Raw genomic sequence first — 144,179 nt, 5'->3', positions numbered from 1 at the left:
CTCCCAGTCTTGAGGAGATGTTGACGAAAAGACTTACCGGTGTCCTGTCATTTTGCAATTTTCATTTGTGGGTTAAGGTCGCGTGCCCTATGGCTATACCAGCCTCCCAGTCTTGAGGAAACGGAGTGAGGTAAAGACTTACGAGATGACGGTTGGAAAGGGCTTTGTTGCGGAGAGGCCGCTATGTATGTGCCGGTTTGGGTGTTTTAGTGGTGAGTGGGAGTTTGTAGGTAGCTGTCAGAATGTGCTGCAGGGGTGTCAGGGTGCATTCAATTGATGGGACGTTTGGGTTGCACTGTTTCGCGCTAGGGTGCGTTTTTCGAAGGGTTTTGGGCCTTGGGCTTGCACTGTTTGGTGTGGGGTGTGAAAGGGTGCATGCATGTTATTTAAGATTCGTGGGTGGTGGTTGGGTCTCATAGTAGCTGCGTTATTGAATTTGCAAAGAGAGGAATCGGCAGAGAATTGAGCACAGTTGCGTGAATTGGTCGTGTTGTTTACTGTGAAGGTATGTCATCCTCTTCTCATGGTTCTAATTCCGGGGAGTCGGACGCGAGTTATGGGGAATTGAGGTTGGAGTTTCTCAGCAGCTCGTCTGAGTCTTTACGGATTGAGGTGGAGCGGGAGGTGCGGGAGGATCCGCCAAGCGAGCATGCCGAATCTCTATGGCCGAAGCGGGACGGGTACTTTTGGGTGGCCGAGGGTGTAAGGAATTGTTACTCGAAGTATAGATGGTCTCGGCTGCTTAAATTCTGGCTGAATAGTATATACCTTTTTGAGAGGGGTTTTGATCCAGATACGATGAGAGTGGAGCGGGTGAGTGCCGTGGAGTGTGTCTGCCATGGACGAGAGGGGGCTTCTTCTGACTTTTTTTACATGTATTCGTGTATGTTCGTGAAGTTGCACATCCGATTGCCGTTTGATGCTTTTACGATGGGCGTTCTGAAGCTTCTGAACGTGGCGCCTACTCAGTTGCATCCGAACAGCTGGGGTAGTTTGCAAGCGTTCAGACTGTTGTGTAGGGCGCTTGGGTTGGAGCCGACAGCCGAGAGCTTCCTGTATTTTTACGTAACTAGGCCGAGGGATCCGTGTAGCTGGTTGTCGCTGGTGGGCAGACCAAGGATTTGTGTGCTGGATGGCTTCACCCAATCTTTCAAGAATTTTAAAGATGGGTTCTTCCGTGTGCGGATGGAGGTAGGGCATGAGCCGTGGTACTTGGATGGGGCGGGTGTGGCGAGGTTTCCGCTGTATTGGACGAGTTCGCCTGCTAAGTTGGAGGTGGTGAGTAGGGAGATGTTGGATGCGAGCAGTAGGCGGGTTGTAGAAGTGTTGGAGAGATTGCCGCCTAGGGCCCCCGGGAAGTGGATAGTGTGTTGCTACTTGACGGATGATCCGGGGCGGGATGTTTGTGGTATGTTCTCTTGTAACCATAGGGGTTCTCGTTGGACTAATCTGAATATGTTGCGTTTTTGCAGGTGTGATGGCTCATTACGCGAAGAAGGTGGGGGCTTCTGAAGATTTATTTGCTAAAATCAGGGATCAGTTAGCGGCCTCTTCGAAAGGGGAGGGTTCTTCGAAGGCGGCTGCTTTGGCGGGTCCTGTGGTGGAGACGGTTCGTCCTGCTGCGAAAAGGCCGGCTGTTTCAAAGTTAAAGGGGGTTGGTAAAGATCGGAAAAGGTTAAGGGCTCTTGCTAAGACGGGAGGTGTTGCGCCTGGTGGAACGAACAATCCAGACTTGGGTGGATTTGAGAAGAAGGTGCAGATGAGGAAGGGAGTGGCGATTAAGCTAACAGACCCGGAGGTTGCACTTGTTGAGGCTGCCGACCCTGGGTTGATTATGAGGGCATGGAACGAGTATACGTCTCGTGGGCTCGTGTTGGGGCGTCGGCTGTCGGCCATGCTGCAGGAAGAGATAGCTGCAGGTGACAAGAAGAGATTAGCCGACGAGCTGGCTGCTTTGAAGGTGCAGGTGGAACTTGATCAACGGACGTGGGATGAGGAGAAGAAGAAGTTGGAGGCGGAAGTGAAGAAGTTGAAGGTAGGCGTGTTGGCTGCAGAGAAAAAATTGAAGTTAAAGCAGGTGGAGGTAGATGAGTTGCAGGCGAGGAGGAAGGCGGAGTCTGAGGAGGCGGCGGACAAAATTAGCGGCCTACAGCAGGCCGTGTATACTGAACATGTGAAGGGCTTTGAGAAGGCGCTGAGGCAAGCGGAGTTTTTGTATAAGGAGGTCTCTGTCACCGACTGCCGTTTCAACGTAAATTTGGACATCTACGATAACAAGATGTTGGATGTGGCAGAGATCAGCAAGCTGAAGGCGGTTGTCGAGGGCGAGGAGGTGGCGCGGGATGAGTTCGGCTTGCAGCACTTCATCGAGTATGCGAGATCTGGGCGCGTTCAGGGGAGCGTAGTTGGAGAACTTAGCGGGTCTTCGCTCCATCGGGCGGTTCTGTTCGCGTTGGGGGGGCTCTTTATTAGGTTTCCTAATGTTGGTGTGTGCTAAAGGGGTTTGAGCGTTACTCTGGTATCGCCTCATGTCCTCTACTCTGATGAACATGGCTGCTCTCTTCCTGAGCTCCTGCATGCTTATGGGGGGGCGCATCGCTAACTCATCAGCGAAGGGTCCAGGACGGAGGGAGGTCATCATGTACATCAGTATGAGATTGGGGGTGAGGTCCTTGATTTTCATGGCTATGGCGCCGAATCTGTCGATGAAAACTCGGAGAGGTTCCCCCTCCTCTTGCCTGAGATTGAGGAGGGCAATTGTGGTGAGGTCGTGGCGACGACTTGTGTCGAACTGGGTGGTGAAGGTGGTGGTAAGTGTGGTGAAGGAGTCAATGGTGTAGGGAGGAAGGCTCATGAACCATTCTAAAGCTGATCCTCTGAGGGCTACTGAAAATGATTTACACAGGACGGCATCGTCCGTTGAATATAAACCCACTTGGTTGGTGTAAATAGATACAAACTCGTCTGGGTCCGTTGTGCCATCGTACGTCACGGTGGGTGCTTTCCATTTATGGGGTAGGGGAGTTTCCGTGATCCCATCTTCGACGCGAAGCAGCTGTAGTTACCTCCTGTCGTTGGCCTGGTGGGTCTGTACTCGCTTTCGTCTTCAGTTGGATGGATGTCAACTCTTGAGTGAGGAGGGGCAGTGACCCTTGAGTTTGGGGGGATATCCGCCCTTGACCGAGATTGGTAGGGTTCCCCAGCCGCTTGGTCTGCTTCTATCTTCTGTCTGAGACGAGAATTTTCCTCTCTCAATGCCTCCATTTCATTTGCGTTTCTTTTCTTGTACTCCGCGAATTCTTGTTGCATCCTGGCCTGGGCCTCCAGAATGCGGGAAATCTCCGATGCTGGTCCGGGGTCCCCAACTTCAACAGTTGGGACCACGGGGGGGACGTCCGCTGTCCTGCTTCTTGTGGACACCATCTTGTCTTCCTGGATTGTTGTCTTGGATCTGTGAAATACTCTTCGGCCCCACGGTGGGCGCCAAATGTTCTTACGAGGCCAAAGGTTGTAGTCCACAAATCACTTGGGGGCTTCGGATGGCTGATCTCGGTCCTTCTTTTGTCGCTTCAGGGTGATTCTGGGGCGGAGTCGGTGACCTGCAAAGACACTCCGATGCCAAAGTCAGCACTGGTGATGTCAGAATATCTGAATAATTTAATGCGTAATCAATGCATAGAACAGTGTGCTATTTATACTATTTTACCTGTGGGTCCTACCTGGGATGGGCTTTCTGGCCCAATCATCCCCTTTTTGGCTGTTCTTGGAACCAGTGCTTCTTGGGGGAAATTACCAGAGGGTCCTTTGGGGGTTTCCGGTATTCGGTACTCGGCTATGAGGATCTATGGGGGTTGACTGGCAACGTCGCGGATCTGGGGGGGTGTTTGGTCAATGTATGCAGGCTGGCATGACTGGTTGGGCAACTGGCTACAAGGCTTGGAGTAAGCGGCATCAGGTTTGGGGTAAGCGGCCATCAGGCTTCGCTGGGGGCCGTGTATTAGGGAGGGTGGTTAGTCAATGCCTGCAGGCTGGCATGACTTTGGTTGGGGAGCTGGTCACAAGGCTTGGAGTAAGCGGCACAGGTTTGGAGTAAGCGGCCATCAGGCTTCGCTGGGGGCCATGTACTTGGGCTGGGACATCTTTGGTTGGGGAGCTGGTCACAAGGCTTGGAGTAAGCGGCACAGGTTTGGAGTAAGCGGCCATCAGGCTTCGCTGGGGGCCGTGTACTTGGGCTGGGACAGCTGCATTCGATTACGGAAGCGAAAACAATGTAATAAGCCAAAGATTGGTGGAGAAACTCCAGTTACCAGCAACCTTTAATCTGGATCAAGCATGGATCAAATTCAGTACATGGCAATGTGTGAAAGAAGTATTATGTGATATTGCTCCCATGGACTCTTGTCATCTTCATTTGGGATGGGCATGGCTTCGTTTTAAAACACTCCATCTTGATTAATGTTACCTTTATTTGAGGCATGAGGGACATCAAAAGAAGTAGAAATTTATGACACCAAGACAAGTCAGTAAGGATCAACGTAGGCTGAAGGAGAAACAGAAAAAGAAAGAATAGAAAAAGAAGAAAATAAAGAAAAAGAAATGGAACTAGAGAAAGTTTATTCGTCAATGTTTTATCTGCAACAGTTTGTGATGTCATTTTATAGGAACAAAAGGATAAGCATGTGAATGAAACACACCAACTTCCACGTTTAAAAAGGAAGCTTGTTCATAGTGCTTTATTATGCATTTGGTCCGTCGATAAGAAGCAAATTCGTCAAACACAATGCATGGAATTCTTTATTGTTACATATGAAGGTGGGGTACTGTTGCCAAGAAATGTTATCGATGGATTGCAACATTGGAAAGTAACAAATATCAACTTGAATTTCATCCTGGAAGAAAAGAATAAGATTCAACTTGTGAAAAACTAAAAGTCCCTCACAAGATCATAATAAACTTACATCAAAACTAGTGTCGTAAGATTCGGGACAAAACTTCTCGAAGAAGGAGGGTATGATGTGAATTGCATATGGGTCAAATGGAGGATGACTAATGCGCCGTGATGATGCAGTTTTTTTTATTTAAATAAGGGCCCAATGCTTTGTAAAATTGGCTGATGAAATTGTGTTTGTGCTTAACCAATTAATGGGCTTTAGTTTTGCTTTATCTTCAAGTTGAAATAAGGGTCCATATACCAACTTAAGAACCAGCCTTTGGAAGATCAAGAGGACATTTGCTCAAAGTTTGTGGATGACTTTTGGTAGCCTTAAATTCAGTTACAATCAACCATTAAGTAGCGGACCGTTATTAGCTTGAGTGGATCATTAATTAATAGCTTTAAGCGGGATGATATTGAAATTTATGTGTCTTTTGTAATTCTGATGGTTAAAGCTCCTATATAAGTTGACCTATTTTCATCAATGAAGGCAAGATGAGTTTTATTCAGAAAATAAACGAGTTTTATCTCATCTATCTTAGTGAGAGTGATTCTGCTAAATTCTCTAGTGATTCAAGAATCCATGAGCTTAATCAAAGGTCCTTTATCCCTTTGTGTGTTTCAACTATTAGGCTTATCTTCCATTCTTGGAAGTGTGATGTCTATCAATTTGCGTTTCATCTTCTTTTATTTTTCGATTTTCTCGTTTTAAATAATTTCTCAAATATCTTGCTTGTTAGCATTCCAACAATGATAGATCAGTCAAACGAATCGAACCCTGTGGATTCACATCATTTGGTATTCAGAGCCTGGCTATCTAGATTTGGAATAGGAAAGGAAGTTTATTATACAAATTGTTTAACCGAAGGTCATCCATGTTTAGCTGCATTCGATTACGGAAGCGAAAACAATGTTGTGAGCCAAAGATTGGTGGAGAAACTCCAGTTACCAGCAACCTTTCATCTGGATCAAGCATGGATCAAATTCAGTACATGGCAATGTGTGAAAGAAGTATTATGTTATATTGCTCCCATGGACTCTTGTCATCTTCATTTGGGATGGGCATGGCTTCATTTTAAAACACTCCGTCTTGATGAACGCTCCCTTTATTTGAGGCATGAGTGATGAAGGATTGACCCCAACCAAGGATGAAGGCACATGCTTAAGAAGACTAAGCATGTTTAGAAAGGAAGTTCACTAATCCTTCATCCCTTTCATTTATGTTTGTTATTTTTGATTCCCTAAGTTGACTTAGTTGAATCAACTTTAGTTGACTTGTTGACCTTTGACTAGGTTTGACTTGTTGACTATAGTTGACTTGACTTAAGCCAACATGCTAATCTATGTTTATTTGCTTTGTAGGTTAATTAGGAGTAAGAAAGCAATGCTAGGTGGCGCATGGTGATTGGGGAGCATAAATGATGTGGAGGAGAGAGTAAAGCAAAGGCATAAAGCATAAAGTAAAAGGCATGAAGCAAGTGTACCTATGTACCTTTGGTCTCCTTTGTTTTTAGCACACTTTGACCACTTTTTGGAGACATATGAGACACATTCTTTGTCTCCTTTTGTGCTAGAACGAAATTAGCCTTGCACACACCATAGTTAGCTCTTTTGTCTCTCATTTTTGTAACTTTATTTGACCTAGTTTCTAGAAGCTAGGGTTAGGTTTTTGTAGAGACATCCTTAGGTATCTTTTATTTGCTTAGAGACCCCTAAACTCTTCTATGTAAGGGGTGCTCCTAGACATGTAAAAGGGTTGAACATTTTGAAGTAAAAACACTCTTGTGTCTCAACCATTTGTGAGAGTTTCCTCCCTTGGGAGTGAATACTTTTAAGCCTTATCTTGCATAGCAAGTGGCGGCACACATCCACTCATCTTCAAGGTTGCCATGGCTTCTAGCCTAGCCTTGTAGTGGCGTGCTTCTCACATTTCTTACCATTTCTTTCCTTTCCATTTTATGTTTTCTTCTTCCTTTAATTATTCTTGGTTTTCTATGGTTTATGTGCTTTCCATTTTCTTTTTGTTTTGAATCAATCCATCATCTTCTTCTCTTGAGCTTTGTGAAAGGAACCTTCACATCTAGATAGCTTGCTATCTTAATGTCCAGTGGGGATTTCACTTAGCTTTCTTAATCAACTCACACCATATTCCATAAGCTAAAAAGAAACAAGATAATCCATCATCATTTGGTATCTAGAGCCTAGGTTATCTTGAATATGGTGTTTTTCATGTGCTAACCTTGTCTTGTTGTAGCTATCTTTGTATGGTTCAAATCCACTTCCATTGCACAAAAAAACAATGCTGGCAGAAACTGTTCATGATTTTAAAAGATTAAACTGCATCTGCTCAGTGATTCAAAAATTACGTTCTTGATGTCAAAAGAAAGCTCTGTTAGTCTAGTATCTAACAAAAAAAGAACCAATGCATTTGGAGTTTGGTGGAGAGAGTTATGATTGAAATAGTGAGCAAAGGTCAGAGCTGCCGAGATCACCGCGAATCAACGTTTTTCAGGTTATGTTGGGCAGTTTCGGCTACTGTTTTTGTTACTCTTCTTACTCCTAAATGTGGTTGGATAACATGTCTTTGAGGGACATCAAAAGAAGTAGAAATTTATGACACTAAGACCAGTCAGTAAGGATCAACATAGGCTGAAGGAGAAAACAGAAAAAGAAAGAATAGAAAAAGAAGTAATATAAACTGTAGAAGGAAGGGAAAATAAAGAAAAAGAAATGAAACTAGAGAAAGTTTATTCGTCAATGTTTTTTCTTCTACAGTTTGTGATGTCATTTTACAGGAACAAAAGGATAAGCATGTGAATGAAACACACCAACTTCCATGTTTAAAAAGGAAGCTTGTTCATAGTGTTTTATTATGCATTTGGTCCGTTGATAAGAAGCAAATTCGTCAAACACAATGCATGGAATTATTTATTGTTACATATCAAGGTGGGGTACTGTTGCCAAGAAATGTTATCGACGGATTGCAACCATTGGAAAGTAACAAATATCAAGTTGAATTTGATCCAGGAAGAAGAGAATAAGTTTCAACTTGTGAAAAACTAAAAGCCCCTCACAAGATCATAATAAACTTACATCAAAACTAGTGTCGTAAGATTCGGGACAAATCTTCTCGAAGAAGGAGGGTATGATGTGAATTGCATATGGGTCAAATGGAGGATGACTAATGCGCCGTGTTGATGCAGTTTCTTTTATTTAAATAAGGGCCCAATGCTTTGTAAAATTGGCTGACGAAATTGTGTTTGTGCTTAATTAATTAATAGGCTTTAGTTTTGCTTTATCTTCAAGTTGAAATAAGGGTCCATATGCCAACTTAAGAACCAACCTTTGGAAGATCAAGAGGACCTTTGCTCAAAGTTTGTGGATGACTTTTGGTAGCCTTAAATTCAGTTACAATCAACCATTAAGTAGCAGATTGTTATTAGCTTGAGTAGATCATTAATTAATAGCTTTAAGCGGGATGATATTGAAATTTATGTGTCTTTTGTAATTCTGATGGTTAAAGCTACTATATAAGTTGAACCATTTTCATCAGTGAAGGCAAGCTGAGTTTTATTCAGAAAATAAACGAGTTTTATCTCATCTATCTTAGCGAGAGTGATTCTCCTAAGTTCTTGAGTGATTCAAGAATCCATGAGTTTAATCAAATGTCTTTTATCCCATTGTGTGTTTCAACTCATATGCTTATCTTCCATTCTTGGAAGTGTGATGTCTATCAATTTCCGTTCCATCTTCTTTTATGTTTCCATTTTCTCGTTTTAAATAATTTCTCAAATTTCTTGCTTGTTAGCATTCCAACAATGATAGATCAGTCAAACGAATCGAACCTTGTGGATTCACATCATTTGGTATTTAGAGCATGGTTATCTAGATTTGGAATAAGAAAGGAAGTTTATTATACAAAATGTTTAACCGAAGGCCATCCATGTTTAGCTGCATTCGATTACGGAAGCGCAAACAATGTTGTGAGCCAAGATTGGTGGAGAAACTCCAGTTACCAACAACCTTTCATCTGGATCAAGCATGGATGAAATTCAGTACATGGCAATGTGTGAAAGAAATATTATGTTATATTGCTCCCATGGACTCTTGTCATCTTCATTTGGGATGGGCATGGCTTCGTTTTAAAACACTCCGTCTTGATGAACGCTCCCTTTATTTGAGGCATGAGGGACATCAAAAGAAGTAGAAATTTATGACACCAAGACAAGTCAGTAAGGATCAACGTAGGCTGAAGGAGAAAACAGAAAAAGAAAGAATAGAAAAAGAAGAAAATAAAGAAAAAGAAATGGAACTAGAGAAAGTTTATTCGTCAATGTTTTTTCTTCTACAGTTTGTGATGTCATTTTACAGGAACAAAAGGATAAGCATGTGAATGAAACACACCAACTTCCATGTTTAAAAAGGAAGCTTGTTCATAGTGCTTTATTATGCATTTGGTCCGTCGATAAGAGGCAAATTCGTCAAACACAATGCATGGAATTATTTATTGTTACATATCAAGGTGGGGTACTGTTGCCAAGAAATGTTATCGACGGATTGCAACCATTGGAAAGTAACAAATATCAAGTTGAATTTGATCCTGGAAGAAGAGAATAAGTTTCAACTTGTGAAAAACTAAAAGTCCCTCACAAGATCATAATAAACTTACATCAAAACTAGTGTCTTAAGATTCGGGACAAATCTTCTCGAAGAAGGAGGGTATGATGTGAATTGCATATGGGTCAAATGGAGGATGACTAATGTGCCGTGTTGATGCAGTTTCTTTTATTTAAATAAGGGCCCAATGCTTTGTAAAATTGGCTGACAAAATTGTGTTTGTGCTTAACCAATTAATGGGCTTTAGTTTTGCTTTATCTTCAAGTTGAAATAAGGGTCCATATGCCAACTTCAGAACCAACCTTTGGAAGATCAGGAGGACCTTTGCTCAAAGTTTGTGGATGACTTTTTGTAGCCCTAAATTCAGTTACATTCAACCATTAAGTAGCGGATCGTTATTAGCTTGAGTGGATCATTAATTAATAGCTTTAAGCGGGATGATATTGAAATTTATGTGTCTTTTGTAATTCTGATGGTTAAACCTCCTATATAAGTTGAACCATTTTCATCAATGAAGGCAAGATGAGTTTTATTCAGAAAAAAAACGTGTTTTATCTCATCTATCTTAGTGAGAGTGATTCTCCTAAGTTCTTGATTGAGTCAAGAATCCATGAGTTTAATCAAAGGTCCTTTATACCTTTGTGTGTTTCAACTATTAGGCTTATCTTCCATGCTTGGAAGTGTGATGTCTATCAATTTCCGTTTCATCTTCTTTTATGTTTCCATTTTCTCATTTTAAATAATTTCTCAAATTTCTTGCTTGTTAGCATTCCAACAATGATAGATCAGTCAAACGAATCGAACCTTGTGGATTCACATCATTTGGTATTCAGAGCAAGGCTATCTAGATTTGGAATAAGAAAGGAAGTTTATTATACAAAGTGTTCAACCGAAGGCCATCCATGTTTAGCTGCATTCGATTACGGAAGCGCAAACAATGTTGTGAGCCAAGATTGGTGGAGAAACTCCAGTTACCAACAACCTTTCATCTGGATCAAGCATGGATGAAATTCAGTACATGGCAATGTGTGAAAGAAATATTATGTTATATTGCTCCCATGGACTCTTGTCATCTTCATTTGGGATGGGCATGGCTTCGTTTTAAAACACTCCGTCTTGATGAACGCTCCCTTTATTTGAGGCATGAGGGACATCAAAAGAAGTAGAAATTTATGACACCAAGACAAGTCAGTAAGGATCAACGTAGGCTGAAGGAGAAAACAGAAAAAGAAAGAATAGAAAAAGAAGAAAATAAAGAAAAAGAAATGGAACTAGAGAAAGTTTATTCGTCAATGTTTTTTCTTCTACAGTTTGTGATGTCATTTTACAGGAACAAAAGGATAAGCATGTGAATGAAACACACCAACTTCCATGTTTAAAAAGGAAGCTTGTTCATAGTGCTTTATTATGCATTTGGTCCGTCGATAAGAGGCAAATTCGTCAAACACAATGCATGGAATTATTTATTGTTACATATCAAGGTGGGGTACTGTTGCCAAGAAATGTTATCGACGGATTGCAACCATTGGAAAGTAACAAATATCAAGTTGAATTTGATCCTGGAAGAAGAGAATAAGTTTCAACTTGTGAAAAACTAAAAGTCCCTCACAAGATCATAATAAACTTACATCAAAACTAGTGTCTTAAGATTCGGGACAAATCTTCTCGAAGAAGGAGGGTATGATGTGAATTGCATATGGGTCAAATGGAGGATGACTAATGTGCCGTGTTGATGCAGTTTCTTTTATTTAAATAAGGGCCCAATGCTTTGTAAAATTGGCTGACAAAATTGTGTTTGTGCTTAACCAATTAATGGGCTTTAGTTTTGCTTTATCTTCAAGTTGAAATAAGGGTCCATATGCCAACTTAAGAACCAACCTTTGGAAGATCAGGAGGACCTTTGCTCAAAGTTTGTGGATGACTTTTTGTAGCCCTAAATTCAGTTACATTCAACCATTAAGTAGCGGATCGTTATTAGCTTGAGTGGATCATTAATTAATAGCTTTAAGCGGGATGATATTGAAATTTATGTGTCTTTTGTAATTCTGATGGTTAAACCTCCTATATAAGTTGAACCATTTTCATCAATGAAGGCAAGATGAGTTTTATTCAGAAAAAAAACGTGTTTTATCTCATCTATCTTAGTGAGAGTGATTCTCCTAAGTTCTTGATTGAGTCAAGAATCCATGAGTTTAATCAAAGGTCCTTTATACCTTTGTGTGTTTCAACTATTAGGCTTATCTTCCATGCTTGGAAGTGTGATGTCTATCAATTTCCGTTTCATCTTCTTTTATGTTTCCATTTTCTCATTTTAAATAATTTCTCAAATTTCTTGCTTGTTAGCATTCCAACAATGATAGATCAGTCAAACGAATCGAACCTTGTGGATTCACATCATTTGGTATTCAGAGCAAGGCTATCTAGATTTGGAATAAGAAAGGAAGTTTATTATACAAAGTGTTCAACCGAAGGCCATCCATGTTTAGCTGCATTCGATTACAGAAGCGCAAACAATGTTGTGAGCCAAGATTGGTGGAGAAACTCCAGTTACCAGCAACCTTTCATCTGGATCAAGCATGGATGAAATTTAGTACATGGCAATGTGTGAAAGAAATATTATGTTATATTGCTCCCATGGACTCTTGTCATCTTCATTTGGGATGGGCATGGCTTCGTTTTAAAACACTCCGTCTTGATGAACGCTCCCTTTATTTGAGGCATGAGGGACATCAAAAGAAGTAGAAATTTATGACACCAAGACAAGTCAGTAAGGATCAACGTAGGCTGAAGGAGAAAACAGAAAAAGAAAGAATAGAAAAAGAAGAAAATAAAGAAAAAGAAATGGAACTAGAGAAAGTTTATTCGTCAATGTTTTTTCTTCTACAGTTTGTGATGTCATTTTACAGGAACAAAAGGATAAGCATGTGAATGAAACACACCAACTTCCATGTTTAAAAAGGAAGCTTGTTCATAGTGCTTTATTATGCATTTGGTCCGTCGATAAGAGGCAAATTCGTCAAACACAATGCATGGAATTATTTATTGTTACATATCAAGGTGGGGTACTGTTGCCAAGAAATGTTATCGACGGATTGCAACCATTGGAAAGTAACAAATATCAAGTTGAATTTGATCCTGGAAGAAGAGAATAAGTTTCAACTTGTGAAAAACTAAAAGTCCCTCACAAGATCATAATAAACTTACATCAAAACTAGTGTCTTAAGATTCGGGACAAATCTTCTCGAAGAAGGAGGGTATGATGTGAATTGCATATGGGTCAAATGGAGGATGACTAATGTGCCGTGTTGATGCAGTTTCTTTTATTTAAATAAGGGCCCAATGCTTTGTAAAATTGGCTGACAAAATTGTGTTTGTGCTTAACCAATTAATGGGCTTTAGTTTTGCTTTATCTTCAAGTTGAAATAAGGGTCCATATGCCAACTTAAGAACCAACCTTTGGAAGATCAGGAGGACCTTTGCTCAAAGTTTGTGGATGACTTTTTGTAGCCCTAAATTCAGTTACATTCAACCATTAAGTAGCGGATCGTTATTAGCTTGAGTGGATCATTAATTAATAGCTTTAAGCGGGATGATATTGAAATTTATGTGTCTTTTGTAATTCTGATGGTTAAACCTCCTATATAAGTTGAACCATTTTCATCAATGAAGGCAAGATGAGTTTTATTCAGAAAAAAAACGTGTTTTATCTCATCTATCTTAGTGAGAGTGATTCTCCTAAGTTCTTGATTGAGTCAAGAATCCATGAGTTTAATCAAAGGTCCTTTATACCTTTGTGTGTTTCAACTATTAGGCTTATCTTCCATGCTTGGAAGTGTGATGTCTATCAATTTCCGTTTCATCTTCTTTTATGTTTCCATTTTCTCATTTTAAATAATTTCTCAAATTTCTTGCTTGTTAGCATTCCAACAATGATAGATCAGTCAAACGAATCGAACCTTGTGGATTCACATCATTTGGTATTCAGAGCAAGGCTATCTAGATTTGGAATAAGAAAGGAAGTTTATTATACAAAGTGTTCAACCGAAGGCCATCCATGTTTAGCTGCATTCGATTACAGAAGCGCAAACAATGTTGTGAGCCAAGATTGGTGGAGAAACTCCAGTTACCAGCAACCTTTCATCTGGATCAAGCATGGATGAAATTTAGTACATGGCAATGTGTGAAAGAAATATTATGTTATATTGCTCCCATGGACTCTTGTCATCTTCATTTGGGATGGGCATGGCTTCGTTTTAAAACACTCCGTCTTGATGAACGCTCCCTTTATTTGAGGCATGAGGGACATCAAAAGAAGTAGAAATTTATGACACCAAGACAAGTCAGTAAGGATCAACGTAGGCTGAAGGAGAAAACAGAAAAAGAAAGAATAGAAAAAGAAGAAAATAAAGAAAAAGAAATGGAACTAGAGAAAGTTTATTCGTCAATGTTTTTTCTTCTACAGTTTGTGATGTCATTTTACAGGAACAAAAGGATAAGCATGTGAATGAAACACACCAACTTCCATGTTTAAAAAGGAAGCTTGTTCATAGTGCTTTATTATGCATTTGGTCCGTCGATAAGAGGCAAATTCGTCAAACACAATGCATGGAATTATTTATTGTTACATATCAAGGTGGGGTACTGTTGCCAAGAAATGTTATCGACGGATTGCAACCATTGGAAAGTAACAAATATCAAGTTGAATTTGATCCTGGAAGAAGAGAATAAGTTTCAACTTGTGAAAAACTAAAAGTCCCTCACAAGATCATAATAAACTTACATCAAAACTAGTGTCTTAAGATTCGGGACAAATCTTCTCGAAGAAGGAGCGTATGATGTGAATTGCATATGGGTCAAATGGAGGATGACTAATGTGCCGTGTTGATGCAGTTTCTTTAATTTAAATAAGGGCCCAATGCTTTGTAAAATTGGCTGACAAAATTGTGTTTGTGCTTAACCAATTAATGGGCTTTAGTTTTGCTTTATCTTCAAGTTGAAATAAGGGTCCATATGCCAACTTAAGAACCAACCTTTGGAAGATCAGGAGGACCTTTGCTCAAAGTTTGTGGATGTCTTTTTGTAGCCCTAAATTCAGTTACAATCAACCATTAAGTAGCGGATCGTTATTAGCTTGAGTGGATCATTAATTAATAGCTTTAAGCAGGATGATATTGAAATTTATGTGTCTTTTGTAATTCTGATGGTTAAACCTCCTATATAAGTTGAACCATTTTCATCAATGAAGGCAAGATGAGTTTTATTCAGAAAAAAAAACGAGTTTTATCTCATCTATCTTAGTGAGAGTGATTCTCCTAAGTTCTTGATTGATTCAAGAATCCATGAGTTTAATCAAAGGTCCTTTATCCCTTTGTGTGTTTCAACTATTAGGCTTATCTTCCATGCTTGGAAGTGTGATGTCTATCAATTTTCGTTTCATCTTCTTTTATTTTTCCATTTTCTCGTTTTAAATAATTTCTCAAATTTCTTGCTTGTTAGCATTCCAACAATGATAGATCAGTCAAACGAATCGAACCTTGTGGATTCACATCATTTGGTATTCAGAGCATGGCTATCTAGATTTGGAATAAGAAAGGAAGTTTACTATACAAAGTGTTTAACCGAAGGCCATCCATGTTTAGCTGCATTCGATTACGGAAGCGCAAACAATGTTGTGAGCCAAGATTGGTGGAGAAACTCCAGTTACCAGCAACCTTTCATCTGGATCAAGCATGGATCAAATTCAGTACATGGCAATGTGTAAAAGAAATATTATGTGATATTGCTCCCATGGACTCTTGTCATCTTCATTTGGGATGGGCATGGCTTCGTTTTAAAACACTCCGTCTTGATGAACGCTCCCTTTATTTGAGGCATGAGGGACATCAAAAGAAGTAGAAATTTATGACACCAAGACAAGTCAGTAAGGATCAACGTAGGCTGAAGGAGAAAACAGAAAAAGAAAGAATAGAAAAAGAAGGAAATAAAGAAAAAGAAATGGAACTAGAGAAAGTTTATTTGTCAATGTTTTTTCTTCTACAGTTTGTGATGTCATTTTACAGGAACAAAAGGATAAGCATGTGAATGAAACACACCAACTTCCATGTTTAAAAAGGAAGCTTGTTCATAGTGCTTTATTATGCATTTGGTCCGTCGATAAGAAGCAAAATTCGTCAGACACAATGCATGGAATTATTTATTGTTACATATCAAGGTGGGGTACTGTTGCCAAGAAATGTTATCGACGGATTGCAACCATTGGAAAGTAACAAATATCAAGTTGAATTTGATCCTGGAAGAAGAGAATAAGTTTCAACTTGTGAAAAACTAAAAGTCCCTCACAAGATCATAATAAACTTACATCAAAACTAGTGTCTTAAGATTCGGGACAAATCTTCTCGAAGAAGGAGGGTATGATGTGAATTGCATATGGGTCAAATGGAGGATGACTAATGTGCCGTGTTGATGCAGTTTCTTTTATTTAAATAAGGGCCCAATGCTTTGTAAATTGGGCTGACAAAATTGTGTTTGTGCTTAACCAATTAATGGGCTTTAGTTTTGCTTTATCTTCAAGTTGAAATAAGGGTCCATATGCCAACTTAAGAACCAACCTTTGGAAGATCAAGAGGACCTTTGCTCAAAGTTTGTGGATGTCTTTTTGTAGCCCTAAATTCAGTTACAATCAACCATTAAGTAGCGGATCGTTATTAGCTTGAGTGGATCATTAATTAATAGCTTTAAGCAGGATGATATTGAAATTTATGTGTCTTTTGTAATTCTGATGGTTAAACCTCCTATATAAGTTGAACCATTTTCATCAATGAAGGCAAGATGAGTTTTATTCAGAAAAAAAAACGAGTTTTATCTCATCTATCTTAGTGAGAGTGATTCTCCTAAGTTCTTGATTGATTCAAGAATCCATGAGTTTAATCAAAGGTCCTTTATCCCTTTGTGTGTTTCAACTATTAGGCTTATCATCCATGCTTGGAAGTGTGATGTCTATCAATTTCCGTTTCATCTTCTTTTATGTTTCCATTTTCTCGTTTTAAATAATTTCTCAAATTTCTTGCTTGTTAGCATTCCAACAATGATAGATCAGTCAAACGAATCGAACCTTGTGGATTCACATCATTTGGTATTCAGAGCATGGCTATCTAGATTTGGAATAAGAAAGGAAGTTTACTATACAAAGTGTTTAACCGAAGGCCATCCATGTTTAGCTGCATTCGATTACGGAAGCGCAAACAATGTTGTGAGCCAAGATTGGTGGAGAAACTCCAGTTACCAGCAACCTTTCATCTGGATCTAGAATGGATCAAATTTAGTACATGGCAATGTGTGAAAGAAATATTATGTTATATTGCTCCCATGGACTCTTGTCATCTTCATTTGGGATGGGCATGGCTTCGTTTTAAAACACTCCGTCTTGATGAACGCTCCCTTTATTTGAGGCATGAGGGACATCAAAAGATGTAGAAGTTTATGACACCAAGATAAGTCAGTAAGGATCAACGTAGGCTGAAGGAGAAAACAGAAAAAGAAAGAATAGAAAAAGAAGTAATATAAACTGCAGAAGGAAGGGAAAATAAAGAAAAAGAAAAATTGAACTAGACAAAGTTTATTCGTCAATGTTTTTTCTTCTACAGTTTGTGATGTCATTTTACAGGAACAAAAGGATAAGCATGTGAATGAAACACACCACCTTCCATCTTTAAAATGGAAGCTTGTTCATAGTGCTTTATTATGCATTTGGTCCGTCGATAAGAAGCAATTTCGTCAAACACAATGTATGAAATTATTTATTGTTACATATCAAGGTGGGAAACTTTTGCCAAGAAATGTTATCGACGGATTGCAACCATTGGAAAGTAACAAATATCAAGTTGAATTTGATCCTGGAAGAAGAGAATAAGTTTCAACTTGTGAAAAACTAAAAGTCCTTCACAAGATCATAATAAACTTACATCAAAACTAGTGTCTTAAGATTCGGGACAAATCTTCTCGAAGAAGGAGGGTATGATGTGAATTGTATATGGGTCAAATGGAGGATGACTAATGCGCCGTGTTGATGCAGTTTCTTTTATTTAAATAAGGGCCTAATGCTTTGTAAAATTGGCTGACCAAATTGTGTTTGTGCTTAACCAATTAACGGGCTTTAGTTTTGCTTTATCTTCAAGTTGAAATAAGGAACCATATGCCAACTTAAGAACCAACCTTTGGAAGATCAAGAGGACCTTTGCTCAAAGTTTGTGGATGACTTTTGGTAGCCTTAAATTCAGTTACAATCAACCATTAAGTAGCGGATCGTTATTAGCTTGAGTGGTTCATTAATTAATAGCTTTAAGTGGGATGATATTGAAATTTATGTGTCTTTTGTAATTCTGATGGTTAAAGCTCCTATATAAGTTCAACCATTTTCATCAATGAAGGCAAGGTGAGTTTTATTCAGAAAATAAACGAGTTTTATCTCATCTATCTTAGTGAGAGTGATTCTCCTAAGTTCTTGAGTGATTCAAGAATCCATGAGTTTAATCAAAGGTCCTTTATCCCTTTGTGTGTCTCAACTCTTAGGCTTATCTTCCATTCTTGGAAGTGTGATGTCTATCAATTTCCGTTCCATCTTCTTTTATGTTTCCATTTCCACGTTTTAAATAATTTCTCAAATTTCTTGCTTGTTAGCATTCCAACAATGATAGATAAGTCAAACGAATCGAACCCTGTGGATTCACATCATTTGGTATTCAGAGCATGGCTATCTAGATTTGGAATAAGAAAGGAAGTTTACTATACAAAGTGTTTAACCGAAGGCCATCCATGTTTAGCTGCATTCGATTACGGAAGCGCAAACAATGTTGTGAGCCAAGATTGGTGGAGAAACTCCAGTTACCAGCAACCTTTCATCTGGATCAAGCATGGATCAAATTCAGTACATGGCAATGTGTAAAAGAAATATTATGTTATATTGCTCCCATGGACTCTTGTCATCTTCATTTGGGATGGGCATGGCTTCGTTTTAAAACACTCCGTCTTGATGAACGCTCCCTTTATTTGAGGCATGAGGGACATCAAAAGAAGTAGAAATTTATGACACCAAGACAAGTCAGTAAGGATCAACGTAGGCTGAAGGAGAAAACAGAAAAAGAAAGAATAGAAAAAGAAGGAAATAAAGAAAAAGAAATGGAACTAGAGAAAGTTTATTCGTCAATGTTTTTTCTTCTACAGTTTGTGATGTCATTTTACAGGAACAAAAGGATAAGCATATGAATGAAACACACCAACTTCCATGTTTAAAAAGGAAGCTTGTTCATAGTGCTTTATTATGCATTTGGTCCGTCGATAAGAAGCAAATTCGTCAAACACAATGCATGGAATTATTTATTGTTACATATCAAGGTGGGGTACTGTTGCCAAGAAATGTTATCGACGGATTGCAACCATTGGAAAGTAACAAATATCAAGTTGAATTTGATCCTGGAAGAAGAGAATAAGTTTCAACTTGTGAAAAACTAAAAGTCCCTCACAAGATCATAATAAACTTACATCAAAACTAGTGTCTTAAGATTCGGGACAAATCTTCTCGAAGAAGGAGGGTATGATGTGAATTGCATATGGGTCAAATGGAGGATGACTAATGTGCCGTGTTGATGCTGTTTCTTTTATTTAAATAAGGACCCAATGCTTTGTAAATTGGGCTGACAAAATTGTGTTTGTGCTTAACCAATTAATGGGCTTTAGTTTTGCTTTATCTTCAAGTTGAAATAAGGGTCCATATGCCAACTTAAGAACCAACCTTTGGAAGATCAAGAGGACCTTTGCTCAAAGTTTGTGGATGTCTTTTTGTAGCCCTAAATTCAGTTACAATCAACCATTAAGTAGCGGATCGTTATTAGCTTGAGTGGATCATTAATTAATAGCTTTAAGCAGGATGATATTGAAATTTATGTGTCTTTTGTAATTCTGATGGTTAAACCTCCTATATAAGTTGAACCATTTTCATCAATGAAGGCAAGATGAGTTTTATTCAGAAAAAAAAACGAGTTTTATCTCATCTATCTTAGTGAGAGTGATTCTCCTAAGTTCTTGATTGATTCAAGAATCCATGAGTTTAATCAAAGGTCCTTTATCCCTTTGTGTGTTTCAACTATTAGGCTTATCTTCCATGCTTGGAAGTGTGATGTCTATCAATTTCCGTTTCATCTTCTTTTATGTTTCCATTTTCTCGTTTTAAATAATTTCTCAAATTTCTTGCTTTTTAGCATTCCAACAATGATAGATCAGTCAAACGAATCGAACCTTGTGGATTCACATCATTTGGTATTCAGAGCATGGCTATCTAGATTTGGAATAAGAAAGGAAGTTTACTATACAAAGTGTTTAACCGAAGGCCATCCATGTTTAGCTGCATTCGATTACGGATGCGCAAACAATGTTGTGAGCCAAGATTGGTGGAGAAACTCCAGTTACCAGCAACCTTTCATCTGGATCTAGAATGGATCAAATTTAGTACATGGCAATGTGTGAAAGAAATATTATGTTATATTGCTCCCATGGACTCTTGTCATCTTCATTTGGGATGGGCATGGCTTCGTTTTAAAACACTCCGTCTTGATGAACGCTCCCTTTATTTGAGGCATGAGGGACATCAAAAGATGTAGAAGTTTATGACACCAAGATAAGTCAGTAAGGATCAACGTAGGCTGAAGGAGAAAACAGAAAAAGAAAGAATAGAAAAAGAAGTAATATAAACTGCAGAAGGAAGGGAAAATAAAGAAAAAGAAAAATTGAACTAGACAAAGTTTATTCGTCAATGTTTTTTCTTCTACAGTTTGTGATGTCATTTTACAGGAACAAAAGGATAAGCATGTGAATGAAACACACCAACTTCCATGTTTAAAAAGGAAGCTTGTTCATAGTGCTTTATTATGCATTTGGTCCGTCGATAAGAAGCAAATTCGTCAGACACAATGCATGGAATTATTTATTGTTACATATCAAGGTGGGGTACTGTTGCCAAGAAATGTTATCGACGGATTGCAACCATTGGAAAGTAACAAATATCAAGTTGAATTTGATCCTGGAAGAAGAGAATAAGTTTCAACTTGTGAAAAACTAAAAGTCCCTCACAAGATCATAATAAACTTACATCAAAACTAGTGTCTTAAGATTCGGGACAAATCTTCTCGAAGAAGGAGGGTATGATGTGAATTGCATATGGGTCAAATGGAGGATGACTAATGTGCCGTGTTGATGCAGTTTCTTTTATTTAAATAAGGGCCCAATGCTTTGGAAATTGGGCTGACAAAATTGTGTTTGTGCTTAACCAATTAATGGGCTTTAGTTTTGCTTTATCTTCAAGTTGAAATAAGGGTCCATATGCCAACTTAAGAACCAACCTTTGGAAGATCAAGAGGACCTTTGCTCAAAGTTTGTGGATGTCTTTTTGTAGCCCTAAATTCAGTTACAATCAACCATTAAGTAGCGGATCGTTATTAGCTTGAGTGGATCATTAATTAATAGCTTTAAGCAGGATGATATTGAAATTTATGTGTCTTTTGTAATTCTGATGGTTAAACCTCCTATATAAGTTGAACCATTTTCATCAATGAAGGCAAGATGAGTTTTATTCAGAAAAAAAAACGAGTTTTATCTCATCTATCTTAGTGAGAGTGATTCTCCTAAGTTCTTGATTGATTCAAGAATCCATGAGTTTAATCCAAGGTCCTTTATCCCTTTGTGTGTTTCAACTCTTAGGCTTATCCTCCATTCTTGGAAGTGTGATGTCTATCAATTTCCGTTCCATCTTCTTTTATGTTTCCATTTTCTCGTTTTAAATAATTTCTCAAATTTCTTGCTTGTTAGCATTCCAACAATGATAGATCGGTCAAACGAATCGAACCCTGTGGATTCACATCATTTGGTATTCAGAGCCTGGCTATCTAGATTTGGAATAGGAAAGGAAGTGTATTATACAAAGTGTTTAATCGAAGGCCATCCATGTTTAGCTGCATTCGATTACGAAAGCGAAAACAATGTTGTGAGCCAAAGATTGGTAGAGAAACTCCAGTTAGCAGCAACCTTTCATCTGGATCAAGCATGGATCAAATTCAGTACATGGCAATGTGTGAAAGAAGTATTATGTGATATTGCTCCCATGGACTCTTGTCATCTTCATTTGGAATGGGCATGGCTTCATTTTAAAACGCTTCATCTTGATGAACGTTCCCTTTATTTGAGGCATGGGGACATCAAAAGAAGTAGAAATTTATGACACCAAGACAAGTCAGTAAGGATCAACGTAGGCTAAAGGAGAAAACAGAAAAAGAAAGAATAGAAAAAGAAGTAATATAAACTGCAGAAGGAAGGGAAAATAAAGAAAAAGAAATGGAACTAGAGAAAGTTTATTCGTCAATGTTTTTTCTTCTACAATTTGTGATGTCATTTTACAGGAACAAAAGGATAAGCATGTGAATGAAACACACCAACTTCCATCTTTAAAAAGGAAGGTTGTTCATAGTGCTTTATAATGCATTTGGTCCGTCGATAAGAAGCAAATTCATCAAACACAATGCATGGAATTATTTATTGTAACATATCAAGGTGGGGTACTATTGCCAAGAAAAGTTATCGACGGATTGCAACCATTGGAAAGTAACAAATATCAAGTTGAATTTGATCCTGGAAGAAGAGAATAAGTTTCAACTTGTGAAAAACTAAAAAACCCTCACAAGATCATAATAAACTTACATCAAAACTAGTGTCTTGAGATTCGGGACAAATCTTCTCGAAGAAGGAGGGTATGATGTGAATTGCATATGGGTCAAATGGAGGATGACTAATGCGCCATGTTGATGCAGTTTATTTTATTTCAGTAAGGGCCCAATGCTTTGTAAAATTAGCTGACGAAATTGTGTTTGTGCTTAACCAATTAATGGGCTTTAGTTTTGCTTTATCTTCAAGTTGAAATAAGGGTCCATATGCCAACTTAAGAACCAACCTTTTGAAGATCAAGAGGACCTTTGCTCAAAGTTTGTGGATGACTTTTGGTAGCCCTAAATTCAGTTACAATCAATCATTAAGTAGCGGATCGTTATTAGCTTGAGTGGATCATTAATTAATAGCTTTAAGCGGGATGATATTGAAATTTATGTGTCTTTTGTAATTCTGATGGTTAAAGCTCCTATATAAGTTGAACCATTTTCATCAATGAAGGCAAGCTGAGTTTTATTCAGAAAATAAACGAGTTTTATCTCATCTATCTTAGTGAGAGTGATTCTCCTAAGTTCTTGAGTGATTCAAGAATCCACGAGTTTAATCAAAGGTCCTTTATCCCTTTGTGTGTTTCAACTCTTAGGCTTATCTTCCATCCTTGGAAGTGTGATGTCTATCAATTTCCGTTCCATCTTCTTTTATGTTTCCATTTTCTCGTTTTAAATAATTTCTCAAATTTCTTGCTTGTTAGCATTCCAACAATGATAGATCAGTCAAACGAATCGAACCCTGTGGATTGACATCATTTGGTATTCAGAGCCTGGCTATCTAGATTTGCAATAGGAAAGGAAGTTTATTATACAAAGTGTTTAACCGAAGGTCATCCATGTTTAGCTGCATTCGATTACAGAAGCGAAAACAATGTTGTGAGCCAAAGATTGGTGGAGAAACTCCAGTTACCAGCAACCTTTCATCTGGATCAAGCATGGATCAAATTCAGTACATGGCTATGTGTGAAAGAAGTATTATGTGATATTGCTCCCATGGACTCTTGTCACCTTCATTGGGAATGGGCATGGCTTCGGTTTAAAACACTCCGTCTTGATTAACGTTCCCTTTATTTGAGGCATGAGGGACATCAAAAGAAGTAGAAATTTATGACACCAAGACAAGTTAGTAAGGATCAACGTAGGCTGAAGGAGAAAACAAAAAAAGAAAGAATAGAAACAGAAGTAATATAAACTGTAGAAGGGAGTGAAAATAAAGAAAAAAGAAATGGAACTAGAGAAAGTTTATTCGTCAATGTTTTTTCTTCTACAGTTTGTGATGCCATTTTACAGGAACAAAAGGATAAGCATATGAATGAAACACAGCAACTTCCATGTTTAAAAAGGAAGCTTGTTCATAGTGCTTTATTATGCATATGGTCCGTCAATAGGAAGTAAATTCGTCAAACACAATGTATGAAATTATTTATTGTTACATATCAAGGTGGGGTACTGTTGCCAAGAAATGTTATCGACGGATTGCAACCATTGGAAAGTAACAAATATCAAGTTGAATTTGATCCTGGAAGAAGAGAATAAGTTTCAACTTGTGAAAAACTAAAAGTCCTTCACAAGATCATAATAAACTTACATTAAAACTAGTGTCTTAAGATTCGGGACAAATCTTCTCGAAGAAGGAGGGTATGATGTGAATTGCATATGGGTCAAATGAAGGATGACTAATGCGCCGTGTTGATGTAGTTTCTTTTATTTAAATAAGGGCCCAATGCTTTGTAAAATTGGCTGACCAAATTGTGTTTGTGCTTAACCAATTAATGGGCTTTAGTTTTGCTTTATCTTCAAGTTGAAATAAGGGTCCATATGCCAACTTAAGAATCAACCTTTCGAAGATCAAGAGGACCTTTGCTCAAAGTTTGTGGATGACTTTTGGTAGCCCTAAATGCAGTTACAATCAACCATTAAGTAGCGGATCGTTATTAGCTTGAGTGGATCATTAATTAATAGCTTTAAGCGGGATGATATTGAAATTTATGTGTCTTTTGTAATTCTGATGGTTAAAGCTCCTATATAAGTTGAACCATTTTCATCAATGAAGGCAAGCTGAGTTTTATTCAGAAAATAAACGAGTTTTATCTCATCTATCTTAGTGAGAGTGATTCTCTTAAGTTCTTGAGTGATTCAAGAATCCATGAGTTTAGTCCAAGGTCCTTTATCCCTTTGTGTGTTTCAACTCTTAGGCTTATCCTCCATTCTTGTAAGTGTGATGTCTATCAATTTCCGTTCCATCTTCTTTTATGTTTCCATTTTCTCGTTTTAAATAATTTCTCAAATTTCTTGCTTGTTAGCATTCCAACAATGATAGATCGGTCAAACGAATCGAACCCTGTGGATTCACATCATTTGGTATTCAGAGCCTGGCTATCTAGATTTGGAATAGGAAAGGAAGTGTATTATACAAAGTGTTTAATCGAAAGCCATCCATGTTTAGCTGCATTCGATTACGGAAGCGAAAACAATGTTGTGAGCCAAAGATTGGTAGAGAAACTTCAGTTACCAGCAACCTTTCATCTGGATCAAGCATGGATCAAATTCAGTACATGGCAATGTGTGATAGAAGTATTATGTGATATTGCTCCCATGGACTCTTTTGCATCTTCATTTGCGATGGGCATGGCTTCGTTTTAAAACACTCCATCTTGGTGAACGTTCCCTTTATTTGAGGCATGAGGGACATCAAAAGATGTAGAAATTTATGACACCAAGACAAGTCAGTAAGAATCAACGTAGGCTGAAGGAGAAAACAGAAAAAGAAAGAATAGAAAAAGAAGTAATATAAACTCCAGAAGGAAGGGAAAATAAAGAAAAAGAAAAATGGAACTAGACAAAGTTTATTCGTCAATGTTTTTTCTTCTACAATTTGTGATGTCATTTTACAGGAACAAAAGGATAAGCACGTGAATGAAACACACCAACTTCCATGTTTAAAAAGGAAGCTTGTTCATAGTGCTTTATCATGCATTTGGTCCGTCGATAAGAAGTAAATTCGTCAGACACAATGCATGGAATTATTTATTGTAACATATCAAGGTGGGGTACTGTTGCCAAGAAAAGTTATCGACGGATTGCAACCATTGGAAAGTAACAAATATCAAGTTGAATTTGATCCTGGAAGAAGAGAATAAGTTTCAACTTGTGAAAAACTAAAAGTCCTTCACAAGATCATAATAAACTTACATCAAAACTAGTGTCTTAAGATTCGGGACAAATCTTCTCAAAAAAGGAGGGTATGATGTGAATTGCATATGGGTCAAATGGAGGATGACTAATGCGCCGTGTTGATGCAGTTTCTTTCATTTAAATAAGGGCACAATGCTTTGTAAAATTGGCTGACCAAATTGTGTTTGTGCTTAACCAATTAATGGGCTTTAGTTTTGCTTTATCTTCAAGTTGAAATAAGGGTCCATATGCCAACTTAAGAACCAACCTTTGGAAGATCAAGAGGACCTTCGGTCAAAGTGTGTGGATGACTTTTGGTAGCCTTAAATTCAGTTACAATCAACCATTAAGTAGCGGATCGTTATTAGCTCGAGTGGATCATTAATTAATAGCTTTAAGCGGGATGATATTGAAATTTATGTGTCTTTTGTAATTCTGATGGTTAAAGCTCCTATATAAGTTGAACCATTTTCATCAATAAAGGCAAGCTGAGTTTTATTCAGAAAATAAACGAGTTTTATCTCATCTATCTTAGTGAGAGTGATTCTCCTAAGTTCTTCAGTGATTCAATAATCCATGAGTTTAATCAAAGGTCCTTTATCCCTTTGTGTGTTTCAACTCTTAGGCTTATCCTCCATTCTTGGAAGTGTGATGTCTATCAATTTCCGTTCCATCTTCTTTTATGTTTCCATTTTCTCGTTTTAAATAATTTCTCAAATTTCTTGCTTGTTAGCATTCCAACAATGATAGATCGGTCAAACGAATCGAACGCTGTGGATTCACATCATTTGGTATTCAGAGCCTGGCTATCTAGATTTGGAATAGGAAAGGAAGTTTATTATACAAAGTGTTTAACCGAAGGTCATCCATGTTTAGCTGCATTCGATTACAGAAGCGAAAACAATGTTGTGAGCCAAAGATTGGTGGAGAAACTCCAGTTACCAGCAACCTTTCATCTGGATCAAGCATGGATCAAATTCAGTACATGGCTATGTGTGAAAGAAGTATTATGTGATATTGCTCCCATGGACTCTTGTCACCTTCATTGGGAATGGGCATGGCTTCGGTTTAAAACACTCCGTCTTGATTAACGTTCCCTTTATTTGAGGCATGAGGGACATCAAAAGAAGTAGAAATTTATGACACCAAGACAAGTCAGTAAGGATCAACGTAGGCTGAAGGAGAAAACAGAAAAAGAAAGAATAGAAGTAGAAGTAATATAAACTGTAGAAGGAAGTAAAAATAAAGAAAAAAGAAATGGAACTAGAGAAAGTTTATTCATCAATGTTTTTTCTTCTACAGTTTGTGATGTCATTTTACAGGAACAAAAGGATAAGCATATGAATGAAACACAACAACTTCCATGTTTAAAAAGGAAGCTTGTTCATAGTGCTTTATTATGCATTTGGTCCGTCGATAAGAAGCAAATTCGTCAAACACAGTGCATGGAATTATTTATTGTTACATATCAAGGTGGAGTACTTTTGCCAAGAAATGTTATCGACGGATTGCAACCATTGGAAAGTAACAAATATCAAGTTGAATTTGATCCTGGAAGAAGAGAATACGTTTCAACTTGTGAAAAACTAAAAGTCCTTCACAAGATCATAATAAACTTACATCAAAACTAGTGTCTTAAGATTCGGGACAAATCTTCTCGAAGAAGGAGGGTATGATGTGAATTGCATATGGGTCAAATGGAGGATGACTAATGCGCCGTGTTGATGCAGTTTCTTTTATTTAAATAAGGGCCCAATGCTTTGTAAAATTGGCTGACCAAATTGTGTTTGTGCTTAACCAATTAATGGGCTTTAGTTTTGCTTTATCTTCAAGTTGAAATAAGGGTCTATATGACAACTTAAGAATCAACCTTTGGAAGATCAAGAGGACCTTTGCTCAAAGTTTATGGATGAGTTTTGGTAGCCTTAAATTCAGTTACAATCAACCATTAAGTAGCGGATCGTTATTAGCTTGAGTGGATCATTAATTAATAGCTTTAAGCGGGATGATATTGAAATTTATGTGTCTTTTGTAATTCTGATGGTTAAAGCTCCTATATAAGTTGAACCATTTTCATCAATGAAGGCAAGCTGAGTTTTATTCAGAAAATAAACGAGTTTTATCTCATCTATCTTAGTGAGAGTGATTCTCCTAAGTTCTTGAGTGATTCAAGAATCTATGACTTTAATCAAAGGTCCTTTATCCCTTTGTGTGTTTCAACTCTTAGGCTTATCTTCCATTCTTGGAAGTGTGATGTCTATCAATTTTCGTTTCATCTTCTTTTATGTTTCCATTTTCTCGTTTTAAATAATTTCTCAAATTTCTTGCTTGTTAGCATTCCAACAATGATAGATCGGTCAAACGAATCGAACCCTGTGGATTCACATCATTTGGTATTCAGAGCCTTGCTATCTAGATTTGGAATAGGAAAGGAAGTTTATTATACAAAGTGTTTAACCGAAGGTCATTCATGTTTAGTTGCATTCGATTACGGAAGTGAAAAAATGTTGTGAGCCAAAGATTGGTGGAGAAACTCCAGTTACCAGCAACCTTTCATCTGGACCAAGCATGGATCAAATTCAGTACATGGCTATGTGTGAAAGAAGTATTATGTGATATTGCTCCCATGGACTCTTGTCACCTTCATTTGGGATGGGCATGGCTTCGTTTTAAAACACTCCATCTTGATTAACGTTCCCTTTATTTGAGGCATGAGGGACATCAAAAGAAGTAGAAATTTATGACACCAAGACAAGTTAGTAAGGATCAACGTAGGCTGAAGGAGAAATCATAAAAAGAAAGAATCGAAACAGAAGTAATATAAACTGCAGAAGGAAAGGAAAATAAAGAAAAAGAAATGGAACTAGAGAAAGTTTATTTGTCAATGTTTTTTCTTCTTCAATTTGTGATGTCATTTTACAGGAACAAAAGGATAAGCATGTGAATGAAACACACCAACTTCCATGTTTAAAAAGGAAGGTTGTTCATAGTGCTTTATCATGCATTTGGTCCGTCGATAAGAACCAAATTCGTCAAACACAATGCATGGAATTATTTATTGTAATATATAAAGGTGGGGTATTGTTGCCAAGAAATGTTATCGACGGATTGCAACCATTGGAAAGTAACAAATATCAAGTTGAATTTGATCCTGGAAGAAGAGAATAAGTTTCAACTTGTGAAAAACTAAAAGTCCTTCACAAGATCATAATAAACTTACATCAAAACTAGTGTCTTAAGATTCGGGACAAATCTTCTCGAAGAAGGAGGGTATGATTTGAATTGCATATGGGTCAAATGGAGGATGACTAATGCGCCGTGTTGATGCAGTTTCTTTTATTTAAATAAGGGCCCAATGCTTTGTAAAATTGGCTGACGAAATTGTGTTTGTGCTTAACCAATTAATGGGCTTTAGTTTTGCTTTATCTTCAAGTTGAAATAAGGGTCTATATGACAACTTAAGAACCAACCTTTGGAAGATCAAGAGGACCTTTGGTCAAAGTTTATGGATGACTTTTGGTAGCCTTAAATTCAGTTACAATCAACCATTAAGTAGCGGATCGTTATTAGCTTGAGTGGATCATTAATTAATAGCTTTAAGCGGGATAATACTGAAATTTATGTGTCTTTTGTAATTCTAATGGTTAAAGCTCCTATATATGTTGAACCATTTTCATCAATGAAGGCAAGCTGAGTTTTATTCAGAAAATAAACGAGTTTTATCTCATCTATCTTAGTGAGAGTGATTCTCCTAAGTTCTTGAGTGATTCAAGAATCCATGAGTTTAATCAAAGGTCCTTTATCCCTTTGTGTGTTTCAACTCTTAGGCTTATCTTCCATTCTTGGAAGTGTGATGTCTATCAATTTCCGTTCCATCTTCTTTTATGTTTCCATTTTCTCGTTTTTAATAATTTTTCAAATTTCTTGCGTGTTAGCATTCCAACAATGATAGATCAGTCAAACGAATCGAACCCTGTGGATTCACATCATTTGGTATTCAGAGCCTGGCTATCTAGATTTGGAATAGCAAAGGAAGTTTATTATACAAAGTGTTTAACCGAAGGCCATCCATGTTTAGCTGCATTCGATTACGGAAGCGAAAACAATGTTGTGAGCCAAAGATTGGTGGAGAAACTCCAGTTACCAGCAACCTTTCATCTGGATCAAGCATGGATCAAATTCAGTACATGGAAATGTGTGAAAGAAGTATTATGTGATATTGCTCCCATGGACTCTTGTCATCTTCATTTGGGATGGGCATGGCTTCGTTTTAAAACACTCCATCTTGATGAACGTTTCCTTTATTTGAGGCATGAGGGACATCAAAAGATGTAGAAATTTATGACACCAAGACAAGTCAGTAAGGATCAACGTAGGCTGAAGGAGAAAACAGAAAAAGAAAGAATAGAAACAGAAGTAATATAAACTGTAGAAGGAAGTGAAAATAAAGAAAAAAGAAATGGAACTAAAGAAAGTTTATTCGTCAATGTTTTTTCTTCTACAGTTTGTGATGTCATTTTACAGGAACAAAAGGATAAGCATATGAATGAAACACAGCAACTTCCATGTTTAAAAAGGAAGCTTGTTCATAGTGCTTTATTATGCATTTGGTCCGTCGATAAGAAGCAAATTCGTCAAACACAGTGCATGGAATTATTTATTGTTACATATCAAGGTGGGGTATTGTTGCCAAGAAATGTTATCGACGGATTGCAACCATTGGAAAGTAACAAATATCAAGTTGAATTTGATCCTGGAAGAAGAGAATAAGTTTCAACTTGTGAAAAACTAAAAGTCCTTCACAAGATCATAATAAACTTACATCAAAACTAGTGTCTTAAGATTCGGGACAAATCTTCTCGAAGAAGGAGGGTATGATGTGAATTGCATATGGGTCAAATGGAGGATGACTAATGCGCCGTGTTGATGCAGTTTCTTTTATTTAAATAAGGGCCCAATGCTTTGTAAAATTGGCTGACGAAATTGTGTTTGTGCTTAACCAATTAATGGGCTTTAGTTTTGCTTTATCTTCAAGTTGAAATAAGGGTCTATATGACAACTTAAGAACTAACCTTTGGAAGATCAAGACGACCTTTGCTCAAAGTTTATGGATGACTTTTGGTAGCCTTAAATTCAGTTACAATCAACCATTAAGTAGCGGATCGTTATTAGCTTGAGTGGATCATTAATTAATAGCTTTAAGCAGGATGATATTGAAATTTATGTGTCTTTTGTAATTCTGATGGTTAAAGCTCCTATATAAGTTGAACCATTTTCATCAATGAAGGCAAGCTGAGTTTTATTCAGAAAATAAACGAGTTTTATCTCATCTATCTTAGTGAGAGTGATTCTCCTAAGTTCTTGAGTGATTCAAGAATCTATGACTTTAATCAAAGGTCCTTTATCCCTTTGTGTGTTTCAACTCTTAGGCTTATCTTCCATTCTTGGAAGTGTGATGTCTATCAATTTTCGTTTCATCTTCTTTTATGTTTCCATTTTCCCGTTTTAAATAATTTCTCAAATTTCTTGCTTGTTAGCATTCCAACAATGATAGGTCGGTCAAACGAATCGAACCCTGTGGATTCACATCATTTGGTATTCAGAGCCTGGCTATCTAGATTTGGAATAGCAAAGGAAGTTTATTATACAAAGTGTTTAACCGAAGGCCATCCATGTTTAGCTGCATTCGATTACGGAAGCGAAAACAATGTTGTGAGCCAAAGATTGGTGGAGAAACTCCAGTTACCAGCAACCTTTCATCTGGATCAAGCATGGATCAAATTCAGTACATGGCAATGTGTGAAAGAAGTATTATGTGATATTGCTCCCATGGGCTCTTGTCATCTTCATTTGGGATGGGCATGGCTTCGTTTTAAAACACTCCATCTTGATGAACGTTCCCTTTATTTGAGGCATGAGGGACATCAAAAGAAGTAGAAATTTATGACACCAAGACAAGTCAGTAAGCATCTACGTAGGCTGTAGGAGAAAACATAAAAAGAAAGAATCGAAACAGAAGTAATATAAACTGCAGAAGGAAAGGAAAATAAAGAAAAAGAAATGGAACTAGAAAAAGTTTATTCGTCAATGTTTTTTCTTCTACAGTTTGTGATGTCATTTTACAGGAACAAAAGGATAAGCATGTGAATGAAACACACCAACTTCCATGTTTAAAAAGGAAGCTTGTTCATAGTGCTTTATTATGCATTTGGTCCGTCGATAAGAAGCAAATTCGTCAAACACAATGCATGGAATTATTTATTGTTACATATCAAGGTGGGCTACTGTTGCCAAGAAATGTTATCGACGGATTGCAACCATTGGAAAGTAACAAATATCAAGTTGAATTTGATCCTGGAAGAAGAGAATAAGTTTCAACTTGTGAAAAACAAAAAATCCTTCACAAGATCATAATAAACTTACATCAAAACTAGTGTCTTAAGATTCAGGACAAATCTTTTCGAAGAAGGAGGGTATGATGTGAATTGCATATGGGTCAAATGGAGGATGACTAATTCGCCGTGTTGATGCAGTTTCTTCTATTTAAATAAGGGCCCAATGCTTTGGTAAAATTGGCTGACCAAATTGTGTTTGTGCTTAACCAATTAATGGGCTTTAGTTTTGCTTTATCTTCAAGTTGAAATAAGGGTCCATATGCCAACTTAAGAACCAACCTTTGGAAGATCAAGAGGACCTTTGCTCAAAGTTTGTGGATGACTTTTGGTAGCCTTAAATTCAGTTACAATCAACCATTAAGTAGCGGATCGTTATTAGCTCGAGTGGATCATTAATTAATAGGTTTAAGCGGGATGATATTGAAATTTATGTGTCTTTCGTAATTCTGATGGTTAAAGCTAATATATAAGTTGAACCATTTTCATCAATGAAGGCAAGCTGAGTTTTATTCAGAAAATAAACGAGTTTTATCTCATCTATCTTAGTGAGAGCGATTCTCCTAAGTTCTTGAGTGATTCAAGAATCCATGAGTTTAATCAAAGGTCTTTTATCCCTTTGTGTGTTTCAACACTTAGGCTTATCTTCCATTCTTGGAAGTGTGATGTCTATCAATTTCTGTTCCATCTTCTTTTATGTTTCCATTTTCTCGTTTTAAATAATTTCTCAATTTTCTTGCTTGTTAGCATTCCAACAATGATAGATCAGTCAAACGAATCGAACCCTGTGGATTCACATCATTTGGTATTCAGAGCCTGGCTATCTAGATTTGGAATAGGAAAGGAAGTGTATTATACAAAGTGTTTAACCGAAGGCCATCCATGTTTAGCTACATTCGATTACGGAAGCGAAAACAATGTTGTGAGCTAAATATTGGTGGAGAAACTCCAGTTACCAGCAACCTTTCATCTGGATCAAGCATGGATCAAATTCAGTACATGGCAATGTGTGAAAGAAGTATTATGTGATATTGCTCCCATGGACTCTTGTCATCTTCATTTGGGATGGGCATGGCTTCGTTTTAAAAAACTCCATCTTGATGAATGTTTCCTTTATTTGAGGCATGAGGAACAGCAAAGAAGTAGAAATTTATGACACCAAGACAAGTCAGTAAGGATCAACGTAGGCTGAAGGAGAAAACAGAAAAACAAAGAATAGAAAAAGAAGTAATATAAACTGCAGAAGAAAGGGAAAATAAAGAAAAAGAAATGGAACTAGAAAAAGTTTATTCGTCAATGTTTTTTCTTCTACAGTTTGTGATGTCATTTTACAGGAACAAAAGGATAAGCATGTGAATGAAACACACCAACTTCCATGTTTAAAAAGGAAGCTTGCTCATAGTGCTTTATTATGCATTTGGTTCGTCGATAAGAAGCAAATTCGTCAAACACAATGCATGGAATTATTTATTGTTACATATCAAGGTGGGGTACTGTTCCCAAGAAATATTATCGACGGATTGCAACCATTGGAAAGTAACAAATATCAAGTTGAATTTGATCCTGGAAGAAGAGAATTAGTTTCAACTTGTGAAAAAATAAAAGTCCTTCACAAGATCATAATAAACTTACATCAAAACTAGTGTCTTAAGATTCGGGGCAAATCTTCTCGAAGAAGGAGGGTATGATGTGAATTGCATATGGGTCAAATGGAGGATGACTAATTCGCCGTGTTGATGCAGTTTCGTTTATTTAAATAAGGGCTCAAGGCTTTGTAAAATTGGCTGACCAAATTGTGTTTGTGCTTAACCAATTAATGGGCTTTAGTTTTGCTTTATCTTCAAGTTGAAATAAGGGTCCATATGCCAACTTAAGAACCAACCTTTGGAAGATCAAGAGGACCTTTGCTCAAAGTTTGTGGATGACTTTTGGTAGCCTTAAATTCAGTTACAATCAACCATTAAGTAGCGGATCGTTATTAGCTCGAGTGGATCATTAGTTAATAGGTTTAAGCGGGATGATATTGAAATTAATTTGTCGTTTGTAATTCTGATGGTTAAAGCTAATATATAAGTTGAACCATTTTCATCAATGAAGGCAAGCTGAGTTTTTTTCAGATAGTAATCGAGTTTTATCTCATCTATCTTAGTGAGAGTGATTCTCCTAAGTTCTTGAGTGATTCAAGAATCCATAAGTTTAATCAAAGGTCCTTTATCCCTTTGTGTGTTTCAACTTTTAGGTTTATCTTCCATTCTTGGAAGTGTGATGTCTATCAATTTCCATTCCATCTTCTTTTATATTTCCATCTTCTCGTTTTAAATAATTTCTCAAATTTCTTGCTTGTTAGCATTCCAACAATGATAGATCAGTCAAACGAATCGAACGCTATGGATTCACATCATTTGGTATTCAGAGCCTGGCTATCTAGATTTGGTATAGGAAAGGAAGTTTATTATACAAAGTGTTTAACCGAAGGTCATCCATGTTTAGTTGCATTCGATTACGGAAGCGAAAACAATGTTGTGAGCCAGAGATTGGTGGAGAAACTCCAGTTACCAGCAACCTTTCATCTGGATCAAGCATGGATCAAATTCAGTACATGGCAATGTGTGAAAGAAGTATTATGTGATATTGCTCCCATGGACTCTTGTCATCTTCTTTTGGGATGGGCATGGCTTCGTTTTAAAACACTCCATCTTGATGAACATTCCCTTTATTTGAGGCATGAGGGACATCAAAAGAAGTAGAAATTTATGACACCAAGACAAATAAGTAAGGATCAACGTAGGCTGAAGGAGAAAACAGAAAAAGAAAGAATAGAAAAAGAAGTAATATAAACGGCAGAAGGAAGGGAAAATAAAGAAAAAGAAATGGAACTAGAGAAAGTTTATTCGTCAATGTTTTCTCTTCTACAGTTTGTGATGTCATTTTACTGGAACAAAAGGATAAGCATGTGAATGAAACACACCAACTTCCATGTTTAAAAAGGAAGCTTGTTCATAGTGCTTTATTATGCATTTGGTTCGTCGATAAGAAGCAAATTTGTCAAACACAATGCATGGAATTATTTATTGTTACATATCAAGGTGGGGTACTGTTCCCAAGAAATATTATCAACGGATTGCAACCATTGGAAAGTAACAAATATCAAGTTGAATTTGATCCTGGAAGAAGAGAATTAGTTTCAACTTGTGAAAAACTAAAAGTCCTTCACTAGATCATAATAAACTTACATCAAAACTAGTGTCTTAAGATTCGGGACAAATCTTCTTGAAGAAGGAGGGTATGATATGAGTTGCATATGGGTCAAATGGAGGATGACTAATGTGTCGTGTTGATGCAGTTTCTTATATTTAAATAAGGGCCCAAGGCTTTGTAAAATTGGATGACCAAATTGTGTTTGTGCTTAACCAATTGACGGGCTTTAGTTTTGCTTTATCTTCAAGTTGAAATAAGGATCCATATGCCAACTTAAGAACCAACCTTTGGAAGATCAAGAGGACCTTTGCTCAAAGTTTGTGGATGACTTTTGGTAGCCTTAAATTCAGTTACAATCAACCATTAAGTAGCGGATCGTTATTAGCTTGAGTGGATCATTAATTAATAGCTTTAAGCGGGATAATACTGAAATTTATGTGTCTTTTGTAATTCTAATGGTTAAAGCTCCTATATATGTTGAACCATTTTCATCAATGAAGGCAAGCTGAGTTTTATTCAGAAAATAAACGAGTTTTATCTCATCTATCTTAGTGAGAGTGATTCTCCTAAGTTCTTGAGTGATTCAAGAATCCATGAGTTTAATCAAAGGTCCTTTATCCCTTTGTGTGTTTCAACTCTTAGGCTTATCTTCCATTCTTGGAAGTGTGATGTCTATCAATTTCCGTTCCATCTTCTTTTATGTTTCCATTTTCTCGTTTTTAATAATTTTTCAAATTTCTTGCGTGTTAGCATTCCAACAATGATAGATCAGTCAAACGAATCGAACCCTGTGGATTCACATCATTTGGTATTCAGAGCCTGGCTATCTAGATTTGGAATAGGAAAGGAAGTGTATTATACAAAGTGTTTAACCGAAGGCCATCCATGTTTAGCTGCATTCGATTACGGAAGCGAAAACAATGTTGTGAGCTAAATATTGGTGGAGAAACTCCAGTTACCAGCAACCTTTCATCTGGATCAAGCATGGATCAAATTCAGTACATGGCAATGTGTGAAAGAAGTATTATGTGATATTGCTCCCATGGACTCTTGTCATCTTCATTTGGGATGGGCATGGCTTCGTTTTAAAAAACTCCATCTTGATGAATGTTTCCTTTATTTGAGGCATGAGGAACAGCAAAGAAGTAGAAATTTATGACACCAAGACAAGTCAGTAAGGATCAACGTAGGCTGAAGGAGAAAACAGAAAAACAAAGAATAGAAAAAGAAGTAATATAAACTGCAGAAGAAAGGGAAAATAAAGAAAAAGAAATGGAACTAGAAAAAGTTTATTCGTCAATGTTTTTTCTTCTACAGTTTGTGATGTCATTTTACAGGAACAAAAGGATAAGCATGTGAATGAAACACACCAACTTCCATGTTTAAAAAGGAAGCTTGTTCATAGTGCTTTATTATGCATTTGGTCCGTCGATAAGAAGCAAATTCGTCAAACACAATGCATGGAATTATTTATTGTTACATATCAAGGTGGGCTACTGTTCCCAAGAAATGTTATCGACGGATTGCAACCATTGGAAAGTAACAAATATCAAGTTGAATTTGATCCTGGAAGAAGAGAATAAGTTTCAACTTGTGAAAAACAAAAAATCCTTCACAAGATCATAATAAACTTACATCAAAACTAGTGTCTTAAGATTCAGGACAAATCTTCTTGAAGAAGGAGGGTATGATGTGAATTGCATATGGGTCAAATGGAGGATGACTAATTCGCCGTGTTGATGCAGTTTCTTCTATTTAAATAAGGGCCCAATGCTTTGGTAAAATTGGCTGACCAAATTGTGTTTGTGCTTAACCAATTAATGGGCTTTAGTTTTGTTTTATCTTCAAGTTGAAATAAGGGTCCATATGCCAACTTAAGAACCAACCTTTGGAAGATGAAGAGGACCTTTGCTCCAAGTTTGTGGATGACTTTTGGTAGCCATATATTCAGTTACAATCAACCATTAAGTAGCGGATCCTTATTAGCTTGAGCGGATCATTAATTAATAGGTTTAAGCGGGATGATATTGAAATTTATGTGTCTTTCGTAATTCTGATGGTTAAAGCTAATATATAAGTTGAACCATTTTCATCAATGAAGGCAAGCTGAGTTTTATTCAGAAAATAAACGAGTTTTATCTCATCTATCTTAGTGAGAGCGATTCTCCTAAGTTCTTGAGTGATTCAATAATCCATGAGTTTAATCAAAGGTCTTTTATCCCTTTGTGTGTTTCAACACTTAGGCTTATCTTCCATTCTTGGAAGTGTGATGTCTATCAATTTCTGTTCCATCTTCTTTTATGTTTCCATTTTCTCGTTTTAAATAATTTCTCAATTTTCTTGCTTGTTAGCATTCCAACAATGATAGATCAGTCAAACGAATCGAACCCTGTGGATTCACATCATTTGGTATTCAGAGCCTGGCTATCTAGATTTGGAATAGGAAAGGAAGTGTATTATACAAAGTGTTTAACCGAAGGTCATCCATGTTTAGTTGCATTCGATTACGGAAGCGAAAAAAATGTTGTGAGCCACAGATTGGTGGAGAAACTCCAGTTACCAGCAACCTTTCATCTGGATCAAGCATGGATCAAATTCAGTACATGGCAATGTGTGAAAGAAGTATTATGTGATATTGCTCCCATGGACTCTTGTCATCTTCATTTGGGATGGGCATGGCTTCGTTTTAAAACACTCCATCTTGATGAATGTTCCCTTTATTTGAGGCATGAGGGACAACAAAGAAGTAGAAATTTATGACACCAAGACAAGTCAGTAAGGATCAACGTAGGCTGAAGGAGAAAACAGAAAAAGAAAGAATAGAAAAAGAAGTAATATAAACGATAGAAGGAAGGGAAAATATAGAAAAAGAAATGGAACTAGAGAAAGTTTATTCGTCAATGTTTTTTCTTCTACAGTTTGTGATGTCATTTTACAGGAACAAAAGGATAAGCATGTGAATCAAACACACCAACTTCCATGTTTAAAAAGGAAGCTTGCTCATAGTGCTTTATTATGCATTTGGTTCGTCGATAAGAAGCAAATTTGTCAAACACAATGCATGGAATTATTTATTGTTACATATCAAGGTGGGGTACTGTTCCCAAGAAATATTATCGACGGATTGCAACCATTGGAAAGTAACAAATATCAAGTTGAATTTGATCCTGGAAGAAGAGAATTAGTTTCAACTTGTGAAAAAATAAAAGTCCTTCACAAGATCATAATAAACTTACATCAAAACTAGTGTCTTAAGATTCGGGGCAAATCTTCTCGAAGAAGGAGGGTATGATGTGAATCAAATATGGGTCAAATGGAGGATGACTAATGCGCCGTGTTGATGCAGTTTCGTTTATTTAAATAAGGGCTCAAGGCTTTGTAAAATTGGCTGACCAAATTGTGTTTGTGCTTAACCAATTAATGGGCTTTAGTTTTGCTTTATCTTCAAGTTGAAATAAGGGTCCATATGCCAACTTAAGAACCAACCTTTGGAAGATCAAGAGGACCTTTGCTCAAAGTTTGTGGATGACTTTTGGTAGCCTTAAATTCAGTTACAATCAACCATTAAGTAGCGGATCGTTATTAGCTCGAGTGGATCATTAGTTAATAGGTTTAAGCGGGATGATATTGAAATTAATTTGTCGTTTGTAATTCTGATGGTTAAAGCTAATATATAAGTTGAACCATTTTCATCAATGAAGGCAAGCTGAGTTTTATTCAGATAGTAATCGAGTTTTATCTCATCTATCTTAGTGAGAGTGATTCTCCTAAGTTCTTGAGTGATTCAAGAATCCATAAGTTTAATCAAAGGTCCTTTATCCCTTTGTGTGTTTCAACTTTTAGGTTTATCTTCCATTCTTGGAAGTGTGATGTCTATCAATTTCCATTCCATCTTCTTTTATATTTCCATCTTCTCGTTTTAAATAATTTCTCAAATTTCTTGCTTGTTAGCATTCCAACAATGATAGATCAGTCAAACGAATCGAACGCTGTGGATTCACATCATTTGGTATTCAGAGCCTGGCTATCTAGATTTGGTATAGGAAAGGAAGTTTATTATACAAAGTGTTTAACCGAAGGTCATCCATGTTTAGTTGCATTCGATTACGGAAGCGAAAACAATGTTGTGAGCCAGAGATTGGTGGAGAAACTCCAGTTACCAGCAACCTTTCATCTGGATCAAGCATGGATCAAATTCAGTACATGGCAATGTGTGAAAGAAGTATTATGTGATATTGCTCCCATGGACTCTTGTCATCTTCTTTTGGGATGGGCATGGCTTCGTTTTAAAACACTCCATCTTGATGAACATTCCCTTTATTTGAGGCATGAGGGACATCAAAAGAAGTAGAAATTTATGACACCAAGACAAATAAGTAAGGATCAACGTAGGCTGAAGGAGAAAACAGAAAAAGAAAGAATAGAAAAAGAAGTAATATAAACGGCAGAAGGAAGGGAAAATAAAGAAAAAGAAATGGAACTAGAGAAAGTTTATTCGTCAATGTTTTCTCTTCTACAGTTTGTGATGTCATTTTACTGGAACAAAAGGATAAGCATGTGAATGAAACACACCAACTTCCATGTTTAAAAAGGAAGCTTGTTCATAGTGCTTTATTATGCATTTGGTTCGTCGATAAGAAGCAAATTTGTCAAACACAATGCATGGAATTATTTATTGTTACATATCAAGGTGGGGTACTGTTCCCAAGAAATATTATCGACGGATTGCAACCATTGGAAAGTAACAAATATCAAGTTGAATTTGATCCTGGAAGAAGAGAATTAGTTTCAACTTGTGAAAAAATAAAAGTCCTTCACAAGATCATAATAAACTTACATCAAAACTAGTGTCTTAAGATTCGGGACAAATCTTCTTGAAGAAGGAGGGTATGATATGAGTTGCATATGGGTCAAATGGAGGATGACTAATGTGTCGTGTTGATGCAGTTTCTTATATTTAAATAAGGGCCCAAGGCTTTGTAAAATTGGATGACCAAATTGTGTTTGTGCTTAACCAATTGACGGGCTTTAGTTTTGCTTTATCTTCAAGTTGAAATAAGGATCCATATGCCAACTTAAGAACCAACCTTTGGAAGATCAAGAGGACCTTTGCTCAAAGTTTGTGGATGACTTTTGGTAGCCTTAAATTCAGTTACAATCAACCATTAAGTAGCGGATCGTTATTAGCTTGAGTGGATCATTAATTAATAGCTTTAAGCGGGATAATACTGAAATTTATGTGTCTTTTGTAATTCTAATGGTTAAAGCTCCTATATATGTTGAACCATTTTCATCAATGAAGGCAAGCTGAGTTTTATTCAGAAAATAAACGAGTTTTATCTCATCTATCTTAGTGAGAGTGATTCTCCTAAGTTCTTGAGTGATTCAAGAATCCATGAGTTTAATCAAAGGTCCTTTATCCCTTTGTGTGTTTCAACTCTTAGGCTTATCTTCCATTCTTGGAAGTGTGATGTCTATCAATTTCCGTTCCATCTTCTTTTATGTTTCCATTTTCTCGTTTTTAATAATTTTTCAAATTTCTTGCGTGTTAGCATTCCAACAATGATAGATCAGTCAAACGAATCGAACCCTGTGGATTCACATCATTTGGTATTCAGAGCCTGGCTATCTAGATTTGGAATAGGAAAGGAAGTGTATTATACAAAGTGTTTAACCGAAGGCCATCCATGTTTAGCTGCATTCGATTACGGAAGCGAAAACAATGTTGTGAGCTAAATATTGGTGGAGAAACTCCAGTTACCAGCAACCTTTCATCTGGATCAAGCATGGATCAAATTCAGTACATGGCAATGTGTGAAAGAAGTATTATGTGATATTGCTCCCATGGACTCTTGTCATCTTCATTTGGGATGGGCATGGCTTCGTTTTAAAAAACTCCATCTTGATGAATGTTTCCTTTATTTGAGGCATGAGGAACAGCAAAGAAGTAGAAATTTATGACACCAAGACAAGTCAGTAAGGATCAACGTAGGCTGAAGGAGAAAACAGAAAAACAAAGAATAGAAAAAGAAGTAATATAAACTGCAGAAGAAAGGGAAAATAAAGAAAAAGAAATGGAACTAGAAAAAGTTTATTCGTCAATGTTTTTTCTTCTACAGTTTGTGATGTCATTTTACAGGAACAAAAGGATAAGCATGTGAATGAAACACACCAACTTCCATGTTTAAAAAGGAAGCTTGTTCATAGTGCTTTATTATGCATTTGGTCCGTCGATAAGAAGCAAATTCGTCAAACACAATGCATGGAATTATTTATTGTTACATATCAAGGTGGGCTACTGTTCCCAAGAAATGTTATCGACGGATTGCAACCATTGGAAAGTAACAAATATCAAGTTGAATTTGATCCTGGAAGAAGAGAATAAGTTTCAACTTGTGAAAAACAAAAAATCCTTCACAAGATCATAATAAACTTACATCAAAACTAGTGTCTTAAGATTCAGGACAAATCTTCTCGAAGAAGGAGGGTATGATGTGAATTGCATATGGGTCAAATGGAGGATGACTAATTCGCCGTGTTGATGCAGTTTCTTCTATTTAAATAAGGGCCCAATGCTTTGGTAAAATTGGCTGACCAAATTGTGTTTGTGCTTAACCAATTAATGGGCTTTAGTTTTGTTTTATCTTCAAGTTGAAATAAGGGCCCATATGCCAACTTAAGAACCAACCTTTGGAAGATGAAGAGGACCTTTGCTCAAAGTTTGTGGATGACTTTTGGTAGCCATATATTCAGTTACAATCAACCATTAAGTAGCGGATCCTTATTAGCTTGAGCGGATCATTAATTAATAGGTTTAAGCGGGATGATATTGAAATTTATGTGTCTTTCGTAATTCTGATGGTTAAAGCTAATATATAAGTTGAACCATTTTCATCAATGAAGGCAAGCTGAGTTTTATTCAGAAAATAAACGAGTTTTATCTCATCTATCTTAGTGAGAGCGATTCTCCTAAGTTCTTGAGTGATTCAATAATCCATGAGTTTAATCAAAGGTCTTTTATCCCTTTGTGTGTTTCAACACTTAGGCTTATCTTCCATTCTTGGAAGTGTGATGTCTATCAATTTCTGTTCCATCTTCTTTTATGTTTCCATTTTCTCGTTTTAAATAATTTCTCAATTTTCTTGCTTGTTAGCATTCCAACAATGATAGATCAGTCAAACGAATCGAACCCTGTGGATTCACATCATTTGGTATTCAGAGCCTGGCTATCTAGATTTGGAATAGGAAAGGAAGTGTATTATACAAAGTGTTTAACCGAAGGTCATCCATGTTTAGTTGCATTCGATTACGGAAGCGAAAAAAATGTTGTGAGCCACAGATTGGTGGAGAAACTCCAGTTACCAGCAACCTTTCATCTGGATCAAGCATGGATCAAATTCAGTACATGGCAATGTGTGAAAGAAGTATTATGTGATATTGCTCCCATGGACTCTTGTCATCTTCATTTGGGATGGGCATGGCTTCGTTTTAAAACACTCCATCTTGATGAATGTTCCCTTTATTTGAGGCATGAGGGACAACAAAGAAGTAGAAATTTATGACACCAAGACAAGTCAGTAAGGATCAACGTAGGCTGAAGGAGAAAACAGAAAAAGAAACAATAGAAAAAGAAGTAATATAAACGGTAGAAGGAAGGGAAAATAAAGAAAAAGAAATGGAACTAGAGAAAGTTTATTCGTCAATGTTTTTTCTTCTACAGTTTGTGATGTCATTTTACAGGAACAAAAGGATAAGCATGTGAATGAAACACACCAACTTCCATGTTTAAAAAGGAAGCTTGCTCATAGTGCTTTATTATGCATTTGGTTCGTCAATAAGAAGCAAATTTGTCAAACACAATGCATGGAATTATTTATTGTTACATATCAAGGTGGGGTACTGTTCCCAAGAAATATTATCGACGGATTGCAACCATTGGAAAGTAACAAATATCAAGTTGAATTTGATCCTGGAAGAAGAGAATTAGTTTCAACTTGTGAAAAAATAAAAGTCCTTCACAAGATCATAATAAACTTACATCAAAACTAGTGTCTTAAGATTCGGGGCAAATCTTCTCGAAGAAGGAGGGTATGATGTGAATCAAATATGGGTCAAATGGAGGATGACTAATGCGCCGTGTTGATGCAGTTTCGTTTATTTAAATAAGGGCTCAAGGCTTTGTTAAATTGGCTGACCAAATTGTGTTTGTGCTTAACCAATTAATGGGCTTTAGTTTTGCTTTATCTTCAAGTTGAAATAAGGGTCCATATGCCAACTTAAGAACCAACCTTTGGAAGATCAAGAGGACCTTTGCTCAAAGTTTGTGGATGACTTTTGGTAGCCTTAAATTCAGTTACAATCAACCATTAAGTAGCGGATCGTTATTAGCTTGAGTGGATCATTAGTTAATTGCTTTAAGCGGGATGATATTGAAATTAATTTGTCGTTTGTAATTCTGATGGTTAAAGCTAATATATAACTTGAACCATTTTCATCAATGAAGGCAAGCTGAGTTTTATTCAGATAGTAATCGAGTTTTATCTCATCTATCTTAGTGAGAGTGATTCTCCTAAGTTCTTGAGTGATTCAAGAATCCATAAGTTTAATCAAAGGTCCTTTATCCCTTTGTGTGTTTCAACTTTTAGGTTTATCTTCCATTCTTGGAAGTGTGATGTCTATCAATTTCCATTCCATCTTCTTTTATATTTCCATCTTCTCGTTTTAAATAATTTCTCAAATTTCTTGCTTGTTAGCATTCCAACAATGATAGATCAGTCAAACGAATCGAACGCTATGGATTCACATCATTTGGTATTCAGAGCCTGGCTATCTAGATTTGGTATAGGAAAGGAAGTTTATTATACAAAGTGTTTAACCGAAGGTCATCCATGTTTAGTTGCATTCGATTACGGAAGCGAAAACAATGTTGTGAGCCAGAGATTGGTGGAGAAACTCCAGTTACCAGCAACCTTTCATCTGGATCAAGCATGGATCAAATTCAGTACATGGCAATGTGTGAAAGAAGTATTATGTGATATTGCTCCCATGGACTCTTGTCATCTTCTTTTGGGATGGGCATGGCTTCGTTTTAAAACACTCCATCTTGATGAACATTCCCTTTATTTGAGGCATGAGGGACATCAAAAGAAGTAGAAATTTATGACACCAAGACAAATAAGTAAGGATCAACGTAGGCTGAAGGAGAAAACAGAAAAAGAAAGAATAGAAAAAGAAGTAATATAAACGGCAGAAGGAAGGGAAAATAAAGAAAAAGAAATGGAACTAGAGAAAGTTTATTCGTCAATGTTTTCTCTTCTACAGTTTGTGATGTCATTTTACTGGAACAAAAGGATAAGCATGTGAATGAAACACACCAACTTCCATGTTTAAAAAGGATGCTTGTTCATAGTGCTTTATTATGCATTTGGTTCGTCGATAAGAAGCAAATTTGTCAAACACAATGCATGGAATTATTTATTGTTACATATCAAGGTGGGGTACTGTTCCCAAGAAATATTATCGACGGATTGCAACCATTGGAAAGTAACAAATATCAAGTTGAATTTGATCCTGGAAGAAGAGAATTAGTTTCAACTTGTGAAAAAATAAAAGTCCTTCACAAGATCATAATAAACTTACATCAAAACTAATGTCTTAAGATTCGGGACAAATCTTCTTGAAGAAGGAGGGTATGATATGAGTTGCATATGGGTCAAATGGAGGATGACTAATGCGTCGTGTTGATGCAGTTTCTTATATTTAAATAAGGGCCCAAGGCTTTGTAAAATTGGATGACCAAATTGTGTTTGTGCTTAACCAATTGACGGGCTTTAGTTTTGCTTTATCTTCAAGTTGAAATAAGGATCCATATGCCAACTTAAGAACCAACCTTTGGAAGATCAAGAGGACCTTTGCTCAAAGTTTGTGGATGACTTTTGGTAGCCTTAAATTCAGTTACAATCAACCATTAAGTAGCGGATCGTTATTAGCTTGAGTGGATCATTAATTAATAGCTTTAAGCGGGATAATACTGAAATTTATGTGTCTTTTGTAATTCTAATGGTTAAAGCTCCTATATATGTTGAACCATTTTCATCAATGAAGGCAAGCTGAGTTTTATTCAGAAAATAAACGAGTTTTATCTCATCTATCTTAGTGAGAGTGATTCTCCTAAGTTCTTGAGTGATTCAAGAATCCATGAGTTTAATCAAAGGTCCTTTATCCCTTTGTGTGTTTCAACTCTTAGGCTTATCTTCCATTCTTGGAAGTGTGATGTCTATCAATTTCCGTTCCATCTTCTTTTATGTTTCCATTTTCTCGTTTTTAATAATTTTTCAAATTTCTTGCGTGTTAGCATTCCAACAATGATAGATCAGTCAAACGAATCGAACCCTGTGGATTCACATCATTTGGTATTCAGAGCCTGGCTATCTAGATTTGGAATAGGAAAGGAAGTGTATTATACAAAGTGTTTAACCGAAGGCCATCCATGTTTAGCTGCATTCGATTACGGAAGCGAAAACAATGTTGTGAGCTAAATATTGGTGGAGAAACTCCAGTTACCAGCAACCTTTCATCTGGATCAAGCATGGATCAAATTCAGTACATGGCAATGTGTGAAAGAAGTATTATGTGATATTGCTCCCATGGACTCTTGTCATCTTCATTTGGGATGGGCATGGCTTCGTTTTAAAAAACTCCATCTTGATGAATGTTTCCTTTATTTGAGGCATGAGGAACAGCAAAGAAGTAGAAATTTATGACACCAAGACAAGTCAGTAAGGATCAACGTAGGCTGAAGGAGAAAACAGAAAAACAAAGAATAGAAAAAGAAGTAATATAAACTGCAGAAGAAAGGGAAAATAAAGAAAAAGAAATGGAACTAGAAAAAGTTTATTCGTCAATGTTTTTTCTTCTACAGTTTGTGATGTCATTTTACAGGAACAAAAGGATAAGCATGTGAATGAAACACACCAACTTCCATGTTTAAAAAGGAAGCTTGTTCATAGTGCTTTATTATGCATTTGGTCCGTCGATAAGAAGCAAATTCGTCAAACACAATGCATGGAGTTATTTATTGTTACATATCAAGGTGGGCTACTGTTGCCAAGAAATGTTATCGACGGATTGCAACCATTGGAAAGTAACAAATATCAAGTTGAATTTGATCCTGGAAGAAGAGAATTAGTTTCAACTTGTGAAAAAATAAAAGTCCTTCACAAGATCATAATAAACTTACATCAAAACTAGTGTCTTAAGATTCGGGGCAAATCTTCTCGAAGAAGGAGGGTATGATGTGAATCAAATATGGGTCAAATGGAGGATGACTAATGCGCCGTGTTGATGCAGTTTCGTTTATTTAAATAAGGGCTCAAGGCTTTGTAAAATTGGCTGACCAAATTGTGTTTGTGCTTAACCAATTAATGGGCTTTAGTTTTGCTTTATCTTCAAGTTGAAATAAGGGTCCATATGCCAACTTAAGAACCAACCTTTGGAAGATCAAGAGGACCTTTGCTCAAAGTTTGTGGATGACTTTTGGTAGCCTTAAATTCAGTTACAATCAACCATTCAGTAGCGGATCGTTATTAGCTTGAGTGGATCATTAATTAATAGCTTTAAGCGGGATAATACTGAAATTTATGTGTCTTTTGTAATTCTAATGGTTAAAGCTCCTATATATGTTGAACCATTTTCATCAATGAAGGCAAGCTGAGTTTTATTCAGAAAATAAACGAGTTTTATCTCATCTATCTTAGTGAGAGTGATTCTCCTAAGTTCTTGAGTGATTCAAGAATCCATGAGTTTAATCAAAGGTCCTTTATCCCTTTGTGTGTTTCAACTCTTAGGCTTATCTTCCATTCTTGGAAGTGTGATGTCTATCAATTTCCGTTCCATCTTCTTTTATGTTTCCATTTTCTCGTTTTAAATAATTTTTCAAATTTCTTGCTTGTTAGCATTCCAACAATGATAGATCAGTCAAACGAATCGAACGTTGTGGATTCACATCATTTGCTATTCAGAGCCTGGCTATCTAGATTTGGAATAGGAAAGGAAGTGTATTATACAAAGTGTTTAACCGAAGGCCATCCATGTTTAGTTGCATTCGATTCTGGAACGAAAACAATGTTGTGAGCCAGAGATTGGTGGAGAAACTCCAGTTACGAGCAACCTTTCATCTGGATCAAGCATGGATCAAATTCAGTACATGGCAATGTGTGAAAGAAGTATTATGTGATATTGCTCCCATGGACTCTTGTCATCTTCTTTTGGGATGGGCATGGCTTCGTTTTAAAACACTCCATCTTGATGAGCGTTCCCTTTATTTGAGGCATGAGGGACATCAAAAGAAGTAGAAATTTATGACACCAAGACAAATAAGTAAGGATCAACGTAGGCTGAAGGAGAAAACAGAAAAAGAAAGAATAGAAAAAGAAGTAATATAAACGGCAGAAGGAAGGGAAAATAAAGAAAAAGAAATGGAACTAGAGAAAGTTTATTCGTCAATGTTTTCTCTTCTACAGTTTGTGTTGTCATTTTACAGGAACAAAATGATAAGCATGTGAATGAAACACACCAACTTCCATGTTTAAAAAGGAAGCTTGTTCATAGTGCTTTATTATCCATTTGGTCCGTCGATAAGAAGTAAATTCGTCAAACACAATGCATGGAATTATTTATTGTTACATATCAAGGTGGGGTACTGTTGCCAAGAAATGTTATCGACGGATTGCAACCATTGGAAAGTAACAAATATCAAGTTGAATTTGATCCTGGAAGAAGAGAATTAGGTTCAACTTGTGAAAAAATAAGAGTCCTTCAGAAGATCATAATAAACTTACATCAAAACTAGTGTCTTAAGATTCGGGACAAATCTTCTTGAAGAAGGAGGGTATGATATGAGTTGCATATGGTTCAAATGGAGGATGACTAATGCGTCGTGTTGATGCAGTTTCTTTTATTTAAATAAGGGCCCAAGGCTTTGTAAAATTGGCTGACCAAATTGTGTTTGTGCTTAACCAATTGATGGGCTTTAGTTTTGCTTTATCTTCAAGTTGAAATAAGGGTCCATATGCCAACTTAAGAACCAACCTTTGGAAGATGAAGAGGACCTTTGCTCAAAGTTTGTGCATGACATTTGGTAGCCTTAAATTCAATTACAATCAAGCATTAAGTAGCGGATCGTTATTAGCTTGAGTGCATCATTAATTAATAGCTTTAAGCGGGATGATACTGAAATTTATGTGTCTTTTGTAATTCTGATGGTTAAAGCTCCTATATAAGTTGAACCATTTTCATCAATGAAGGCAAGCTGAGTTTTATTCAGAAAATAAACGAGTTTTATCTCATCTATCTTAGTGAGAGTGATTCTCCTAAGTTCTTGAGTGATTCAAGACTCCTTGATTTTAATCAAAGGTCCTTTATCCCTTTGTGTGTTTCAACTCTTAGGCTTATCTTCCATTCTTGGAAGTGTGATGTCTATCAATTTCCGTTCCATCTTCTTTTATGTTTGCATTTTCTCGTTTTAAATAATTTCTCAAATTTCTTGCTTGTTAGCATTCCAACAATGATAGATCAGTCAAACGAATCGAACGTTGTGGATTCACATCATTTGCTATTCAGAGCCTGACTATCTAGATTTGGAATAGGAAAGGAAGTTTATTATACAAGGTGTTTAACCGAAGGCCATCCATGTTTAGTTGCATTCGATTACGGAAGCGAAATCAATGTCATCAGCCAGAGATTGGTGGAGAAACTCCAGTTAGCAGCAACCTTTCATCTGGATCAAGCATGGATCAAATTCAGTACATGGCAATGTGTGAAAGAAGTATGATGTGATATTGCTCCCATGGACTCTTGTCATCTTCTTTTGGGATGGGCATGGCTTCGTTTTAAAACACTTCATCTTGATGAACGTTCCCTTTATTTGAGGAATGAGGGACATCAAAAGAAGTAGAAATTTATGACACCAAGTTAAGTCAGTAAGGATCAACGTAGGCTGAAGGAGAAAACAGAAAAAGAAAGAATAGAAAAAGAAGTAATATAAACTGCTGAAGGAAGGGAAAATAAAGAAAAAGAAATGGAACTAGAGAAAGTTTATTCGTCAATGTTTTTTCTTCTACAGTTTGTGATGTCATTTTACAGGAACAAAAGGATAAGCATGTGAATGAAACACACCAACTTCCATGTTTAAAAAGGAAGCTTGTTCATAGTGCTTTATTATGCATTTGGTCCTTCGATAAGAAGCAAATTCGTCAAACACAATGCATGGAATTATTTATTGTTACATATCAAGGTGGGGTACTGTTGCCAAGAAATATTATCGACGGATTGCAACCATTGGAAAGTAACAAATATCAAGTTGAATTTGATCCTGGAAGAAGAGAATTAGTTTAAACTTGTGAAAAAATAAAAGTCCTTCACAAGATCATAATAAACTTACATCAAAACTAGTGTCTTAGGATTCGGGACAAATCTTCTCGAAGAAGGAGGGTATGATGTGAATTGAATATGGGTCAAATGGAGGATGACTAATGTGTCGTGTTGATGCAGTTTCTTATATTTAAATAAGGGCCCAAGGCTTTGTAAAATTGGCTGACCAAATTGTGTTTGTGCTTAACCAATTGATGGGCTTTAGTTTTGCTTTATCTTCAAGTTGAAATAAGGGTCCATATGCCAACTTAAGAACCAACCTTTGGAAGATCAACAGGACCTTTGCTCAAAGTTTATGGATGACTTTTGGTAGCCTTCAATTCAGTTACAATCAACCATTAAGTAGCGGATCGTTATTAGCTTGAGTGGATCATTAATTAATAGCTTTAAGCGGGATGATATTGAAATTTATGTGTCTTTTGTAATTCTGATGGTTAAAGCTCCTATATAAGTTGAATCATTTTCATCAATGAAGGCAAGTTGAGTTTTATTCAGAAAATAAACGAGTTTTATCTCATCTATCTTGGTGAGAGTGATTCTCCTAAGTTCTTGAGTGATTCAAGAATCCTTGATTTTAATCAAAGGTCCTTTATCCCTTTGTGTGTTTCAACTCTTAAGCTTATCTTCCGTTCTTGGAAGTGTGATTTGTATCAATTTTCGTTCCATCTTCTTTTATGTTTCCATTTTATCGTTTTAAATAATTTCTCAAATTTCTTGCTTGTTAGCATTCCAACAATGATAGATCAGTCAAACGAATCGAACCCTGTGAATTCACATCATTTGGTATTCAGAGCCTGGCTATCTAGATTTGGAATAGGAAAGGAAGTTTATTATACAAAGTGTTTAACCGAAGGCCATCCATGTTTAGTTGCATTCGATTACGGAAGCGAAAAAAATGTTGTGAGCCAGAGATTGGTGGAGAAACTCTAGTTACCAGCAACCTTTCTTCTGTATCAAGCATGGATCAAATTCAGTACATGGCAATGTGTGAAAGAAGTATTATGTGATATTGCTCCCATGGACTCTTGTCATCTTCTTTTGGGATGGGCATGGCTTCGTTTTAAAACACTCCATCTTAATGAACGTTCCCTTTATTTGAGGCATGAGGGACATCAAGAAGTAGAAATTTATGACACCAAGACAAGTCAGTAAGGATCAACGTAGGCTGAAAGAGAAAACAGAAAATGAAAGAATAGAAAAGGAAGTAATATAAACGGCAGAAGGAAGGGAAAATAAAGAAAAAGAAATGGAACTAGAGAAAGTTTATTCGTCAATGTTTTTTCTTCTACAGTTTGTGATGTCATTTTACAGGAACAAAAGGATAAGCATGTGAATGAAACACACCAACTTCCATGTTTAAAAAGGAAGCTTGTTCATAGTACTTTATTATCCATTTGGTCCTTCGATAAGAAGCAAATTCGTCAAACACAATGCATGGAATTATTTATTGTTACATATCAAGGTGGGGTACTATTGCCAAGAAATGTTATCGACGGATTGCAACCATTGGAAAGTAACAAATATCAAGTTGAATTTGATCCTGGAAGAAGAGAATTAGTTTCAACTTGTGAAAAACTAAAAGTCCTTCACAAGATCATAATAAACTTACATCAAAACTAGTGTCTTAAGATTCGGGACAAATCTTCTCGAAGAAGGAGGGTATGATGTGAATTGAATATGGGTCAAATGGAGGATGACTAATGCGCCGTGTTGATGCAGTTTCTTTTATTTAAATAAGGGCCCAAGGCTTTGTAAAATTGGCTGACCAAATTGTGTTTGTGCTTAACCAATTAATGGGCTTTAGTTTTGCTTTATCTTCAAGTTGAAATAAGGGTCCATATGCCAACTTAAGAACCAACCTTTGGAAGATCAAAAGGACCTTTGCTCAAAGTTTGTGGATGACTTTTGGTAGCCTTAAATTCAGTTACAATCAACCATTAAGTAGCGGATCGTTATTAGCTTGAGTGGATCATTAGTTAATTGCTTTAAGCGGGTTGATATTGAAATTAATTTGTCGTTTGTAATTCTGATGGTGAAAGCTCCTATATAAGTTGAACCATTTTCATCAATGAAGGCAAGCTGAGTTTTATTCAGAAAATAATCGAGTTTTATCTCATCTATCTTAGTGAGAGTGATTCTCCTAAGTTCTTGAGTGATTCAAGAATCCATGAGTTTAATCAAAGGTCCTTTATCCCTTTGTGTGTTTCAACTTTTAGGTTTATCTTCCATTCTTGGAAATGTGATGTCTATCAATTTCCGTTCCATCTTCTTTTATGTTTCCATTTTCTCGTTTTAAATAATTTCTCAAATTTCTTGCTTGTTAGCATTCCAACAATGATAGATCAGTCAAACGAATCGAACGCTGTGGATTCACATCATTTGGTATTCAGAGCCTGGCTATCTAGATTTGGAATCGGAAAGGTAGTTTATTATACAAAGTGTTTAACCGAAGGGCAGCCATCTTTAGTTTCATTCGATTACGGAAGCGAAAACAATGTTGTGAGCCAAAGATTGTTGGAGAAACTCCAGCTACCAGAACCCTTTCATCTGGATCAAACATGGGTCAAATGCAGTACATGGCAATGTGTTAAAGAACTATTATGTAATATTGCTCCCATGGACTCTTGTCATCTTCATTTCGGATGGGCAAGGCTTCCTTTTAAAACACTCGATTTTGATGAACGTTCCCTTTATTTGAGGCATGAGGGACATCAAAAGAAGTAGAAATTTATGACACCAAGACAAGTCAGTAAGGATCAACGTAGGCTGAAGGAGAAAACAGAAAAAGAAAGAATAGAAAAAAAAGGAATATAAACTGCAGAGAGAAGGGAAAATAAAGAAAAAGAAATGGAACTAGAGAAAGCTTATTCGTCAATGTTTTCTCTTCTACAGTTTGTGATGTCATTTTACAGGAACAAAAGGATAAGCATGTGAATGAAACACACCAACTTCCATGTTTAAAAAGGAAGCTTGTTCATAGTGCTTTATTATGCATTTGGTCCGTCGATAAGAAGCAAATTTGTCAAACACAATGCATGAAATTATTTATTGTTACATATCAAGGTGGGGTACTGTTGCCAAGAAATATTATCGACCGATTGCAACCATTGGAAAGTAACAAATATCAAGTTCAATTTGATCCTGGAAGAAAAGAATTAGTTTCAACTTGTGAAAAAATAAAAGTCCTTCACAAGATCATAATAAACTTACATTAAAACTAGTGTCTTAAGATTCGGGACAAATCTTCTCGAAGAAGGAGGGTATGATGCGAATTGCATACGGGTCAAATAGAGGATGACTAATGCGCCGTGTTGATGCAGTTTCTTTTATTTAAATAAGGGCCCAATGCTTTGTAAAATTGGCTGACCAAATTGAATTTGTGCTTAAGCCACTAATGGGCTTTAGTTTTGCTTTATCTTTAAGTTGAAATAAGGGTCCATATGCCAACTTAAGAACCAACCTTTGGAAGATCAAGAGGACCTTTGCTCAAAGTTTGTGGATGACTTTTGGTAGCCTTAAATTTAGTTACAATCAACCATTAAGTAGTGGATCGTTATTAGCTTGAGTGGATCATTAATTAATAGCTTTAAGAGGGATGATATTGAAATTTATGTGTCTTTTGTAATTCTGATGTAAAGCTCCTATATAAGAAGCAAATTCGTCAAACACAATGCATGGAATTATTTACTGTTACATATCAGGGGTACTTTTGCCAACAAATGTTATCGACGGATTGCAACCATTGGAAAGTAACAAATATCAAGTTGAATATGATCCTGGAAGAAGAGAATTAGTTTCAACTTGTGAAAAAATAAAAGTCCTTCACAAGATCATAATAAACTTACATTAAAACTAGTGTCTTAAGATTCGGGACAAATCTTCTCGAAGAAAGAGGGTATGATGTGAATTGCATATGGGTCAAATGGAGGATGACTAATGCGCCGTGTTGTTGTAGTTTCTTTTATTTAAATAAGGGTCTAATGCTTTGTAGGCTGACCAAAATGTGTTAATGCTCAACCAATTAATGACCTTTAGTTTTGCTTTATCTTCAAGTTGAAATAAGGGTCCATATGCCAACTTAAGAACCAACCTTTGGAAGATCAAGAGGACCTTTGCTCAAAGTTTGTGGATGACTTTTGGTAGAAACTGTTGCCAAGAAACTGTTGCCAAGAATATAATTAGTTTCAACTTGTGAAAAAATAAAAGTCCTTCAGAGCCTGGCTATCTAGATTTGGAATAGGAAAGGAAGTTTATTATACAAAGTGTTTAAGCGAAGGCCATCCATGTTTACTTGCATTCGATTACAGAAGCGAAAACAATGTTGTGAGCCAAAGATTGGTGGAGAAACTCCACTTACCAGCATCCTTTCATCTGGATCATGCATTGATGACAAACGCCAGCCTTGGCCAAATGCAGACAAGAAGAGTGGTCCTCAACTGTTGACAGGGCCCAAGCTTTTATCTTTTGGGCCAACATTGTTTAAATACTAGATTAGGATTTTATTTTGGGCTTTGTATTTTGGGCCCAGTAGAATAGGGTTTTCTTTGGGCCATGTATTGGGCCTTAGAAGAAATTGGGCTTTAGAAGTAATTTTGGACCAAAAAGGGGAAATGGGCCAAATGGGCCAAGAGTAGTGTGTCTACTCTAGAAAAGCCTAGAAGCTTCTCAAACTTACTCTCCAAGGATGAGAGTTAGCTTCCCATGGCAAGACAAGTGTGACTTGCTTAGGTGGCAAGTCACACCTTCCACATGCTCCTTTTTGGCTCCAAAATTCAACTTTCTAGACTCCTTTTTCCCTCCACTTTTTGGAGACTCCTTGGTCTCATTTTAGCCTATAAATAGAAGGCTTAGGAGATGTATTTTTCAGCTTGAAATTGAGTAATGAATTGCTGCCCAAATTTGTGCACAAATCTCTTTTGAGCTCACCTTAGAGTAAACTCTTCTCTAGTTTACTCTAGTCTTCTTCCTTAGGAGTTGGACTCACCTCTCTTAAGAATCCTTTCACCTACACCAAACCAAACACCTTAAGCTTCTTTCCTTCATGCTTCCGCATCCAACACCATCCATGGACCCTCCATTCTTCATGCAAGCTTCAATGGAGACAAGAAGAAGCCATCAAGCATGGATCAAATTCAGTACATGGCAATGTGTTAAAGAAGTATTATGTGATATTGCTCCCATGGACTCTTGTCATCTTCATTTGGGATGGGCATGGATTCGTTTTAAAACACTCCATCTTGATGAACGTTCCCTTTATTTGAGGCATGAGAGACATCAAAAGAAGTAGAAATTTATGACACCAAGACAAGTCAGTAAGGATCAACGTAGGCTAAAGGAGAAAACAGAAAAAGAAGTAATATAAATTGCAAAAGGAAGGGAAAATAAAGAAAAAGAAAGGGAACTAGAGAAAGTTTATTTGTCAATGTTTTTTCTTCTACAATTTGTGATGTCATTTTACAAGAACAAAAGGATAAGCATGTGAATGAAACACACCAACTTCCATCTTTAAAAAGGAAGCTTGTTCATAGTGATTTATTATGCATTTGGTCCGTCGAGAAGAAGCAAATTTGTCAAACACAATGCATGGAATTATTTATTGTTACATATCAAGGTGGGGTACTGTTGCCAAGAAATGTTATCGACCGATTGCAACCATTGGAAAGTAACAAATATCAAGTTGAATTTGATCCTGGAAGAAAAGAATTAGTTTCAACTTGTGAAAAACTAAAAGTCCATCACAAGATCATAATAAACTTACATTATAACTAGTGTCTTAAGATTCGGGACAAATCTTCTCGAAAAAGGATGGTATAATGTGAATTGCATATGGGACAAATGGAGGATGACTAATGCGCCTTGTTGATGGAGTTTCTTATATTTAAATAAGGGCCCAAGGCTTTGTAAAATTGGCTGACCAAATTGTGTTTGTGCTTAAGCCACTAATGGGCTTTAGTTTTGCTTTATATTCAAGTTGAAATAAGGGTCCATATGCCAACTTAAGAACCAACCTTTGGAAGATCAAGAGGACCTTTGCTCAAAGTTTGAGGATGACTTTTGGTAGCTTTAAATTCAGTTACAATCAACCATTAAGTAGCGGATCGTTATTAGCTTGAGTGGATCATTAATTAATAGCTTTAAGCGGGATGATATTGAAATTTATGTGTCTTTTGTAATTCTGATGTAAAGCTCCTATATAAGTTGAACCATTTTCATCAATGAAGGCAAGCTCAGTTTTATTCAGAAAATAAACGAGTTTTATCTCATCTATCTTAGTGAGAATGATTCTCCTAAGTTCTTAAGTGATTCAAGAATCCATGAGTTTAATCAAAGGTCCTTTATCCCTCTGTGTGTTTCAACTCTTAGGCTTATCTTCCATTCTTGGAAGTGTGATGTCTATCAATTTCCCTTCCATCTTCTTTTATGTTTCCATTTTCTCGTTTTAAATAATTTCTCAAATTTCCTTCTTGTTAGCATTCCAACAATGATAGATCAATCAAACGAATCGAACCCTATGGATTCACATCATTTGGTATTCAGGGCCTGCCTTTCTAGATTTGGAATAGGAAAGGAAGTTTATTATACAAAGTGTTTAACCGAAGGCCATCCATGTTTAGTTGCATTGATTACGGAAGGGAAAACAATGTTGTGATGCAAAGATTGGTGGAGAAACTCCAGTTACCAGCAATCTTTCATCTGGATCAAGCATGGATTAAATTCAGTACATGGCAATGTGATAAAGAAGTATTATGTGATATTGCTCCCATGGACTCTTGTCATCTTCATTTGGGATGGGCATGGCTTCGTTTTAAAACACTCCATCATGATGAACGTTCCTTTTATTTGAGGCATGAGGGACATCAAAAGAAGTAGAAATTTATGACACCAAGACAAGTCAGTAAGGATCAACTTAGGCTGAAGGAGAAAACAGAAAAAGAAAGAATAGAAAAAGAAGTAATATAAACTACAGAAGGAAGGGAAAATAAAGAAAAAGAAATGGAACTAGAGAAAAATATGATGAAAACTTTATTCGTCAATGTTTTTTCTTCTATAGTTTGTGATGTCATTTTACAAGAACAAAAGGATAAGCATGTGAATGAAACACACCAACTTCCATGTTTAAAAAGGAAGCTTGTTCATAGTGATTTATTATGCATTTGGTCCGTCGAGAAGAAGCAAATTTGTCAAACACAATGCATGGAATTATTTATTGTTACATATCAAGGTGGGGTACTGTTGCCAAGAAATGTTATCGACCGATTGCAACCATTGGAAAGTAACAAATATCAAGTTGAATTTGATCCTAGAAGAAGAGAATTAGTTTCAACTTGTGAAAAAATAAAAGTCCTTCACGATATCATAATAAACTTACATTAAAACTAGTTTCTTAAGATTCGGGACAAATCTTCTCGAGAAGGAGGGTATGATGTGAATTGCATATGGGTCAAATCGAGGATGACTAATGCGTCGTGTTGATGCATAGTCTTTTATTTAAATAAGGGCCCAACGCTTTGTAAAATTGGCTGACCAAAATGTGTTTGTGCTTAACCAATTAATGGGCTTTAGTTTTGCTTTATCTTCAAGTTGACATAAGGGTCCATATGCCAAATTAAGAACCAACCTTTGGAAGATCAAGAGGACCTTTGCTCAAAGTTTGTGGATGACTTTTGGTAGCCTTAAATTCAGTTACAATTAACCATTAAGTAGCGTATCGTTATTAGCTTGAGTGGATCATTAATTAATAGCTTTAAGCAGGATGATATTGAACTTTATGTGTCTTTTGTAATTCTGATGGTTAAAGCTCCTATATAAGTTGAACCATTTTAATCAATGAAGGCAAGCTGAGTTTTATTCAGAAAATAAACGAGTTTTATCTCATCTATCTTAGTGAGAGTTATTCTCCTAAGTTCTTGAGTGATTCAATAATCCATGAGTTTAATCAAAGGTCCTTTATCCCTCTGTGTGTTTCAACTTTTAGGCTTATCATCCATTCTTGGAAGTGTGCTGTCTATCAATTTCTGTTCCATCTTCTTTTATATTTCCATTTTCTCGTTTTAAATAATTTCTCAAATTTCTTGCTTGTTAGCATTCCAACAACAATCGATTAGTCAAACAAATTGAACCCTGTGGATTCACATCATTTGATTCAGAGCCTGGCTATCTAGATTTGGAATAGGAAAGGAAGTTTCTTATACAAAGTGTTTAACCGAAGGCCATCCATGTTTAGTTGCATTCGATTATAGAAGCGAAAACAATGTTGTAAGCCAAAGATTGGTGGAGAAACTCCAGTTACCAGCAACCTTTCATCTTGATCAAGCATGGATCAAATTCAGTACATGGCAATGTGTGAAAGAAGTATTATGTGATATTGCTCCCATGGACTCTTGTCATCTTCATTTGGGATGGGCAAGGCTTCGTTTTAAAACACTCCATCTTGATGAACGTTCCCTTTATTTGAGGCATGAGGGACATCAAAAGAAGTAGAAATTTATGACACCAAGACAAGTCAGTAAGGATCAACGTAGGCTGAAGGAGAAAACAGAAAAAGAAAGAATAGAAAAAGAAGTAATATAAACTGCAAAAGGAAGGGAAAATAAAGAAAAAGAAATGGAACTAGAGAAAGTTTATTCGTCAATGTTTTTTCTTCTACAGTTTGTGATGTCATTTTACAGGAACAAAAAGATAAGCATGTGAATGAAACACACCAACTTCCGTGTTTAAAAAGGAAGCTTGTTCATAGTGCTTTATTATGCATTTGGTCAGTCGATAAGAAGCAAATTCGTCAAACTCAATGCATGGAATTATTTATTGTTACATATCAAGGTGGGGTACTGTTGCCAAGAAATGTTATCTACAGACTGCAACCATTGGAAAGTAACAAATATCATGTTGAATTTGATCCTGGAAGAAGAGAAATAGTTTCGACTTGTGAAAAAATAAAAGTCTTTCACAAGATCATAATAAACTTACATTAATACTAGTGTCATAAGATTAGGGACAAATCTTCTCGAAGAAGGAGGGTATGATGTGAATTGCATATGGGTCAAATGGAGGATGACTAATGTGTCGTGTTGATGCAGTTTCTTTTATTTAAATAAGGGCACAATGCTTTGGAAAATTGGCTGACCAAATTGTGTTTGTGCTTAACCAATTAATGGGCTTTAGTTTTGCTTTATCTTCAAGTTGAAATAAGGGTCCATATGCCAACTTAAGAACCAACCTTTGGAAGATCAAGAGGACCTTTGCTCAAAGTTTGAGGATGACTTTTGGTAGCTTTAAATTCAGTTACAATCAACCATTAAGTAGCGGATCGTTATTAGCTTGAGTGGATCATTAATTAATAGCTTTAAGCGGGATGATATTGAAATTTATGTGTCTTTTGTAATTCTGATGTAAAGCTCCTATATAAGTTGAACCATTTTCATCAATGAAGGCAAGCTCAGTTTTATTCAGAAAATAAGCGAGTTTTATCTCATCTATCTTAGTGAGAGTGATTCTCCTAAGTTCTTAAGTGATTCAAGAATCCATGAGTTTAATCAAAGGTCCTTTATCCCTCTGTGTGTTTCAACTCTTAGGCTTATCTTCCATTCTTGGAAGTGTGATGTCTATCAATTTCCATTCCATCTTCTTTTATGATTCCATTTTCTCGCTTTAAATAATTTCTCAAATTTCTTGCTTGTTAGCTTTCCAACAATGATAGATCAGTCAAACGAATCGAACCCTATGGATTCACATCATTTGGTATTCAGGGCCTGGCTTTCTAGATTTGGAATAGGAAAGGAAGTTTATTATACAAAGTGTTTAACCGAAGGCCATCCATGTTTATTTGCATTGATTACGGAAGGGAAAACAATGTTGTGATGCAAAGATTGGTGGAGAAACTCCAGTTACCAGCAATCTTTCATCTGGATCAAGCATGGATTAAATTCAGTACATGGCAATGTGATAAAGAAGTATTATGTGATATTGCTCCCATGGACTCTTGTCATCTTCACTTGGGATGGGCATGGCTTCGTTTTAAAACACTCCATCATGATGAACGTTCCTTTTATTTGAGGCATGAGGGACATCAAAAGAAGTAGAAATTTATGACACCAAGACAAGTCAGTAAGGATCAACGTAGGCTGACGGAGAAAACAGAAAAAGAAAGAATAGCAAAAGAAGTAATATAAACTGCAGAAGGAAGGGAAAATAAAGAAAAAGAAATGGAACTAGAGAAAGTTTATTCGTCAATGTTTTTTCTTCTACAGTTTGTGATGTCATTTTACAGGAACAAAAGGATAAGCATGTGAATGAAACACACCAACTTCCATGTTTAAAAAGGAAGCTTGTTCATAGTGCTTTATTATGCATTTGGTCCGTCGATAAGAAGCATATTCGTCAAACACAATGCATGAAATTATTTATTGTTACATATCAATGTGGGGTACTGTTGCCAAGAAATGTTATCGACGGATTGCAACCATTGGAAAGTAACAAATATCAAGTTGAATTTGATCCTAGAAGAAGAGAATTAGTTTCAACTTGTGAAAAAATAAAAGTCCTTCACAAGATCATAATAAACTTACATTAAAACTAGTGTCTTAAGATTCGGGACAAATCTTCTCGAAGAAGGAGGGTATGATGTGAATTGAATATGGGTCAAATGGAGGATGACTAATGCACCGTGTTGATGCAGTCTCTTTTATTTAAATAAGGGCCCAAGGCTTTGTAAAATTGGCTGACCAAATTGTGTTTGTGCTTAACCAATTAATGGGCTTTAGTTTTGCTTTATCTTCAAGTTGAAATAAGGGTCCATATGCCAACTTAAGAACCAACCTTTGGAAGATCAAGAGGACCTTTGCTCAAAGTTTGTGGATGACTTTTGGTAGCCTTAAATTCAGTTACAATCAACCATTAAGTAGCGGATCGTTATTAGCTTGAGTGGATCATTAGTTAATTGCTTTAAACGGGTTGATATTGAAATTAATTTGTCGTTTGTAATTCTGATGGTGAAAGCTCCTATATAAGTTGAACCATTTTCATCAATGAAGGCAAGCTCAGTTTTATTCACAAAATAAACGAGTTTTATCTCATCTATCTAAGTGAGAGTGATTCTGCTAAGTTCTTGAATGATTCAAGAATCCATGAGTTTAATCAAAGGTCCTTTATCCCATTGAGTGTTTCAACTCTTAGGCTTATCTTCCATTCTTGGAAGTGTGATGTCTATCAATTTTCGTTCCATCTTCTTTTATGTTTCCATTTTCTCATTTTAAATAATTTCTCAAATTTCTTGCTTGTTAGCATTCCAACAATGATACATCAGTTAAACGAATCGAACCCTGTGGATTCACATCATTTGGTTTTTAGAGCCTGGCTATCTAGATTTGGAATAGGAAAGGAAGTGTATTATACAAAGTGTTTAATTGAAGGCCAACCATGTTTAGCTGCATTCGATTACGGAAGCGAAAACAATGTTGTGAGCCAATAATTGGTGGAGAAACTCCAGTTACCAGCAACCTTTCATCTGGATCAAGCATGGATCATATTCAGTACATGGCAATGTGTGAAAAAAGTATTATGTGATATTGCTCCCATGGACTCTCGTCATCTTCTTTTGGGATGGGCATGGCTTCGTTTTAAAACACTACATCTTGATGAACGTTCCCTTTATTTGAGGCATGAGGGACATCAAAAGAAGTAGAAATTTATGACACCAAGACAAGTCAGTAAGGATCAACGTAGGCTGAAGGAGAAAACAGAAAAAGAAAGAATAGAAAAAGAGGTAATATAAACTGCAGAAGGAAGGGAAAATAAAGAAAAAGAAATGGAACTAGAGAAAGTTTATTCGTCAATGTTTTTTCTTCTACAGTTTGTGATGTCATTTTACAGGAACAAAAGGATAAGCATGTGAATGAAACACACCAACTTCCATGTTTAAAAAGGAAGCTTGTTCATAGTGCTTTATTATGCATTTGGTCCGTCGATAAGAAGCATATTCGTCAAACACAATGCATGAAATTATTTATTGTTACATATCAATGTGGGGTACTGTTGCCAAGAAATGTTATCGACGGATTGCAACCATTGGAAAGTAACAAATATCAAGTTGAATTTGATCCTGGAAGAAGAGAATTAGTTTCAACTTGTGAAAAAATAAAAGTCCTTCACAAGATCATAATAAACTTACATTAAAACTAGTGTCTTAAGATTCGGGACAAATCTTCTCGAAGAAGGAGGGTATGATGTGAATTGCATATGGGTCAAATGGAGGATGACTAATGCGCCGTGATGATGCAGTTTCTTTTATTTAAATAAGGGCCTAATGCTTTATAAAATTGGCTTACCAAATCGTGTTTGTGCTTAACCAATTAATGGGCTTTAGTTTTGCTTTATCTTCAAGTTGAAATAAGGGTCCATATGCCAAATTAAGAACCAACCTTTGGAAGATCAAGAGGACTTTTGCTCAAAGTGTGTGGTTGACTTTTGGTAGCATTAAATTCAGTTACAATCAACCATTAAGTAGCAGATCGTTATTAGCTTGAGTGGATCATTAATTAATGGCTTTAAGCGGGATGATATTGAATTTTATGTGTCTTTTGTAATTCAGATGGTTAAAGCTCCTATATAAGCTAAACCATTTTCATCAATGAAGGCAAGCTGAGTTTTATTCAGAAAAAAACGAGTTTTATCTCATCTATCTTAGTGAGGTTCTCCTAAGTTCTTGAGTGATTCAAGAATCCATGAGTTTAATCAAAGGTCCTTTATCCCATTGAGTGTTTCAACTCTAAGGCTTATCTTCCATTCTTGGAAGTGTGATGTCTATCAATTTCCGTTCCATCTTCTTTTATGTTTCCATTTTCTCGTTTTAAATAATTTCTCAAATTTCTTGCTTGCTAGCATTCCAACAATGATAGATCAGTCAAACGAATCGAACCCTGTGGATTCACATCATTTGGTATTCAGAGCCTGGCTATCTAGATTTGGAATAGGAAAGGAAGTTTATTATACAAAGTGTTTAACCGAACGCCATCCATGTTTAGTTGCACTCGATTACGAAAGCGAAAACAATGTTGTGAGCCAAAGATTGGTGGAAAAACTTCAGTTACCAGCAACCTTTCATCTGGATCAAGCATGGATCAAATTCAGTACATGGCAATGTGTGAAAGAAGTATTCTATGATATTGCTCCCATGGACTCTTGTCATCTTCATTTGGGATGGGCATGGCTTTGTTTTAAAACACTTCATCTTGATGAACGTTCCCTTTATTTGAGGCACGAGGGACATCAAAAGATGTAGAAATTTATGACACCAGGACAAGTCAGTAAGGATCAACGTAGGCTGAAAGAGAAAAAAGAAAAAGAAAGAATAGAAAAAGAAGTAATATAAACTGCAGAAGGAAGGGAAAATAAAGAAAAAGAAATGGAACTAGAGAAAGTTTATTCGTCAATATTTTTTCTTCTACAGTTTGTGATGTCATTTTACAGGAACAAAAGGATAAGCATGAGAATGAAACACACCAACTTCCATGTTTAAAAAGGAAGCTTGTTCATAGTGCTTTATTATGCATTTGGTCCGTCGAAAAGAAGCAAATTCGTCAAACACAATGCATGGAATTATTTATTGTTACATATCAAGGTGGGGTACTGTTGCCAAGAAATGTTATCGACGGATTACAACCATTGGAAAGTAACAAATATCAAGTTGAATTTGATCCTGGAAAAAGAGAATTAGTTTCAACTTGTGAAAAAATATAAGTCCTTTACAAGATCATAATAAACTTACATTAAAACTAGTGTCTTAAGATTCGGGACAAATCTTCTCGAAGAAGGAGGGTATGATGTGAATTGCATATGGGTCAAATGGAGGATGACTAATGCGGCGTGATGATGCAGTTTCTTTTATTTAAATAAGGGCCCAATGCTTTGTAAAATTGGCTGACCAAATTGTGTTTGTGCTTAACCAATTAATGGGCTTTAGTTTTGCTTTATCTTCAAGTTGAAATAAGGGTCCATGTGCCAAATTAAGAACCAACCTTTTGAAGATCAAGAGGACTTTTGCTCAAAGTGTGTGGATGACTTTTGGTAGCCTTAAATTCAGTTACAACCAACCATAAAGTAGCGGATCGTTATTAGCTTGAGTGGATCATTAATTAATGGCTTTAAACGGGATGATATTGAATTTTATGTGTCTTTTGTAATTCAGATGGTTAAAGCTCCTATATAAGTTGAACCATTTTCATCAATGAAGGCAAGCTGATTTTTATTCAGAAAATAAACGAGTTTTATCTCATCAATCTTAGTGAGAGTGATTCTCCTAAGTTCTTGAGTGATTCAAGAATCCATGAGTTTGATCAAAGGTCCTTTATCCCTTTGTGTGCTTCAACTCTTAGGCTTATCTTCAATTCTTGGAAGTGTGATGTCTATCAATTTCCGTTCCATTTCCTCGTTTTAAATAATTTCTCAAATTTCTTGCTTGTTAGCATTCCAATAATGATAGATCAGTGAAACGAATCAAACCCTGTGGATTCACATCATTTGGTATTCAGAGCCTGGCTATCTAGATTTGGAATAGGAAAGGAAGTTTATTATACAAAGTGTTTAACCGAACGCCATCCATGTTTAGTTGCATTCAATTATGGAAGCGAAAACAATGTTGTGAGCCAAAGATTGGTGGAGAAACTCCAGTTACTAGCAACCTTTCATCTGGATCAAGCATGGATCAAATTCTGTACATGGCAATGTGTGAAAGAAGTATTATGTGATATTGCTCCCATGGACTCTTGTCATCTTCATTTGCGATGGGCATGGCTTTGTTTTAAAACACTCCATCTTGATGAACGTTCCCTTTATTTGAGGCATGAGGGACATCAAAAGAAGTAGAAATTTATGACACCAAGACAAGTCAGTAAGGATCAACGTAGGCTGAAGGAGAAAACAGAAAAAGAAAGAATAGAAAAAGAAGTAATAGAAACTGCAGAAGGAAGGGAAAATAAAGAAAAAGAAATGGAACTAGAGAAAGGTTATTCGTCAATGTTTTTTCTTCTACAGTTTGTGATGTCATTTTACAGGAACAAAAGGATAAGCATGAGAATGAAACACACCAACTTCCATGTTTAAAAAGGAAGCTTGTTCATAGTGCTTTATTATGCATTTGGTCCGTCGAAAAGAAGCAAATTCGTCAAACACAATGCATGGAATTATTTATTGTTACATATCAAGGTGGGGTACTGTTGCCAAGAAATGTTATCGACGGATTACAACCATTGGAAAGTAACAAATATCAAGTTGAATTTGATCCTGGAAGAAGAGAATTAGTTTCAACTTGTGAAAAAATAAAAGTCCTTTACAAGATCATAATAAACTTACATTAAAACTAGTGTCTTAAGATTCGGGACAAATCTTCTCGAAGAAGGAGGGTATGATGTGAATTGCATATGGGTCAAATGGAGGATGACTAATGCGGCGTGATGATGCAGTTTCTTTTATTTAAATAAGGGCCCAATGCTTTGTAAAATTGGCTGACCAAATTGTGTTTGTGCTTAACCAATTAATGGGCTTTAGTTTTGCTTTATCTTCAAGTTGAAATAAGGGTCCATGTGCCAAATTAAGAACCAACCTTTTGAAGATCAAGAGGACTTTTGCTCAAAGTGTGTGGATGACTTTTGGTAGCCTTAAATTCAGTTACAACCAACCATTAAGTAGCGGATCTTTATTAGCTTGAGTGGATCATTAATTAATGGCTTTAAACGGGATGATATTGAATTTTATGTGTCTTTTGTAATTCAGATGGTTAAAGCTCCTATATAAGTTGAACCATTTTCATCAATGAAGGCAAGCTGATTTTTATTCAGAAAATAAACGAGTTTTATCTCATCAATCTTAGTGAGAGTGATTCTCCTAAGTTCTTGAGTGATTCAAGAATCCATGAGTTTGATCAAAGGTCCTTTATCCCTTTGTGTGCTTCAACTCTTAGGCTTATCTTCCATTCTTGGAAGTGTGATGTCTATCAATTTCCGTTCCATTTCCTCGTTTTAAATAATTTCTCAAATTTCTTGCTTGTTAGCATTCCAACAATGATAGATCAGTCAAACGAATCGAACCCTGTGGATTCACATCATTTGGTATTCAGAGCCTGGCTATCTAGATTTGGAATAGGAAAGGAAGTTTATTATACAAAGTGTTTAACCGAATGCCATCCATGTTTAGTTGCATTCAATTATGGAAGCGAAAACAATGTTGTGAGCCAAAGATTGGTGGAGAAACTCCAGTTACTAGCAACCTTTCATCTGGATCAAGCATGGATCAAATTCCGTACATGGCAATGTGTGAAAGAAGTATTATGTGATATTGCTCCCATGGACTCTTGTCATCTTCATTTGCGATGGGCATGGCTTTGTTTTAAAACACTCCATCTTGATGAACGTTCCCTTTATTTGAGGCATGAGGGACATCAAAAGAAGTAGAAATTTATGACACCAAGACAAGTCAGTAAGGATCAACGTAGGCTGAAGGAGAAAACAGAAAAAGAAAGAATAGAAAAAGAGGTAATATAAACTGCAGAAGGAAGGGAAAATAAAGAAAAAGAAATGGAACTAGAGAAAGTTTATTCGTCAATGTTTTTTCTTCTACAGTTTGTGATGTCATTTTACAGGAACAAAAGGATAAGCATGTGAATGAAACACACCAACTTCCATGTTTAAAAAGGAAGCTTGTTCATAGTGCTTTATTATGCATTTGGTCCGTCGATAAGAAGCATATTCGTCAAACACAATGCATGAAATTATTTATTGTTACATATCAATGTGGGGTACTGTTGCCAAGAAATGTTATCGACGGATTGCAACCATTGGAAAGTAACAAATATCAAGTTGAATTTGATCCTGGAAGAAGAGAATTAGTTTCAACTTGTGAAAAAATAAAAGTCCGTCACAAGATCATAATAAACTTACATTAAAACTAGTGTCTTAAGATTCGGGACAAATCTTCTCGAAGAAGAAGGGTATGATGTGAATTGCATATGGGTCAAATGGAGGATGACTAATGCGCCGTGATGATGCAGTTTCTTTTATTTAAATAAGGGCCCAATGCTTTGTAAAATTGGCTGACCAAATTGTGTTTGTGCTTAACCAATTAATGGGCTTTAGTTTTGCTTTATCTTCAAGTTGAAATAAGGGTCCATATGCCAAATTAAGAACCAACCTTTGGAAGATCAAGAGGACCTTTGCTCAAAGTTTGTGGATGACTTTTGGTAGCCTTAAATTCAGTTACAATCAACCATTAAGTAGCGGATCGTTATTAGCTTGAGTGGATCATTAATTAATAGCTTTAAGCGGGATGATATTGAATTTTATGTGTCTTTTGTAATTCAGATGGTTAAAGCTCCTATATAAGTTGAACCATTTTCATCAATGAAGGCAAGCTGATTTTTATTCAAAAAATAAACGAGTTTTATCTCATCAATCTTAGTGAGAGTGATTCTCCTAAATTCTTGAGTGATTCAAGAATCCATGAGTTTGATCAAAGGTCCTTTATCCCCCTGTGTGTTTCAACTCTTAGGCTTATCTTCCATTCTTGGAAGTGTGATGTCTATCAATTTCCGTTCCATCTTCTTTTATGTTTCCATTTTCTCGTTTTAAATAATTTCTCAAATTTCTTGCTTGCTAGCATTCCAACAATGATAGATCAGTCAAACGAATCGAACCCTGTGGATTCACATCATTAGGTATTCAGAGCCTGGCTATCTAGATTTGGAATAGGAAAGGAAGTTGGTTATACAAAGTGTTTAACCGAACGCCATCCATGTTTAGTTGCATTCGATTACGAAAGCGAAAACAATGTTGTGAGCCAAAGATTGGTGGAGAAACTCCAGTTACCAGCAACCTTTCAACTGGATCAAGCATGGATCAAATTCAATACATGGCAATGTGTGAAAGAAGTATTATGTGATATTGCTCCCATGGACTCTTGCCATCTTCATTTGGGATGGGCATGGCTTCGTTTTAAAACACTTCATCTTGATGAACGTTCCCTTTATTTGAGGCATGAGGGACATCAAAAGATGTAGAAATTTATGACACCAAGACAAGTCAGTAAGGATCAACGTAGGCCGAAGGAGAAAACAGAAAAAGAAAGTATAGAAAAAGAAGTAATATAAACTGCAGAAGGAAGGGAAAATAAAGAAAAAGAAATGGAACTAGAGAAAGTTTATTCGTCAATATTTTTTGTTCTACAGTTTGTGATGTCATTTTACAGGAACAAAAGGATAAGCATGTGAATGAAACACACCAACTTCCATGTTTAAAAAGTAAGCTTGTTCATAGTGCTTTATTATGCATTTGGTCTGTCGATAAGAAGCAAATTCGTCAAACACAATGCATGGAATTATTTATTGTTACATATCAAGGTGGGGTACTGTTGCTAAGAAATGTTATCGACGGAGTGCAACCATTGGAAAGTAACAAATATCAAGTTGAATTTGATCCTGGAAGAAGAGAATTAGTTTCAACTTGTGAAAAATTAAAAGTCCTTCACAAGATCATAATAAACTTACATTAAAACTAGTGTCTTAAGATTCGGGACAAATCTTCTCGAAGAAGGAGGGTATGATGTGAATTGCATATGGGTCAAATGGAGGATAACTAATGCGCCGTGATGATGCAGTTTCTTTTATTTAAATAAGGGCCCAATGCTTTGTAAAATTGGCTGACCAAATTGTGTTTGTGCTTAACCAATTAATGGGCTTTAGTTTTGCTTTATCTTCAAGTTGAAATAAGGGTCCATATCCCAAATTAAGAACCAACCTTTGGAAGATCAAGAGGACTTTTGCTCAAAGTTTGTGGATGACTTTTGGTAGCCTTAAATGCAGTTACAATCAACCATTATGTAGCGGATCGTTATTAGCTTGAGTGGATCATTAATTAATGGCTTTAAGCGGGATGATATTGAATTTTATGTGTCTTTTGTAATTCAGATGGTTAAAGCTCCTATATAAGTTGAACCATTTTCATCAATGAAGGCAAGCTGATTTTTATTCAGAAAATAAATGAGTTTTATCTCATCAATCTTAGTGAGAGTGATTCTCCTAAATTCTTGAGTGATTCAAGAATCCATGAGTTTGATCAAAGGTCCTTTATCCCCCTGTGTGTTTCAACTCTTAGGCTTATCTCCTATTCTTGGAAGTGTGATGTCTATCAATTTCCGTTCCATCTTCTTTTATGTTTCCATTTTCTCATTTTAAATAATTTCTCAAATTTCTTGCTTGCTAGCATTCCAACAATGATAGATCAGTCAAACGAATCGAACCCTGTGGATTCACATCATTAGGTATTCAGAGCCTGGCTATCTAGATTTGGAATAGGAAAGGAAGTTTGTTATACAAAGTGTTTAACCGAACGCCATCCATGTTTAGTTGCATTCGATTACGAAAGCGAAAACAATGTTGTGAGCCAAAGATTGGTGGAGAAACTCCAGTTACCAGCAACCTTTCAACTGGATCAAGCATGGATCAAATTCAGTACATGGCAATGTGTGAAAGAAGTATTATGTGATATTGCTCCCATGGACTCTTGCCATCTTCATTGGGGATGGGCATGGCTTCGTTTTAAAACACTTCATCTTGATGAACGTTCCCTTTATTTGAGGCATGAGGGACATCAAAAGATGTAGAAATTTATGACACCAAGACAAGTCAATAAGGATCAACGTAGGCCGAAGGAGAAAACAGAAAAAGAAAGTATAGAAAAAGAAGTAATATAAACTGCAGAAGGAAGGGAAAATAAAGAAAAAGAAATGGAACTAGAGAAAGTTTATTCGTCAATATTTTTTCTTCGACAGTTTGTGATGTCATTTTACAGGAACAAAAGGATAAGCATGTGAATGAAACACACCAACTTCCATGTTTAAAAAGGAAGCTTGTTCATAGTGCTTTATTATGCATTTGGTCCGTCGATAAGAAGCAAATTCGTCAAACACAATGCATGGAATTATTTATTGTTACATATCAAGGTGGGGTACTGTTGCCAAGAAATGTTATCGACGGATTGCAACCATTGGAAAGTAACAAATATCAAGTTGAATTTGATCCTGGAAGAAGAGAATTAGTTTCAACTTGTGAAAAAATAAAAGTCCTTCACAAGATCATAATAAACTTACATTAAAACTAGTGTCTTAAGATTCGGGACAAATCTTCTCGAAGAAGGAGGGTATGATGTGAATTGCATATGGGTCAAATGGAGGATGACTAATGCGCCGTGATGATGCAGTTTCTTTTATTTAAATAAGGGCCCAATGCTTTATAAAATTGGCTTACCAAATTGTGTTTGTGCTTAACCAATTAATGGGCTTTAGTTTTGCTTTATCTTCAAGTTGAAATAAGGGTCCATATGCCAAATTAAGAACCAACCTTTGGAAGATCAAGAGGACTTTTGCTCAAAGTGTGTGGATGACTTTTGGTAGCATTAAATTCAGTTACAATCAACCATTAAGTAGCGGATCGTTATTAGCTTGAGTGGATCATTAATTAATGGCTTTAAGCCGGATGATATTGAATTTTATGTGTCTTTTGTAATTCAGATGGTTAGAGCTCCTAATTAAGTTGAACTATTTTCATCAATGAAGGCAAGCTGAGTTTTATTCAGAAAATAAACGAGTTTTATTTCATATATCTTAGTGAGAGTGATTCTCCTAAGTTCTTGAGTGATTCAAGAATCCATGAGTTTAATCAAAGGTCCTTTATCCCATTGAGTGTTTCAACTCTTAGGCTTATCTTCCATTCTTGGAAGTGTGATGTCTATCAATTTCCGTTCCATCTTCTTTTATTTTCCATTTTCTCGTTTTAAATAATTTCTCAAATTTCTTGCTTGCTAGCATTCCAACAATGATAGATCAGTCAAACGAATCGAACCCTGTGGATTCACATCATTTGGTATTCAGAGCCTGGCTATCTAGATTTGGAACAGGAAAGGAAGTTTATTATACAAAGTGTTTAACCGAACGCCATCCATGTTTAGTTGCATTCGATTACGGAAGCGAAAACAATGTTGTGAGCCAAAGATTGGTGGAGAAACTCCAGTTACCAGCAACCTTTCATCTGGATCAAGCATGGATCAAATTCAGTACATGGCAAGGTGTGAAAGAAGTATTATGTGATATTGCTCCCGTGGACTCTTGTCATCTTCATTTGGGATGGGCATGGCTTCGTTTTAAAACACTCCATCTTGATGAACGTTCCCTTTATTTGAGGCAGGAGGGACATCAAAAGAAGTAGAAATTTATGACACCAAGACAAGTCAGTAAGGATCAACGTAGGCTAAAGGAGAAAACAGAAAAAGGAAGAATAGAAAAAGAAGTAATATAAACTGCAGAAGGAAGGGAAAATAAAGAAAAAGAAATGGAACTAGAGAAAGTTTATTCGTCAATGTTTTTTCTTCTACAGTTTGTGATGTCATTTTACAGGAACAAAAGGATAAGCATGTGAATGAAACACACCAACTTCCATGTTTAAAAAGGAAGCTTGTTCATAGTGCTTTATTATGCATTTGGTCCGTCGATAAGAAGCAAATTCGTCAAACACAATGCATGGAATTATTTATTGTTACATATCAATGTGGGGTACTGTTGCCAAGAAATGTTATCGACGGATTGCAACCATTGGAAAGTAACAAATATCAAGTTGAATTTGATCCTGGAAGAAGAGAATTAGTTTCAACTTGTGAAAAAATAAAAGTCCTTCACAAGATCATAATAAACTTACATTAAATCTAGTGTCTTAAGATTCGAGACAAATCTTCTCGAAAAAGGAGGGTACGATGTGAATTGCATATGGGTCAAATGGAGGATGACTAATGCGCCGTGATGATGCAGTTTCTTTTATTTAAATAAGGGCCCAATGCTTTGTAAAATTGGCTGACCAAATTGTGTTTGTGCTTAACCAATTAATGGGCTTTAGTTTTGCTTTATCTTCAAGTTGAAATAAGGGTCCATATGCCAACTTAAGAACCAACCTTTGGAAGATCAAGAGGACCTTTGCTCAAAGTTTGTGGAAGACTTTGGTAGCCTTAAATTCAGTTACAATCAACCATTAAGTAGCGGATCGTTATTAGATTGAGTGGATCAATAATTAATAGCTTTAAGCTGGATGATATTAACTTTTATGTGTCTTTTGTAATTCAGATGGTTAAAGCTCCTATATAAGTTGAACCATTTTCATCAATGACGGCAAGCTGATTTTTATTCAGAAAATAAACGAGTTTTATCTCATCAATCTTAGTGAGAGTGATTCTCCTAAGTTCTTGAGTGATTCAAGAATCAATGAGTTTGATCAAAGGTCTTTTATCCCTCTGTCTGCTTCAACTCTTAGGCTTATCTTCCATTCTTGGAAGTGTGATGTCTATAAATTTCCGTTCCATCTTCTTTTATTTTTCATTTTCTCGTTTTAAATAATTTCTCAAGTTTCTTGCTTGCTAGCATTCCAACAATGATAGATCAGTCAAACGAATCGAACCCTGTGGACTCACATCATTTGGTATTCAGAGCCTGGCTATCGAGATTTGGAATAGGAAAGGAAGTTTATTATACAAAGTGTTTAACCGAACGCCATCCATGTTTAGTTGCATTCGATTACGAAAGCGAAAACAATGTTGTGAGCCAAAGATTGGTGGAGAAACTCCAGTTACCAGCAACCTTTCAACTGGATCAAGCATGGATCAAATTCAGTACATGGCAATGTGTGAAAGAAGTATTATGTGATATTTATTGCTCCCATGGACTCTTGTCATCTTCATTTGGGATGGGCATGGCTTCGTTTTAAAACACTCCATCTTGATGAACGTTCCCTTTATTTGAGGCATAAGGGACATCAAAAGAAGTAGAAATTTATGACACCAAGAGAAGTCAGTAAGGATCAACGTAGGCTGAAGGAGAAAACAGAAAAAGAAAGAATAGAAAAAGAAGTAATATAAACTGCAGAAGGAAGGGAAAATAAAGAAAAAGAAATGGAAGTAGAGAAAGTTTATTCGTCAATTGATGAGTTCAAATTTTTGCCCTCATTTAATATTTAAATTTGGGGATTTAATTGAATTTTCTGTGCTAAAAGATTGATTTAATTAGGATTTGTGATTATTGGATTTATTGAGTAAGTTTGGTAAAAGTGGCGTAAAAATTGATTTTAGTTGCATAAAATATTATTGGATATTCTAACGTTTGTTAATGCAGCTGGAATCTATTTTTGGTCAATTAATAATGTGATTTTGAAATATTCAAAGTTACAAAATAAGTCCAAAATCATGAAATTCTGAAAAAGAATAAATCAGGAGCTAAATGCACCCCCAGATTTTATTTGCACACCCCTTTTTAAGTGGACCACAAAAACCTGTTCTGCACCCCCAGTTTTCACTAAGTTACACCCCTCCTACCACTTAAACTCCACTCAACCAGATCATGCCATGTGGCAATCCCCACCTTTTAAGATTAGCCAACCATAAGCCGCCACGTGTCATAATCCCCACCTCACCAAATTAACCAATCAGATTCTGCCACGTCATCATCTCCTCCATCTCACTCATGAAACCCTAACCCTAATTTTCTTCTCTCCTTCCACCACCATGGCAGCCGTCGCCGCACCCCCTCAGCTCTTCCGGCCACCGCGACGCACCAGCAGCCATGGCAGCCACCAGCCACCTCCATCTCTCCCGCAACTCACCTCGCCGGCCACCATTACAGCAGCCATCGCGACCATCTTCTCGCGCAGAACACCACGGCGCAGCTACCACAACCACCACCATCTTCCTCCATTCACGGCCACCGCAAATTCTTCATCTTCTCGCGCCATCTGCACCGCTGCAGCAGCGGAAGAGCTACGTCGTTCAGCCACTTCACGCGCAACACCACCACAGCTCCGTCGCGCGAACCTGCGCAGCGCACACGATCCACCACCACGGCCACCGCGAGTTCTTCCTCGCGCACAACCATGGAGACGTCCGCGCGCCACCATCTTCTTCCCGTGAGCCACCAGCGCCTGCACCTACAGGAATCACGAACTATTCTGCGCAAGCAACTCGCCGGAAACGCGCCGTACCGTCGGACCACCATGAACCACCGCGCCGTCAGCCGTCATTGCCATCTCCATCTCCATTGCATCTGTAGAAACCCTAATTCTGGAGAGAGAATCTGCACTGCCATGTGTCAGCATCTGATAAGACAGTCAAACTGGTTAACTCTGGTCAACTGGTCAACTGGTCAAAGTATGCAGTCAACTCTGGTCAAAACTGCAAATATGGCTAAATGAGAGGGGCAGAATTGGAAATTGGACAGGAATTAAGTTGCTAATTAATTAAATAAAAATAAAAGATTTTAGCAACTGACAGATAAAGCCCAAAGTCCAGTGGAAGCTTATATAAAGAGACTTAAGGGAGCAGAAGAGGGGACTGACATTTTTACAGCTTAGACACTTAGAACTCTCTGGTTTTGGCAGATACCGTCTCCACCACATCTCTCATTCTTTCTTTTATTTTCTTTCTTTCATATCATCATGTATTCCATCAAAGCCATGGAGGGCTAAGCTTTAAGGGTTGATTCCACTGTAATTTCTTAAATGGATTCTGAGGTTAGATGAATTTATATGTTTTGTTATTTTGATTATTGTTGTGGTTTTTGTTTATCTATGTCCTTTGCTTCTTAATCGAATAGAAAATAATGATTTTAAATCTACATACATGCTAATCATATGAGTTAAAAGGTTTTTAAATTAAATTGAGACTTTACTTTGATTTTGTTTAGAAACTTTCATTTGATTAAATAAGTTTTTGCCAATAATTGAGACTTTAATTTGATTAGAGGTAATTACTTTAACTAAAATTAGTCAAGACTTTACTTTGATTAATTAAGTTTTCTATTTGGTAAAGAAACAAAGGAATAGACATGATTAGGCATAGTAAAATTAATTGAGACTGTACTTTATTGAATTTACTATGGATAATCTAAAAGTTCTCACTTTTAATTGAGACTGTACTTTGGTTAAAAGTGAGAACGCCAACAAATTAATTGAGTCTTTACATTGATTGATTTGTAAATCAACAACAATAATTAATTTAACAATAATCTCTAGATAACCAATGAAGAATCTTATTTAGAAAAAGCAGTGGAATTGACCTATTTACTATTATTGTGTTTACAATCTTCCGTGTCATTTTATTTGCATATCAAAACCCCCTATTTTTATAATTGCTAGTTTTAATTGCATTTTTAAGAATCAAATATTTGAGATCAATTCCGTATTCGTTGTGAGACGACTCAGGGTTATCTTAACCCTAACTATTTTCTTCACTACAAACTGGCAATACTGAAGTTGCTAAAGTAGTGGTAATTTGATCGCCTAACGACAGCGGGGGTGGTAATTTGGAACTAGAGAAAGTTTATTCGTCAATGTTTTTTCTTCTACAGTTTGTGATGTCATTTTACAGGAACAAAAGGATAAGCATGTGAATGAAACACACCAACTTCCACGTTTAAAAAGGAAGCTTGTTCATAGTGCTTTTTTATGCATTTGGTCCGTCGATAAGAAGCAAATTCGTCAAACACAATGCATGGAATTATTTATTGTTACATATCAAGGTGGGGTACTGTTGCCCAGAAATGTTATCGACGAATTGCAACCATTGGAAAGTAACAAATATCAAGTTGAATTTGATCCTAGAAGAAGAGAATTAGTTTCAACTTGTGAAAAAATAAAAGTCCTTCACAAGATCATAATAAACTTACATTAAAACTAGTGTCTTAAGATTCGGGACAAATCTTCTCGAAGAAGGAGGGTATGATGTGAATTGCATATGGGTCAAATGGAGGATGACTAATGCGCCGTGATGATGCAGTTTCTTTTATTTAAATAAGGGCCCAACGCTTTGTAAAATTGGCTGACCAAATTGTGTTTGTGCTTAACCAATTAATGGGCTTTAGTTTTGCTTTATCTTCAAGTTGAAATAAGGGTCCATATGCCAAATTAAGAACCAACCTTTGGAAGATCAAGAGGACCTTTGCTCAAAGTTTGTGGATGACTTTTGGTAGCCTTAAACTCAGTTACAATCAACCATTAAGTAGCGGATCGTTATTAGCTTGAGTGGATCATTAATTAATGGCTTTTAGCCGGATGATATTGAATTTTATGTGTCTTTTGTAATTCAGATGGTTAGAGCTCCTAATTAAGTTGAACTATTTTCATCAATGAAGGCAAGCTGAGTTTTATTCAGAAAATAAACGAGTTTTATTTCATATATCTTAGTGAGAGTGATTCTCCTAAGTTCTTGAGTGATTCAAGAATCCATGAGTTTAATCAAAGGTCCTTTATCCCATTGAGTGTTTCAACTCTTAGGCTTATCTTCCATTCTTGGAAGTGTGATGTCTATCAATTTCCGTTCCATCTTCTTTTATTTTCCATTTTCTCGTTTTAAATAATTTCTCAAATTTCTTGCTTGCTAGCATTCCAACAATGATAGATCAGTCAAACGAATCGAACCCTGTGGATTCACATCATTTGGTATTCAGAGCCTGGCTATCTAGATTTGGAATAGGAAAGGAAGTTTATTATACAAAGTGTTTAACCGAACGCCATCCATGTTTAGTTGCATTCGATTACGGAAGCGAAAACAATGTTGTGAGCCAAAGATTGGTGGAGAAACTCCAGTTACCAGCAACCTTTCATCTGGATCAAGCATGGATCAAATTCAGTACATGGCAAGGTGTGAAAGAAGTATTATGTGATATTGCTCCCGTGGACTCTTGTCATCTTCATTTGGGATGGGCATGGCTTCGTTTTAAAACACTCCATCTTGATGAACGTTCCCTTTATTTGAGGCAGGAGGGACATCAAAAGAAGTAGAAATTTATGACACCAAGACAAGTCAGTAAGGATCAACGTAGGCTGAAGGAGAAAACAGAAAAAGGAAGAATAGAAAAAGAAGTAATATAAACTGCAGAAGGAAGGGAAAATAAAGAAAAAGAAATGGAACTAGAGAATGTTAATTCGTCAATGTTTTTTCTTCTACAGTTTGTGATGTCATTTTACAGGAACAAAAGGATAAGCATGTGAATGAAACACACCAACTTCCATGTTTAAAAAGGAAGCTTGTTCATAGTGCTTTATTATGCATTTGGTCCGTCGATAAGAAGCAAATTCGTCAAACACAATGCATGGAATTATTTATTGTTACATATCAAGGTGGGGTACTGTTGGCAAGAAATGTTGTCGACGGATTGCAACCATTGGAAAGTAACAAATATCAAGTTGAATTTGATCCTGGAAGAAGAGAACAAGTTTCAAGTTGTGAAAAACTAAAAGTCCTTCACCAGATCATAATAAACTTACATCAAAACAAGTGTTTAAGATTCGGGACAAATCTTCTCGAAGAAGGAGGGTACGATGTGAATTGCATATGGGTCAAATGGAAGATGACTAATGCGCCGTGTTGATGCAGTTTCTTTTATTTAAATAAGGGCCCAATGCTTTGTAAAATTGGCTAACCAAATTGTGTTTGTGCTTAACCAATTAATGGGCTTTAGTTTTTCTTTATCTTCAAGTTGAAATAAGGGTCCATATGCCAACTTAAGAACCAACCTTTGGAAGATCAAGAGGACCTTTGCTCAAAGTTTGTGGATGACTTTGGTAGCCTTAAATTCAGTTACAATCAACCATTAAGTAGCGGATCGTTATTAGATTGAGTGGATCAATAATTAATAGCTTTAAGCTGGATGATATTAACTTTTATGTGTCTTTTGTAATTCAGATGGTTAAAGCTCCTATATAAGTTGAACCATTTTCATCAATGACGGCAAGCTGATTTTTATTCAGAAAATAAACGAGTTTTATCTCATCAATCTTAGTGAGAGTGATTCTCCTAAGTTCTTGAGTGATTCAAGAATCAATGAGTTTGATCAAAGGTCCTTTATCCCTTTGTGTGTTTCAACTGTTAGGCTTATCTTCCATTCTTTGAAGTGTGATGTCTATCAATTTCTGTTCCATCTTCTTTTATGTTTCCATTTTCCCGTTTTAAATAATTTCTCAAATTTCTTGCTTGTTAGCATTCCAACAATGATAGATCAGTCAAACGAATCGAACCCTGTGGATTCACATCATTTGGTATTCAGAGCCTGGCTATCTAGATTTGGAATAGGAAAGGAAGTTTATTATACAAAGTGTTTAATCAAAGGCCATCCATGTTTAGTTGTATTTGATTACGGAAGCGAAAACAATGTTCTGAGCCAAAGATTGGTGGAGAAACTCCAATTACCAGCAACGTTTCATCTGGATCAAGCATGGATCAAATTCAGTACATGGCAATGTGTGAAAGAAGTATTATGTGATATTGCTCCCATGGACTCTTGTCATCTTCATTTGGGATGGGCATGGCTTCGTTTTAAAACACTCTATCTTGATGAACGTTCCCTTTATTTGAGGCATGAGTGACATCAAAAGAAGTAGAAATTTATGACACCGAGACAAGTCAGTAAGGATCAATGTAGGCTGAAGGAGAAAACAGAAAAAGAAAGAATAGAAAAAGAAGTAATATAAACTGCAGAAGGAAGGGAAAATAAAGAAAAAGAAATGGAACTAGAGAAAGTTTATTCGTCAATGTTTTTTCTTCTACAGTTTGTGATGTCATTTTACAGGAACAAAAGGATAAGCATGTGAATGAAACACACCAACTTCCATGTTTAAAAAGGAACTTGTTCATAGTGCTTTATTATGCATTTGGTCCGTCGATAAGAAGCAAATTCGTCAAACACAATGCATGGAATTATTTATTGTTACATATCAAGGTGGGGTACTGTTGGCAAGAAATGTTATCGACGGATTGCAACCATTGGAAAGTAACAAATATCAAGTTGAATTTGATCCTGGAAGAAGAGAACAAGTTTCAAGTTGTGAAAAACTAAAAGTCCTTCACCAGATCATAATAAACTTACATCAAAACAAGTGTTTAAGATTCGGGACAAATCTTCTCGAAGAAGGAGGGTACGATGTGAATTGCATATGGGTCAAATGGAAGATGACTAATGCGCCGTGTTGATGCAGTTTCTTTTATTTAAATAAGGGCCCAATGCTTTGTAAAATTGGCTGACCAAATTGTGTTTGTGCTTAACCAATTAATGGGCTTTAGTTTTGCTTTATCTTCAAGTTGAAATAAGGGTCCATATGCCAACTTAAGAACCAACCTTTGGAAGATCAAGAGGACCTTTGCTCAAAGTTTGTGGATGACTTTGGTAGCCTTAAATTCAGTTACAATCAACCATTAAGTAGCGGATCGTTATTAGATTGAGTGGATCAATAATTAATAGCTTTAAGCTGGATGATATTAACTTTTATGTGTCTTTTGTAATTCAGATGGTTAAAGCTCCTATATAAGTTGAACCATTTTCATCAATGACGGCAAGCTGATTTTTATTCAGAAAATAAACGAGTTTTATCTCATCAATCTTAGTGAGAGTGATTCTCCTAAGTTCTTGAGTGATTCAAGAATCAATGAGTTTGATCAAAGGTCTTTTATCCCTCTGTCTGCTTCAACTCTTAGGCTTATCTTCCATTCTTGGAAGTGTGATGTCTATAAATTTCCGTTCCATCTTCTTTTATTTTTCATTTTCTCGTTTTAAATAATTTCTCAAGTTTCTTGCTTGCTAGCATTCCAACAATGATAGATCAGTCAAACGAATCGAACCCTGTGGACTCACATCATTTGGTATTCAGAGCCTGGCTATCTAGATTTGGAATAGGAAAGGAAGTTTATTATACAAAGTGTTTAACCGAACGCCATCCATGTTTAGTTGCATTCGATTACGAAAGCGAAAACAATGTTGTGAGCCAAAGATTGGTGGAGAAACTCCAGTTACCAGCAACCTTTCAACTGGATCAAGCATGGATCAAATTCAGTACATGGCAATGTGTGAAAGAAGTATTATGTGATATTTATTGCTCCCATGGACTCTTGTCATCTTCATTTGGGATGGGCATGGCTTCGTTTTAAAACACTCCATCTTGATGAACGTTCCCTTTATTTGAGGCATGAGGGACATCAAAAGAAGTAGAAATTTATGACACCAAGAGAAGTCAGTAAGGATCAACGTAGGCTGAAGCAGAAAACAGAAAAAGAAAGAATAGAAAAAGAAGTAATATAAACTGCAGAAGGAAGGGAAAATAAAGAAAAAGAAATGGAACTAGAGAAAGTTTATTCGTCAATTGATGAGTTCAAATTTTTGCCCTCATTTAATATTTAAATTTGGGGATTTAATTGAATTTTCTGTGCTAAAAGATTGATTTAATTAGGATTTGTGATTATTGGATTTATTGAGTAAGTTTGGTAAAAGTGGCGTAAAAATTGATTTTAGTTGCATAAAATATTATTGGATATTCTAACGTTTGTTAATGCAGCTGGAATCTATTTTTGGTCAATTAATAATGTGATTTTGAAATATTCAAAGTTACAAAATATGTCCAAAATCAAGAAATTCTGAAAAAGAATAAATCAGGAGCTAAATGCACCCCCAGATTTTATTTGCACACCCCTTTTTAAGTGGACCACAAAAACCTGTTCTGCACCCCCAGTTTTCACTAAGTTACACCCCTCCTACCACTTAAACTCCACTCAACCAGATCATGCCATGTGGCAATCCCCACCTTTTAAGATTAGCCAACCATAAGCCGCCACGTGTCATAATCCCCACCTCACCAAATTAACCAATCAGATTCTGCCACGTCATCATCTCCTCCATCTCACTCATGAAACCCTAACCCTAATTTTCTTCTCTCCTTCCACCACCATGGCAGCCGTCGCCGCACCCCCTCAGCTCTTCCGGCCACCGCGACGCACCAGCAGCCATGGCAGCCACCAGCCACCTCCATCTCTCCCGCAACTCACCTCGCCGGCCACCATTACAGCAGCCATCGCGACCATCTTCTCGCGCAGAACACCACGGCGCAGCTACCACAACCACCACCATCTTCCTCCATTCACGGCCACCGCAAATTCTTCATCTTCTCGCGCCATCTGCACCGCTGCAGCAGCGGAAGAGCTACGTCGTTCAGCCACTTCACGCGCAACACCACCACAGCTCCGTCGCGCGAACCTGCGCAGCGCACACGATCCACCACCACGGCCACCGCGAGTTCTTCCTCGCGCACAACCATGGAGACGTCCGCGCGCCACCATCTTCTTCCCGCGAGCCACCAGCGCCTGCACCTACAGGAATCACGAACTATTCTGCGCAAGCAACTCGCCGGAAACGCGCCGTACCGTCGGACCACCATGAACCACCGCGCCGTCAGCCGTCATTGCCATCTCCATCTCCATTGCATCTGTAGAAACCCTAATTCTGGAGAGAGAATCTGCACTGCCATGTGTCAGCATCTGATAAGACAGTCAAACTGGTTAACTCTGGTCAACTGGTCAACTGGTCAAAGTATGCAGTCAACTCTGGTCAAAACTGCAAATATGGCTAAATGAGAGGGGCAGAATTGGAAATTGGACAGGAATTAAGTTGCTAATTAATTAAATAAAAATAAAAGATTTTAGCAACTGACAGATAAAGCCCAAAGTCCAGTGGAAGCTTATATAAAGAGACTTAAGGGAGCAGAAGAGGGGACTGACATTTTTACAGCTTAGACACTTAGAACTCTCTGGTTTTGGCAGATACCGTCTCCACCACATCTCTCATTCTTTCTTTTATTTTCTTTCTTTCATATCATCATGTATTCCATCAAAGCCATGGAGGGCTAAGCTTTAAGGGTTGATTCCACTGTAATTTCTTAAATGGATTCTGAGGTTAGATGAATTTATATGTTTTGTTATTTTGATTATTGTTGTGGTTTTTGTTTATCTATGTCCTTTGCTTCTTAATCGAATAGAAAATAATGATTTTAAATCTACATACATGCTAATCATATGAGTTAAAAGGTTTTTAAATTAAATTGAGACTTTACTTTGATTTTGTTTAGAAACTTTCATTTGATTAAATAAGTTTTTGCCAATAATTGAGACTTTAATTTGATTAGAGGTAATTACTTTAACTAAAATTAGTCAAGACTTTACTTTGATTAATTAAGTTTTCTATTTGGTAAAGAAACAAAGGAATAGACATGATTAGGCATAGTAAAATTAATTGAGACTGTACTTTATTGAATTTACTATGGATAATCTAAAAGTTCTCACTTTTAATTGAGACTGTACTTTGGTTAAAAGTGAGAACGCCAACAAATTAATTGAGTCTTTACATTGATTGATTTGTAAATCAACAACAATAATTAATTTAACAATAATCTCTAGATAACCAATGAAGAATCTTATTTAGAAAAAGCAGTGGAATTGACCTATTTACTATTATTGTGTTTACAATCTTCCGTGTCATTTTATTTCAATATCAAAACCCCCTATTTTTATAATTGCTAGTTTTAATTGCATTTTTAAGAATCAAATATTTGAGATCAATTCCGTATTCGTTGTGAGACGACTCAGGGTTATCTTAACCCTAACTATTTTCTTCACTACAAACTGGCAATACTGAAGTTGCTAAAGTAGTGGTAATTTGATCGCCTAACGACAGCGGGGGTGGTAATTTGGAACTAGAGAAAGTTTATTCGTCAATGTTTTTTCTTCTACAGTTTGTGATGTCATTTTACAGGAACAAAAGGATAAGCATGTGAATGAAACACACCAACTTCCACGTTTAAAAAGGAAGCTTGTTCATAGTGCTTTTTTATGCATTTGGTCCGTCGATAAGAAGCAAATTCGTCAAACACAATGCATGGAATTATTTATTGTTACATATCAAGGTGGGGTACTGTTGCCCAGAAATGTTATCGACGAATTGCAACCATTGGAAAGTAACAAATATCAAGTTGAATTTGATCCTAGAAGAAGAGAATTAGTTTCAACTTGTGAAAAAATAAAAGTCCTTCACAAGATCATAATAAACTTACATTAAAACTAGTGTCTTAAGATTCGGGACAAATCTTCTCGAAGAAGGAGGGTATGATGTGAATTGCATATGGGTCAAATGGAGGATGACTAATGCGCCGTGATGATGCAGTTTCTTTTATTTAAATAAGGGCCCAATGCTTTGTAAAATTGGCTGACCAAATTGTGTTTGTGCTTAACCAATTAATGGGCTTTAGTTTTGCTTTATCTTCAAGTTGAAATAAGGGTCCATATGCCAAATTAAGAACCAACCTTTGGAAGATCAAGAGGACCTTTGCTCAAAGTTTGTGGATGACTTTTGGTAGCCTTAAACTCAGTTACAATCAACCATTAAGTAGCGGATCGTTATTAGCTTGAGTGGATCATTAATTAATGGCTTTTAGCCGGATGATATTGAATTTTATGTGTCTTTTGTAATTCAGATGGTTAGAGCTCCTAATTAAGTTGAACTATTTTCATCAATGAAGGCAAGCTGAGTTTTATTCAGAAAATAAACGAGTTTTATTTCATATATCTTAGTGAGAGTGATTCTCCTAAGTTCTTGAGTGATTCAAGAATCCATGAGTTTAATCAAAGGTCCTTTATCCCATTGAGTGTTTCAACTCTTAGGCTTATCTTCCATTCTTGGAAGTGTGATGTCTATCAATTTCCGTTCCATCTTCTTTTATTTTCCATTTTCTCGTTTTAAATAATTTCTCAAATTTCTTGCTTGCTAGCATTCCAACAATGATAGATCAGTCAAACGAATCGAACCCTGTGGATTCACATCATTTGGTATTCAGAGCCTGGCTATCTAGATTTGGAATAGGAAAGGAAGTTTATTATACAAAGTGTTTAACCGAAGGCCATCCATGTTTCGTTGCATTCGATTACGGAAGCGAAAACAATGTTGTGAGCCAAAGATTGGTGGAGAAACTCCAGTTACCAGCAACCTTTCATCTGGATCAAGCATGGATCAAATTCAGTACATGGCAAGGTGTGAAAGAAGTATTATGTGATATTGCTCCCGTGGACTCTTGTCATCTTCATTTGGGATGGGCATGGCTTCGTTTTAAAACACTCCATCTTGATGAACGTTCCCTTTATTTGAGGCAGGAGGGACATCAAAAGAAGTAGAAATTTATGACACCAAGACAAGTCAGTAAGGATCAACGTAGGCTGAAGGAGAAAACAGAAAAAGGAAGAATAGAAAAAGAAGTAATATAAACTGCAGAAGGAAGGGAAAATAAAGAAAAAGAAATGGAACTAGAGAATGTTAATTCGTCAATGTTTTTTCTTCTACAGTTTGTGATGTCATTTTACAGGAACAAAAGGATAAGCATGTGAATGAAACACACCAACTTCCATGTTTAAAAAGGAAGCTTGTTCATAGTGCTTTATTATGCATTTGGTCCGTCGATAAGAAGCAAATTCGTCAAACACAATGCATGGAATTATTTATTGTTACATATCAAGGTGGGGTACTGTTGGCAAGAAATGTTATCGACGGATTGCAACCATTGGAAAGTAACAAATATCAAGTTGAATTTGATCCTGGAAGAAGAGAACAAGTTTCAAGTTGTGAAAAACTAAAAGTCCTTCACCAGATCATAATAAACTTACATCAAAACAAGTGTCTTAAGATTCGGGACAAATCTTCTCGAAGAAGGAGGGTACGATGTGAATTGCATATGGGTCAAATGGAAGATGACTAATGCGCCGTGTTGATGCAGTTTCTTTTATTTAAATAAGGGCCCAATGCTTTGTAAAATTGGCTGACCAAATTGTGTTTGTGCTTAACCAATTAATGGGCTTTAGTTTTGCTTTATCTTCAAGTTGAAATAAGGGTCCATATGCCAACTTAAGAACCAACCTTTGGAAGATCAAGAGGACCTTTGCTCAAAGTAGGTGGATTACTTTTGGTAGCCTTAAATTCAGTTACAATCAACCATTAACTAGCGGATCGTTATTAGCTTGAGTGAATCATTAATTAATAGCTTTAAGCGGGATGATATTGAAATTTATGTGTCTTTTGTAATTCTGATGGTTAAAGCTCCTATATAAGTTGAACCGTTTTCATCAATGAAGGCAAGCTGAGTTTTATTAAGAAAATAAACGAGTTTTATCTCATCTATCTTAGTGAGAGTGATTCTCCTAAGTTCTTGAGTGATTCAAGAATCCATGAGTTTAATCAAAGGTCCTTTATCCCTTTGTGTGTTTCAACTGTTAGGCTTATCTTCCATTCTTTGAAGTGTGATGTCTATCAATTTCTGTTCCATCTTCTTTTATGTTTCCATTTTCACGTTTTAAATAATTTCTCAAATTTCTTGCTTGTTAGCATTCCAACAATGATAGATCAGTCAAACGAATCGAACCCTGTGGATTCACATCATTTGGTATTCAGAGCCTGGCTATCTAGATTTGGAATAGGAAAGGAAGTTTATTATACAAAGTGTTTAATCAAAGGCCATCCATGTTTAGTTGTATTTGATTACGGAAGCGAAAACAATGTTCTGAGCCAAAGATTGGTGGAGAAACTCCAATTACCAGCAACGTTTCATCTGGATCAAGCATGGATCAAATTCAGTACATGGCAATGTGTGAAAGAAGTATTATGTGATATTGCTCCCATGGACTCTTGTCATCTTCATTTGGGATGGGCATGGCTTCGTTTTAAAACACTCTATCTTGATGAACGTTCCCTTTATTTGAGGCATGAGTGACATCAAAAGAAGTAGAAATTTATGACACCGAGACAAGTCAGTAAGGATCAATGTAGGCTGAAGGAGAAAACAGAAAAAGAAAGAATAGAAAAAGAAGTAATATAAACTGCAGAAGGAAGGGAAAATAAAGAAAAAGAAATGGAACTAGAGAAAGTTTATTCGTCAATGTTTTTTCTTCTACAGTTTGTGATGTCATTTTACAGGAACAAAAGGATAAGCATGTGAATGAAACACACCAACTTCCATGTTTAAAAAGGAACTTGTTCATAGTGCTTTATTATGCATTTGGTCCGTCGATAAGAAGCAAATTCGTCAAACACAATGCATGGAATTATTTATTGTTACATATCAAGGTGGGGTACTGTTGGCAAGAAATGTTATCGACGGATTGCAACCATTGGAAAGTAACAAATATCAAGTTGAATTTGATCCTGGAAGAAGAGAACAAGTTTCAAGTTGTGAAAAACTAAAAGTCCTTCACCAGATCATAATAAACTTACATCACAACAAGTGTTTAAGATTCGGGACAAATCTTCTCGAAGAAGGAGGGTACGATGTGAATTGCATATGGGTCAAATGGAAGATGACTAATGCGCCGTGTTGATGCAGTTTCTTTTATTTAGATAAGGGCCCAAGGCTTTGTAAAATTGGCTGACCAAATTGTGTTTGTGCTTAACCAATTAATGGGCTTTAGTTTTGCTTTATCTTCAAGTTGAAATAAGGGTCCATATGCCAACTTAAGAACCAACCTTTGGAAGATCAAGAGGACCTTTGCTCAAAGTAGGTGGATTACTTTTGGTAGCCTTAAATTCAGTTACAATCAACCATTAAGTAGCGGATCGTTATTAGCTTGAGTGAATCATTAATTAATAGCTTTAAGCAGGATGATACTGAAATTTATGTGTCTTTTGTAATTCTGATGGTTAAAGCTCCTATATAAGTTGAACCGTTTTCATCAATGAAGGCAAGCTGAGTTTTACTCAGAAAATAAACGAGTTTTATCTCATCTATGTTAGTGAGAGTGATTCTCCTAAGTTCTTGAGTGATTCAAGAATCCATGAGTTTAATCAAAGGTCCTTTATCCCTTTGTGTGTTTCAACTGTTAGGCTTATCTTCCATTCTTTGAAGTGTGATGTCTATCAATTTTTTTTCCATCTTCTTTTATGTTTCCATTTTCCCGTTTTAAATAATTTCTCAAATTTCTTGCTTGTTAGCATTCCAACAATGATAGATCAGTCAAACGAATCGAACCCTGTGGATTCACATCATTTGGTATTCAGAGCCTGGCTATCTAGATTTGGAATAGGAAAGGAAGTTTATTATACAAAGTGTTTAATCAAAGGCCATCCATGTTTAGTTGTATTCGATTACGGAAGCGAAAACAATGTTCTGAGCCAAAGCTTGGTGGAGAAACTCCAATTACCAGCAACGTTTCATCTGGATCAAGCATGGATCAAATTCAGTACATGGCAATGTGTGAAAGAAGTATTATGTGATATTGCTCCTTGTCAACACCCAATTTTGTCCGGGTTATAATGTATTTTACCTTTTTTCTCATAATCTTATTTTACTTTTATTTTGGTTTTTTCGTTTCATCTTATTTTACTTTTATTTTTTATTTTTATTTTTTATTTTTTATTTTATTTTATTTTTATTTTATTTTTATTTTTTTTTATTTTATTTTATTTTTATTTTTATTTTATTTTTATTTTATTTTTTATTTTTATTTTTTCGTTTTAATCTTATTTTATTTATTTTTATTTTATTTAAAATTTTCTTTATTTTCCTTTTTTACTTTTTATTATTTAAGAAAAAAATGAAATGAAAAAAAACGACCAAGAGTTAACGTAAGGTTTCTGATAGCTATGGGTGGTAGCTAGCTGGTCATGGTCATGATGGCTAAAGAAGGAAGGAGCAGGAAACAACATCTGCTTTCAGCCTTATCCCACGTCTCGAGGTGGGAAAGGAACAGAGGAGAGGCACAACAAATATCATTAGAGATCCCTTCATTCAGCACATTCATCTTCTTCACTCATGGGGACGTTTTCTTATAGTGTTCTCTGCAAAACAAAAAAAAAACACACCTTCATCCTCAGGTTGATTGACTCAACAGATTCACATCCTCTCAATCATCTCCTTGACGCTGCAACCCAACTTTTTACCACAAACTAACCCATCCCACACGTTCACTGAACCGAAACCCCAATTCCACTCCCAAACAGCACACAAGCCCTCACATTTCTCATCATCAACCTAGCACGAGTCGAAACAGAAAACCAAGAGGAGAGAAACCCCCGTCGGTGGCCTCGCCGCCGGCGAATCGAAGCTCGTCGACGGTGGAGTGTGGCCGCATGGCGTTCTCGAACCAGGTCGCGAGAACGGAGGAGGGATGGTCGCGTGGTGATGAGCCGCGGAGTCCTCGCGCGCCAGCGGCGTCGCGATTCCCTCGTCGGTGATGGCGGAACCAGCGACGACCTTGAGGTGGCTGAACCCGCTGACGACGGTCTCCGGCAGGCGAGTCCTCGAGGCCATGAAGGGGATGAGTGCAGCCCCTGTCTTGCGCGCGTTGGAGAAGATAGAAGAAGGAGATGCGTGGTCACCAGAGTTTTTTGGTGGTGGACAGCGTCGTCACCGGCGTCGTCACTGACGTCCCTGGTGCGGCGAGGCAGAGATGGAAGTGGTGTCCTGGTGGTAGGTGAACGGTGACGGGTCTTGGTGTCGAGGGAGAAAGGAGGCTTGCCTCTTGTTTCTTTGAGCAGTTAGGTTTAGGTCATTTGGTTCCATATGCCACACGTTTTTTCACAGTGCACCCCCCTTTTTTTTTATCTTTGCACCTCCATGTTCATCATTTCTTTTCTTCGTGCACCACCATTTTAATATTCTCACTCTCTTGCATTTTGAGTCTGATCATGTTTGCTTCCTTCCCGCACCTCCATTCTCTTTATCCTTGCGCACCCCCCTGTTTTTTAATTGCAGCCCTTGCTTCACTGTGCACACACCTCCCAATATTTGTTGACGGCACCACTATGTTTACTGACCCTATTCCCTCTGCATTTTTATTGTCACTTTTTGGGCTTGTTTTATATTTTATTTGTTGCACCCCCGTCTTAACCTCTCCACCCCTGTTTTCACTTCATACACCTCCATAATTGTTAACCCCGCACCCCTGCCACACTTGTTTCATATTTTACTCTACACACCCTTTTTTTTCTTTATCTCGCACCCCTGTTTTAATTTTACGTTACGACTACTCCCTGATATTTACTAACCTCGCACCCCTGGCACACTTGTTTCATGTTTATTTCATGCACTCTCACATTTACTTCACGCACCCTGCCTGCTTACTGTGTGCACCTCCCATATCTTATAACTCGCACCCCTTGTGTCTTTGTTTCTTATTTTTGGGCTTGTGTGTATGCATTACTCGTGGCACCCCTCACATTACTCATGCACCCTACTATTGTTGTTTTTCTTTTTCTTTTTTTTTGTATCTTTTTGTTATTATTTTTTTTGCTTTTCTTTTCCTAAAAAAGAGAAAATGAAAATATTTTAAATTATAAAAAATTACAAAAAATAAAAAAAATGAAAAAACGAAAAATATTCTTTTTTGCTTTATTGTGTCTGTCCGGTCGCCCGCACCGTGTGACACTCATTTTTAAAAATACCAAAAATAGTTATCTTTTCCTTTTAGTATTTGTCCGACCGCCCGCGTCGTGTGACACGTATTTGCAAGTTATTCAAAAAAAACAAAAAAATATAAAATTTTCAAAATATAAAAAAACATCACCATTTTCAAACAAAGAGTCCTTGAATAGAACTACGTGATCCTTGATTCTCCACCGTGAGATACGTAGGAGCAAGGCCAGTCCTTGTCAGGTTCACCTCTAAAAAAAATCAAATCTTTTTCTCATTTGTTTTTCAAATATCTTTTTAAGAACTACGTAACCTTGATTTCTCATTTTTTAAGTGAGAATACGTAGGACCAAGGTCAATCCTTGTCGGGTACAAAAATTAAAACAATATTTTTGTTTCTTTTTAGTATTATTTGTGTCATTATTTTTGGGAAAAATTAATATTTTGAAAATCACATCAACTTCGCATTTTTAATTAAAGGTATCGCCCTCGGGTGGGTGCGGTAGGGTGCTAACACCTTCCCTGCGTAACCGACTTCCGAATCCAAAATATGGTTTTTTTCGCGGACTTGTCTTATCTTTATGGTTTTCCATAGTTTTCTAGAATAACTATGGTGGCGACTCCCAAATCTTTTTTAAACCCGTTTCTTTTTTCGCTTCGCCTTCTCGTCGTGACTCCGGTTGCGACAACTGGCGACTCCACTGGGGATGCTAGAGAGTCAAGTCATTTAATTAGATATGCAAACTTGATGTGATTTTCCTAATGTTTTCTTTCCCCATTTCTTTCATTTGTGTATTCTTGTCTTTATATGTGTTTGTATATATTTTCGTTTTGGATTAATTGTGTGTGAATTACTTTGCTTATTTTGATATATATGGAATTGCTCTACTTGCTTGGGAAATTTTCTGGTTGTTTTGCAGGTGGGGGTTTGGGTATGCATCATTCTCCTCCCTTCACACACACATTGTGCATATCATGAGTGGGGCCCTATACCCGGGTCTGTGTAACTTAGAATTAGAGGGGATTGTGTAGCAGTGCCACAGTGGATGAACTTCCCAAGTGGTCATTGTGAGAACCCCAACTAGAGTTTGCTTGTTTCCTTGGTACTCTCACTCTTTGGTGTATACCAACTATTGTGGGAAATATCATGAAGTGGGCCATAGCTCTAGTGACCTTGATCCTTAAGTTTAGGGAACCATCCCGGTGAGCGCATGTACTTCACCCTAGACCTTAAGCGCCAAACCTCTATTGAGCACAAAGGGAGATTGCTTGCTTTAATCATCATCTTGTGGTGTGCATAATGTACATGTGAATAAGTGCCTATTGAGGCACAATCACGCATAGCATTTTTATATCATACATCACATCTCATGAAAATAAGCGCCTTTTGAGGCATAAACATGCATTTCATTATGTCACTCTGCATTCATGCATTTCATTATGTCACTCTGCATATCATGCAGGATATTTCTAAATGAGTGTATCACATTCCATCATCTTATCATGGGAATAAATGCCTCTTGAGGCATATGCATTACATCTCATGTAGGTTTTTCAATTAGTTGCATATCATGCATGGTACTCTTTAATCGCATCGGCATACAAGTGAGTAAGTGCCTCTTGGGCACAAACTTGTGTTGCAATTGTTGTTTTTAGTCATAGTGGCATGTACATAGTTTTTTTAATCCATATCATGCATATCACCTCATATGAATAAACCGACTCTACAAAAGAGAGGAAGGAAATAAAAAAAGGTTGTCACATTTTGAGTCACTTGTTTTTCTCGCAAATTATCAAATTCACTTCTTGAAAGAAAAAAAGAGAATAATGGGGTGTCACGCTTTTCTGGGGTCAAATGTTTAATCAAGAATAACGACTTGACTTTTTCTTTTGAGACGTTCGTGTGCGCATGGTTTGAAACAGTCTATCCTTCGGCTTCCCTACAATGAAGGATTTGTCCTATCAACATTGACATTACCCAAGTTGATAAATATAAACCCTTAGAGTTGGCAAATTTTCTAAGTTTATCCTTGTCTACACTTGTTGGGTGGTCCTTGAATCCATCGAAACAAAAAAATTTCATTAAAAAAAAGGAAAATGAGAAAAGAAAATAAAGTTTGCTAGACTCAAAACCAAAAAAGGCAGTTTTGGCAACAAAAAAAAACAAAAAAAAAATGCTTTGGTCAAATCAGTAGGTTGAATTAATAGATAATGTTTGATATCATATCTTTTGAAGCATTTGTCTATTCTGCATAACATGAGATTTTCAAACTCATCCTTTTTTTTTCATTACATTTTCACCATAAAGCCTACATTTTGAATTTCATGGAGGATCAACATAAAAGGGGCACACTGGCCTGGATAGACTGCGAGCAAATCTCTTAGCTTGAAAATAAAAAAAAAATGTCTGCTAGACTGAAAACCTGAAAGGGTGGTTTAGGCAAAAAAAAAAGAATAAAAGCAAGGGACAAACTTTAACATGAACCAATTTTTTTTTCTTGAGTTAAAATTTCTTGAAAGAGAAAATAATCATGTTTTGGAAATGATGTGTGGCCATGTTTCTTTATCATAAAACACAAAATGTGATCCTTTGTTACCCCTTTGAGACTTAAAAGAGCAAATTTTTTTCTTTCAAATTACCTTGAACAAGGGTCACCTCACATGGATGGTTTGCACTTTTGTTTGACAGACGGTTCACCAATAAAAAATCCATCAGAATCAAAAAGTTTGAAAAAAAATGATGATGATGATTTGGTTACATCAAGAAGAAACAAAAAAAAAAGAGAATCGATGTTTAGAGAAAAAAAAAAGAAATGGTGAACACATAAGAGGCAAATGAATTTATGATGAAGCATTATTCAAAGATCATTGTTCCAAAATACCATCACATCTTTTTGAGTTTTTACTATCCATATTTGCTTTCATACCCTTAGCCTTGACCACGATACAAGCATAATAAAGCCCCCGCAGATCCAAGACTGATTGTCAGTACCTTTCAAAAAGTTTAAGTCATGGAAATCATTTTGACGTGCTGAAAGGTTTGTCCCTAATCAAAAAAAAAGAGGAAAAATAAAAATTGAAAAATATGTTTTGAGATTTGCTTTCAGTGATTCAGATAGTTTTTCATTCACATGTGCCTAAAGCTCATTAAAATAAGCCTGGTTAATCAATTAGATAAGGGGCATCCTCCTTCGTTGTTTCATTCTCACCCTCTTCATGGATCTCATCTTTATATCCTACCATATCCTCTACTCTCAGCCCAAACTTGTCCAACAATTTCATACAATTGTCAAACCTTTTTTCTCTAAAATTCAAACTAGACAGTTGCTTCATTTAACCATTCATATGACTTGTCATTTATCCCAAGATAGGGCAATTTCACCCTAACCATCATGGTTACACTAGGGGCAACGTCTAGAGTCCCTACCACATTTCAACCTCTTCATGCCTTACTATAACTGGGGCGGATCAAACACAATTTGTGTGTCAATCCAGGTCCTCAAATCAGAGAAATTTTTGAAGTCCTCTTAATTTGTCTAACCCTTTCATCAATAAATGGGGAAGTCAAACACATTTGGTACCCTGAAGCCAATCCATACTCTCAAGTTGGGCCAACTTTTGAAGTCTATATCATTTTCTTCATGTCATCAATAGCCAGGGCAAGCCCAAACATACTTGGTGCCCTGAGACTAAATCAAACTGGGTTAGCTCCCTAGTCGGTCCTTGTCATCTCATCCAACCCCTTCCAAGCCATCGGAAATTTCATACATGTTGTTTAAATAATGCTTCAAAAGAAATAAAAAGAAAGGTTTTTCAATAAATTGATCAGACCAAAGAGTTGATTTCAAAAGTGAAAAAAAAATGAAAGAAAAATAATGTCTCATGAAGAAGGGAACACCCTATTATCTTACCGAAGGCAAGTGAAAGAAAAATAAACCAACTGGGGCAATCCTTTTCACCTAATCCTTTCCATTTCCACTACCTCCTTTGAAACAACATCCATCGTTCGAATTCTTCTTCAAACACCAAAACTGGGGCAGTTTTATGGGTCTCACTTGAACTTCTCACCCCAAATGCTCATAAATCCCCATCTTCTGAAATAAAACCCATTGTTTGATCAAAATCTTTTGTGTATATCAAAATTGGGGCAGTTTCGTGGGTTTTCGCGTGAATATCTCACCCTAACATTCATTGATCAATATCCTTATACCCTTTTTCTCATACACCATAACTGGGGCAATTTTTGGGATTCTTGTGTTTGTCAACCTGATATTCACATATTACTTCTCCTTTGAAGGGTGTGTGGAGACAACGTGCCCGCACGACTATCTCATTCTCCTTCACACTCTTTCCAAACATTTCTAGCTTTCACTCACTTGTGAATTCAAACATGCGTGCATTAATATCATGAAAGAGAAAGTCAAAGATGTACTCATTTCAGATGTTAGACCTCGATAAATGTGACATTCCTCACTTTCATGAAACATTGAAAATAAATATGAGTTTGATGATTGCAAATGAAACAGTTGGCTCATACTTGCATAGAATAATCAAAGGACAAAACACAACCAACATTGTTTTCATCAGGCATTCAACTTTTCATGCATATCTGGGTTTCGACACCCTCATCCTTGCATCAAGGTTTTGACACCTTGTTTCTCTTGCATATCGGGGTTATGACGCCCTGATCCCTGCACCAAGGTTACGACACCTTGTTTCTCATGCATATCGGGGTTACGACACCCTGATCCCTGCACCAAGGTTATGACACCTTATTTTCTCCTGCATATCGAGGTTACGACACCTTGATCCCTGCACTAAGGTTCCAACACCTTGTTTCTGATGCATATTGGGGTTACAACACCCTGATCCTTGCACTAAGGTTTTGACAAATTGTTTCTCCTACGTATCAGGGTTATGACACCCTGATCCCTGCACCAAGGTTTTGACACCTTGGGTCTCCTACATATCGGGGTTACAACATTCTGATTCCTACACTAAGGTTTCGACATCTGGTCTCTCTTGTTTAAGTTAGGGTTCCTATGCTTTTCCAAGGTTCTACATCTTGTTTTTCTCCTTATTAAGTTGGGGTTTCAACACCCTATCAAAGTTTTAACAACTTGTTTCTTCTCTTTGAAAACATGGCTACCAATGTTTGAACGCCTTGTCAACTATCTCTTGCAATCATTACTCCCTTTCAAAATAGGTCGATTTTCATCCTACATATCTCCACAACAATGAGTTTGATGATTGAAAAGAGAACAATTGACTCTAGCAAAAATTTCCAAAATGCAGAGCATAACAAGTTTTTCATCATGCATTCGTGCATTTCATGATCTTGATCTCTACAATAATGTTTTGATTCCTCGTGCTTAAAAATAAGAAAACATGCTTTCTATCATGCATAACCATTTGCATGTCATATCATCATGTCGTGTGTTGACACCAGATTCGAAAAGCAAAAACCTTGACATCATGAACATGCAATCATTTTCATGCATCATACATCTTCAACCATTGTTTCTTCTGAAGGAATCAATCTACAAAAATCATCTTGAGTTTTCTCAAATTAAGGATCATCTTCAAAGTCCTATATATCCTCTGAGCCTAGTTTCGTACTGGCCCACCAAGCCCGGTTTCGTACTGGCCCATCAAGCCCAGTTTTGTCTGGCCCACCAAGCCTAGTTTCGTACTGGCCCACCAAGCCCAGTTTCACATCGGCCCACCAAGCCCAGTTTCGTACTAGCCCACCAAGCCCAGTTTTATCTAGCCCAAGCCCAGCTCCGTACTAGCCACCAAGCCCAGCTCTGTACTGGCCCACCAAGCCCAGTTTTGCATTGGCTATAAACCATAGCTCCGTACTAGCCTACCAAGCCCATCTCATTTGGTCCGCTAAGCCTATCTCGTGACCCTCTCCTTAGGAATGGTCAACTCTTGTGTTCTCCTTTCAGACAACGACCCTCTCCTTGGGATTGGTCAAGTCCAGATCCTCCTTTCATCAAGGCCCTCTTCGATGGAATGGTCATTGATTTTCTTATGCTTACATCAAGGCCCTCTCCGATGGAATGGTCATTGATTTTCTTATGCTTACATCAAGGCCTTCTCCGATGGAATGGTCATTGATTTTCTTATGCTTACATCAAAGCCCTCTCCGATGGAATGGTCATTGATTTTCTTATGTTCACATCAAGGCCCTCTCCAATGGAATGGTCATTGATTTTTGTCACACCAAGGCCCTCTCTGATGGAATGGTCATTGATTTTCTTATCTTTACAGCAAGACCCTCTCCGATGGAATGGTCATTGTTTTCTCTCTTTATCAAGGCCCTCTCCAATGGAATGGTCATTGATTTTTGTCACATCAAGGCCCTCTCTGATGGAATGGTCATTGATTTTCTTGTTTACATCAAGGCCCTCTCCGATGGAATGGTCATTGATTTTCTTATGTTTACAGCAAGACCCACTCCGATGGAATGGTCATTGTTTTCTCTCTTTATCAAGGCCCTCTCCAATGGAATGGTCATTGATTTTTGTCACATCAAGGCCCTCTCCGATGGAATGGTCATTGATTTTCTTGTTTACATCAAGGCCCTCTCCGATGGAATGGTCATTGATTTTCTTATGTTTACAGCAAGACCCTCTCCGATCGAATGGTCATTGTTTTCTCTCTTTATCAAGGCCCTCTCTGATGGAATGGTCATTGATTTTCTTGTTTACATCAAGGCCCTCTCCAATGGAATGGTCATTAAATTCTTTGTCACATTAAGACCCTCTCCGATGGAATGGTCATTAATCTCTTTGTCACATTAAGACCCTCTCCTATGGAATGGTTGAGTCTTGTTTTTACTTTCCATATCATGAGCCTCTTCACGGAATTGGTCGCCAGATCCGTGTGAATCAATTTTTACTCATCTTTTTCCTCTTGAAAATCCGGACAAAATTAGTGTCTTTATCTTTACTTATCTTTTACTGCGATAATTTGAAAATGTCACCTTTTCATATTATCTAATAAAATCTAAGTAAAGAGGGGCAGCTGTCAACACCCAATTTTGTCCGGGTTATAATGTATTTTATCTTTTTTCTCATAATCTTATTTTACTTTTATTTTGGTTTTTTTTTATTATTATTATTATTTTATTTTATTTTATTTTTATTTTATTTTTATTTTATTTTTTATTTTTATTTTTTTGTTTTAATCTTATTTTATTTATTTTTATTTTATTTAAAATTTTCTTTATTTTCCTTTTTTACTTTTTATTATTTAACAAAAAAATGAAATGAAAAAAAAAAGAAGACCAAGAGTTAACGTAAGGTTTCTGATAGCTTTGGGTGGTAGCTAGCTGGTCATGGTCATGATGGCTGAAGAAGGAAGGAGCAGGAAGCAACATCTGCTTTTAGCCTTATCCCACGTCTCGAGGTGGGAAAGGAACAGAGGAGAGGCACAACAAATATCATCAGAGATCCCTTCATTCAGCACATTCATCTTCTTCACTCATGGGGACGTTTTCTTATAGTGTTCTCTGCAAAACAAAAAAAAACACACCTTCATCCTCAGGTTGATTGACTCAACAGATTCACATCCTCTCAATCATCTCCTTCATGCTGCAACCCAACTTTTTACCACAAACCAACCCATCCCACACGGTCACCAACAATTATGACCACCTCCCTGCAACACTTCCATACCACCTCAACATCACAGCACCTGCAAATAGAACTCACAAGCAAACAACCACAATCATGCATATTCGTCATCATTTCAACCTACAGTCTCCGTTCACTGAACCGAAACCCCAATTCCAATCCCAAACAGCACACAAGCCCTCACATTTCTCATCATCAACCTAGCATGAGTCGAAACAAAAAACCAAGAGGAGAGAAACCCCTATCGGTGGCCTCGCCGCCGGCGAATTGAAGCTCGTCGACGGTGGAGTGTGGCCGCATGGCATTCTCGAACCTGGTCGTGAGAATGGAGGAGGGATGGTCGCGTGGTGACGAGCCGCGGAGTCCTCGCGCGCCAGCGGCGTCATGATTCCCTCGCCGGTGACGGCGGAACCGGCGACGACCTTGAGGTGGCTGAACCCGCTGACGACGGTCTCCGGCAGGCGAGTCCTCGAGGCCATGAAGGGGATGAGTGCAGCCCCTGTCTCGCGCGCGTTGGAGAAGAAAGAAGAAGGCGATGCGTGGTCACCGGAGTTTTTTGGTGGTGGACAGCGTCGTCACCGGCGTCGTCACCGGCGTCATCACCGACGTCCCTGGTGCGGCGAGGCAGAGATGGAAGTGGTGTCCTGGTGGTAGGTGAACGGTGACGGGTCTTGGTGTCGAGGGAGAAAGGAGGCTTGCCTCTTGTTTCTTTGAGCAGTTAGGTTTAGGTCATTTGGTTCCATATGCCACACGTTTTTTCACAGTGCACCCCCCTTTTTTTTTATCTCTGCACCTCCATGTTCATCATTTCTTTTCTTCGTGCACCACCATTTTAATATTCTCACTCTCTTGCATTTTGAGTCTGATCATGTTTGCTTCCTTCCCGCACCTCCATTCTCTTTATCCTTGCGCACCCCCCTGTTTTTTAATTGCAGCCCTTGCTTCACTGTGCACACACCTCCCAATATTTGTTGACGGCACCACTATGTTTACTGACCCTATTCCCTCTGCATTTTTATTGTCACTTTTTGGGCTTGTTTTATATTTTATTTGTTGCACCCCCGTCTTAACCTCTCCACCCCTGTTTTCACTTCATACACCTCCATAATTGCTAACCCCGCACCCCTGCCACACTTGTTTCACATTTTACTCTACACACCCTTTTTTTTTTCTTTATCTCGCACCCCTGTTTTAATTTTACGTTACGAGTACCCTCTGATATTTACAAACCTCGCACCCCTGGCACACTTGTTTCATGTTTATTTCATGCACTCTCACATTTACTTCATGCACCCTGCCTGCTTACTGTGTGCACCTCCCATATCTTATAACTCGCACCCCCTGTGTCTTTGTTTCTTATTTTTGGGCTTGTGTTTATGCATTACTCGTGGCACCCCTCACATTACTCATGCACCCTACTATTGTTGTTTTTCTTTTTCTTTTTTTTTTGTATCTTTTTGTTATTATTGTTTTTCTTTTCTTTTCCTAAAAAAGAGAAAATGAAAATATTTTAAATTATAAAAAATTACAAAAAATAGAAAAAATGAAAAAGCGAAAAATATTCTTTTTTGCTTTATTGTGTCTGTCCGGTCGCCCGCACCGTGTGACACTCATTTTTAAAAATACCAAAAATAGTTATCTTTTCGTTTTAGTGTCTGTCTGACTGCCCGCGTCGTGTGACACGTATTTTCAAGTAATTCAAAAAATATAAAAAAATATAAAATTTTCAAAATATAAAAAAACATTCCCATTTTCAAACAAAGAGTCCTTGAATAGAACTACGTGATCCTTGATTCTCCACCGTGAGATACGTAGGAGCAAGGCCAGTCCTTGTCAGGTTCACCTCTAAAAAAAATCAAATCTTTTTCACATTTGTTTTTCAAATATCTTTTTAAGAACTACGTAACCTTGATTTCTCATTTTTTTAAGTGAGAATACGTAGGATCAAGGTCAATCCTTGTCGGGCCCAAAAATTAAAACAATATTTTTGTTTCTTTTTAGTATTATTTGTGTCATTATTTTTGGGAAAAATTAATATTTTGAAAATCACATCAACTTCGCATTTTTAATTAAAGGTACCGCCCTCGGGTGGGCGCGGTAGGGTGCTAACACCTTCCCTACGCGTAACCGACTTCCGAATCCAAAATATGGTTTTTTTGCGGACTTGTCTTATCTTTATGGTTTTCCATAGTTTTCCAGAATAACTATGGTGGCGACTCCCAAATCTTTTTTAAACCCGTTTCTTTTTTCGATTCGCCTTCCCGTCGTGATTCCGGTTGCGACACTCCCATGGACTCTTGTCATCTTCATTTGGGATGGGCATGGCTTCGTTTTAAAACACTTCATCTTGATGAATGTTCCCTTTATTTGAGGCATGAGGGACATCAAAAGAAGTAGACATTTATGACACCGAGACAAGTAAGTAAGGATCAACGTAGGCTGAAGGAGAAAACAGAAAAAGAAAGAATAGAAAAAGAAGTAATATAAACTGCAGAAGGAAGGGAAAATAAAGAAAAGGAAATGGAACTAGAGAAAGTTTATACGTCAATGTTTTTTCTTCTACAGTTTGTGATGTAATTTTACAGGAACAAAAGGATATGCATGTGAATGAAACACGCCAACTTCCATGTTTAAAAAGGAAGCTTGTTCATAGTGCTTTATTATGCATTTGGTCCGTCGATAAGAAGCAAATTCGTCAAACACAATGCGTGGAATTATTTATTGTTACATATCAAGGTGGGGTACTGTTGCCAAGAAATGTTATCGACGGATTGCAACCATTGGAAAGTAACAAATATCAAGTTGAATTTGATCCTGGAAGAAGAGAATAAGTTTCAACTTGTGAAAAACTAAAAGTCCTTCACCAGATCATAATAAACTTACATCAAAACAAGTGTCTTAAGATTCGGGACAAATCTTCTCGAAGAAGGAGGGTATGATGTGAATTGCATGTGGGTCAAATGGAGGATGACTAATGCGCCGTGTTGATGCAGTTTCTTTTATTTAAATAAGGGCCCAATGCTTTGTAAAATTGGCTGACCAAATTGTGTTTGTGCTTAACCAATTAATGGGCTTTAGTTTTGCTTTATCTTCAAGTTGAAATAAGGGTCCATATGCCAACTTAAGAACCAACCTTTGGAAGATCAAGAGGACCTTTGCTCAAAGTAGGTGGATGACTTTTGGTAACCTTAAATTCAGTTACAATCAACCATTAAGTAGCGAATCGTTATTAGCTTGAGTGGATCATTAATTAATGGCTTTAAGCGGGATGATATTGAAATTTATGTGTCTTTTGTAATTTTGATGGTTAAAGCTCCTATATAAGTTGAACCGTTTTCATCAATGAAGGCAAGCTGAGTTTTATTCAGAAAATAAACGAGTTTTATCTCATCTATGTTAGTGAGAGTGATTCTCCTAAGTTCTTGAGTGATTCAAGAATCCACGAGTTTAATCAAAGGTCCTTTACCCCTTTGTGTGTTTCAACTCTTAGGCTTATCTTCCATTCTTATAAGTGTGATGTCTATCAATTTCCGTTCCATCTTCTTTTATGTTTCCATTTTCTCGTTTTAAATAATTTCTCAAATTTCTTGCTTGTTAGCATTCCAACAATCATAGATCAGTTAAACGAATCGAACCCTGTGGATTCACATCATTTGGTATTCAGAGCCTGGGTATCTAGATTTGGAATAGGAAAGGAAGTTTATTATACAAAGTGTTTAACCGAACGCCATCCATGTTTAGCTGCATTCGATTACGGAAGCGAAAACAATGTTGCGAGCCAAAGATTGGTGGAGAAACTCCAGTTACCAGCAACCTTTCATCTGGATCAAGCATGGATCAAATTCAGTACATGGCAATGTGTGAAAGAAGTATAATGTGATATTGCTACCATGGACTCTTGTCATCTTCATTTGGGATGGGCATGGCTTCGTTTTAAAACACTCCATCTTGATAAATGTTCCCTTTATTTGAGGCATGAGGGACATCAAAAGAAGTAGACATTTATGACACCGAGACAAGTCAGTAAAGATCAACGTAGGCTGAAGGAGAAAACAGAAAAAGAAAGAATAGAAAAAGAAGTAATATAAACTGCAGAAGGAAGGCAAAATAAAGAAAAAGAAATGGAATTAGAGAAAGTTTATTCGTCAATGCTTTTTCTTCTACAGTTTGTGATGTCATTTTAGAGGAACAAAAGGATAAGCATGTGAATGAAGCACACGAACTTCCATGTTTAAAAAGGAAGCTTGTTCATAGTGCTTTATTATGCATTTGGTCCGTCGATAAGAAGCAAATTCGTCAAACACAATGCATGGAATTATTTATTGTTACATATCAAGGTGGGGTACTGTTGCCAAGAAATGTTATCGACGGATTGCAACCATTGGAAAGTAACAAATATCAAGTTGAATTTGATCCTGGAAGAAGACAATAAGTTTCAACTTGTGAAAAACTAAAAGTCCTTCACCAGATCATAATAAACTTACATCAAAACAAGTGTCTTAAGATTCGGGACAAATCTTCTCGAAGAAGGAGGGTATGATGTGAATTGCATGTGGATCAAATGGAGGCTGACTAATGCGCCGTGTTGATGCAGTTTCTTTTATTTAAATAAGGGCCAATGCTTTGTAAAATTGGCTGACCAAATTGTGTTTGTGCTTAACCAATTAATGGGCTTTAGTTTTGCTTTATCTTCAAGTTGAAATAAGGGTCCATATGCCAACTTAAGAACCAACCTTTGGAAGATCAAGAGGACCTTTGCTCAAAGTAGGTGGATGACTTTTGGTAGCCTTAAATTCAGTTACAATCAACCATTAAGTAGCGAATCGTTATTAGCTTGAGTGGATCATTAATGAATAACTTTAAGCGGGATGATTTTGAAATTTATGTGTCTTTTGTAATTCTGATGGTTAAAGCTCCTATATAAGTTGAACCGTTTTCATCAATGAAGGCAAGCTGAGTTTTATTCAGAAAATAAACGAGTTTTATCTCATCTATGTTAGTGAGAGTGATTCTCCTAAGTTCTTTAGTGATTCAAGAATCCACGAGTTTAATCAAAGGTCCTTTACCCCTTTGTGTGTTTCAACTCTTAGGCTTATCTTCCATTCTTGGAAGTGTGATGTCTATCAATTTCCGTTCCATCTTCTTTTATGTTTCCATTTTCTCGTTTTAAATAATTTGTCAAATTTCTTGCTTGTTAGCATTCCAACAATGATAGATCAGTTAAACGAATCGAACCCTGTGGATTCACATCATTTGGTATTCAGAGCCTGGGTATCTAGATTTGGAATAGGAAAGGAAGTTTATTATACAAAGTGTTTAACCGAAGGCCATCCATGTTTAGCTGCATTCGATTACGGAAGCGAAAACAATGTTGCGAGCCAAAGATTGGTGGAGAAACTCCAGTTACCAGCAACCTTTCATCTGGATCAAGCATGGATCAAATTCAGTACATGGCAATGTGTGAAAGAAGTATTATGTGATATTGCTCCCATGGACTCTTGTCATCTTCATTTGGGATGGGCATGGCTTCGTTTTAAAACACTCCATCTTAACGAACGTTCCCTTTATTGGAGGCATGAGGGACATCAAACGAAGTAGACATTTATGACACCGAGACAAGTGAGTAAGGATCAACGTAGGCTGAAGGAGAAAACAGAAAAAGAAAGAATAGAAAAAGAAGTAATATAAACTACATAAGTAAGGCAAAATAAAGAAAAAGAAATGGAACTAGAGAAAGTTTATTCGTCAATGTGTTTTCTTCTACAGTTTGTGATGTCATTTTACAAGAACAACAGGATAAGCATGTGAAAGAAGCACACCAACTTCCATGTTTAAAAAGGAAGCTTGTTCATAGTGCTTTATTATGCATTTGGTCCGTCGATAAGAAGCAAATTCGTCAAACACAATGCATGGAATTATTTATTGTTACATATCAAGGTGGGGTACTGTTGCCAAGAAATGTTATCGACGGATTGCAACCATTGGAAAGTAACAAATATCAAGTTGAATTTGATCCTGGAAGAAGACAATAAGTTTCAACTTGTGAAAAACTAAAAGTCCTTCACCAGATCATAATAAACTTACATCAAAACAAGTGTCTTAAGATTCGGGACAAATCTTCTCGAAGAAGGAGGGTATGATGTGAATTGCATGTGGATCAAATGGAGGCTGACTAATGCGCCGTGTTGATGCAGTTTCTTTTATTTAAATAAGGGCCAATGCTTTGTAAAATTGGCTGACCAAATTGTGTTTGTGCTTAACCAATTAATGGGCTTTAGTTTTGCTTTATCTTCAAGTTGAAATAAGGGTCCATATGCCAACTTAAGAACCAACCTTTGGAAGATCAAGAGGACCTTTGCTCAAAGTAGGTGGATGACTTTTGGTAGCCTTAAATTCAGTTACAATCAACCATTAAGTAGCGAATCGTTATTAGCTTGAGTGGATCATTAATGAATAACTTTAAGCGGGATGATTTTGAAATTTATGTGTCTTTTGTAATTCTGATGGTTAAAGCTCCTATATAAGTTGAACCGTTTTCATCAATGAAGGCAAGCTGAGTTTTATTCAGAAAATAAACGAGTTTTATCTCATCTATGTTAGTGAGAGTGATTCTCCTAAGTTCTTTAGTGATTCAAGAATCCACGAGTTTAATCAAAGGTCCTTTACCCCTTTGTGTGTTTCAACTCTTAGGCTTATCTTCCATTCTTGGAAGTGTGATGTCTATCAATTTCCGTTCCATCTTCTTTTATGTTTCCATTTTCTCGTTTTAAATAATTTCTCAAATTTCTTACTTGTTAGCATTCCAACAATGATAGATCAGTTAAACGAATCGAACCCTGTGGATTCACATCATTTGGTATTCAGAGCCTGGGTATCTAGATTTGGAATAGGAAAGGAAGTTTATTATACAAAGTGTTTAACCGAAGGCCATCCATGTTTAGCTGCATTCGATTACGGAAGCGAAAACAATGTTGCGAGCCAAAGATTGGTGGAGAAACTCCAGTTACCAGCAACCTTTCATCTGGATCAAGCATGGATCAAATTCAGTACATGGCAATGTGTGAAAGAAGTATTATGTGATATTGCTCCCATGGACTCTTGTCATCTTCATTTGGGATGGGCATGGCTTCGTTTTAAAACACTCCATCTTAACGAACGTTCCCTTTATTGGAGGCATGAGGGACATCAAACGAAGTAGACATTTATGACACCGAGACAAGTGAGTAAGGATCAACGTAGGCTGAAGGAGAAAACAGAAAAAGAAAGAATAGAAAAAGAAGTAATATAAACTGCATAAGTAAGGCAAAATAAAGAAAAAGAAATGGAACTAGAGAAAGTTTATTCGTCAATGTGTTTTCTTCTACAGTTTGTGATGTCATTTTACAAGAACAACAGGATAAGCATGTGAAAGAAGCACACCAACTTCCATGTTTAAAAAGGAAGCTTGTTCATAGTTCTTTATTATGCATTTGGTCCGTCGATAAGAAGCAAATTCGTCAAACACAATGCATGGAATTATTTATTGTTACATATCAAGGTGGGGTACTGTTGCCAAGAAATGTTATCGACGGATTGCAACCATTGGAAAGTAACAAATATCAAGTTGAATTTGATCCTGGAAGAAGACAATAAGTTTCAACTTGTGAAAAACTAAAAGTCCTTCACCAGATCATAATAAACTTACATCAAAACAAGTGTCTTAAGATTCGGGACAAATCTTCTCGAAGAAGGAGGGTATGATGTGAATTGCATGTGGATCAAATGGAGGCTGACTAATGCGCCGTGTTGATGCAGTTTCTTTTATTTAAATAAGGGCCAATGCTTTGTAAAATTGGCTGACCAAATTGTGTTTGTGCTTAACCAATTAATGGGCTTTAGTTTTGCTTTATCTTCAAGTTGAAATAAGGGTCCATATGCCAACTTAAGAACCAACCTTTGGAAGATCAAGAGGACCTTTGCTCAAAGTAGGTGGATGACTTTTGGTAGCCTTAAATTCAGTTACAATCAACCATTAAGTAGCGAATCGTTATTAGCTTGAGTGGATCATTAATGAATAACTTTAAGCGGGATGATTTTGAAATTTATGTGTCTTTTGTAATTCTGATGGTTAAAGCTCCTATATAAGTTGAACCGTTTTCATCAATGAAGGCAAGCTGAGTTTTATTCAGAAAATAAACGAGTTTTATCTCATCTATGTTAGTGAGAGTGATTCTCCTAAGTTCTTTAGTGATTCAAGAATCCACGAGTTTAATCAAAGGTCCTTTACCCCTTTGTGTGTTTCAACTCTTAGGCTTATCTTCCATTCTTGGAAGTGTGATGTCTATCAATTTCCGTTCCATCTTCTTTTATGTTTCCATTTTCTCGTTTTAAATAATTTCTCAAATTTCTTGCTTGTTAGCATTCCAACAATGATAGATCAGTTAAACGAATCGAACCCTGTGGATTCACATCATTTGGTATTCAGAGCCTGGGTATCTAGATTTGGAATAGGAAAGGAAGTTTATTATACAAAGTGTTTAACCGAAGGCCATCCATGTTTAGCTGCATTCGATTACGGAAGCGAAAACAATGTTGCGAGCCAAAGATTGGTGGAGAAACTCCAGTTACCAGCAACCTTTCATCTGGATCAAGCATGGATCAAATTCAGTACATGACAATGTGTGAAAGAAGTATTATGTGATATTGCTCCCATGGACTCTTGTCATCTTCATTTGGGATGGGCATGGCTTCGTTTTAAAACACTCCATCTTAACGAACGTTCCCTTTATTGGAGGCATGAGGGACATCAAACGAAGTAGACATTTATGACACCGAGACAAGTGAGTAAGGATCAACGTAGGCTGAAGGAGAAAACAGAAAAAGAAAGAATAGAAAAAGAAGTAATATAAACTGCATAAGTAAGGCAAAATAAAGAAAAAGAAATGGAACTAGAGAAAGTTTATTCGTCAATGTGTTTTCTTCTACAGTTTGTGATGTCATTTTACAAGAACAACATGATAAGCATGTGAAAGAAGCACACCAACTTCCATGTTTAAAAAGGAAGCTTGTTCATAGTGCTTTATTATGCATTTGGTCCGTCGATAAGAAGCAAATTCGTCAAACACAATGCATGGAATTATTTATTGTTACATATCAAGGTGGGGTACTGTTGCCAAGAAATGTTATCGACGGATTGCAACCATTGGAAAGTAACAAATATCAAGTTGAATTTGATCCTGGAAGAAGACAATAAGTTTCAACTTGTGAAAAACTAAAAGTCCTTCACCAGATCATAATAAACTTACATCAAAACAAGTGTCTTAAGATTCGGGACAAATCTTCTCGAAGAAGGAGGGTATGATGTGAATTGCATGTGGATCAAATGGAGGCTGACTAATGCGCCGTGTTGATGCAGTTTCTTTTATTTAAATAAGGGCCAATGCTTTGTAAAATTGGCTGACCAAATTGTGTTTGTGCTTAACCAATTAATGGGCTTTAGTTTTGCTTTATCTTCAAGTTGAAATAAGGGTCCATATGCCAACTTAAGAACCAACCTTTGGAAGATCAAGAGGACCTTTGCTCAAAGTAGGTGGATGACTTTTGGTAGCCTTAAATTCAGTTACAATCAACCCTTAAGTAGCGAATCGTTATTAGCATGAGTGGATCATTAATGAATAACTTTAAGCGGGATGATTTTGAAATTTATGTGTCTTTTGTAATTCTGATGGTTAAAGCTCCTATATAAGTTGAACCGTTTTCATCAATGAAGGCAAGCTGAGTTTTATTCAGAAAATAAACGAGTTTTATCTCATCTATGATAGTGAGAGTGATTCTCCTAAGTTCTTGAGTGATTCAAGAATCCACGAGTTTAATCAAAGGTCCTTTACCCCTTTGTGTGTTTCAACTCTTAGGCTTATCTTCCATTCTTGGAAGTGTGATGTCTATCAATTTCCGTTCCATCTTCTTTTATGTTTCCATTTTCTCGTTTTAAATAATTTCTCAAATTTCTTGCTTGTTAGCATTCCAACAATGATAGATCAGTTAAACGAATCGAACCCTGTGGATTCACATCATTTGGTATTCAGAGCCTGGGTATCTAGATTTGGAATAGGAAAGGAAGTTTATTATACAAAGTGTTTAACCGAAGGCCATCCATGTTTAGCTGCATTCGATTACGGAAGCGAAAACAATGTTGCGAGCCAAAGATTGGTGGAGAAACTCCAGTTACCAGCAACCTTTCATCTGGATCAAGCATGGATCAAATTCAGTACATGGCAATGTGTGAAAGAAGTATTATGTGATATTGCTCCCATGGACTCTTGTCATCTTCATTTGGGATGGGCATGGCTTCGTTTTAAAACACTCCATCTTGATAAATGTTCCCTTTATTTGAGGCATGAGGGACATCAAAAGAAGTAGACATTTATGACACCGAGACAAGTCAGTAAAGATCAACGTAGGCTGAAGGAGAAAACAGAAAAAGAAAGAATAGAAAAAGAAGTAATATAAACTGCATAAGTAAGGCAAAATAAAGAAAAAGAAATGGAACTAGAGAAAGTTTATTCGTCAATGTTTTTTCTTCCACAGTTTGTGATGTCATTTTACAAGAACAACAGGATAAGCATGTGAAAGAAGCACACCAACTTCCATGTTTAAAAAGGAAGCTTGTTCATAGTGCTTTATTATGCATTTGGTCCGTCGATAAGAAGCAAATTCGTCAAACACAATGCATGGAATTATTTATTGTTACATATCAAGGTGGGGTACTGTTGCCAAGAAATGTTATCGACGGATTGCAACCATTGGAAAGTAACAAATATCAAGTTGAATTTGATCCTGGAAGAAGACAATAAGTTTCAACTTGTGAAAAACTAAAAGTCCTTCACCAGATCATAATAAACTTACATCAAAACAAGTGTCTTAAGATTCGGGACAAATCTTCTCGAAGAAGGAGGGTATGATGTGAATTGCATGTGGATCAAATGGAGGCTGACTAATGCGCCGTGTTGATGCAGTTTCTTTTATTTAAATAAGGGCCAATGCTTTGTAAAATTGGCTGACCAAATTGTGTTTGTGCTTAACCAATTAATGGGCTTTAGTTTTGCTTTATCTTCAAGTTGAAATAAGGGTCCATATGCCAACTTAAGAACCAACCTTTGGAAGATCAAGAGGACCTTTGCTCAAAGTAGGTGGATGACTTTTGGTAGCCTTAAATTCAGTTACAATCAACCATTAAGTAGCGAATCGTTATTAGCTTGAGTGGATCATTAATGAATAACTTTAAGCGGGATGATTTTGAAATTTATGTGTCTTTTGTAATTCTGATGGTTAAAGCTCCTATATAAGTTGAACCGTTTTCATCAATGAAGGCAAGCTGAGTTTTATTCAGAAAATAAACGAGTTTTATCTCATCTATGTTAGTGAGAGTGATTCTCCTAAGTTCTTTAGTGATTCAAGAATCCACGAGTTTAATCAAAGGTCCTTTACCCCTTTGTGTGTTTCAACTCTTAGGCTTATCTTCCATTCTTGGAAGTGTGATGTCTATCAATTTCCGTTCCATCTTCTTTTATGTTTCCATTTTCTCGTTTTAAATAATTTGTCAAATTTCTTGCTTGTTAGCATTCCAACAATGATAGATCAGTTAAACGAATCGAACCCTGTGGATTCACATCATTTGGTATTCAGAGCCTGGGTATCTAGATTTGGAATAGGAAAGGAAGTTTATTATACAAAGTGTTTAACCGAAGGCCATCCATGTTTAGCTGCATTCGATTACGGAAGCGAAAACAATGTTGCGAGCCAAAGATTGGTGGAGAAACTCCAGTTACCAGCAACCTTTCATCTGGATCAAGCATGGATCAAATTCAGTACATGGCAATGTGTGAAAGAAGTATTATGTGATATTGCTCCCATGGACTCTTGTCATCTTCATTTGGGATGGGCATGGCTTCGTTTTAAAACACTCAATCTTAACGAACGTTCCCTTTATTGGAGGCATGAGGGACATCAAACGAAGTAGACATTTATGACACCGAGACAAGTGAGTAAGGATCAACGTAGGCTGAAGGAGAAAACAGAAAAAGAAAGAATAGAAAAAGAAGTAATATAAACTGCATAAGTAAGGCAAAATAAAGAAAAAGAAATGGAACTAGAGAAAGTTTATTCGTCAATGTGTTTTCTTCCACAGTTTGTGATGTCATTTTACAAGAACAACAGGATAAGCATGTGAAAGAAGCACACCAACTTCCATGTTTAAAAAGGAAGCTTGTTCATAGTGCTTTATTATGCATTTGGTCCGTCGATAAGAAGCAAATTCGTCAAACACAATGCATGGAATTATTTATTGTTACATATCAAGGTGGGGTACTGTTGCCAAGAAATGTTATCGACGGATTGCAACCATTGGAAAGTAACAAATATCAAGTTGAATTTGATCCTGGAAGAAGACAATAAGTTTCAACTTGTGAAAAACTAAAAGTCCTTCACCAGATCATAATAAACTTACATCAAAACAAGTGTCTTAAGATTCGGGACAAATCTTCTCGAAGAAGGAGGGTATGATGTGAATTGCATGTGGATCAAATGGAGGCTGACTAATGCGCCGTGTTGATGCAGTTTCTTTTATTTAAATAAGGGCCAATGCTTTGTAAAATTGGCTGACCAAATTGTGTTTGTGCTTAACCAATTAATGGGCTTTAGTTTTGCTTTATCTTCAAGTTGAAATAAGGGTCCATATGCCAACTTAAGAACCAACCTTTGGAAGATCAAGAGGACCTTTGCTCAAAGTAGGTGGATGACTTTTGGTAGCCTTAAATTCAGTTACAATCAACCATTAAGTAGCGAATCGTTATTAGCTTGAGTGGATCATTAATGAATAACTTTAAGCGGGATGATTTTGAAATTTATGTGTCTTTTGTAATTCTGATGGTTAAAGCTCCTATATAAGTTGAACCGTTTTCATCAATGAAGGCAAGCTGAGTTTTATTCAGAAAATAAACGAGTTTTATCTCATCTATGTTAGTGAGAGTGATTCTCCTAAGTTCTTTAGTGATTCAAGAATCCACGAGTTTAATCAAAGGTCCTTTACCCCTTTGTGTGTTTCAACTCTTAGGCTTATCTTCCATTCTTGGAAGTGTGATGTCTATCAATTTCCGTTCCATCTTCTTTTATGTTTCCATTTTCTCGTTTTAAATAATTTCTCAAATTTCTTGCTTGTTAGCATTCCAACAATGATAGATCAGTTAAACGAATCGAACCCTGTGGATTCACATCATTTGGTATTCAGAGCCTGGGTATCTAGATTTGGAATAGGAAAGGAAGTTTATTATACAAAGTGTTTAACCGAAGGCCATCCATGTTTAGCTGCATTCGATTACGGAAGCGAAAACAATGTTGCGAGCCAAAGATTGGTGGAGAAACTCCAGTTACCAGCAACCTTTCATCTGGATCAAGCATGGATCAAATTCAGTACATGGCAATGTGTGAAAGAAGTATTATGTGATATTGCTCCCATGGACTCTTGTCATCTTCATTTGGGATGGGCATGGCTTCGTTTTAAAACACTCAATCTTAACGAACGTTCCCTTTATTGGAGGCATGAGGGACATCAAACGAAGTAGACATTTATGACACCGAGACAAGTGAGTAAGGATCAACGTAGGCTGAAGGAGAAAACAGAAAAAGAAAGAATAGAAAAAGAAGTAATATAAACTGCATAAGTAAGGCAAAATAAAGAAAAAGAAATGGAACTAGAGAAAGTTTATTCGTCAATGTGTTTTCTTCCACAGTTTGTGATGTCATTTTACAAGAACAACAGGATAAGCATGTGAAAGAAGCACACCAACTTCCATGTTTAAAAAGGAAGCTTGTTCATAGTGCTTTATTATGCATTTGGTCCGTCGATAAGAAGCAAATTCGTCAAACACAATGCATGGAATTATTTATTGTTACATATCAAGGTGGGGTACTGTTGCCAAGAAATGTTATCGACGGATTGCAACCATTGGAAAGTAACAAATATCAAGTTGAATTTGATCCTGGAAGAAGACAATAAGTTTCAACTTGTGAAAAACTAAAAGTCCTTCACCAGATCATAATAAACTTACATCAAAACAAGTGTCTTAAGATTCGGGACAAATCTTCTCGAAGAAGGAGGGTATGATGTGAATTGCATGTGGATCAAATGGAGGCTGACTAATGCGCCGTGTTGATGCAGTTTCTTTTATTTAAATAAGGGCCAATGCTTTGTAAAATTGGCTGACCAAATTGTGTTTGTGCTTAACCAATTAATGGGCTTTAGTTTTGCTTTATCTTCAAGTTGAAATAAGGGTCCATATGCCAACTTAAGAACCAACCTTTGGAAGATCAAGAGGACCTTTGCTCAAAGTAGGTGGATGACTTTTGGTAGCCTTAAATTCAGTTACAATCAACCATTAAGTAGCGAATCGTTATTAGCTTGAGTGGATCATTAATGAATAACTTTAAGCGGGATGATTTTGAAATTTATGTGTCTTTTGTAATTCTGATGGTTAAAGCTCCTATATAAGTTGAACCGTTTTCATCAATGAAGGCAAGCTGAGTTTTATTCAGAAAATAAACGAGTTTTATCTCATCTATGTTAGTGAGAGTGATTCTCCTAAGTTCTTTAGTGATTCAAGAATCCACGAGTTTAATCAAAGGTCCTTTACCCCTTTGTGTGTTTCAACTCTTAGGCTTATCTTCCATTCTTGGAAGTGTGATGTCTATCAATTTCCGTTCCATCTTCTTTTATGTTTCCATTTTCTCGTTTTAAATAATTTCTCAAATTTCTTGCTTGTTAGCATTCCAACAATGATAGATCAGTTAAACGAATCGAACCCTGTGGATTCACATCATTTGGTATTCAGAGCCTGGGTATCTAGATTTGGAATAGGAAAGGAAGTTTATTATACAAAGTGTTTAACCGAAGGCCATCCATGTTTAGCTGCATTCGATTACGGAAGCGAAAACAATGTTGCGAGCCAAAGATTGGTGGAGAAACTCCAGTTACCAGCAACCTTTCATCTGGATCAAGCATGGATCAAATTCAGTACATGGCAATGTGTGAAAGAAGTATTATGTGATATTGCTCCCATGGACTCTTGTCATCTTCATTTGGGATGGGCATGGCTTCGTTTTAAAACACTCCATCTTAACGAACGTTCCCTTTATTGGAGGCATGAGGGACATCAAACGAAGTAGACATTTATGACACCGAGACAAGTGAGTAAGGATCAACGTAGGCTGAAGGAGAAAACAGAAAAAGAAAGAATAGAAAAAGAAGTAATATAAACTGCATAAGTAAGGCAAAATAAAGAAAAAGAAATGGAACTAGAGAAAGTTTATTCGTCAATGTTTTTTCTTCCACAGTTTGTGATGTCATTTTACAAGAACAACAGGATAAGCATGTGAAAGAAGCACACCAACTTCCATGTTTAAAAAGGAAGCTTGTTCATAGTGCTTTATTATGCATTTGGTCCGTCGATAAGAAGCAAATTCGTCAAACACAATGCATGGAATTATTTATTGTTACATATCAAGGTGGGGTACTGTTGCCAAGAAATGTTATCGACGGATTGCAACCATTGGAAAGTAACAAATATCAAGTTGAATTTGATCCTGGAAGAAGACAATAAGTTTCAACTTGTGAAAAACTAAAAGTCCTTCACCAGATCATAATAAACTTACATCAAAACAAGTGTCTTAAGATTCGGGACAAATCTTCTCGAAGAAGGAGGGTATGATGTGAATTGCATGTGGATCAAATGGAGGCTGACTAATGCGCCGTGTTGATGCAGTTTCTTTTATTTAAATAAGGGCCAATGCTTTGTAAAATTGGCTGACCAAATTGTGTTTGTGCTTAACCAATTAATGGGCTTTAGTTTTGCTTTATCTTCAAGTTGAAATAAGGGTCCATATGCCAACTTAAGAACCAACCTTTGGAAGATCAAGAGGACCTTTGCTCAAAGTAGGTGGATGACTTTTGGTAGCCTTAAATTCAGTTACAATCAACCATTAAGTAGCGAATCGTTATTAGCTTGAGTGGATCATTAATGAATAACTTTAAGCGGGATGATTTTGAAATTTATGTGTCTTTTGTAATTCTGATGGTTAAAGCTCCTATATAAGTTGAACCGTTTTCATCAATGAAGGCAAGCTGAGTTTTATTCAGAAAATAAACGAGTTTTATCTCATCTATGTTAGTGAGAGTGATTCTCCTAAGTTCTTTAGTGATTCAAGAATCCACGAGTTTAATCAAAGGTCCTTTACCCCTTTGTGTGTTTCAACTCTTAGGCTTATCTTCCATTCTTGGAAGTGTGATGTCTATCAATTTCCGTTCCATCTTCTTTTATGTTTCCATTTTCTCGTTTTAAATAATTTCTCAAATTTCTTGCTTGTTAGCATTCCAACAATGATAGATCAGTTAAACGAATCGAACCCTGTGGATTCACATCATTTGGTATTCAGAGCCTGGGTATCTAGATTTGGAATAGGAAAGGAAGTTTATTATACAAAGTGTTTAACCGAAGGCCATCCATGTTTAGCTGCATTCGATTACGGAAGCGAAAACAATGTTGCGAGCCAAAGATTGGTGGAGAAACTCCAGTTACCAGCAACCTTTCATCTGGATCAAGCATGGATCAAATTCAGTACATGGCAATGTGTGAAAGAAGTATTATGTGATATTGCTCCCATGGACTCTTGTCATCTTCATTTGGGATGGGCATGGCTTCGTTTTAAAACACTCCATCTTAACGAACGTTCCCTTTATTGGAGGCATGAGGGACATCAAACGAAGTAGACATTTATGACACCGAGACAAGTGAGTAAGGATCAACGTAGGCTGAAGGAGAAAACAGAAAAAGAAAGAATAGAAAAAGAAGTAATATAAACTGCATAAGTAAGGCAAAATAAAGAAAAAGAAATGGAACTAGAGAAAGTTTATTCGTCAATGTTTTTTCTTCCACAGTTTGTGATGTCATTTTACAAGAACAACAGGATAAGCATGTGAAAGAAGCACACCAACTTCCATGTTTAAAAAGGAAGCTTTTTCATAGTGCTTTATTATGCATTTGGTCTGTCGATAAGAAGCAAATTCGTCAAACACAATGCATGGAATTATTTATTGTTACATATCAAGGTGGGGTACTATTGCCAAGAAATGTTATCGACGGATTGCAACCATTGGAAAGTAACAAATATCAAGTTGAATTTGATCCTGGAAGAAGACAATAAGTTTCAACTTGTGAAAAACTAAAATTCCTTCACCAGATCATAATAAACTTACATCAAAACAAGTGTCTTAAGATTCGGGACAAATCTTCTCGAAGAAGGAGGGTATGATGTGAATTGCATGTGGATCAAATGGAGGCTGACTAATGCGCCGTGTTGATGCAGTTTCTTTTATTTAAATAAGGGCCAATGCTTTGTAAAATTGGCTGACCAAATTGTGTTTGTGCTTAACCAATTAATGGGCTTTAGTTTTGCTTTATCTTCAAGTTGAAATAAGGGTCCATATGCCAACTTAAGAACCAACCTTTGGAAGATCAAGAGGACCTTTGCTCAAAGTAGGTGGATGACTTTTGGTAGCCTTAAATTCAGTTACAATCAACCATTAAGTAGCGAATCGTTATTAGCTTGAGTGGATCATTAATGAATAACTTTAAGCGGGATGATTTTGAAATTTATGTGTCTTTTGTAATTCTGATGGTTAAAGCTCCTATATAAGTTGAACCGTTTTCATCAATGAAGGCAAGCTGAGTTTTATTCAGAAAATAAACGAGTTTTATCTCATCTATGTTAGTGAGAGTGATTCTCCTAAGTTCTTTAGTGATTCAAGAATCCACGAGTTTAATCAAAGGTCCTTTACCCCTTTGTGTGTTTCAACTCTTAGGCTTATCTTCCATTCTTGGAAGTGTGATGTCTATCAATTTCCGTTCCATCTTCTTTTATGTTTCCATTTTCTCGTTTTAAATAATTTCTCAAATTTCTTGCTTGTTAGCATTCCAACAATGATAGATCAGTTAAACGAATCGAACCCTGTGGATTCACATCATTTGGTATTCAGAGCCTGGGTATCTAGATTTGGAATAGGAAAGGAAGTTTATTATACAAAGTGTTTAACCGAAGGCCATCCATGTTTAGCTGCATTCGATTACGGAAGCGAAAACAATGTTGCGAGCCAAAGATTGGTGGAGAAACTCCAGTTACCAGCAACCTTTCATCTGGATCAAGCATGGATCAAATTCAGTACATGGCAATGTGTGAAAGAAGTATTATGTGATATTGCTCCCATGGACTCTTGTCATCTTCATTTGGGATGGGCATGGCTTCGTTTTAAAACACTCCATCTTAACGAACGTTCCCTTTATTGGAGGCATGAGGGACATCAAACGAAGTAGACATTTATGACACCGAGACAAGTGAGTAAGGATCAACGTAGGCTGAAGGAGAAAACAGAAAAAGAGAATAGAAAAAGAAGTAATATAAACTGCATAAGTAAGGCAAAATAAAGAAAAAGAAATGGAACTAGAGAAAGTTTATTCGTCAATGTTTTTTCTTCCACAGTTTGTGATGTCATTTTACAAGAACAACAGGATAAGCATGTGAAAGAAGCACACCAACTTCCATGTTTAAAAAGGAAGCTTGTTCATAGTGCTTTATTATGCATTTGGTCCGTCGATAAGAAGCAAATTCGTCAAACACAATGCATGGAATTATTTATTGTTACATATCAAGGTGGGGTACTGTTGCCAAGAAATGTTATCGACGGATTGCAACCATTGGAAAGTAACAAATATCAAGTTGAATTTGATCCTGGAAGAAGACAATAAGTTTCAACTTGTGAAAAACTAAAAGTCCTTCACCAGATCATAATAAACTTACATCAAAACAAGTGTCTTAAGATTCGGGACAAATCTTCTCGAAGAAGGAGGGTATGATGTGAATTGCATGTGGATCAAATGGAGGCTGACTAATGCGCCGTGTTGATGCAGTTTCTTTTATTTAAATAAGGGCCAATGCTTTGTAAAATTGGCTGACCAAATTGTGTTTGTGCTTAACCAATTAATGGGCTTTAGTTTTGCTTTATCTTCAAGTTGAAATAAGGGTCCATATGCCAACTTAAGAACCAACCTTTGGAAGATCAAGAGGACCTTTGCTCAAAGTAGGTGGATGACTTTTGGTAGCCTTAAATTCAGTTACAATCAACCATTAAGTAGCGAATCGTTATTAGCTTGAGTGGATCATTAATGAATAACTTTAAGCGGGATGATTTTGAAATTTATGTGTCTTTTGTAATTCTGATGGTTAAAGCTCCTATATAAGTTGAACCGTTTTCATCAATGAAGGCAAGCTGAGTTTTATTCAGAAAATAAACGAGTTTTATCTCATCTATGTTAGTGAGAGTGATTCTCCTAAGTTCTTGAGTGATTCAAGAATCCATGAGTTTAATCAAAGGTCCTTTATCCCTTTGTGTGTTTCAACTCTTAGGCTTATCTTCCATTCTTGGAAGTGTGATGTCTATCAATTTTCGTTCCATCTTCTTTTATGTTTCCATTTTCTCGTTTTAAATAATTTCTCAAATTTCTTGCTTGTTAGCATTCCAACAATGATAGATCAGTCAAACGAATCGAACCTTGTGGACTCATATCATTTGGTATTCAAAGCCTGGGTATCTAGATTTGGAATAGGAAAGGAAGTTTATTATACAAAGTGTTTAACCGAAGGCCATCCATGTTTAGCTGCATTTGATTACGGAAGCGAAAACAATGTTGTGAGCCAAAGATTGGTGGAGAAACTCCAGTTACCAACAACCTTTCATCTGGATCAAGCATGGATCAAATTCAGTACATGGCAATGTGTAAAAGAAGTATTATGTGATATTGCTCCCATGGACTCTTGTCATCTTCATTTGGGATGGGCATGGCTTCGTTTTAAAACACTCCATCTTAACGAACGTTCCCTTTATTGGAGGCATGAGGGACATCAAACGAAGTAGACATTTATGACACCGAGACAAGTGAGTAAGGATCAACGTAGGCTGAAGGAGAAAACAGAAAAAGAAAGAATAGAAAAAGAAGTAATATAAACTGCATAAGTAAGGCAAAATAAAGAAAAAGAAATGGAACTAGAGAAAGTTTATTCGTCAATGTTTTTTCTTCCACAGTTTGTGATGTCATTTTACAAGAACAACAGGATAAGCATGTGAAAGAAGCACACCAACTTCCATGTTTAAAAAGGAAGCTTGTTCATAGTGCTTTATTATGCATTTGGTCCGTCGATAAGAAGCAAATTCGTCAAACACAATGCATGGAATTATTTATTGTTACATATCAAGGTGGGGTACTGTTGCCAAGAAATGTTATCGACGGATTGCAACCATTGGAAAGTAACAAATATCAAGTTGAATTTGATCCTGGAAGAAGACAATAAGTTTCAACTTGTGAAAAACTAAAAGTCCTTCACCAGATCATAATAAACTTACATCAAAACAAGTGTCTTAAGATTCGGGACAAATCTTCTCGAAGAAGGAGGGTATGATGTGAATTGCATGTGGATCAAATGGAGGCTGACTAATGCGCCGTGTTGATGCAGTTTCTTTTATTTAAATAAGGGCCAATGCTTTGTAAAATTGGCTGACCAAATTGTGTTTGTGCTTAACCAATTAATGGGCTTTAGTTTTGCTTTATCTTCAAGTTGAAATAAGGGTCCATATGCCAACTTAAGAACCAACCTTTGGAAGATCAAGAGGACCTTTGCTCAAAGTAGGTGGATGACTTTTGGTAGCCTTAAATTCAGTTACAATCAACCATTAAGTAGCGAATCGTTATTAGCTTGAGTGGATCATTAATGAATAACTTTAAGCGGGATGATTTTGAAATTTATGTGTCTTTTGTAATTCTGATGGTTAAAGCTCCTATATAAGTTGAACCGTTTTCATCAATGAAGGCAAGCTGAGTTTTATTCAGAAAATAAACGAGTTTTATCTCATCTATGTTAGTGAGAGTGATTCTCCTAAGTTCTTTAGTGATTCAAGAATCCATGAGTTTAATCAAAGGTCCTTTATCCCTTTGTGTGTTTCAACTCTTAGGCTTATCTTCCATTCTTGGAAGTGTGATGTCTATCAATTTTCGTTCCATCTTCTTTTATGTTTCCATTTTCTCGTTTTAAATAATTTCTCAAATTTCTTGCTTGTTAGCATTCCAACAATGATAGATCAGTCAAACGAATCGAACCTTGTGGACTCATATCATTTGGTATTCAAAGCCTGGGTATCTAGATTTGGAATAGGAAAGGAAGTTTATTATACAAAGTGTTTAACCGAAGGCCATCCATGTTTAGCTGCATTTGATTACGGAAGCGAAAACAATGTTGTGAGCCAAAGATTGGTGGAGAAACTCCAGTTACCAACAACCTTTCATCTGGATCAAGCATGGATCAAATTCAGTACATGGCAATGTGTAAAAGAAGTATTATGTGATATTGCTCCCATGGACTCTTGTCATCTTCATTTGGGATGGGCATGGCTTCGTTTTAAAACACTCCATCTTAATGAACGTTCCCTTTATTGGAGGCATGAGGGACATCAAACGAAGTAGACATTTATGACACCGAGACAAGTGAGTAAGGATCAACGTAGGCTGAAGGAGAAAACAGAAAAAGAAAGAATAGAAAAAGAAGTAATATAAACTGCATAAGTAAGGCAAAATAAAGAAAAAGAAATGGAACTAGAGAAAGTTTATTCGTCAATGTTTTTTCTTCCACAGTTTGTGATGTCATTTTACAAGAACAACAGGATAAGCATGTGAAAGAAGCACACCAACTTCCATGTTTAAAAAGGAAGCTTGTTCATAGTGCTTTATTATGCATTTGGTCCGTCGATAAGAAGCAAATTCGTCAAACACAATGCATGGAATTATTTATTGTTACATATCAAGGTGGGGTACTGTTGCCAAGAAATGTTATCGACGGATTGCAACCATTGGAAAGTAACAAATATCAAGTTGAATTTGATCCTGGAAGAAGTGAATAAGTTTCAACTTGTGAAAAAACTAAAAGTCCTTCACCAGATCATAATAAACTTACATCAAAACAAGTGCTTAAGATTCGGGACAAATTTTCTCGAAGAAGGTGGGTATGATGTGAATTGCATGTGGATCAAATGGAGGATGACTAATGCGCCGTGTTGATGCAGTTTCTTTTATTTAAATAAGGGTCCAATGCTTTGTAAAATTGGCTGACCAAATTGTGTTTGTGCTTAACCAATTAATGGGCTTTAGTTTTGCTCTATCTTCAAGTTGAAATAAGGGTCCATATGCCAACTTAAGAACCAACCTTTGGAAGATCAAGAGGACCTTTGCTCAAAGGAGGTGGATGACTTTTGGTAGCCTTAAATTCAGTTACAATCAACCATTAAGTAGCGGATCGTTATTAGCTTGAGTGGATCATTAATGAATAGCTTTAAGGGGGATGATATTGAAATTTATGTGTCTTTTGTAATTCTGATGGTTAAAGCTCCTATATAAGTTGAACCGTTTTCATCAATGAAGGCAAGCTGAGTTTTATTCAGAAAATAAACAAGTTTTATCTCATCTATCTTAGTGAGAGTGATTCTCCTAAGTTCTTGAGTGATTCAAGAATCCATGAGTTTAATCAAAGGTCCTTTATCCCTTTGTGTGTTTCAACTCTTAGGCTTATCTTCCATTCTTGGAAGTGTGATGTCTATCAATTTTCGTTCCATCTTCTTTTATGTTTCCATTTTCTCGTTTTAAATAATTTCTCAAATTTCTTGCTTGTTAGCATTCCAACAATGATAGATCAGTCAAACGAATCGAACCCTGTGGATTCACATCATTTGGTATTCAGAGCCTGGCTATCTAGATTTGGAATAGGAAAGGAAGTTTATTATACAAAGTGTTTAACCGAAGGCCATCCATATTTAGCTGCATTCGATTACGAAAGCGAAAACAATGTTGTGAGCCAAAGATTGGTGAAGAAACTCCAGTTACCAACAACCTTTCATCTGGATCAAGCATGGATCAAATTCAGTACATGGCAATATGTGAAAGAAGTATTATGTGATATTGCTCCCATGGACTCTTGTCATCTTCATTTGGGATGGGCATGGCTTCGTTTTAAAACACTCCTTCTTGATGAACGTTCCTTTTATTTGAGGCATGAGGGACATCCAAAGAAGTAGACATTTATGACACCGAGACAAGTGAGTAAGGATCAACGTAGGCTGAAGGAGAAAACAGAAAAAGAAAGAAGTAATATAAACTACAGAAGGAAGGGAAAACAAAGAAAAAGAAATGGAACTAGAGAAAGTTTATTCGTCAATGTTTTTTCTTCTACAGCTTGTGATGTCATTTTACAGGAACAAAAGGATAAGCATGTGAATTAAACACACCAACTTCCATGTGTAAAAAGGAAGCTTGTTCATAGTGCTTTATTATGCATTTGGTCCGTCGATAAGAAGCAAATTCGTCAAACACAATGCATGGAATTATTTATTGTTACATATCAAGGTGGGGTATTGTTGCCAAGAAATGTTATCGACGGATTGCAACCATTGGAAAGTAACAAATATCAAGTTGAATTTGATCCTGGAAGAAGTGAATAAGTTTCAACTTGTGAAAAAACTAAAAGTCCTTCACCAGATCATAATAAACTTACATAAAAACATGTGCTTAAGATTCGGGACAAATCTTCTCGAAGAAGGAGGGTATGATGTGAATTGCATGTGGATCAAATGGAGGATGACTAATGCGCCGTGTTGATGCAGTTTCTTTTATTTAAATAAGGTTCCAATGCTTTGTAAAATTGGCTGACCAAATTGTGTTTGTGCTTAACCAATTAATGGGCTTTAGTTTTGCTCTATCTTCAAGTTGAAATAAGGGTCCATATGCCAACTTAAGAACCAACCTTTGGAAGATCAAGAGGACCTTTGCTCAAAGTAGGTGGATGACTTTTGGTAGCCTTAAATTCAGTTACAATCAACCATTAAGTAGCGGATCGTTATTAGCTTGAGTGGATCATTAATGAATAGCTTTAAGGGGGATGATATTGAAATTTATGTGTCTTTTGTAATTCTGATGGTTAAAGCTCCTATATAAGTTGAACCGTTTTCATCAATGAAGGCAAGCTGAGTTTTATTCAGAAAATAAACAAGTTTTATCTCATCTATGTTAGTGAGAGTGATTCTCCTAAGTTCTTGAGTGATTCAAGAATCCATGAGTTTAATCAAAGGTCCTTTATCCCTTTGTGTGTTTCAACTCTTAGGCTTATCTTCCATTCTTGGAAGTGTGATGTCTATCAATTTCCGTTCCATCTTCTTTTATGTTTCCATTTTCTCGTTTTAAATAATTTCTCAAATTTCTTGCTTGCTAGCATTCCAACAATGATATATAAGTCAAACGAATCGAACCCTGTGGATTCACATCATTTGGTATTCAGAGCCTGGCTATCTAGATTTTGAATAGGAAAGGAAGTTTATTATACAAAGTGTTTAACCGAAGGCCATCGATATTTAGCTGCATTCGATTACGAAAGCGAAAACAATGTTGTGAGCCAAAGATTGGTGGAGAAACTCCAGTTACCAACAACCTTTCATCTGGATCAAGCATGGATCAAATTCAGTACATGGCAATGTGTGAAAGAAGTATTATGTGATATTGCTCCCATGGAATCTTGTCATCTTCTTTTGGGATGGGCATGGCTTCGTTTTAAAACACTTCATCTTCATGAACGTTCCCTTTATTTGAGGCATGAGGAACATCAAAAGAAGTAGAAATTTATGACACCAAGACAAGTCAGTAAGGATCAACGTAGGCTGAAGGAGAAAACAGAAAAAGAAAGAATAAAAAAAGAAGTAATATAAACGGTAGAAGTAAAGGAAAATAAAGAAAAAGAAATGGAACTAGAGAATGTTTATTCGTTAATGTTTTATTTCTACAGTTTGTGATGTCATTTTACAGGAACAAAAGGATAAGCATGTGAATGAAACACACCAACTTCCATATTTTAAAAAGGAAGCTTGTTCATAGTGCTTTATTATCCATTTGGTCCCTCGATAAGAAGCAAATTCGTCAAACACAATGCATGGAATTATTTATGGTTACATATCAAGGTGGGGTACTGTGGCCAAGAAATGTTATCGACGAATTGCAACCATTGGAAAGTAACAAATATCAAGTTGAATTTGATCCTGGAAGAAGTGAATAAGTTTCAACTTGTGAAAAACTAAAAGTCCTTCACAAGATCATAATAAACTTACTTCAAAACAAGTGTCTTAAGATTCGGGACAAATCTTCTTGAACAAGGAGGGTATGATGTGAATTGGATATGGGTCAAATGGAGGATGACTAATAAGCCGTGTTGATGCAGTTTCTTTTATTTATATAAGGGCCCATTGCTTTGTAAAATTTGCTGACCAAATTGTGTTTGTGCTTAACCAATTAATGGGCTTTAGTTTTGCTTTACCTTCAAGTTGAAATAAGGGTCCATATGCCAACTTAAGAACCAACCTTTGGAAGATCAAGAGGACCTTTGCTCAAAGTAGGTGGATGACTTTTGGTAGCCTTAAATTCAGTTACAATCAACCATTAAGTAGCGGATCGTTATTAGCTTGAGTGGATCATTAATTAATAGCTTTAAGCGGGATGATATTGAAATTTATGTGTCGTTTGTAATTCTGATGGTTAAAGCTCCTATATAAATTGACCCATTTTCATCAATGAAGGCAAGCTGAGTTTTATTCAGAAAATAATCGAGTTTTGTCTCCTCTATCTTAGTGAGAGTGATTCTCCTAAGTTCTTGAGTGATTCAAGAATCCATGAGTTTAATCAAAGGTCCTTTATCCCTTTGTGTGTTTCAACTCTTAAGCTTATCTTCCATTCTTGGAAGTGTGATGTCTATCAATTTTCGTTCCATCTTCTTTTATGTTCCCATTTTCTCGTTTTAAATAATTTCTCAAATTTCTTGCTTGTTAGCATTCCAACAATGATAGATCAGTCAAACGAATCGAACCCTGTGGATTCACATCATTTGCTATTCAGAGCCTGGCTATCTAGATTTGGAATAGCAAAGGAAGTTTATTATACAAAGTGTTTAACCGAAGGTCATCAATGTTTAGTTGCATTCAATTACGGAAGCGAAAACAATGTTGTGAGCCAAAGGTTGGTGGAGAAACTCCAGTTTCCAGCGACCTTTCATCTCGATCAAGCATGGATCAAATTCAGTACATGGCAATGTGTGAAAGAAGTATTATGTGATATTGCTCCCATGGACTCTTGTCATCTTCTTTTGGGATGGGCATGGCTTCATTTCAAAACACTCCATCTTGATGAACGTTCCCTTTATTTGAGGCATGAGGGACATCAAAAGAAGTAGAAATTTATGACACCAAGACAAGTCAGTAAGGATCAATGTAGGCTGAAGGAGAAACCAGAGAAAGAAAGAATAGAAAAAGAAGTAATATAAATAGCAGAAGGAAGGGAAAATAAAGAAAAAGAAATGGAACTAGAGAAAGTTTATTCGTCAATGTTTTTTCTTCTGCAGTTTGTGATGTCATTTTACAGGAACAAAAGGATAAGCATGTGAATGAAACACACCAACTTCCATGTTTAAAAAGAAAGCTTGTTCATAGTGCTTTATTATCCATTTGGTCCGTCGATAAGAAGCAAATTCGTCAAACACAATGCATGGAATTATTTATGGTTACATATCAAGGTGGGGTACTGTTGCCAAGAAATGTTATCGACATATTGCAACCATTGGAAAGTAACCAATATCAAGTTGAATTTGATCTTGGAAGAAGAGAATTAGTTTCAACTTGTGAAAAAATAAAAGTCCTTCACAAGATCAGAATAAACTTACATCAAAACTAGTGTCTTAAGATTCGGGACAAATCTTCTCGTAGAAGGAGGGTATGATGTGAATTGCATATGGGTCAAATGGAGGATGACTAATGCGTCGTGTTGATGCGGTTTCTTTTATTTAAATAAGGGTCCAATGCTTTGTAAAATTGGCTGACCAAATTGTGTTTGTGCTTAACCAATTAATTGGCTTTAGTTTTGCATTATCTTCAAGTTGAAATAAAGGTCCACATGCCAACTTAGGAACCAACCTTTGGAAGATCAAGAGGACCTTTGCTCGGAGTTTGTGGATGACTTTTGGTAGCCTTAAATTCAGTTACAATCAACCATTAAGTAGCGGATCGTTATTAGCTTGAGTGGATCATTAATTAATAGCTTTAAGTGGGATGATATTGATATTTATGTGTCGTTTGTAATTCTGATGGTTAAAGCTACTATATAAGTTGACCCATTTTCATCAATGAAGGCAAGCTGAGTTTTATTCAGAAAATAATCGAGTTTTGTCTCCTGAGTTTTGTCTCCTCTATCTTAGTGAGAGTGATTCTCCTAAGTTCTTGAGTGATTCAAGAATCCATGAGTTTAATCAAAGGTCCTTTATCCCTTTGTGTGTTTCAACTCTTAGGCTTATCTTCCATTCTTGGAAGTGTGATGTCTATCAATTTTCGTTCCATCTTCTTTTATGTTTTCATTTTCTCGTTTTAAATAATTTCTCAAATTTCTTGCTTGTTAGCATTCCAACAATGATAGATCAGTCAAACGAATTGAACCCTGTGGATTCACATCATTTGCTATTCAGAGCCTGGCTATCTAGATTTGGAATAGGAAAGGAAGTTTATTATACAAAGTGGTTAACCGAAGGTCATCCATGTTTAGTTGCATTCGATTACGGAAGCGAAAACAATGTTGTGAGCCAAAGATTGGTGGAGAAACTCCAGTTACCAGCAACCTTTCATCTGGATCAAGCATGGATCAAATTCAGTACATGGCAATGTGTGAAAGAAGTATTATGTGATATTGCTCCCATGGACTCTTGTCATCTTCTTTTGGGATGGGCATGGCTTCGTTTTAAAACACTCCATCTTGATGAACGTTCCCTTTATTTGAGGCATGAGGGACATCAAAAGAAGTATAAATTTATGACACCAAGACAAGTCAGTAAGGATCAATGTAGGATGAAGGAGAAAACAGAAAAAGAAAGAATAGAAAAAGAAGTAATATAAACTGCAGAAGGAAGGGAAAATAAAGAACAAAGAAATGGAACTAGAGAAAGTTTATTCGTCAATGTTTTTTCTTCTACAGTTTGTGATGTCATTTCACAAGAACAAAAGGATAAGCATGTGAATGAAACACACCAACTTCCATGTTTAAAAAGGAAGCTTGTTCATAGTGCTTTATTATGCATTTGGTCCGTCCATAAGAAGCAAATTCGTCAAACACAATGCATGGAATTATTTATTGTTACATATCAAGGTGGGGTACTGTTGCCAAGAAATGTTATCGACGGATTGCAAGCATTGGAAAGTAACAAATATCAAGTTGAATTTGATCCTGGAAGAAGAGAATTAGTTTTGACTTGTGAAAAACTAAAAGTCCTTCACAAGATCATAATAAACTTACATCAAAACTAGTGTCTTAAGATTCGGGACAAATCTCCTCGCAGAAGGAGGGTACGATGTGAATTGCATATGGGTCAAATGGAGGATGACTAATGCGCCGTGTTGATGCAGTTTCTTTTATTTAAATAAGTGCCCAATGCTTTGTAAAATTGGCTGACCAAATTGTGTTTGTACTTAACCAATTAATGGGCTTTAGTTTTGCTTTAAAAAGTTGAAATAAGGGTCCATATGCCAACTTAAGAACCAACCTTTGGAAGATCAAGAGGACCTTTGCTCAAAGTTTGCGGATGACTTTTGGTAGCCTTAAATTCAGTTACAATCAACCATTAAGTAGCGGATCATTATTAGCTTGAGTGGATCATTATCTTATAGCTTTAAGCGGGATGATATTGAAATTTATCTGTCTTTTGTAATTTTGATGGTTAAAGCTTCTATATAGTTGAACCATTTTCATCAATGAAGGCAAGCTGAGTTTTATTCAGAAAATAAACGAGTTTCATCTCATCTATCTTAGTGAGAGTGATTTTCCTAAATTCATAAGTGATTCAAGAATCCATGAGTTTAATCAAAGGTCCTTTATCCCTTTGTGTGTTTCAACTCTTAGGCTTATCTTCCATTCTTGAAAGTGTGATGTCTATCAATTTCCGTTCCATCATCTTTTATGTTTCCATTTTCTCGTTTTAAATAATTTCTCAAATTTCTTGCTTGTTAGCATTCCAACAATGATAGATCAATCAAACAAATCGAACCCTGTGGATTCACATCATTTGGTATTAAGAGCCTGGCTATCTAGATTTGGAATAGGAAAGGAAGTTTATTATACAAAGTGTTTAACCGAAGGTCATCCATGTTTAGTTGCATTCGATTACGGAAGCGAAAACAATGTTGTGAGCCAAAGGTTGGTGGAGAAACTCCAGTTACCAGCAACCTTTCATCTGGATCAAGCATGGATCAAATTCAGTACATGGCAATGTGTGAAAGAAGTATTATGTGATATTGCTCCCATGGACTCATGTCATCTTCTTTTGGGATGGGCATGGCTTCGTTTTAAAACACTCCATCTTGATGAACGTTCCCTTTATTTGAGGCATGAGGGACATCAAAAGAAGTAGAAATTTATGACACCAAGACAAGTCAGTAAGGATCAATGTAGGCTGAAGGAGAAACCAGAAAAAGAAAGAATAGAAAAAGAAGTAATATAAACGGCAGAAGGAAGGGAAAATAAAGAACAAAGAAATGGAACTAGAGAAAGTTTATTCATCAATGTTTTTTCTTCTACAGTTTGTGATGTCATTTCACAAGAACAAAAGGATAAGCATGTGAATGAAACACACCAACTTCCATGTTTAAAAAGGAAGCTTGTTCATAGTGCTTTATTATGCATTTGGTCCGTCCATAAGAAGCAAATTCGTCAAACACAATGCATGGAATTATTTATTGTTACATATCAAGGTGGGGTACTGTTGCCAAGAAATGTTATCGACGGATTGCAACCATTGGAAAGTAACAAATATCAAGTTGAATTTGATCCTGGAAGAAGAGAATTAGTTTTGACTTGTGAAAAACTAAAAGTCCTTCACAAGATCATAATAAACTTACATCAAAACTAGTGTCTTAAGATTCGGGACAAATCTCCTCGCAGAAGGAGGGTGCGATGTGAATTGCATATGGGTCAAATGGAGGATGACTAATGCGCCGTGTTGATGCAGTTTCTTTTATTTAAATAAGTGCCCAATGCTTTGTAAAATTGGTTGACCAAATTGTGTTTGTACTTAACCAATTAATGGGCTTTAGTTTTGCTTTAAAAAGTTGAAATAAGGGTCCATATGCCAACTTAAGAACCAACCTTTGGAAGATCAAGAGGACCTTTGCTCAAAGTTTGCGGATGACTTTTGGTAGCCTTAAATTCAGTTACAATCAACCATTAAGTAGCGAATCATTATTAGCTTGAGTGGATCATTATCTTATAGCTTTAAGCGGGATGATATTGAAATTTTCTGTCTTTTGTAATTTTGATGGTTAAAGCTTCTATATAGTTGAACCATTTTCATCAATGAAGGCAAGCTGAGTTTTATTCAGAAAATAAACGAGTTTCATCTCATCTATCTTAGTGAGAGTGATTCTCCTAAATTCATAAGTGATTCAAGAATCCATGAGTTTAATCAAAGGTCCTTTATCCCTTTGTGTGTTTCAACTCTTAGGCTTATCTTCCATTCTTGAAAGTGTGATGTTTATCAATTTCCGTTCCATCATCTTTTATGTTTCCATTTTCTCATTTTAAATAATTTCTCAAATTTCTTGCTTGTTAGCATTCCAACAATGATAGATCAATCAAACAAATCGAACCCTGTGGATTCACATCATTTGTTATTCAGAGCCTGGCTATCTAGATTTGGAATAGGAAAGGAAGTTTATTATACAAAGTGTTTAACCGAAGGTCATCCATGTTTAGTTGCATTCGATTACGGAAGCGAAAACAATGTTGTGAGCCAAAGATTGGTGGAGAAACTCCAGTTACCAGCAACCTTTCATCTGGATCAAGCATGGATCAAATTCAGTACATGGCAATGTGTGAAAGAAGTATTATGTGATATTGCTCCCATGGACTCTTGTCATCTTCTTTTGGGATGGGCATGGCTTCGTTTTAAAACACTCCATCTTGATGAACGTTCCCTTTATTTGAGGCATGAGGGACATCAAAAGAAGTAGAAATTTATGACACCAAGACAAGTCAGTAAGGATCAATGTAGGCTGAAGGAGAAACCAGAAAAAGAAAGAATAGAAAAAGAAGTAATATAAACGGCAGAAGGAAGGGAAAATAAAGAAAAAGAAATTCGTGTTGATGCAGTTTCTTTTATTTAAATAAGGGTCCAATGCTTTGTAAAATTGGCTGACCAAATTGTGTTTGTGCTTAACCAATTAATGGGCTTTAGTTTTGCATTATCTTCAAGTTGAAATAAAGGTCCATATGCCAACTTAAGAACCAACCTTTGGAAGATCAAGAGGACCTTTGCTCAAAGTTTGCGGATGACTTTTGGTAGCCTTAAATTCAGTTACAATCAACCATTAAGTAGCGGATCGTTATTAGCTTGAGTGGATCATTAATTAATAGCTTTAAGCGGGATGATATTGAAATTTATGTGTCGTTTGTAATTCTGATGGTTAAAGCTCCTATATAAGTTGACCCATTTTCATCAATGAAGGCAAGCTGAGTTTTATTCAGAAAATAATCGAGTTTTGTCTCCTCTATCTTAGTGAGAGTGATTCTCCTAAGTTCTTGAGTGATTCAAGAATCCATGAGTTTAATCAAAGGTCCTTTATCCCTTTGTGTGTTTCAACACTTAAGCTTATCTTCCATTCTTGGAAGTGTGATGTCTATCAATTTTCGTTCCATCTTCTTTTATGTTTCCATTTTCTCGTTTTAAATAATTTCTCAAATTTCTTGCTTGTTAGCATTCCAACAATGATAGATCAGTCAAACGAATCGAACCCTGTGGATTTACATCATTTGCTATTCAGAGCCTGGCTATCTAGATTTGGAATAGCAAAGGAAGTTTATTATACAAAGTGTTTAACCAAAGGTCATCCATGTTTAGTTGCATTCGATTACGGAAGCGAAAACAATGTTGTGAGCCAAAGATTGGTGGAGAAACTCCAGTTACCAGCGACCTTTCATCTGGATCAAGCATGGATCAAATTCAGTACATGGCAATGTGTGAAAGAAGTATTATGTGATATTGCTCCAATGGACTCTTGTCATCTTCTTTTGGGATGGGCATGGCTTCGTTTTAAAACACTCCATCTTGATGAACGTTCCCTTTATTTGAGGCATGAGGGACATCAAAAGAAGTATAAATTTAAGACACCAAGACAAGTCAGTAAGAATCAACGTAGGATGAAGGAGAAAACAGAAAAAGAAAGAATAGAAAAAGAAGTAATATAAACTGCAGAAGGAAGGGAAAATAAAGAAAAAAGAAATGGAACTAGAGAAAGTTTATTCGTCAATGTTTTTTCTTCTACAGTTTGTGACGTCATTTCACAGGAACAAAAGGATAAGCATGTGAATGAAACACACCAACTTCCATGTTTAAAAAGGAAGCTTGTTCATAGTGCTTTATTATGCATTTGGTCCGTCCATAAGAAGCAAATTCGTCAAACACAATGCATGGAATTATTTATTGTTACATATCAAGGTGGGGTACTGTTGCCAAGAAATGTTATCGACGGATTGCAACCAATGGAAAGTAACAAATATCAAGTTGAATTTGATCCTGGAAGAAGAGAATAAGTTTCAACTTTTTAAAATCTAAAAGTCCTTCACAAGATCATAATAAACTTACATCAAAACTAGTGTCTTAAGATTCGGGACAAATCTTCTCGAAGAAGGAGGGTATGATGTGAATTGCATATGGGTCAAATGGAGGATGACTAATGCGCCGTGTTGATGCAGTTTCTTTTATTGAAATAAGGGCCCAATGCTTTGTAAAATTGGCTGACCAAATTGTTTTTGTGCTTAACCAATTAATGGGCTTTAGTTTTGCTTTATCTTCAAGTTGAAATAAGGGTCCATATGCCAACTTAAGAACCAAGCTTTGGAAGATCAAGAGGACCTTTGCTCAAAGTTTTTGGATGACTTTTGGTAGCTTTAAATTCAGTTACAATCAACCATTAAGTAGCAGATCGTTATTAGCTTGAGTGGATCATTAATTAATAGCTTTAAGTGGGCTGATATTGAAATTTATGTGTCTTTTGTAATTCTGATGGTTAAAGCTTCTATATAAGTTGAACCATTTTCATCAATGAAGGCAAGCTGAGTTTTATTCAGAAAATAAACGAGTTTCATCTCATCTATCTTAGTGAGAGTTATTCTCCTAAATTCATAAGTGGTGCAAGAATCCATGAGTTTAATCAAAGGTCCTTTATCCCTTTGTGTGTTTCAACTCTTAGGCTTATCTTTCATTTTTGGAAGTGTGATGTCTATCAATTTCCGTTCCATCTTCTTTTATGTTTCCATTTTCTCGTTTTAAATAATTTCTCAAATTTCTTGCTTGTTAGCATTCCAACAATGATAGATCAGTCAATCGAATCGAACTCTGTCGATTCACATCATTTGGTATTAAGATCCTGGCTATCTAGATTTGGAATAGGAAAGGAAGTTTATTATACAAGGTGTTTAACCGCAGGCCATCCATGTTTCGTTGCATTCGATTACGGAAGCGAAAACAATGTTGTGAGCCAAAGATTGGTGTAGAAATCTAGTTACCAGAAACCTTTCATCTGGATCAAATTCAGTACATGGCAATGTGTGAAAGAAGTATTATGTGATATTGCTCCCATGGACTCTTGTCATCTTCTTTTGGGATGGGCATGGCTTCGTTTTAAAACACTCCATCTTGGTGAACGTTCCCTTTATTTGAGGCGTGAGGGACATCAAAAGAAGTAGAAATTTATGACACCAAGACAAGTCAGTAAGAATCAACGTAGGCTGAAGGAGAAAACAGAAAAAGAAAAAATAAAAAAAGAAGTAATATAAACTGCAGAAGGAAGGGAAAATAAAGAAAAAAGAAATGGAACTATACAAAGTTTATTCGTCAATGTTTTTTCTTCTACAGTTTGTGATGTCATTTCCCAGGAACAAAAGGATAAGCATGTGAATGAAACACACCAACTTCCATGTTTAAAAAGGAAGCTTGTTCATAGTGCTTTATTATGCATTTTGTCCATCGATAAGAAGCAAATTCGTCAAACACAATGCATGGAATTATTTATTGTTAGATATCAAGGTGGGGTACTGTTGCCAAGAAATGTTATCGACGGATTGCAACCATTGGAAAGTAACAAATATCAAGTTGAATTTGATCCTGGAAGAAGAGAATTAGTTTCAACTTGTGAAAAAATAAAAGTCCTTCACAAGATCATAATAAACTTACATCAAAACTAGAGTCTTAAGATTCGGGACAAATCTTCTCGGAGAAGAAGGATATGATGTGAATTGCATATGGGTCAAATGGAGGATGACTAATGCGCCGTGTTGATGCAGTTTCTTTTATTTAAATAAGGGCCCAATGTGTTGTAAAATTGGCTGACCAAATTGTGTTTGTGCTTAACCAATTAATGGGCTTTAGTTTTGCTTTATCTTTAAGTTGAAATAAGGGTCCATATGCCAACTTAAGAACCAAGCTTTGGAAGATCAAGAGGACCTTTGCTCAAACTTTTTTGGATGACTTTTGGTAGCCTTAAATTCAGTTAGAATCAACCATTAAGTAGCGGATCGTTATTATCTTGAGCGGATCATTAATTAATAGCTTTAAGCGGGATGATATTGAAATTTATGTGTCTTTTGTAATTCTGATGGTTAAAGCTTCTATATAAGTTGAACCATTTTCATCAATGAAGGCAAGCTGAGTTTTATTCAGAAAATAAACGAGTTTCATCTCATCTATCTTAGTGAGAGTGATTCTCCTAAATTCATAAGTGGTGCAAGAATCCATGAGTTTAATAAAAGGTCCTTTATCCCTTTGTGTGTTTCAACTCTTAGGCTTATCTTTCATTTTTGGAAGTGTGATGTCTATCAATTTCCGTTCCATCTTCTTTTATGTTTCCATTTTCTCGTTTTAAATAATTTCTCAAATTTCTTGCTTGTTAGCATTCCAACAATGATAGATCAATCAAACAAATCGAACCCTGTGGATTCACATCATTTGGTATTAAGAGCCTGGCTATCTAGATTTGGAATAGGAATGGAAGTTTATTATACAAAGTGTTTAACCGAAGGCCATCCATGTTTGGTTGCATTCGATTACAGAAGCGAAAACAATGTTGTGAGCCAAAGATTGGTGGAGAAACTCTAGTTACCAGCAACCTTTCATCTGGATCAAATTCAGTACATGGCAATGTGTGAAAGAAGTATTATGTGATATTACTCCAATGGACTCTTGTCATCTTCTTTTGGGATGGGCATGGCTTCGTTTTAAAACACTCCATCTTGATGAACGTTCCCTTATTTGAGGCATGAGGGACATCAAAAGAAGTAAAATTTATGACACCAAGACAAGTCAGTAAGGATCAATGTAGGATGAAGGAGAAAACAGAAAAAGAAAGAATAGAAAAAGAAGTAATATGAACTGCAGAAGGAAGGGAAAATAAAGAAAAAAGAAATGGAACTAGAGAAACTTTATTCGTCAATGTTTTTTCTTCTACAGTTTGTGACGTCATTTCACAGGAACAAAAGGATAAGCATGTGAATGAAACACACCAACTTCCATGTTTAAAAAGGAAGCTTGTTCATAGTGCTTTATTATGCATTTGGTCCGTCCATAAGAAGCAAATTCGTCAAACACAATGCATGGAATTATTTATTGTTACATATCAAGGTGGGGTACTGTTGCCAAGAAATGTTATCGACGGATTGCAACCATTGGAAAGTAACAAATATCAAGTTGAATTTGATCCTGGAAGAAGAGAATAAGTTTCAACTTTTTAAAATCTAAAAGTCCTTCACAAGATCATAATAAACTTACATCAAAACTAGTGTCTTAAGATTCGGGACAAATCTTCTCGAAGAAGGAGGGTATGATGTGAATTGCATATGGGTCAAATGGAGGATGACTAATGCGTCGTGTTGATGCAGTTTCTTTTATTTAAATAAGGGCCCAATGCTTTGTAAAATTCGCTGACCAAATTGTGTTTGTGTTTAACCAATTAATGGGCTTTAGTTTTGCTTTATCTTCAAGTTGAAATAAGGGTCCATATGCCAACTTAAGAACCAAGCTTTGGAAGATCAAGAGGACCTTTGCTCAAACTTTTTTGGATGACTTTTGGTAGCCTTAAATTCAGTTAGAATCAACCATTAAGTAGCGGATCGTTATTATCTTGAGCGGATCATTAATTAATAGCTTTAAGCGGGATGATATTGAAATTTATGTGTCTTTTGTAATTCTGATGGTTAAAGCTTCTATATAAGTTGAACCATTTTCATCAATGAAGGCAAGCTGAGTTTTATTCAGAAAATAAACGAGTTTCATCTCATCTATCTTAGTGAGAGTGATTATCCTAAATTCATAAGTGATTCAAGAATCCATGAGTTTAATAAAAGGTCCTTTATCCCTTTGTGTGTTTCAACTCTTAGGCTTATCTTTCATTTTTGGAAGTGTGATGTCTATCAATTTCCGTTCCATCTTCTTTTATGTTTCCATTTTCTCGTTTTAAATAATTTCTCAAATTTCTTGCTTGTTAGCATTCCAACAATGATAGATCAATCAAACAAATCGAACCCTGTGGATTCACATCATTTGGTATTAAGAGCCTGGCTATCTAGATTTGGAATAGGAATGGAAGTTTATTATACAAAGTGTTTAACCGAAGGCCATCCATGTTTGGTTGCATTCGATTACAGAAGCGAAAACAATGTTGTGAGCCAAAGATTGGTGGAGAAACTCTAGTTACCAGCAACCTTTCATCTGGATCAAATTCAGTACATGGCAATGTGTGAAAGAAGTATTATGTGATATTGCTCCAATGGACTCTTGTCATCTTCTTTTGGGATGGGCATGGCTTCGTTTTAAAACACTCCATCTTGATGAACGTTCCCTTATTTGAGGCATGAGGGACATCAAAAGAAGTAAAATTTATGACACCAAGACAAGTCAGTAAGGATCAACGTAGGATGAAGGAGAAAACAGAAAAAGAAAGAATAGAAAAAGAAGTAATATGAACTGCAGAAGGAAGGGAAAATAAAGAAAAAAGAAATGGAACTAGAGAAAGTTTATTCGTCAATGTTTTTTCTTCTACAGTTTGTGACGTCATTTCACAGGAACAAAAGGATAAGCATGTGAATGAAACACACCAACTTCCATGTTTAAAAAGGAAGCTTGTTCATAGTGCTTTATTATGCATTTGGTCCGTCCATAAGAAGCAAATTCGTCAAACACAATGCATGGAATTATTTATTGTTACATATCAAGGTGGGGTACTGTTGCCAAGAAATGTTATCGACGGATTGCAACCATTGGAAAGTAACAAATATCAAGTTGAATTTGATCCTGGAAGAAGAGAATAAGTTTCAACTTTTTAAAATCTAAAAGTCCTTCACAAGATCATAATAAACTTACATCAAAACTAGTGTCTTAAGATTCGGGACAAATCTTCTCGAAGAAGGAGGGTATGATGTGAATTGCATATGGGTCAAATGGAGGATGACTAATGCGTCGTGTTGATGCAGTTTCTTTTATTTAAATAAGGGCCCAATGCTTTGTAAAATTCGCTGACCAAATTGTGTTTGTGTTTAACCAATTAATGGGCTTTAGTTTTGCTTTATCTTCAAGTTGAAATAAGGGTCCATATGCCAACTTAAGAACCAAGCTTTGGAAGATCAAGAGGACCTTTGCTCAAACTTTTTTGGATGACTTTTGGTAGCCTTAAATTCAGTTAGAATCAACCATTAAGTAGCGGATCGTTATTATCTTGAGCGGATCATTAATTAATAGCTTTAAGCGGGATGATATTGAAATTTATGTGTCTTTTGTAATTCTGATGGTTAAAGCTTCTATATAAGTTGAACCATTTTCATCAATGAAGGCAAGCTGAGTTTTATTCAGAAAATAAACGAGTTTCATCTCATCTATCTTAGTGAGAGTGATTATCCTAAATTCATAAGTGATTCAAGAATCCATGAGTTTAATAAAAGGTCCTTTATCCCTTTGTGTGTTTCAACTCTTAGGCTTATCTTTCATTTTTGGAAGTGTGATGTCTATCAATTTCCGTTCCATCTTCTTTTATGTTTCCATTTTCTCGTTTTAAATAATTTCTCAAATTTCTTGCTTGTTAGCATTCCAACAATGATAGATCAATCAAACAAATCGAACCCTGTGGATTCACATCATTTGGTATTAAGAGCCTGGCTATCTAGATTTGGAATAGGAATGGAAGTTTATTATACAAAGTGTTTAACCGAAGGCCATCCATGTTTGGTTGCATTCGATTACGGAAGCGAAAACAATGTTGTGAGTCAAAGATTGGTGGAGAAACTCTAGTTACCAGCAACCTTTCATCTGGATCAAATTCAGTACATGGCAATGTGTGAAAGAAGTATTATGTGATATTGCTCCAATGGACTCTTGTCATCTTCTTTTGGGATGGGCATGGCTTCGTTTTAAAACACTCCATCTTGATGAACGTTCCCTTATTTGAGGCATGAGGGACATCAAAAGAAGTAAAATTTATGACACCAAGACAAGTCAGTAAGGATCAACGTAGGATGAAGGAGAAAACAGAAAAAGAAAGAATAGAAAAAGAAGTAATATGAACTGCAGAAGGAAGGGAAAATAAAGAAAAAAGAAATGGAACTAGAGAAAGTTTATTCGTCAATGTTTTTTCTTCTACAGTTTGTGACGTCATTTCACAGGAACAAAAGGATAAGCATGTGAATGAAACACACCAACTTCCATGTTTAAAAAGGAAGCTTGTTCATAGTGCTTTATTATGCATTTGGTCCGTCCATAAGAAGCAAATTCGTCAAACACAATGCATGGAATTATTTATTGTTACATATCAAGGTGGGGTACTGTTGCCAAGAAATGTTATCGACGGATTGCAACCATTGGAAAGTAACAAATATCAAGTTGAATTTGATCCTGGAAGAAGAGAATAAGTTTCAACTTTTTAAAATCTAAAAGTCCTTCACAAGATCATAATAAACTTACATCAAAACTAGTGTCTTAAGATTCGGGACAAATCTTCTCGAAGAAGGAGGGTATGATGTGAATTGCATATGGGTCAAATGGAGGATGACTAATGCGTCGTGTTGATGCAGTTTCTTTTATTTAAATAAGGGCCCAATGCTTTGTAAAATTCGCTGACCAAATTGTGTTTGTGTTTAACCAATTAATGGGCTTTAGTTTTGCTTTATCTTCAAGTTGAAATAAGGGTCCATATGCCAACTTAAGAACCAAGCTTTGGAAGATCAAGAGGACCTTTGCTCAAACTTTTTTGGATGACTTTTGGTAGCCTTAAATTCAGTTAGAATCAACCATTAAGTAGCGGATCGTTATTATCTTGAGCGGATCATTAATTAATAGCTTTAAGCGGGATGATATTGAAATTTATGTGTCTTTTGTAATTCTGATGGTTAAAGCTTCTATATAAGTTGAACCATTTTCATCAATGAAGGCAAGCTGAGTTTTATTCAGAAAATAAACGAGTTTCATCTCATCTATCTTAGTGAGAGTGATTATCCTAAATTCATAAGTGATTCAAGAATCCATGAGTTTAATAAAAGGTCCTTTATCCCTTTGTGTGTTTCAACTCTTAGGCTTATCTTTCATTTTTGGAAGTGTGATGTCTATCAATTTCCGTTCCATCTTCTTTTATGTTTCCATTTTCTCGTTTTAAATAATTTCTCAAATTTCTTGCTTGTTAGCATTCCAACAATGATAGATCAATCAAACAAATCGAACCCTGTGGATTCACATCATTTGGTATTAAGAGCCTGGCTATCTAGATTTGGAATAGGAATGGAAGTTTATTATACAAAGTGTTTAACCGAAGGCCATCCATGTTTGGTTGCATTCGATTACGGAAGCGAAAACAATGTTGTGAGTCAAAGATTGGTGGAGAAACTCTAGTTACCAGCAACCTTTCATCTGGATCAAATTCAGTACATGGCAATGTGTGAAAGAAGTATTATGTGATATTGCTCCAATGGACTCTTGTCATCTTCTTTTGGGATGGGCATGGCTTCGTTTTAAAACACTCCATCTTGATGAACGTTCCCTTATTTGAGGCATGAGGGACATCAAAAGAAGTAAAATTTATGACACCAAGACAAGTCAGTAAGGATCAACGTAGGATGAAGGAGAAAACAGAAAAAGAAAGAATAGAAAAAGAAGTAATATGAACTGCAGAAGGAAGGGAAAATAAAGAAAAAAGAAATGGAACTAGAGAAAGTTTATTCGTCAATGTTTTTTCTTCTACAGTTTGTGACGTCATTTCACAGGAACAAAAGGATAAGCATGTGAATGAAACACACCAACTTCCATGTTTAAAAAGGAAGCTTGTTCATAGTGCTTTATTATGCATTTGGTCCGTCCATAAGAAGCAAATTCGTCAAACACAATGCATGGAATTATTTATTGTTACATATCAAGGTGGGGTACTGTTGCCAAGAAATGTTATCGACGGATTGCAACCATTGGAAAGTAACAAATATCAAGTTGAATTTGATCCTGGAAGAAGAGAATAAGTTTCAACTTTTTAAAATCTAAAAGTCCTTCACAAGATCATAATAAACTTACATCAAAACTAGTGTCTTAAGATTCGGGACAAATCTTCTCGAAGAAGGAGGGTATGATGTGAATTGCATATGGGTCAAATGGAGGATGACTAATGCGTCGTGTTGATGCAGTTTCTTTTATTTAAATAAGGGCCCAATGCTTTGTAAAATTCGCTGACCAAATTGTGTTTGTGTTTAACCAATTAATGGGCTTTAGTTTTGCTTTATCTTCAAGTTGAAATAAGGGTCCATATGCCAACTTAAGAACCAAGCTTTGGAAGATCAAGAGGACCTTTGCTCAAACTTTTTTGGATGACTTTTGGTAGCCTTAAATTCAGTTAGAATCAACCATTAAGTAGCGGATCGTTATTATCTTGAGCGGATCATTAATTAATAGCTTTAAGCGGGATGATATTGAAATTTATGTGTCTTTTGTAATTCTGATGGTTAAAGCTTCTATATAAGTTGAATCATTTTCATCAATGAAGGCAAGCTGAGTTTTATTCAGAAAATAAACGAGTTTCATCTCATCTATCTTAGTGAGAGTGATTATCCTAAATTCATAAGTGATTCAAGAATCCATGAGTTTAATAAAAGGTCCTTTATCCCTTTGTGTGTTTCAACTCTTAGGCTTATCTTTCATTTTTGGAAGTGTGATGTCTATCAATTTCCGTTCCATCTTCTTTTATGTTTCCATTTTCTCGTTTTAAATAATTTCTCAAATTTCTTGCTTGTTAGCATTCCAACAATGATAGATCAATCAAACAAATCGAACCCTGTGGATTCACATCATTTGGTATTAAGAGCCTGGCTATCTAGATTTGGAATAGGAATGGAAGTTTATTATACAAAGTGTTTAACCGAAGGCCATCCATGTTTGGTTGCATTCGATTACGGAAGCGAAAACAATGTTGTGAGTCAAAGATTGGTGGAGAAACTCTAGTTACCAGCAACCTTTCATCTGGATCAAATTCAGTACATGGCAATGTGTGAAAGAAGTATTATGTGATATTGCTCCAATGGACTCTTGTCATCTTCTTTTGGGATGGGCATGGCTTCGTTTTAAAACACTCCATCTTGATGAACGTTCCCTTATTTGAGGCATGAGGGACATCAAAAGAAGTAAAATTTATGACACCAAGACAAGTCAGTAAGGATCAACGTAGGATGAAGGAGAAAACAGAAAAAGAAAGAATAGAAAAAGAAGTAATATGAACTGCAGAAGGAAGGGAAAATAAAGAAAAAAGAAATGGAACTAGAGAAAGTTTATTCGTCAATGTTTTTTCTTCTACAGTTTGTGACGTCATTTCACAGGAACAAAAGGATAAGCATGTGAATGAAACACACCAACTTCCATGTTTAAAAAGGAAGCTTGTTCATAGTGCTTTATTATGCATTTGGTCCGTCCATAAGAAGCAAATTCGTCAAACACAATGCATGGAATTATTTATTGTTACATATCAAGGTGGGGTACTGTTGCCAAGAAATGTTATCGACGGATTGCAACCATTGGAAAGTAACAAATATCAAGTTGAATTTGATCCTGGAAGAAGAGAATAAGTTTCAACTTTTTAAAATCTAAAAGTCCTTCACAAGATCATAATAAACTTACATCAAAACTAGTGTCTTAAGATTCGGGACAAATCTTCTCGAAGAATGAGGGTATGATGTGAATTGCATATGGGTCAAATGGAGGATGACTAATGCGTCGTGTTGATGCAGTTTCTTTTATTTAAATAAGGGCCCAATGCTTTGTAAAATTCGCTGACCAAATTGTGTTTGTGTTTAACCAATTAATGGGCTTTAGTTTTGCTTTATCTTCAAGTTGAAATAAGGGTCCATATGCCAACTTAAGAACCAAGCTTTGGAAGATCAAGAGGACCTTTGCTCAAACTTTTTTGGATGACTTTTGGTAGCCTTAAATTCAGTTAGAATCAACCATTAAGTAGCGGATCGTTATTATCTTGAGCGGATCATTAATTAATAGCTTTAAGCGGGATGATATTGAAATTTATGTGTCTTTTGTAATTCTGATGGTTAAAGCTTCTATATAAGTTGAACCATTTTCATCAATGAAGGCAAGCTGAGTTTTATTCAGAAAATAAACGAGTTTCATCTCATCTATCTTAGTGAGAGTGATTATCCTAAATTCATAAGTGATTCAAGAATCCATGAGTTTAATAAAAGGTCCTTTATCCCTTTGTGTGTTTCAACTCTTAGGCTTATCTTTCATTTTTGGAAGTGTGATGTCTATCAATTTCCGTTCCATCTTCTTTTATGTTTCCATTTTCTCGTTTTAAATAATTTCTCAAATTTCTTGCTTGTTAGCATTCCAACAATGATAGATCAATCAAACAAATCGAACCCTGTGGATTCACATCATTTGGTATTAAGAGCCTGGCTATCTAGATTTGGAATAGGAATGGAAGTTTATTATACAAAGTGTTTAACCGAAGGCCATCCATGTTTGGTTGCATTCGATTACAGAAGCGAAAACAATGTTGTGAGCCAAAGATTGGTGGAGAAACTCTAGTTACCAGCAACCTTTCATCTGGATCAAATTCAGTACATGGCAATGTGTGAAAGAAGTATTATGTGATATTGCTCCAATGGACTCTTGTCATCTTCTTTTGGGATGGGCATGGCTTCGTTTTAAAACACTCCATCTTGATGAACGTTCCCTTATTTGAGGCATGAGGGACATCAAAAGAAGTAAAATTTATGACACCAAGACAAGTCAGTAAGGATCAACGTAGGATGAAGGAGAAAACAGAAAAAGAAAGAATAGAAAAAGAAGTAATATGAACTGCAGAAGGAAGGGAAAATAAAGAAAAAAGAAATGGAACTAGAGAAAGTTTATTCGTCAATGTTTTTTCTTCTACAGTTTGTGACGTCATTTCACAGGAACAAAAGGATAAGCATGTGAATGAAACACACCAACTTCCATGTTTAAAAAGGAAGCTTGTTCATAGTGCTTTATTATGCATTTGGTCCGTCCATAAGAAGCAAATTCGTCAAACACAATGCATGGAATTATTTATTGTTACATATCAAGGTGGGGTACTGTTGCCAAGAAATGTTATCGACGGATTGCAACCATTGGAAAGTAACAAATATCAAGTTGAATTTGATCCTGGAAGAAGAGAATAAGTTTCAACTTTTTAAAATCTAAAAGTCCTTCACAAGATCATAATAAACTTACATCAAAACTAGTGTCTTAAGATTCGGGACAAATCTTCTCGAAGAAGGAGGGTATGATGTGAATTGCATATGGGTCAAATGGAGGATGACTAATGCGTCGTGTTGATGCAGTTTCTTTTATTTAAATAAGGGCCCAATGCTTTGTAAAATTCGCTGACCAAATTGTGTTTGTGTTTAACCAATTAATGGGCTTTAGTTTTGCTTTATCTTCAAGTTGAAATAAGGGTCCATATGCCAACTTAAGAACCAAGCTTTGGAAGATCAAGAGGACCTTTGCTCAAACTTTTTTGGATGACTTTTGGTAGCCTTAAATTCAGTTAGAATCAACCATTAAGTAGCGGATCGTTATTATCTTGAGCGGATCATTAATTAATAGCTTTAAGCGGGATGATATTGAAATTTATGTGTCTTTTGTAATTCTGATGGTTAAAGCTTCTATATAAGTTGAACCATTTTCATCAATGAAGGCAAGCTGAGTTTTATTCAGAAAATAAACGAGTTTCATCTCATCTATCTTAGTGAGAGTGATTATCCTAAATTCATAAGTGATTCAAGAATCCATGAGTTTAATAAAAGGTCCTTTATCCCTTTGTGTGTTTCAACTCTTAGGCTTATCTTTCATTTTTGGAAGTGTGATGTCTATCAATTTCCGTTCCATCTTCTTTTATGTTTCCATTTTCTCGTTTTAAATAATTTCTCAAATTTCTTGCTTGTTAGCATTCCAACAATGATAGATCAATCAAACAAATCGAACCCTGTGGATTCACATCATTTGGTATTAAGAGCCTGGCTATCTAGATTTGGAATAGGAATGGAAGTTTATTATACAAAGTGTTTAACCGAAGGCCATCCATGTTTGGTTGCATTCGATTACGGAAGCGAAAACAATGTTGTGAGTCAAAGATTGGTGGAGAAACTCTAGTTACCAGCAACCTTTCATCTGGATCAAATTCAGTACATGGCAATGTGTGAAAGAAGTATTATGTGATATTGCTCCAATGGACTCTTGTCATCTTCTTTTGGGATGGGCATGGCTTCGTTTTAAAACACTCCATCTTGATGAACGTTCCCTTATTTGAGGCATGAGGGACATCAAAAGAAGTAAAATTTATGACACCAAGACAAGTCAGTAAGGATCAACGTAGGATGAAGGAGAAAACAGAAAAAGAAAGAATAGAAAAAGAAGTAATATGAACTGCAGAAGGAAGGGAAAATAAAGAAAAAAGAAATGGAACTAGAGAAAGTTTATTCGTCAATGTTTTTTCTTCTACAGTTTGTGACGTCATTTCACAGGAACAAAAGGATAAGCATGTGAATGAAACACACCAACTTCCATGTTTAAAAAGGAAGCTTGTTCATAGTGCTTTATTATGCATTTGGTCCGTCCATAAGAAGCAAATTCGTCAAACACAATGCATGGAATTATTTATTGTTACATATCAAGGTGGGGTACTGTTGCCAAGAAATGTTATCGACGGATTGCAACCATTGGAAAGTAACAAATATCAAGTTGAATTTGATCCTGGAAGAAGAGAATAAGTTTCAACTTTTTAAAATCTAAAAGTCCTTCACAAGATCATAATAAACTTACATCAAAACTAGTGTCTTAAGATTCGGGACAAATCTTCTCGAAGAATGAGGGTATGATGTGAATTGCATATGGGTCAAATGGAGGATGACTAATGCGTCGTGTTGATGCAGTTTCTTTTATTTAAATAAGGGCCCAATGCTTTGTAAAATTCGCTGACCAAATTGTGTTTGTGTTTAACCAATTAATGGGCTTTAGTTTTGCTTTATCTTCAAGTTGAAATAAGGGTCCATATGCCAACTTAAGAACCAAGCTTTGGAAGATCAAGAGGACCTTTGCTCAAACTTTTTTGGATGACTTTTGGTAGCCTTAAATTCAGTTAGAATCAACCATTAAGTAGCGGATCGTTATTATCTTGAGCGGATCATTAATTAATAGCTTTAAGCGGGATGATATTGAAATTTATGTGTCTTTTGTAATTCTGATGGTTAAAGCTTCTATATAAGTTGAACCATTTTCATCAATGAAGGCAAGCTGAGTTTTATTCAGAAAATAAACGAGTTTCATCTCATCTATCTTAGTGAGAGTGATTATCCTAAATTCATAAGTGATTCAAGAATCCATGAGTTTAATAAAAGGTCCTTTATCCCTTTGTGTGTTTCAACTCTTAGGCTTATCTTTCATTTTTGGAAGTGTGATGTCTATCAATTTCCGTTCCATCTTCTTTTATGTTTCCATTTTCTCGTTTTAAATAATTTCTCAAATTTCTTGCTTGTTAGCATTCCAACAATGATAGATCAATCAAACAAATCGAACCCTGTGGATTCACATCATTTGGTATTAAGAGCCTGGCTATCTAGATTTGGAATAGGAATGGAAGTTTATTATACAAAGTGTTTAACCGAAGGCCATCCATGTTTGGTTGCATTCGATTACAGAAGCGAAAACAATGTTGTGAGCCAAAGATTGGTGGAGAAACTCTAGTTACCAGCAACCTTTCATCTGGATCAAATTCAGTACATGGCAATGTGTGAAAGAAGTATTATGTGATATTGCTCCAATGGACTCTTGTCATCTTCTTTTGGGATGGGCATGGCTTCGTTTTAAAACACTCCATCTTGATGAACGTTCCCTTATTTGAGGCATGAGGGACATCAAAAGAAGTAAAATTTATGACACCAAGACAAGTCAGTAAGGATCAACGTAGGATGAAGGAGAAAACAGAAAAAGAAAGAATAGAAAAAGAAGTAATATGAACTGCAGAAGGAAGGGAAAATAAAGAAAAAAGAAATGGAACTAGAGAAAGTTTATTCGTCAATGTTTTTTCTTCTACAGTTTGTGACGTCATTTCACAGGAACAAAAGGATAAGCATGTGAATGAAACACACCAACTTCCATGTTTAAAAAGGAAGCTTGTTCATAGTGCTTTATTATGCATTTGGTCCGTCCATAAGAAGCAAATTCGTCAAACACAATGCATGGAATTATTTATTGTTACATATCAAGGTGGGGTACTGTTGCCAAGAAATGTTATCGACGGATTGCAACCATTGGAAAGTAACAAATATCAAGTTGAATTTGATCCTGGAAGAAGAGAATAAGTTTCAACTTTTTAAAATCTAAAAGTCCTTCACAAGATCATAATAAACTTACATCAAAACTAGTGTCTTAAGATTCGGGACAAATCTTCTCGAAGAAGGAGGGTATGATGTGAATTGCATATGGGTCAAATGGAGGATGACTAATGCGTCGTGTTGATGCAGTTTCTTTTATTTAAATAAGGGCCCAATGCTTTGTAAAATTCGCTGACCAAATTGTGTTTGTGTTTAACCAATTAATGGGCTTTAGTTTTGCTTTATCTTCAAGTTGAAATAAGGGTCCATATGCCAACTTAAGAACCAAGCTTTGGAAGATCAAGAGGACCTTTGCTCAAACTTTTTTGGATGACTTTTGGTAGCCTTAAATTCAGTTAGAATCAACCATTAAGTAGCAGATCGTTATTATCTTGAGCGGATCATTAATTAATAGCTTTAAGCGGGATGATATTGAAATTTATGTGTCTTTTGTAATTCTGATGGTTAAAGCTTCTATATAAGTTGAACCATTTTCATCAATGAAGGCAAGCTGAGTTTTATTCAGAAAATAAACGAGTTTCATCTCATCTATCTTAGTGAGAGTGATTATCCTAAATTCATAAGTGATTCAAGAATCCATGAGTTTAATAAAAGGTCCTTTATCCCTTTGTGTGTTTCAACTCTTAGGCTTATCTTTCATTTTTGGAAG

The sequence above is a fragment of the Vigna unguiculata genome, chromosome 9 (genome assembly GCF_037176805.1).
Source record: "Vigna unguiculata cultivar grain cowpea cultivar isolate G323 ecotype 2 chromosome 9, ASM3717680v1, whole genome shotgun sequence".
NCBI classification, from domain to species: Eukaryota; Viridiplantae; Streptophyta; class Magnoliopsida; order Fabales; family Fabaceae; genus Vigna; species Vigna unguiculata.
Note: the sequence above shows the minus strand (reverse complement) of the source record.